Source organism: Electrophorus electricus, chromosome 12 (assembly GCF_013358815.1).
Source record: "Electrophorus electricus isolate fEleEle1 chromosome 12, fEleEle1.pri, whole genome shotgun sequence".
NCBI classification, from domain to species: Eukaryota; Metazoa; Chordata; class Actinopteri; order Gymnotiformes; family Gymnotidae; genus Electrophorus; species Electrophorus electricus.
The window spans coordinates 9,106,781-9,250,959 of record NC_049546.1 but is presented as its reverse complement, the minus strand read 5'-3'; the positions used below and the strand labels follow the sequence as shown (position 1 = coordinate 9,250,959).

At 40.0% G+C, this 144,179-nt stretch overlaps 2 protein-coding genes across 6 annotated transcripts in view; both read right to left on the bottom strand.

Annotated features, from left to right (window-relative positions):
* The window catches only part of qdpra (quinoid dihydropteridine reductase a), a 14,937-nt gene extending 14,396 nt beyond the window's left edge, over positions 1-541 (bottom strand). For 3 of the 4 annotated variants that reach the window (XM_035532447.1, XM_035532449.1, XM_035532448.1), the window contains exon 1: positions 375-541. In XM_035532447.1, the coding sequence (XP_035388340.1) occupies positions 375-467 (93 nt within the window). In that variant the 5' untranslated portion in view covers positions 468-541. Of the gene's footprint in view, positions 1-182; positions 281-374 lie in introns of all 4 variants that reach the window. The other variant, XM_035532450.1, reaches the window with a different exon arrangement.
* A 44,209-nt stretch (positions 542-44,750) lies between these two features.
* Positions 44,751-137,366, bottom strand: fstl5 (follistatin-like 5). Of its 2 annotated transcripts, none has more exons than XM_026999290.2 (16): positions 136,907-137,366; positions 124,925-125,066; positions 118,841-118,874; positions 105,661-105,909; positions 88,719-88,915; positions 86,841-86,961; positions 74,535-74,701; positions 68,791-68,911; positions 64,856-65,017; positions 63,725-63,859; positions 57,837-57,863; positions 57,505-57,623; positions 54,995-55,144; positions 52,293-52,400; positions 51,633-51,757; positions 44,751-47,239 (listed from the first exon to the last, which is right to left on the bottom strand). In XM_026999290.2, exons 1-16 carry the CDS (start codon positions 136,927-136,929, stop codon positions 46,537-46,539), a joined length of 2,583 nt encoding a protein of 860 aa, XP_026855091.1. In that variant the 5' UTR covers positions 136,930-137,366; the 3' UTR covers positions 44,751-46,536. The 2 variants fall into 2 exon arrangements, with proteins under 2 accessions (XP_026855091.1, XP_026855092.1); XM_026999291.2 differs by having other exon boundaries at positions 118,841-118,871.
* Between the last annotated feature and the right edge of the window lie 6,813 nt (positions 137,367-144,179).

The window sequence follows — 144,179 nt, the reverse complement described above, 5'->3', positions numbered from 1 at the left end:
ACACACACACACACACACACACACACACACACACACACACACACACACACACACACACACACACACACACACACACACACACACACAAAAGATTAAAAAAAAGACATGTGAACTTCTGAAGTCAGACAAGCACTTTGGAAAAGTCGACCAGCAATGTGATTTTTCATAACGGATTAGCCTACTCCATAAGCAGTCTTCATGTCCCGAAAATATTGTGTAGACTCTTCAACAGTGAGAATTTAATGTATAAAAAGGCGATCGCAACTCAGTCCCCAGAAGCCTGTTCAACAAGTGTCATTCATTCAACAACAAAATAAATAAATAAATAAATAAAACTAACCAGGCAGTCTGTAATACTGTGAATTTCCACTCACCCATCCTTTGGTCTTAAAATAATGAAGGCAAGCTGAGCCGAGCGCTCCTCGCCCTCCGTAAACGATGACACGGTTATTTACCGTAGCTGCCATGCTTTCTCTTCGCTTTGGAAAACTACGACCGATGACGAGCTCAGTCAAGCCCTAGCTGAAAGATAGGGAGAGACAGAGAGATACAGAGAGAGAGAGAGAGAGAGAGAGAGAGAGAGGGGGGGGGGAGGGGGGGGGGGGGGGGGGAGGGGGGAAGGGGGGGGGAGGTCCACCTATTAGTTTCAGGGGCGGATTCATAATTGTTGGTGTATGACGTTAAGATTGTATAAGGAGTATTTTTGTCCACCTAAGTGGGCTGTGCAACTATTTGTATTTTTGTTGGACGACATTTTGCTTAGTTGGCGAAAACAGCAAGCAAGCAAACAAACAAACAAACAAACAAACAAACAGGCAGGCAGGCAGCCAGCCAGCCAGCCAGCAAAAAGTCACTTGGCTATTAGGTGTGCATAAAACAAGATGTATGCACTGCTGGCTAGAGAAGGACACACACACACACACACACACACACACACACACACACACACACACACACATACACACACACACACACACACACACACACACACACACACACACACACACACACACACACACACTCACACTCACTCAAAGATAGGTGGCAAACTATAGAAATAACACACAATATGCACAGTTTAAAGCTTGCATGTAAAAGCTTACTAGGGTCACACACATAGTGGCATTTGAATTGAAAATTCACCTTCAAGAGATGGTCTATATGCTCAAGATAAGATTAATTAATATTTCAAAAATTTTATAATAGCCAACTGGAAAATAAATCACAAAGTCATTTGAATAATGATGGCACTGATTCATTATGCTGACAACTTATTTAGATTCAATATGCCAGCCCCTTTTTACTTGGAGGGGGCTTTGGGTAGGGGTGATATTAGGGTTAAGATGAATGAATTCATTAAATGAGGCAAAGGATAGTATGGGTATTTAGTCCACTGATGTGTCCAAGATCACACATGTTACAGTAATAAGGATGTTTTAATAGTATTCTAACAAAATTGATATTGTTATTGATTTATATCATGTTCTCTGTTGTTTACTAAAAAGCTATGCCAATAGATCTTGATGAAAGGAATCATGATATTTAATCAAGATTCTCCTTCAGATATCATGAAATAATTATGAATTAAATTTGTAGTTAGCATTAGTTTAGTTTCATTTTAGAACCTTTTTAACTGTATAAATGGGAAACTATAACAAGGGCTCTATTATCTAGGCAAGCCTTCATTACAAATAATAAAAAACTTATTTCATTTGTAAAAGTCAAGCTAAATATGATTAAAAAATAATTATAATAATTATTTAAAAAAAAAATCAAAACTGGAGAACTGAGCTTTTCATTGTAAATAACATCTTGTTCACAGTTTAGTGAGGGAACGCACGTATTTATCCTGAGCACTAGATGGTAGCATGCAGCTATGTTGAAATGTAGGCTAACCCATGCGCTCTTGAGCTCCAGAGAAATGAATGCCCCGAAGCATCTATTCATGACTCCAAACAAAGGGCCAATGCCCACCCAGTTGCATAATCCGTGCTAAGCGTAATTCAGTCAACAAACAAACTACCAAACCGCATCTTAGCTTGTTAACTAATTATCTTGGTAATTTACCAGTTGTAAATGCATATCTAGGACACTTGAAATTCACAAAGTAACTGACTTTGAGAATTTAGATTAGCTACTCTGAGAGAGATCTTTGCAGAAGCAGACACACATTCCTAATTGTGTGCACTTTAATTACTAATGAATATGAGAAATGTGGATTGTTTTTTTAAGATGACTAATTTGTGTAAACAAGACAATTTATTATACAGTTTTGAGGACATCTTAGTTAATTTTTTAAAAAGGCCAATTAAGTACAAATTGGCACTAAATATCTGTCAACAATGCTGAGTTTATGAACTGATCCTTTTAATTTAAGGTAATTTTTTTCAGAAGCCCAGTCCCTACTTGTTGCTGTAGACATGATGTTTAGTATATTTCCTGTAGGTTCATAGTGCAAAATCTAAAAGTTGCTTTTATCCATTTCAGGTCTATTCATCCATAACATCCCATTTGGCTCATAAAATGGCAAGCTATGTTGCATAAGATGCCTGTTAGACAAATGAACTGAAGCTGGTGGGATCGGGTGGGCACTGATTTTTTCATAATGATGAAGCATTGCATCCCCTTATGAATTGTACAGTGTGGGTACATATTCAAACCCATGAGCCTTTATGCTAATGTACATCCATCTCAATCATACCCCTCAATGGCCCATTGACACGACGGCATAAATGAAGGTTTTGAGATGTTAAGTGAATGTCGTGCCTCTGAGCAGAATTCACTCATCTGTGTGTACATTTTTCCACCGTGTCCTATACGCTGCATGCCTTTTCAAGCAGCGGGTGGGGGTGGAATTGCTGGGCATCTAGAGAACTTTCTGGAGGGATCCACTGGGAGACTGGTCAGATGTAGCTCAGAAGAACAGCTTCTGGATACCTTCTGAAAGTATAGCATGGTTCTGTTTGTTAGTACATGCAGTCAACACATTTAAAATGGATCTGGCATCTGCTTGAGACACTACTGGCTATTTATATAAAAAGCCCTCATGGTCTATTTTCTTGCACAAAGTAAAATAATAATTTTCATTGGCATATCCTTTATACCCATAGCTACTTAACCTGGAGATGATATGTTTTTTTTTTTTTTTCCAGAGGTGTTGTCAGCAGCAGAGAATCATGGAACTGAAAATATCAGCAGATACTGTGAAATGTCTTGGGACTGGACTTGCTTGTCTGCCATAACAGTGCAAGGGTTTGGTAGCTGCATTAACAGGCTTGTCTCTTCCTGTCATGGCTGATAATAAGATATCATGGCCAATATTCACACCGTTTTGGACCTCATGGTTATGAATTATAATGAATTCAGCCAGGCCAGTAATGCCCTGGAAGGCCAGGCCAAAATATTACAATACTTTGTTTATTAGGTAGGCCTCTTAATGCCCCAATATACTGCTCATATCTGAAATGCCATTATTTTCCTAAAACAGTTACACAAGAAATCACATTACATTCATGTTTTGTGTACTATGTTCACACAGTTTCTTGCCTAACTGTCTCAATACATATATGGCATACATAATAAACATTGTAAAAATATGAGATACATTCTCATAGTTTATGTTTTATAGCAACTAGACAAAACAAGATTTGTGGATTATAGACAAACCAGGCAATTAGGGTTTCAAGTGACACAGGCTTTCTGCAGATGAAAACATGGTAGGGGAACTCACTGTAAAATGTGACTTATTTCAGTCTGTCATGCTGTGGGGAGAGATTTATCCAGAGCATGCGCTCCTGAGAGATTTTATACAGAACTCTATATGTGTGGGCAAAGCGAATAAATTTCACATTCTAGCCTATCGTCTGACTAGGTCTCCTGTTATAGAAGTGACACTGAAGCAATAGGGACTTAAGCAACCAAAATATTTGCTAGACGTTTCCCTGACCTGCTGTGCTAGGCAGCCTTGTAGTGGAATGCTTCACAACATGCTTTTAGTTGCCAGATTACATTGGGGTTGCTAATTTGACTCCCTCTCATGGAGAGTGAGAGTGAAAACTCAGAAGGAGAGAGAGCTGGGGACACACTTTTAATGGGCCATGAACGAGAGGAAGCAGGGGAAAAGACATGAGATTTGTCCTTTAGACACTCTTAAGACCAATCCAGCAATTTCCCATCAGGGCTGTTTTTCCCTGTTTTTCCTAGTGGAGTAAAAAAAAAGACTGTTGTATGCTGAATTCTGTTACTGCTGCTGTCAGAAGGACTGATGTCAGTTGCAGTAAACTAAAACATTAGCATTTCCAGTTAGGTTTTTGACACAACATGTATGTAAATTTTCTGCGTTGCAGAGGCTCCAGCATGGAGACTGCTTCTGGATTGGATAATCCTGCTTCTGCCTTCTGCTCCTCTGGCTCCGCCTCAAGGCTCCACCCCCTCATGATCGTCCACAGATGCAGGTCAATTATGGACTCATTAGGGCATTTCTAAATGCTTACCCTCAGGCTAGCTTTTTGAAGTCTTGCCATGGATTTTCCCCTGTGTATTTTTGAGCTTTTTTATGATGTACTTTCTGTATCTGTTCCATCCATGTTTGATCCTCTTTTCTGTATTGTGGTTTTTGAGGATGGAATTGCCTGTGATGTACCTGTGTTTTTCTTTCTTCACTGTTGCTAATGTTATTGATACTGATTCTAACATGTGTGCTAATAAAGTCTTCAAATCCAGATGTTGCTTATTATTTCAAACAAAATTACATGAACAGATTCTGCAACCTGTGCAGCACTGGTATTCAAATCTCAGTCCTCAAAGTGCAGATCTTACAGATTTTCCAACCTCCCTTTACATAGGAGTCTGTTGCGATGACAAAGTTACATGAATCATTTAAGTGACTACAGATTAGAGATTACAGAAAAATTACAACATCCAGGACCAGATTTGAATTTAAAGTATAGATTTGAATACTACTGCTGCATAGCTAACAAAACACAAAAATAATAGTTCATTACCATTGCATTAAAAAAAAAAGAAAAAAAAAAGTCAATCACCCAATGATCTTGACTGGGGCCTTAAGGAACATCAGATATTAAATGTATTCACTACTGGCACACTGTAACCTACCCTTCATCAGTTGCTGCTGAGCCCATAACCATAATGAGGGAACATTATTTTTCTTCCCCAGCTCTGACCCTGCCAAACACCTTGCAGGGGAATCATTATCATGGGCTTATCATGCACTGGCAGAGGTATTCATTAAAGCCATAAGCATCGAATAGAGAGCCTGCCAGGCGAGGCTGGGTATTTGACAGATTTAATGAGTCTGCCGGCTAAGCGTGACATGGCCAAGAGAGAGGCTTCGTTTTCTTCTGTGCTTCATTCAGCGCCCACACTCACTCATTTTGATCAGGAGTTAAATTGCACTGACAGACTGTGGGCACCTCACTAAGCTCTGTGTTGTTCACTGTCACTCAACTGCCCAACAATGACCATCTGACCAACAAGTGCAACTTGTATTTGAAAGGTTTAGGGTGGGTTGAGGTAGAAGTGCTTTAAATCCATTTTGCATCCATTAAGAATTGCATCTTAAATCTTTTTCATTTTCAGTAGCACAGGATTTAAATGACATCAAAATGACAAGGTGCCCAGAATCCCACTGCAGATTCCCAAGTCAGTCAGAATAAGCTTATAGTATGGGAACGGCTACTTGTGTATAACTAACATAATACTCAAATTGACTCTAAAAACATGAGAATACTTTATTAGTATTTACAATAGCATCATAATTCATACACAATACAAATTATGAATAGTGCCACATGCAAGATAATTACTTGTATATTTCTTTATGGCAAAACAAGCCAATATTCACCTAAATACTCACATTAATAAATCTAAAACAACTCATAAATCAACAAAAACATTTTTGTTGATGTAAGAGTTGTTTGTACAGTTGCCCTGTCCTAAATTCAGCAGTGAACAATGTTACTAACGAGAGTTAACCTCATGGCTGATTAACTGCCGTTTCCTCCAGTTAGCCCACAGGATGAGAGACAGTAGTAGCACAGTCAGTGGAGAGTCAGGCAGAGAGAGATAGATCTCAGGAGCAATTACAGATGACATTCAGGCAAGCTGCTTGCTTGGCATCAAAGGCGAAACCCCTGGTGCGCTGTGGTGCCTCTGGGACTGGTTAAGCAGCACCGACCACTTCCTCCTCCTCACCTTCTGTGTGCATTTCTTCCCAGCTTTGGCTTCTGCCGTTGCTAAGGCTCTTGGTAGAGCAGAACTTAAAGAGTTTGCAAGGAAAGGTAAAAAGAGGGAAAGAGAGAGATCGTGTCAGCTGCTCTGTTTTTCTCCTTCGATGCGCATGACCTTCCTCTCCTCTGCTGTGCCCCTCCCACAGATGGATGGCTTTTTTACTCCACCCACAGTTCCTCAGAGCTGTGTTTGGCAGATCAAGGGCTCCCAGCTTCAACTCTTTAGCTCTCTCATCCTGTGAGGAGAGCTACACCTCTCTCCCCCTGCTGCCCTGAATTAGATATTGATCTCATGGTTTCAAGTGCTGTGTGCTACAGGTGATTGAAGTCACTGGTGTGGCTTGCTGAATGGACCGTATCTTCCCCCTGTTATGCCTGCCAAAGGAAACCATGGATCTAGCCTACAAAGAAACCCCCTGACTTTCATTACATCTTAAATGCCAGTAAATGGTTGCCTCTTTTTGAGAAGATTATCTGTTCACACAAACATAACAGCATCATATGTTGACAACGTCATACAGTTTGTCTTTTGTTATTCTTAAAGGGGTACATCAAAATATCAAAAATGTTAGCATTGATAATAATGAATCTAAGGCAGTGGACACCTGTTAGCACTATGTAAATGAATCATACATATAACTGCAAATGTATCTTGCTAATTGCCCCCCACTAAATTTAATTCCTTATTAGTCACATTAACATACTCAAGCAAAATATTTCTTTACAAATAAAAGTTTGCTGAGAGTTATTACAGGGTTTATGTCAGTGTTCAGCAGGAAACTCCTCCTATTTCTATCTTTTTGCACTTGTGCTTGTGCTATTTGAGTTCCCTTGATGTGTACTTTTAATAAATAACTAGCAAATAAAGCTAGTCTTACTACTGTACTGCTGAAAGCCAGTAAAAAGCTGATGTTATTGAGAGCACAGAATGAAAGTTTTAAACGGCCTTAGGTAAGAGCAGGTTCTCTGAAATCTAGACTATCCAAATTTGTAAAGATTTGATCATATTTGAACTGCAGCTTGTTTTTATGCAAGTATATTTGTTAATGTCACAATTTTTAAAATCCTACATCACATAAAAAAACCATGACAGTCCTAAGACTTTGGGTTTTCCAAAGTTTGAGTGGATACATTAATTACTAATGTACCGTATTTATTTGTGTGTTTTGGGCTAGTCATGTAGTTTTAGTGACTATAAAAAATGTAAAGGTCTGCTGAAATGGAGAAAGAAGGTTAAAATCTTGAAAAGATGAAATAATTTTCTCTGTGTTTTGAGTTTAATTGCGTACTCGGTACAGATTCTTTACCACTTTATCAGTGAGAGGAAGATTGTAGCTAGTGCTTTTCAACAATGGGTAAATAGTCTAAAAATGAATTATGTGTCAGTGACAATAGACCGAAGATCACAGAAACATTGTCAGAAGAAATAAAAACAGAAATTAGATAAAAACATGAACACTGATTTCTACACATACATACAGCTGGGTACATCTTATAATTTCAGATTCTGTGTTGTCTGAATCTTGAATATATGAACTCCCCCCCGCTTCTTTAACCTTTAATCTGACAGTGAAATACAACTAAGAAATGGGATCTCTTTTCATGAAAAGCCTAAACCCAATTTCCAGCCAATCACCAAATAGATATTTAATAATTAACTGTTATATTTATAGTCAAAGAACAGCAAGGTCCAAATATTGCATGCAGTTACACATAGAAAAGTGCACATTTGCAGTTAATGTACAGCAGACAGGTGACCTCAAATTTGTTATTGTACCAAGAAAATGAGAAGTCTTACTAAATGTCAGCATCAAGTAAGTGCACTTTAGCCTATATAGGCCTTATGCTGTCTCATTAAGGACAGTATGACTTGTTAACTTGTCATATGATGTGATAATTAAAGCAGGCCATGGGAATAGAGCTGTAATCAAACTGTTGTGAGGCCAAAGGCTCCTTCACTGTTTGAAAAAGAAGACTGGGAGAGGAAGCATTGCAAACTCCCAACTGTTCCTCCAGGCTCCAGTAGGAACCACCTGGGACTTAGAGCAGCCAGGACTGGAGATGTGAACGGAAGACGAGCGAGACCTCAGGGGAGCAAGTGCACTAAAATCACATCATTAACAACAGTGTATACAATGAGCTGAGGCCTCGCAGGGCTTGGTCCCACTACCTGCAGACCTAATGTCTTAATGAAGACACTTGAATTCATTAAAATGACAAGAAACTTAATTAATGTGTCATGGGATTGACAAGCAATCTTTGATTATTCGCTAAAAGAAGCTCTTATTAGTGTGAATGCCCAGAAAAATGGCATTTCATAATTTTACATTCTGTGACATAACATCTGACAAGAAAAATAAAACAAAACTGCTTAAGGCACTCCCATTACAGTCCTTTCTGAGAAGCCTTGGTAATGTCACGGTACGGCCCCTCCTCCCAAACTTCTCTCCGTGTGTGTTTGTGTGTGTGTGTGTGTGTGTGTGTGTGTGTGTGTGTGTGTTCGTCCATGTAGCCACGCCCCCATGTGTTTCACACCTGCTCCTCATTGTGTTGTTAATGTGTGTGTATATAAGTTCTTTGTGTAAATGTGAATGTTGTCAGTGTATGATCCCATGATAGCCTTAGCGCTATGTTGTCTTCTGTGTCTTAAAATAAACGTTGTAATACACTGCCTGGCCAAAAAAAGGTCACACACTCTAATATTTCGTTGGACCACCTTTAGCTTTGATTACGGCACACATTCACTGTGGCATCGTTTCCACAAGCTTCTACAATGTCACAACATTTATTTCTGTCCAAAGTTGCATTAATTTTTTCTTAAGATCCTGTATTGATGATGGGAGATTTGGACCACTGCGCAAAGTCTTCTCCGGCACATCCCAAAGATTCTCAGTGGGGTTCAGGTCTGGACTCTATGGTGGCCAATCCATATGTGAAAATGATGTCTCATGCATTGTCACCTTGGAATATGCCTGTGCCATCAGGGAAGAAAAAATCCATTGATGGAATAACGTGGTCGAGCAGTATATTCAGGTAGTCAGCTGACCTCATTCTTTGGGCACATAACGTTTCTGAACCTAGACCTGACCAACTGCAGCAACCCCAGATCATAGCACTGTCCCCACAGGCTTGTACGGTAAGCACTAGGCATGATGGGTGCATCACTTCAGCCACCTCTCTTCTTATCCTGATGGATCCATCACTTTGGAACAGGATAAATATGGACTCATCAGACCACATGACCTTCTTCCATTGCTCCAGAGTCCAATCTTTATGCTCCCTAGCAAATTGAAGCCGTTTTTGCCGGTTAGCCTCACTGACAAGTGGTTTTCTTAAGGCTACACAGCTGTTTAGTCTCAATCCCTTGAGTTCCCTTTGCATTGTGCGTGTGGAAATGCTCTTACTTTCACTATTAAACATAGCCTCAGGTTCTACTGTTGTTTTTCTACGATTTGATTTCACCACACGTTTAAGGGATCACAGATCACGATCATTCAAGATTTTTTTCCGACCACATTCCTTCCTCGAAGATGATGTTTCCCCACTGTCCTTCCACTTTTTAATATTGTGTTGGACAGTTCTTAATCCGATTTTAGTAGTTTCAGCAATCTCCTTAGATGTTTTCTCTGCTTGATACATGCCAATGATTCGACCCTTCTGAAACAGATTAACATCTTTTCCATGACCACAGGATGTGTCTTTTGACATGGTTGTTTAACAAATAAGAAGCTACTCACTGCATCAGTTAGGGTTAAATATCTTGTTGCCAGCTGAAACATAATCACCCATGCAGTAATTATACAATGGAAGGCTCTTACCTATTTACTTAGTTAAATCTAGGTGGTGACCTTTTTTTTTGGCCAGGCAGTGTATGCATCATGGCTCCTCTTTGCATCCTGCCAAGCCTCCCCACGTTACAGGTAAGACTTTCAGTGCCTTGCTAAAGGATGCTGCTTCAGTCTGAGTGACTGAACAGGAGTTGGACTAGTGACTTGGTATGGTGGATATATAGGGGCAGCCTGATAAATATAAGACCTCTACCAGCATGAAATACTCCCATGGATCCTGTAGCCCTTGTAGAACTATGGTGTCCTGATGACAACAGCTGAGAACCTTGAGAGAAAGATCAGCCAGCACCTAATGGCTGGGTCTCTCCAGGAGTCTGAGCAGTATCCCTTGTAAGGGAAGTACAAGCTGAGACTCCTGCTTAGCAGCTTGACCGAGATGTTCACGGTCACCCATGCAGGAGAAATGCTCCATTACAGAAAGACCAACAACCCTGAAATGAGCTATGGGAATCTTAGAACCAGGGTTTCATCTTCCTTATCCAACATGTTCTATAATGTTCTCCCAAGTCCATCCGATCTCTTTTGCTGTGGTAAATCTGAGACACCATCCTGGCCAAGTGGAAAGTTGGTCATTGGAGCATGTTCTCAACTTCTGTTGAAGCAGGCAGGAGGACATTACCACTCGTGCTATGACCAAGTGGTCAAGCCAGTGCCGACACTATCCACATAGCCATCAGCTGGTGCGAGAAACCATGCCCTAAGAGGCAGCCTATTATGGTTGTCTATGTAGGAGAGCAGCCCCTGAGCCATGCAGGGTTATCAGCAAGGACTGGTAGCTAAGGTTACCAGGAGCTTCCCTGAGGCAATAATCATGATCAAACTGAGGCCAGACATACTGCTGCTGTAAGTAGAGACTAGACAGGTGGCCATGCTTGAGACAACAATTCCCTGGGAAGACTGAATGTAGAGGCCTATGAATGGAAGAAGGCCATGTACCAGAACTTGGAAGAGGAGTGTTGCAGAAAGGGGTGGTGGACAGAGTGCATGCCCATAAGACAGCCATTAGGAAATCCATAGAGGCCACAGAGAACACCTCAATTTGGATTTGGATTAGGACAGATGAGACATGGTAGAATTCTACTCAGATACAAGTTGGGGCTTGATTAACCCTGGCTGGGTGAGAGAGCTGAAAGAGCCAAAGCACCTGATGACTCTGGGGATCATTACTGAGGATGCGTCTGCATGGATCATGAGATGTATTATCAAATTTAGGATGGTTAAAGTGCATGTTAATGTGTGTGCAGGGTCTTTCTTGGTCTACATTATCATTTGCTATTGCTGGGATAAAGTCCCCAGATTTTATTTTGAAACATACAAGGTTTTGTGCATGACTATTCTGATTTTTCAGCCTAATCATGGTCCACTTTACAGGCACTGACACATTACTGACACTTTATTGACACTTTACTGACACTTTATTGGCCCTCATGTTAAATGACAACAGCAGTGGACTTCAGATGTGCCACCTAGAATCAGTTCTGACTCTCTTGGGTATTAAATAAGAATGCATGGACACAAAGTTGGCCAAGAAGCAACTGAACAACATGAACAATGTCAACAAGAACACCAACAATGACCGACAATGATGCAACAAGGGTTTGTGCACATACAGACATAATGAGACTAAACCAGATGCAGGTGTGTGCTAAACAACATAGGTGTGGTTACAAACGAGACAAACTGTGAATTACCACTGAATGTCATGGACCGTACCACATGACCAGTGGGATGGGGAGCATTCTGTGACACTGAAAAGCAAGTGGAAGCACACAGGGGCAGACAGAGGCTTCACAGAAAGCTAAACATTGCAAAAATACAACCTCAGGTATCACCACATAATTAAATTCAATTCAACTCAACTCAGTCCAATCCAGTTAAATCCAATTTAATTTTATTTAACAGAAACTAGGTCTACATCCCTAATGAACAAGTCAAAGGCAACAGTGGAAAGGAAAAACTCATTTGGGCATAAAGACCTTGGGAGAACCAGACTCAAAAGTGAAACCCTTGCTCCTGTGAGTGACACTAGGTAGCCACACTCATACAAAAAAGAATAGTAATAATTGCAAATAAAGAAGCAAAGATATTTACTAAATACTGGTCATCTAGTAATACATTATGGTAGTATGTTTACAATGTACTTTAAGATAGCCTGTGCTATCCAGGTGGTCTTGGTATGCTAATTTTTAAATGAATATTAATGACTCAGTACCCCTCTGACCCAGTGTCAACAGAAAGTGTACAACTTGTGCTTCAGAAGGCTGGAATTAATAGAAGTGTGGCTTTTTGGAATTACACAAACTGGTCTTTTGAAAAAATAGGTTTAAGAAAATTAAGGGCCTATGTAACATAACATCTCTTTCTATCTTTCTCTCTGTTAGATATAGATATTTAGGTTTTTCAGCTTTAGTAAGAATTTTAAATCATGTGTGTGTTTAAAGCTGTCTATATAGGTCAGTATGCCTAGAAAGTATTCCTGGAACAGTTTTTGGTAACTGCATGACTTAAACTGTAATTATAAAAGCTAACAACTGTACATGGTTCAACAATTTCTGTCAACAGCTTAATGGACTTTTCATTATTTTGACTAAGACAACTGAAATATTTTATGTAATTGGCCAGCTAGATTAAAATAACAATACAATTAACTTTATTATGAAACGTACTGATCATACATAGTAATATCATAGACACTCCAACAGTGGTAATCATATATAGTAACATCGCAGGAACTCTGATAATGGTGATCATATACAGTAACATCACAGGCAGTCTTGCAGTGGTGATCATGCATAGTACCATAGTGGTGATCAGTAGTGTACACTCTGTATTCATGCCTTTCTTTCAGATCATCCCTTATTGTAATCAGACTATTGCACTTCTCTTGCACTGCTCTCAGGCGGCTTTATGACGAACATTCCCATTTTAGTACAAATAATAATCGGGACATGTATATGCAGTCCCTGCTGAAAGAAAAAAAACTCTCACTTCATCTCCAGCCCTCCATTATCCAGCAGTGAAATGATTCCATTTCCTGCTCACCCACCCCCAACCCCGCACTAGTCCATCATTATGCTGCCAGTGAAACTAAAATGAACGGAAGCCTTTCACTGTCTTTGTGCCACTCTCATGACCCCATCTCTCCTCTCTGTGCTCTGCTGGGGTGGACCTTACTGGCTCAGGGAACTCTGTGATGTTGCAGAACCCTTTGTTGCTGTTGGCTGTTTGTTTTTTCCCCAACTCCTCTTTTGCCTGTGCAGATGGATGAGTTGCAGTATCGGGGCTCCAAAGCATACCGCTCTGTGCCCATCTTTCACTTCCACCACTTTGAAGCTCACAGTCAGAAGCTTCTCTTCTTTTCTGCCCAATGCACCCATTCTAAAGACAATGCTTCTTTCATTTATTCCTATAAATGGAAGCATTTACAAACATGCTTTTTGTCTCACACTTCCATACGTCCATGGTCATTTGTAAAGGTGTCACCAGAAGGGTCATGATGTTCTGTACTGCATGACACATGTTATGCTGAGATTTATTTTAGATTAGTACCACAATCAATAATTTATTCTGGAGTGAAATAGTGGGGCTGTGAAGTTTTCTTTCCTTCAGAAATAGTCTTGTTTGAACTATTTGAAAGCTTGACATCAGCTAGAACCTATTTGAGCTGTGGAATCAAGCATAGTAGCCTATGACTGCACAATCAATTATTTCTTACAGCTTGAGCAAGAAGGGTATTAATAAGAAATGCTCGTTGTTACAGTTTGTACCAAGACAAATAAACCAAACTTGAACTATTGCTTCAAACAAACCTAACAAAACAAAACAAACAAACAAACAAACAATTAATGTAGTAATCCAAAGTAAGCTCAACTCAAACTTTCCACAGTGTAGAACAGCAGCATGTTAGTAAGTATATAGTTAGTGTCAAGTCATGCTTCAGTATTTCAAAAGCATACCTCTTTTTGTATGCTTTTTGTTTGTTTATTTCTTTCAATGTGTTATATATGTGTTTATTTGTTGGTTTTGTGATTTGGTTTATTTTTGACCCACATCATTCATGACATAGGTGTAAATATTGCACTTCAAATCCATCATGTAAATTTGATTATCAGCATCTTACTTCACCATGATGGAGACTTAAACAGATTAAGAGATAAAGAGGTATTAGATAGTGTAGGCTTATAATGAAACCTAATAGTACATGGTCATGAATAAAAAGGTAGATGAACAGATTTCAACAAAAATACCCATTTGTTAAAGGAGCAATTTGACTACGTGTTTATTTTTGGTAAAATTAACTAAAAGAGTAATTTGTGGACAACCACAAAATCACTCCACTCATATAATGCCCTGAAAAAGGTTCTAGTCTAATTTCAATTTCAGCTAATAATTCGGCTTCTGTAAAATAGTTACCATGGATTATTAGCTATCTGAGTATTTCTGTATGTTGGAATTTCAGTTTTTCTAAGATGAATGATATAGCTACCCTGAGAATCAACTATACATGTGCCTGTTAAATTCAGCCCCTTGAGAGACACTTAATTCCAGTGGATGCACTTAATGCAGTTGTGGACGACCATGAACTACCAGTTTTAAACACAAGTGATCAAACCACAAAAGTGATCTCTTAGTGGTATAATAAATACAAGGTTACTCTGAAACTCATGAATCATACAATGTGGTAGCTTGTTAATTAGATTTGCCGCAATTGTTAGTTACAATTTTAAAATAACCATAATGGATTTGGTTTCCTTGTTTGGATTCCACACACGAATCACAGTACCATTAAGTGTCAGGTTATGCAAGCTAAATTCTTCGGCGTCTTCAAAATAGGTGGTCAGGGTTTAATGAAGAAGAATGCTTTTTTAATCTGCCTATGAGCGAACTGTCTTTTATTACCGGCACTCAGTGTTGTCCCCTTTGACAGGAACAATTTTGTACCCTGCCCACCCGTCCTGCATTCGGGACTGGAGCAGGCTGCCAAGAGTGAATGAAAGACAATTGTCTGGACACCAGCAGTTAAATTATGGTTTTTGCATTGCTCACAGCATGCAGAGCAACACACTCGTGCCCTCTGTCACTGAATTCACCGGCCCCATGCTGTAACGCTTGTGCCAGACTCCACTTGCACCAAAAATCTGCTAAGCCCCCCCCCCCCACACACAAGGATAACCTTTCACAGCATGTAGCCCACCTGCATGTTTTCCATGACTGAGGCAGAATGAAACAGACCTCTGGAGAAAACGCTTTTTCTTTGGACTGTTTCGACTGGGTGCTATTGAAGGACAGAGAGCACATTCATTGCTCTGGAAATGGCTGCTCTGGCAGCCTTGATCATTCATCAAAAAGTGACCCAAAGCTTTGGTGATATAATGCATGAAATGATTTATATGCATGGGTGTATTTTATCATATTTTATTTTGTCAGTATTTTGTAAAAGCACTAAGACCCATTAAGACGCAGGTCATGCGTTACATGCATTTTGAATGTGGTTAATGGGCTTCTACTTCACAATGTATCCAACAGCACCCCTTAACCATGGTAAAATCACTGTAATGTAAAGACGTTCAAGGCTTATAGTTTTATAATAAAACAAATAATAATATAGTAATATAGTAAAGCTTAGCATAAATTACATGTATATATCATTTGGTTATATTGGCTACTTGCTTTGTTGTTTCAAATATAACAGTTGGGTAAAGGGACAAGGCTCATTTGAAGATCACTGACTGCACATTCAGTCACCTTTAACCACTTCCTGCCCTTTAGCTTGTAGCAGTTATAATGACCCTAGTGCTACAACACTTGACTTTCACCCTTTGTTGATCTTCTTCTGAAGCTTCTGGAACATCCTACAACACAATATGACCTTAAATGTTCCATATATCCCTGTTCAGTTCCTCTGAGGCGCCCACACCAAACGAATGGTTTAATGATGAAGGATGTAGGTATACCCTGGAGTCGTGCATGTTTCCAGATTGTTTAGATTTAGGAGGCTCCATCAGTTAGCCCCCTGCACGCTGACAACTGGATAAGTGGAGGAGAGAGGAGAAGAGGGCCTGTCGTTTTTGTGTCAGGCAAAGGAGCCAAAAAGAGTTGTCAGTGCGTTGTCAACTAAGAGCCTCTGTGAAGAAACATGTCAGTTCTGCAAAGAGCGAAATGGAACACAAGACAAGCTGGAGTATCTGGAATCCTGCAGAACTCCTTGTTTGTTTCTTTCTTGGCATGGATTGTTTGCTTTTTGTTCAGTGATAAAGAAAGCAAGTAGAGTAACACAATGTGATTCTGCTTCACACTGTGCCAAGCTCAGTCAAGCCATATTCATTTATGTTCTTAATATTAAAGTGAAAAGTTATGTAAGATTGATTTTTATAATATGCAAACACTGATAAGTAACTACTGAGTTAATTACCATTGAGGGTTGAGTAATTATATAAGCATTTTATATTTTACCCACTACAAAAGATACATCTTGCGTTAGAGAAATTGGTTTTGTATGTAACACATCTTCAAGTGTGATTGCCCGAGTATGGTTTTACTGTAGTCCTCACTGATAACAAACTGTGCAAATGTGCCAACCTGTAACTGCATCAATCCAAGCATATAACAGAATGTATTTAGGAACAAAGAATTAGATGATGAATCTGTTTTGTGTCAGGGGAGAGTGTGGAGGCTGTACTTCATAACCATGATTACAGCCTCGTTGTCAGAGACACAACCATAAAGGCCGAGTCTGATTTTAGGAGGAGATCAGGCTTTGGCACACTGATGTATGAGAGATCCAATATATACTGTGTAATAAATCTACCCCTAGCCTGGCATAGCAGAGGTGCCTACTTGACAAATGAGATGTGAAAACAATCACTTTGAATAATGTCAGTTGCTCCCACAGAATATGACTCCAAAAGTGGTGTGTGTACGTGTGTGTGTGTGCACGCACCACACTGGTTCTGTGATAATAGCCCTATAAAACAACCTCTCCAAACCAACTCTGCCATCATTATCATGCCCAGGGATGAGCCCTATTCTCACTCCTCACTAGCATCAGGGGCAAGAGGAAGTGAAATTAATAAGGACTCAGCATGAAATATTCCTCATGTTCATTTGTGGAGGCTAGCCTTGAGTACTGGAATGTAATTTTTCCTTCCTGCATTCTTCAGCATTGATTTGGTGAAAGGTTGAGTCACAATGCCTACACTCACTGCTCTAATTTACATAGGACTCTAGAAGCCATCAAATGTCCTGTGGTGTGCATTGCATTCTGGAAACAAATGGATTTCATCTGCTCCTCTCGCTTCTCATTGGGGAGCATTCAGAGGACTCAGTGGGTAATGAAATGTTGGAAGTCTGATGAGCACACATGTCCGGTGATAGGCTTGGCCACTGCAGAAAATGCCCTCTTGCTCTAAAGCACCAACCAACCACCCATGTACCATATTCTGTTTTCAAACATTTCAGGCTGTTGGAAAGATGAGACATTTTGTCTGGCCCTCTGTAGTTGTGTTTCTGTTGTAGATGAGTTTGTAATGTCCTTACGGGTGTTTGGGATTTAAAAGCTTTCTCTAGACGCTGACCATGATTTTGCTTCAGTGACAGCTTACTCAAACCTGTCACAGAGTGTCTCTGAAACAGCTCAACTGAGTTGCAGTTTTCTTCACTTGGAAATAGTGTTTTCCAATAACAAACACACAAACAAACAAACAAACAAATTAACTAAAGAAAAACTGAAGAAGAAATAGGAACGAAAGAAAGACTTTTTCAAACAAAACCTGTTGCTGAATTGTAATCGAAATTTGAAGTGATTTGACTTCCCATTTCAGTTCCACTACTCCTATTGCGATTGAACAAGGGGTGTCTACCACAGTTGTAGATTTTCCAGGAAGCAGCCCTGCTCCAAGGGAGCACTTCAGTTCGCTCCCAGTCATGGAGTGGAGCATGTTGAAATGAGCTAACCCCACCGGGATGAATGAACACTGGGATGGATGTGCATGGAAGGTCCGTGGCTAAAACTTCAGACTGGTGCCGTGTCTGCATAAAAGACACCCTGCTATGATGCATCTCGGGGGTAGGTCCTAATCAGATCAGCTGTAGAGGCTGTCGAGAAATCTGCACATGGTGGAGGGAAGCTGTAATGAGTAAGGTGAGTTAAAGCTACTGGACAAATTGACAGAATGCTTCACCATTTATATTTTGGTCATCACACCACCTCATGAGAGACTCTTATACAGCACAAAATATGAAATTGAGAACCGCTGCATTCTGGCACACTCTAATATGACACCAGGAGGCATTATTTGATAAATGATTATTATCCTCCTTTCTATATATTATTCTATATATTCTATATTTTGTATGTATGTGCTGTGATTGGTTACAGAAATAAATGTGGTGGTCTTCTTTGCACCATCTTATCTTAAAAAATCTATACTAAGGGCATTGGAGAGCTCCTCTCTAAGTACTTTTAAGAAGATTCCATGTTCATTCTAGAATGAAATGTAGTACAAACTACTTTTTCTTTTTCTAAATGGCCTGATGGTATCAAGAGTTTCAACAAATTTGGACTCACTTTGTTAGAAAATAATTTAAAATTTTGCTCATTGCTGTAACCCCACTATCTTTTCGCTGAAAATACCCAAAATCCTTTTGCTGAAGGTACCCAAATGTTTCTAAACATTGCTGAACTGTGTTGACATTCAGGGTGACATTACATCTCACTGAGAGTGAGATACACACAAGGAGAATAGCAGTCAGAGTCTTAGTGTCAGTCCTAAGAGTGAGCAATGATTCTCAGTGGTGTACAGAATGTTAGTCTGATGTCTGTTTGTAGATTTGATAAATAATTGGCTCAACACTATAGCTGCTGAGAGAAGTGGACTGTTTCCAACTTCCCAGCATGGGCAAGCATGGCAAAAATAATGAAAAACAGCACTTTAAGGACAAATATTATATCTTTTTCCCTTAGCAAAGCAGTTGTTCTTTTTGTTATGCAGTACTGCATATCCTGTTATTAATATTACATTATCTTTAAATGATCTTTTGCCACCATTTTCAGCACTACTGCTCACTGGTGCACTGCGAAAATCTCTGCTCCCTTTGAAGTCACACCACATCTGTTCATCACAGGATCAGTCAACCTGCTCACTGAAGCATAGCCACAACTGCTCCGCTCTCCATGAGCTGTTTGGGTGGTTGAGCCTGTGCTCAGCAGTTCCAGCCTAGCAAAGCCAGGCCAGCCCTCAGCATGCTGCTTTCCCACGCCTTCGCCACTGGAGGCCCCATCGTCGCAGGTTTCGTTCCCCTCCCTTTAAGCACAATACCACACAAATGGAAATGAAAGAGTGAAAGATGACTCATTAGTCGACACCGCTTTATCGTCTGCTTTTAGAGGGCCCATTTTATGCCCATTACACAAATGCACACATGTATTTTCTGCACATATGCTATGATTAGGCAGTTTTGAATGGCAATCCTTTTATTCATGTACACTCACTGACAGCCACACTGTTAGAAACACCTTCACCCACTGCTCACTTAATTAGGTACACCCATCTTTCACCTACACTTTAGAGGTTGGCAGTAGCTCATCTGATACAGTGCACTTTTTCTCAGCCACCTTCTACCCCATTTGACAGTGGTTGGTTTCTGACCATAAAGCAGCTGTTAACCAGATGTTATTTAGTTAGAAGACCATCTTGAACATGGCAGGAGAGCGAACACAGCATTGGCTGCTGGGTAGAGACTGGTCAGCCAAAATAAATGGCAGCAGCAGTTGTTCAGGCTACATGTTTATATATTAAGTATTTGACACAGGCACTTACCTTCTCTTACTTCTTAGAAAATCCTATTTAGAATTACAGCCTGTCACATGAAACCCTGTCATTCTAGTGGTGGTGTTTTTTCAGTTGAAGACATTTTAAAGATCAGAGAAGTCTTCAAGTGAAATGAAATGCTAGTGCTGTGCAATGTGTTAGGCAAGCTGGCCTCCTTTAAAGTGAATGCCTACATTAGCTGATTTGTTTACTAGACATAAATGCGTTGTGCATTTCCTCTAGCATGCATCATTTATGGAGTCTCTTGTTACTATGTTTTTATCACAGTAATGCCACAGTGCACTTTCTGAATTATGATGCAAATCTATGTGTACTTAGTTATAATGACAGGAATATATATATATATATATATATATATATATATATATATATATATATATATATATATATATATATATATATATATATATCTCCCGCTGGAAGAGTGAGCCAGGAAGTCTGCAAATTCTGGTTTAAATACCACAAATTAATATTTGTTTTTATTAGTAATAAAAACTTTCAGATTCCATGACATGCTTTGCCCCATCAAAAACTCCATCCCTTACTCACAGGTATTTGTAGAGTGCATGAGAATGACTTTGCTTGTGCTGTACCTGTTCAGAGAACGCACAAACTACTGTTAACAAGAATTCCTTTGGTACTCCCTTTTTATCCTACAAATAAAACAAAGGGCAATATTAAACCTTAAACCACATTCCTTTTTAAGGATCCTCCAATAATCTCCTACAAAAACATCAAAGACATGCTGCTCAAGAGTGAGATAAATGACCACCTCAGATAACAACTGCGCTAGATCTGCTAAATAGAAATATATAAACACAGCCACTAAAATATCTATCAGTTATTATCACCCATCCCCCCTTATGCATTATTGTGGGAGTTGTTTCTCTATATAAACACACACAAAGAAGATTCCAGGTAAATATATATGTGTGTGTGTGTATGTGGTGTGTGTGCGTGTGTGTGTGTGTGTATGTATGTGTCTGTGTGTGTGTGTGCAAGCATAGATAATCACACATACAAGAATACAAGAAAAGGAATACAAGAAAAAGAAAGAGAGTAAGTGTCCTTCTGTGTGTGTGTGTGTGTGTGTGTGTTTGTTTGTTTGTTTCATCAGATGCAGAGAAAGTAACATCTCTCACTTTGCCTCATGTTACACTCCACCATCTGTCATCAAAATCCATGTTTTGCTTCTATGTTATTTGCAGTCACATTCCCATTACCATCATAGGCTAGCTCCAGTACAGAATCTTACTGGCTGACCCCGATTCCTGCTTCTGCTATTGGCTGACACTCCACAGCCTGTGGGACATATATATATATATATATATTATTCTCATTTAATGTCAATTATCCTTTGCTAGTATGTCCCATTCATATGACAAACTGACTGGCAGATTACTGAATGACCCTTTTAACAGTCTAACTTTCAACAAATGTAAATCTTCAGTAACATTTTATTTTAAAGTTGTTAACAGGCTGCTCTAATTGAAGGCAACTGTAAATCCAAGCAATTCTAAGAGTTCACAAATGTTTTCATTGAGGTGTAGGCTTGTATTTTTTGCCATAAAAGATTGCAGTAGGATGGCATAATGCAGAGCCCCACACTCCAATCATTTGAAGCAGTGAAACAAGTGAAGTTCTTTGCAGAAATGTCCTTTAAGTGTACATGTTTTGCATCATTCTAAACATCACATTTCATGGCTTTATGCACATGTTTGCAGACTTAATTAGCTGTCAGCACACAGCATTTAAAAGTGGGTGTCTGAATTCTCTGCTGTGATGTCCTTCATATGACAAACTGCCTAGCTAGCAACAGGTGACTGAATGATCATCTCAAATGTCAACAATTTAAACAATCTTCAACAGCATTTTATTTTGAAAGTTGTTACCGTGCTTATGTAATCTGTACCTTATCTATGTAGAGACTTTCTCATGGAAAACACACAGTGATACTGCAGAACATTCAACAAATAGCGAACTGGCACCCCAATACTGAATTTGACAAGTGCAGAATATCAGCTTTAATTCAAGGGAAAGTGCACCCTTATCAGGTAAACTGTGCAAGAATTACAGACTTTAAAACACATCATCTTAATTTAGTATTGCAATTTGAATATCAAACAGTTTTCTCTTCATTTGTTTCTTGGCCAACTGCATGGCAGTGCATCATTAATTCACACAGAAGCTAGCATCTGGAGTTTGTTGTTCTCAACATGACGACTGTGTTGAAATATCAGTGCCAGTAAAAACAGGCCATGACAATGCTGAAAAATCTGAGCCTGTCAGAAAAAAAAAACTTTCCACAGCTGAAAAGATCAGGAACGCTCTTCCGGATGTAGGCATAGATGTCAAAGACTACAACACAGAGAAGACAGGTGTCATGATGTGCCAAAGACCATTATCAAGGGAAGAATGCACCAGCTTGACCACTGGTAAGATGCACGAACAGAAAGACCAGGTTAGAGCTATTAAACCATAAACACTTTTGGAGTTCTTAAACACTGTTATAGATAGATGAGATAAAGAATTGTTCAATAATTACATTGAAAGCCATGTAGTTGTGAGAGTGAGGAATGAGAGTCTCTTAACCAGTGCATTGGTTTTGTAGTTAAGAGTTTTCCAGGAATCTTTTGCCAAATTACTCTTGCCCTTCATCTAGTCATGATGAAGTAACAGGATAACAAGCCAGGCTACACCAACAAAATCACAAGAACTCCAGTTTTTCCTTCTGTCCCTGACAGGACACTGCCTCCGTATTCCCTGTCTTACAAGGGGAAGAACCCAGTCAACATTTCTCTTGGTTCAGAAATAATGACTCACCACACAGCTTGGGTCACTGAGGTAGGTTGCTAGAAATATGGTAAAGATGAGTCAGGAGTATTGATTGTCAGATTCTCTCTGTTTATTTTACACACTTGCAATACTTTATATAGTGATGTTTAGCAAAAGTCCAGTGTCAGTGGGCCAGTATAACACCAGTCTAACTACACAGTGTCAATTCAAGCTTAAGTGGGAACAGCAGAGCAGAGAAGAAGGGGTTGGGGGATTGCGAGTGGAGGGGTGAGGGAGGTCTATGCCAGACATGTGCCTGGAAGTAACCTTGGTGTGTTCTGTCACAAAAATGTCTCAGATTATGACACACTTGGACACGTAAAGCTGTCACAAAGCATAAGGGAGGAATGTACAATGCATAGGAAGGTATGTACCATACATAGGAGAATATGTACCATGCATAGGTCATATTTAAAATTAGACAGACAAAGACAAACATAAATTGGAAATGCTCAGAGAGTCAATGACATGTAATTAATTTAAAATAATTTCATTCAGGAACTATTGATGGATCATTGGAGGGTAAGGAGCTAGATACTGCTTTCCACCCACATGTATCGAGGCTCAATGGACAGCACTTGACCTTAAAGCAGGGGGATGACATGGATGTTTTCCAGCCAAAAAATGGAATGTTCTTGACTATCCATGTCAACCACCTGACCTGAATCCAGTCGAGCATTTGTTTCAATTAGTGAAGACAAGAGTGAGTGAAGGCAAAGGATCCCCCAAAGAGACAGGCACTGGATGAAAATCACAGAGTGAAATGACCAAGAAAGTGCTTAATGTTCACTCACAGGCTTTAGGCTATAAAATGTATACAACTGAACATGACAATTTTATTTAAGAGTGTGTTATCATCCCCTGAAATTGGAAGGGAATATATATAAAAGAGCTGCAGTTCTATATGGTTCAGTGTAAATAAGATTTGAAATACAGCTGATGTTCCATACTTTAATTTCAGTTTCATTTTAATCTAATGGACTAAGTGCTCAGCGCTGTGTAAGTTACTGCTCTGTTTGGGAGGAAGTCTAAAAGACAATGTGCTAAACATTTGCTTGCTTGAAAATCATCCAGCATGAACTTGGCTTAAAGGAATGTTTCGATTTTTTAATATATATTTTTATTGAGAAGAATCGTATTAGGTCTACATTGTGAAATGTCTCAAGCAGACAATTTGGCAAACAACGTGCATGCATTTTATGAAAACTAGGAAAAAACGAAAGAAAGGAGAACGATAAAACCCTACATCGAACAATTGAAACCCATCCCAGATGAGGCATCTGAACGGTCTTCTAAACCATCATAGCCTTGAGATAAGAGATCAGACATGTTTTTATTTTACATTCATTATTTGTCTATTTATTTATTGACTGATTGATTGAGTGCAATCAAGGTTTATTGTAGCAAATGAAAGCAATGAACATGTGAACCCTGAGCCTAGAGCATGTTAAAACATTTAATTTCAGTCTGGATGAGTTACTGGTTCAGAGGTGTCTACTGCAAACCTTGTCACTTGCATAAGATTCAAAGGTTATATTACTCTGTGTTATCAAACAGTACATATCAACACAACTCTGTTCACATTGCTCTCTCTCTATCCCTCTCTCCATCTGTTTCTCCCTCTCACTCAATTTCTCTTCTCAGAAATGAGTCCCTTTCGCCTGTTAGTGCTTTCTTTGATGTTGTCCTTTGGCATGACTGAGTCCTCAGAGATAGATTTTTCTCACAACAAGCTCCACGTGTAAGGGTTTGTAGAAAGATCATGTCCTGCCTTTGCTTTGTGCATTCTCCATGAGGTCCCCCCTCGGATTGGGCTTTGTTCCTTAGAGGCCCACTGTTATGGCCACGCCACCTCAGCTCAGCCCTGTGCCCACTATCGGCTGGCATTTGCGATGAGCCTGGAGACCTGCGAGGTGGTGAGGTGGAATGAGACATTGCACTGTCAGCATGTTGCGTGCACATTGCGAGCTCAATGCGAGTGTGGTGCGGTTAGGTCAGTGCTATCTGAAGGATCGTAAAAGGGGCTAAGACAGGCATGGCAGGAATGGGCCACCGGGCAGAGTGGAGGAGGATGAGGGTCAGAGCCTTCTGCCTGTTGTGCTCATAAAGCAGACAGGGGAATTGAAGTGCAGATTGTGTCGGAGATAGTTACTTTCACACCTGGGCGGCTGTGTGGAGGAAAATCCAGACAAGGCTGAGGCTCCAGCTGCCCAAAAGCATATCATGTCTGTTAGCTGTGCAATGCAATAACTGACTGTGTACTTGGAGGCAGTAATCAACATGCACACATATTCCCCACACCTATACAATCACACATAAACACTCCCAACATCCATGCTCTACACACACACACACACACACACACACACAAACTCTCCACATCCATATTCTACACACACATACACTCCCCACACCCATGCTCTACAAACACACACACACATACACTCCCCACACCCATGTTCTACAAACACACACACACACACACACACACACACACACACACACACACACACACAAACACACACACACATGTCCCTGCTGGCTTTAAGACTGAATGACTTTTCTGTTCATTAATATTTCACTGGGCAAATGAACAAACAGTCTTCTGCATAGTTTACTTCCCCAGCTTTCAGCACATTGTAAATGATTTGACTCTAGCAGTAAATGATTCAGTATGACCAATTTGTGCTCCTTAAGCACTTGCAAAACTGAAAAAGCATTTGCAAGACATTGAACTAAACCATTTTCCTAAAGATTGTAACAAAAGGAACCCTCTTACCAAATGAAACATAATAGAACTGTTATACCAGTGCAGTGTAGAACTTTTAGAATATGTATGAATGATTCAAAACTGTAGTCAGCTTGCAGCAATTTTATTGCCCTGTCTCCTAATGCATGCCGTAAAGAGGCACATGGCACACTCTGTGTTTCCTTTGCCAGCAGGCTGCATGTGCCCTTCGCAACTTGTTTGTAAGGCTATAGTCACGTCCTCCTGTAGGGCTGGTGGCTGTTTCATGACGAGAAAGGATTTGCATGTTTCGTTACCTGGTTGTGATTATAACGGGAGACCATTTCCATTTTACAACTGAACAGCTCAGTGGATAACCAGTGAGAGAGAGTGACAGAGAGAGAGAGAGAGAGAGAGAGAGAGAGAGAGAGAGAGAGAGAGAGAGAGAAAGAGAAAGAGATTCCTCTTCTCTCATCATCCCACTATTCATGGATGATTCTGGCCACCTGTTCTTTAACTCTAACAGTCATCACAATCATTAAAACAACACCCAGAAGCTAAGACTCAAACATCAACAAATAACTGGTGGCTTAATTCTCATGACTAATTCTGCTTTATTGTGAATATAAAACAATTATTTTATATTCTTACTGGTTTTAACTGTGATCAGTGATTACTAACCAACTGTTGCATAGGGGAGCATTCATTTTCTGAGTACATGGAGCTGTCCATGGTCCTAACATTTCAGCATACAGATTCTTAGTCTATCCCCACTTTTGCTTCTGCTCTCATTCTGCTCCCATAATACAAAGCTGTGACAGATTATCCATATAGTCCTAATAAAAAGCATGCCTGTAACAAGTGAAAGCCAATAGAAAATGAGAAAGTAAAGAAAATTATAATAAGCTACAACTTTATTTCATTTTCCAAAGGAATGCCCTCTGCAAGAGCAGAACACAGAAGTGGAGCCTGGAACATGTGAGTGCTCAGAAGCAAGTATGGCAGCCTTCGTCCTGCTGTTAGTTTCCTTCGCTGGCAGATCTAATTCCATCTGGAAATTAGCCTGTCGATGGAAGGCCAAGGCAGTGATTGCACCTTGTGCTCACTTGTCCCTTTAGCCATTCATTTCCAAGAGCATGTTGCCTTGGGCCTTAGCAAATGTGTGCTGCATTTGTACCAGTGTATTTATATGGTGCTAGGCACATACATGGTTTGTGTATGGGCGTGGGTTTGTGTGTGTATGTATTTGAGACAGAGAGACACAGAAAGAGGGGAAGAAAGTATGGTGCAGGAAAAATGAAACAGAAATATGTTTCATTCATTTTTTTAACATTCAAGTGTGAAATGCAAAATTACACTTGTCTGGAAGGTACTTTAAAAAGAAAAAAACAAAACTACCCCATTTAAGCCTTCAATGTGAGACTAGTTCAGACCTTTGCCAAGCAGATGCCATACCAATCAAGAGCAATGACTCATCAGAGGACCATTATGCTTTGGAACAGGCAGAGAGGCAATTAGCTGACAAAGGGCAAACAATTACAGCAAGAGCAGAGGTACTCCAGAATCTGGCAGCTGTATAGGTTGAGCTCCTCAGTGTCTGATGCCCTGCCCAGGGTCGCAGCTGGAGATAAGCAATAGCACTGGTCAGCCACAGCATCACACTGTTTTTATTTATTATAATATTTTGTCCCTTCAGAATTCTTTAAGACTGTTTCTTGGTACCATGTTACATTTAGACATTTTTGTTGAAACATTCATATTTTGTCATAAAGTCAAGGGAATATAATATTAAGAATTTGTATATAATTCTAAGGTTATTAAAGGTTCCCTTTTTTGCAATCACTGAAGATTTGTTTATAAAAAGATTTATTTATATATTAATTTATAACACACTCTCTGCTCACACCTAAAATGAGAACTTGCATTCTTCTACATACTTTTAAGGGTGAATCAGAAGAAAAAGTGCACAAGTGTAAACAAGCAGCAAGGAAGCACTTGGGATGGTGTGTGGTTTGCCATCCACAGATGCTTGAAAATATCTGGGAGCAACGTGTCAAGCCCGGTTGGATTCATTTGCTGATATTCCCCATCCACATAGCAGAAGAGATAACAGAGCTTTGCCTCTGGTTCTCTGCCACTACCTCACAGGCTTGATCCAGGGCCACACTTGCCGATTCACCTGATCATGGCTGAGAGAGGTGTTGTTGAAATACGTGGATAGGGGCCTACAAGTCAGCAAGCTACTGGTAACACTTGCCACAGGATAAATGATGACCCTGTCTTAGCCTTTACCAGGAAAATTAAAGCACAAACTTGCTGAAAGCAACAGAAACACAACACTGGATGGCAGAATTGGGGATTCACAATCATTAAAAATTAGCGTTTTATATAAGCAGGGCAAGAATGCAGTCAGTTAGCTACATTTGAAAAAAAGATTCTAGACAGTAACTTTCCTTGCATATAGTACATTAGTTTTTTTTATTTAAAACATTTTCTTTTTATAATTGGTTACATGCTTAATGTATTGTTCAGTACGGAACAATAACGGCCTCCATGCTAACGTCCTCCTTCGTGTGCTGGTGATCATCATGTGGTCCCATGTTTTTGTTATTCTGTTCTCCTCTCACTTTGCCTTATGTTTATTCCATTCCCCTCATGTTGCCACGCCCCCTTACTGTTCCAGATCACGCCCCCTTACTGTTCCACACCAGCTGCACCTGTGTCTAGTCCAGTCCTTAATTCCCATGTGTATTTACACATCTCTGTTCCTCCCTTTGTAGTTGGTTTTGTCTGTTGTTTGTGTGTCTGAGTTTAAGCTCAGTATTTAATTTAGCTATTATATAAAAACAATGATAAAAATGAATGCGACACACATTTGCATCGTGTCCAAGGGCAACGTCACAGAAGTTTTGTTTCACTTTTTTTCAGAATTCTTTATATAGTTTGCTTTACCAGCATGCAAATGCGCACACCAGTTATTCTAATCCCCAAAATGCACTAAATACAAAATATAATATTCAAACCCATCTCAAAACCAATGCAGTCCTCAAGAACAAGAAAAAATGTTACTTCCTAATAAACAATTTAGTCACAAGCTCTTATTACATTGCATTTTATGTTCTCTTTTGCAGTACATTTGGGATAAAAATATTCATATTAAGGAGGGACATTTGATTATGTGGATGGTCATACTCATACACCTTCCACCTTCATGAGGAAAGGAATAATTCTGTGGGGTTCAGGAATGGAGAGTATATTGGGAGGAAAAAGACAGACATTCTATACAATACTTGTCAAAACTTATAGATTGTACACGTGCAAACATGAAGTAGTATCTGCTAATTCTCAGTCCTGAATTTCTCTGAATTTTATGTTATTAGTGATGACCATATCAACAAATACAGTTTCTTGTTCAGCAAAAAATCTACCTCTTCATCCAGTGGGATGTAACTGTTGGGTCCGGATACAAAAATATAGAAAAAAATCATTCAGAATTCAAAATTAATTTTAGAAATCTGCTGTAGTTCAATGTATTACTTAATGTACATTACTTATTGGTTTGTTGGAAAATGCTCCCAGTAGAAGCAACTGTACAGTAAGGCAGATGTGACTGCACTCTCAGACCTGCCTCTCTCATTGTGAGCCCATGATTTATGATGTCATCAATGTCCATGTTGAACATACGAATAATATGAAACACTGTTTACCGAGATCCTAGTGGCACTGGATAGAAACCACCTGGATAAGTCTTCATCTACATTTTTAATCAGTTGTGAAATAGGCATTTGCACTGAAACAAAAATGTAAGATTTTACTATATAAATGAAGAAATCCCTGTCTCACTCAATTTTACCGTATGTTTGATTTTGAACTTAAGTTGAATATCAAAATGGGGATGTACATTTAAAGAGTTCTGCTGGTCTTTGAGTGAGAACAATCAAGTCAAGTCAAGTTATTTACCTAGCACTTTTTTTTTAACAACAGTTGTCATCACAAAGCAGCTTTACAGATGTCCGATTCCAGGCCCTCAGTGAGCAAGCCAAGGGTGACAATGGCAAAGAAAAAATCCCTAGAGCAAGAGAAAGAAACCTCGAGAGGAACCAAGACTCAAAGGGTGGCCCATTCTCCTCTGCCCGACAAAGGAAACTACAATAGTAACAATATAAACAATAAGGAGCAGAATAAGTAGTGAAAGAGAGAGAAAAATAAATAAATATAAAAATGAGAAAATAAGCAATGTCTAATCTGGTTTTCTAGAAGTCCTAGTCCAGTTCAGACGATGTGCATGTGTCCGAAACCCATCCCACATGAGAACGTCCATCAAGGGCAACAGAGAAGTAGTTGGCTAGGGTGGAGGTGTGGTGGGCAGTATGGGGCATCGGGGGTGGAGGGAGGAGCCATGGCAGCTGAGATGGGTTGAGGCTCAGCAATATCATGACATCAAGGGTAGGTGTACCTTGGCAGAAAGAGTGAATAGATTATTAGACATGTCCTGGTACAATAGGTGTTAATTTGGGAGCTATAATGTGCAAAAATACACTCTGGCAGATCTCTGCCGCTCTCAGTCAACAAACCTGAGCGACAAAAGAAAGATGAAGTGACAGCATAATAACACCCCAGTTTACCAGAACTCTCAGTGCCCACAGACCCCCAGATCTACACCTTTACCTAAGATGGGACATAGTTAATAACATGCCTGACTGTACAGATTTCAGCCTAGCTTTAAATATTGAGTGTGTCTGAGTCTCAAACATTGAAAGGAAGGTTATTTCATAGTGTGGGAGCTCTGCCCCCTGAGGTAGATATTCTTATTGTTGGTACTAGTAAAAAGCCTGTACCTTTTGATCTAAGCAGACGTGGTGGATTCGTAACTAAGGTGCTGTGGGGAAAGACCGTTCAGTGCTTTGTAGGTCATTAGAAGTATTTTAAAATCAATATGAAATTTTAGTGGGAGCCAATGTAACATAGCTAGGATAGGAGTGATGTGATCAAATGTTCTAGTCATAGTAAGAACTCTGGCTGAGGCAAAAGTGATTCTTGAGACAAGTAGATATTGAATGTATTTTGTATGCAAACATTTTGTCAAATGATCCACAGTTTGGTCTACTTAGTGTAATGTCCAGTGTAATGTCAGTTGTGTGAAGAGTTTTGAGAAAGTAAAAAACTGTAAAAAAGTATCAGCAAGTCCATCAGCACTTTCATCACATATGTTTCCCACACATACACAAAAAGATGAAGAGCAGTTATTAACATAATGGTATGTATGTATTCTAGTATAAAATTCTGGTTTACCAGGAAACAAGACAACTAATTACTTAAAATCTACATTTGCAATAATGTTAAAATTTTGCTTGCTGGGGAATTCATAACTGACAGAAGGGTAATGAAACATCTGGACAGAAAGTGAGTTCTTCTGCTCAGATTACAATTTTTGCTGTGCAGCAGTTTGAAAGCTTCTTTATTTTGAACTGATTAGAATTCATCTCTGAACTGACCTCTGGAGGCTAACCAAAAAGGCAACCAGGGGATCAATTTGATTCCCTCTAAATGGCACGACAGATGCTAGTGGCTGCTTCTGTCCCTCACCATGCAGTTGGTGATGCTAAAATTTCCTCTCGTGTGGTTCTTTAGGAAATTGGGTGATGTCTTCCCCTAAGTCAATGTGATCTTACTGGTTTTATTAATTAACAACTGGTTCATTCAGTGAGCATTACAAATAGAAGATTTTCACGTAGGGCATATACCTGTATACCTGTATCAATCTTAGTACACTGAACACAAATTTGATTCCATCTCAATGGGATTTTCAATACATTTTTAATACACTAATTTAGAATGTATATCATCTACCTCAAGACCAATTTAGCCAGAGGTCCTGGGAATAAGTCAAAACAATCAGCAACAAAAGTAACTAAAAAACATTCACTAGCTGGATTTGAAAATAATGAAAATAATGGGTTTGCTGAGATTGCTGAAAAAGTTTTGCAAATGTAATAACTCTAGCTTGATTACTGCTATTCATATATCCTTGCTGAAAGCTGTTTCTGCTGTGTGGTGTTTTCATAGTATGTTTCACAAGTGATAGTTATGAGGAAAGGACAGAATCTGTGAAGAAGTGTCATTTTTCAAATAGTCAAAATCTGTATTTTTCTTAATGAAGATTAATTCAACATATTGTCATGTTTCATTAGGTTTGATGTACTGCTAGTCTTACAGATTAAGGCATCTGGCACTGTTATTATCCAGACCTGAAATGCACAGTCAGATTTAATAACATTTTTCTTGTGTGTCAGTGATTTCTCATGGTCAGCCCTGCTTAAAGACGTATGAATTGTTGTCCAGTGCTGAAACTGTTTTACCATTTTACTAGTATTTCTAAATCCATTTCAATAGTTCCTGCATAGAAATGTGTATAGATGTCATAGACGTCCATTAAAGCCTTTCACTTTTTCTGTATAAATCACCAAACATTTTACATCTATAAACATCACTGTACCATCATTTTATGTTATAATGAGTTGGACAATAAATAGTAATTGCATACTGCTATGTATGGAAGGGAGTATGTATGCTTACATGTAAAGATCCTTCATCTTCACTACAGGACTCTGCTGTGGTCTACGCTCACAAAATTCACTTCATTTTGTTGTGTTTGACAGGTCACCTGCATCACGTCTCCCTGCCGGCACCTGCTCAGTACTGACCTGTGTAATTCTGCTGATCATAGTGGGCAGCCGATGAGACACAGAGATGTAGGAAATGCTTTGAAATGCTCATATCAAAAGCTCTGGCGAAGATTGCTCATGCACTAAATTACACTGCCAGTTACCTGAGTCATATCCACCTACGGCTCCACAGGTAATGCCAGAAGTCAGCTCTCACAGAAAACATGAAGAATAACAATGTTGGAATTCAATTACCAAACCATATCAGGCTCTGAGTTCAGTAGAGTAGAGAGTGTTTAAACTGTGGTTACACTTTATGAAATTCATTCCACTAAGCATGCCAAACAAGACTACCTCTGTATCATATAACCTGTTTTAGCCCTTTCTCCAGACTTCCTAGACATGCTGAGGTAAAGTTATCATATCAGAACAGGTTAACAGAGAGAAAATGCAATAAGAAGCTGAGGGGGAGATACTTGGATGGACTGGAGCTGTTTGTGGTGAAAAATAAGGTAACATCTGAAGTGTTCTGCTCCATTGCTGTTGGATGAACATGCTGGTCAAGTATTGCTTGAGAGAGAGAGAGAGAGAGAGAGAGAGAGAGACAGAGAGAGAGAGAGAGACTGAAAGAGAGAGAAAAAGAGAGGGTGATGGAGCATGCAAGAGAAAGAGAAAACAAATGGGAGAGAAAGATAAAAAGACAAAGAGAATGAGAGAAAGAATGAGACAGAAAGAGAGGAAGAGAGAGGAACAGAGAGAGAGACCTTGATTTGTCACCTGTAGAGAGAAGGATGGATGCAGGCTGAGCTTTGGTCAAGGTCTGGAACATTCTCTGTCTCTCTTTCACTTCCCCATCTCTGTCTGGGTGTGTGTTCTCTAAAGAGTTGAAATTGCTGGAGGCCAAAGGGTCACCAAAAAAGGAAGAAAAGTGATTCTGCATTCGGCAACTTTTTATTGATTCTCCTTTAAACTGAGTCAAATCACAGGCAAGCCATTTTCTTCCTTTGTCTCATTTTGTTCTCGTATCCCCCTCCCTCTGTGCTCCCTCTGCTGCTGCTGGATCAGTAAGCCAGTGCCCCAGCCAGTTTGGACATCTGCATGGTTGGATGGCTGAGTCAAGAGCCTGGCCTTCTCCTCTGTGCTCGCCGACATTCTCTGCAGTGATAGTGCGGCATGGTGCTCAGAAAGATGCAAGGGCATGCCCAGATTCTGCCCTCCCCGAATGGTACCTCAGACATGCAGGAGGGAATCTGCTGCAAGTACAGATTCATTCCAGAAATATGTGACATGGAAATGTCTGGCAGAGTCAAAGAACTGTCAAATATCAGCTCAGCTGAGGTTTGACTAGCAGCGGGGTGGCAAGGCTGTGCCGTCTGTTCAGTGCAGGGATGATTTGACTTTGGGAATACAGTATCAGCAATAATATTACAGAATCAAAGTAGTAGTAGAGTGTACAAAGGACAAAGAAGCAAATATGAATGTAAAATGCTCACTCCAATTGTCCTAGTTACAAATACATTCTAAAATAATATCCTTTAAACATTATCTTTTACATTCTGTTACTGACTTACTATTTGAGGTTCTGCTACCTAAAATTTTAAGGTAGTTATTATTTTTTTAAAAGTTATGACCATTATCGTAAATGATTTTTACAGCGTACAGTGTAAATTCACTCCAGCAGTTTGGCAGAGTAAAAAAATCAGATAAATTTAGTATATACATAATGATCCTATCAAATGGAAACAGTGTTGGCCAGTCACAATCAAACATGTAAAAGTGCAACCGAATAAGACAATTCAATATGAAATGACTATAAATGACTCCTTGTAAACAAACTGATATCTCTATAAGGTTGATGCGAGGACACAGATGCATTGTATAACAAAATACAAAAAACTCTTATCTACAAGCAAATATCTAATGAAAATGTATTCTTTTTTTTGTACTATAATTCTTTACGAGGTTTATTGATTCCACGACAAGACTGTCAGAAACATTCTTTGGAAACTACAACAAACTGAATGTGAAAAGTTTTATGCGAGGCCAGGAAACCCACATCCACATGCTGTGCAGTGAAATGAACAACAGACTATAATGTTCAAGGCCAGTCTTTAATTTACTGAGCTCCAATTCAGTTCTTCAAGCAGATATCATTTGTAGGAAGTATTGTAGTCTTACTGCAGCTCATTGTAGTGTAGTTGCATGCCATGATTCCTGAAGAGTTTTTCATCATTTCATTGAGCTGAAGAGATGTCCTCAGAGGAGCACCTAGATGCAAATGCAGTCATCACAGAGGAAAAGAATTTAGGCTCATTTTGAAGTCTTAAATTATGCATATTTAATCCAGTCATGGTTTATTCATCACCTCACTATGCTTTTAGTCCAAAACAGTGCAGAAATTCATCTTAAGCACAGCTTCTAGAGTTCTCAGTTAAAACTTTATAGCACATACTTTCGTAAGTTTTGGGGTCTGACAAATAACAATAAGAATAAGGCCATTAAGGAAGCAATAGAAAAAACAACAACCACTAAAATCTTCCAGGAGGGTTACTAGACATAAAAAAAGTTGGCACAGAAATGTGATTTTACACTTCCTTCATCTTTACATAGAGAGTCTAACATCTAAAGCAGTGTTATTAGCAGTTTTCCCTGGTCAGGATACTGGTCAGAATGACTACCCTGGAGGGGTTAGGATGCTAGTCAGGATTGCTACCCTGGTAGAGATAGGGTACTGGTCAAGATAACTACCCTGGCAGAGTTAAGTTACTGACCAGGATAACTATCCTGGTAGAGATAGGGTACTGGTCAAGATAACTACCCTGGCAGAGTTAAGTTACTGGTCAAGATAACTACCCTGGCAGAGTTAAGTTACTGGTCAGGATAACTATCCTGGTAGGGTTAAGGTACTTGTCAGGATAAATACCTTGGTAGAGATACGGTGCTGGTCAGGATAACTACCCTGGTAGAGTTAGGGTACTGGTCACGATATCAGAACAAAGTTGCAAAGGCTGAAGAGGCTGTATTGAGCTTTGGTTCTTCTTTAAAGATTTAATTCAACAATTCCTCAGACTAATAGCATAAATATTTCCACAAGAAATTTAAAATGTACGTTGGAAAGAAATGTACATGAGAATTGTACATGAGAAATGGGAATGAGAAATGTAGAAAGAGAATTTTCTACTAGATTAATCACTTTCATTTGCATGCAGACTGAAGCATTACATTAAAATACCATAACTCAAGACATGGATTTATGCAGAGCCCATTCCATAATCTGGTTTAACTTTGTTTTCACACGTCTTATCTAAGAAAAGTTTTAAGCCTTTTTGTGAAGTTTGTATATTATTTTAATTTTGTGGACCTGCAGATGAACTATGCCTCATATTTCTTTTCATTAAATGCTGCTATCACTATTACGCCCATAGGCTCGACATGCAGTTAGTCTTTGGGACTGAAACTTCAGGATTTCAGCTGAAATGAAAAGCAATTTTTACAAATTTAAGAGAGAAGAAATTAAGTAGAATGTGGCAGGGCTAGGTCACTAGGGCACTGACCCCCTTTGATGAATATGCCTATTTCTTTAGAGGATCATGTGACTAAAATTAGCATATAGACCTCTGTGTGTATGTTTCTATGCTCATACAGACATCTTTCTCTCTCTCCCTCTCTCTCTCTGTGTGTGTATGTGTTTGTGTGTGATATAAATGCTCCAGGGAAGGGTGATGAGCCAAACCAGTTCATTGGCTCCTTGGCAGCTCAGGGCCACAGAATGCAAAGTTATGATGGAATACACAACCACTTCCAGCGTGATATACTGTGGTAGGATGGAGCTGCACTTGAAAGATGTTGTCATTGAGAAGATAATATACTGACTGGTGAAGAAGATTATACCATCTCTGTAGTGGAATCAGCATTGTTGAGTGAAATCCAGCAAAGAGAATGGGATTTCTCTCTGAGCATATTGTAATATAAACCCCATTACATAAATGCAGGCAAATGCATATATCTATTCAAATGTGTGTGTGTGTGTGTGTGTGTGTGTGTGTGTGTTTGAGAGGCAAAGAGGCAAGGAGACAAAGAGATCTTGCATATGTTACTCCTTTCTAGAAAACGAGTGAAAAAATCATGAGCACACTTCACTAAAGCCTTCAAACCTTCCTGTATCTTATCTTATTATTCTCATATAGAGAATCCTTATGCTGAAATATCGAGACACGCCTTAGTGACAAATGAGCTCTATATGACAAAGATCATCAATTAGTACATTTCTGATACAAGCAATCATCTCTTTGTTCACCAGTTGCTTATTCTATAAGTTAATGATAAAGTAATAACTTTATGAAGGAGCTTGTCTGTCCCTGTTCACTACAGCACTAGTTAAACTACTAAGCACCTTTTGAGAGACTGAATCTTTGAGAACAACTTCAAATATAGCTTGAGAAAAAAATCGCTCCCTCTTTGAGCTTGTAAAAGTTTGTATAATGAATTTCTCGAACTCACATTAACTTTGTAGAGCAAGAAATGACAAGACCCCTCAAAGCTAACTCTACTTTGTAATTTTTCTGTCTATATGATGGATAAGAATTTGCAACCTTATCTAACTCTCTAGGTGCAATGCATTTAATAATGCCAGTAGTCTTCATTGCCTTCATCGCGCAGTGTTATGCCCGTGCATGGACATGTGTTCAACTTCTTTAGCAGATGGTGTATTTTATCCAGTCTGGGATGTAAAATGGATGAAAAGCAACATGTCAGGAGCACATTTGACTCCAGGGTTATGCAATGTGTTTGACCAGTGGAGAGTGTGTGTGTGTTTGTGTGCATGTGTTTTGCCCCGGAATAGTTTTTCAAAGCTATGTGCATATTTGAATGCCTGCCTGCACTGCATTGACTGACTTTAGCCAGGTGATGTTTAGTTTCACACAGACAGATTTTGCAATTCTGCATGCTTTTGTTCAGCTCTTCTGGAGTCCATCATCCTGTAGGCTCTTTCACTGGTGAGAAATGAACTTCCACAGATGTGGAAGTAAATGTAGAAGATGTAAGTAAGATATGGAAATAAAACAAAGAACACAATTGTTGCTGTGCAGCTGAACTATTTAGACATAGCAAAATGTCTTTGTTTCGGGCTAGTAATACTGCAGTGCTGAAGATCAGCAGGTTGTCTCCCTAGTGACTCACTGTTAGTCAGTTTGTTCAAAAATAGGTGTCCATCCAAATGAAGCATATGCACTGCTGAGAATGTAAACTTTTTGGGATTTAGGATAAATATGCAAATGGTGGTTGGGGCAGCTTTGATGTGACTCGATTTAGTACATGTCTGAATTCCCTGAAAATTGCTTGTGCCACAGCAAGCATGTTACAAATGAGTTACAAAATTAATTCCGTTTGGATGCATTGTATAGCAGGGCTGAGCTTTCAAGCACCATTATCTATTCACAACTAAATGTCCAGAAACACATAACTTATAAAGAATTTTGCAGACAGTGTGAGGATGTATGTGTGTTTCTGTAACAATGTTTAACTGTCCTTCATTTAGGCATCTCTCTCTCTCTCTCTCTCTCTCTCTCTCTCTCTCTCTCTCTCTCTCTCTCTCTCTCTCTCACAGAGTGGCCAAGGATGGCGTGTGAGACAGTTTCTGGATATCTGTCTGGCTCTGCGCACACTGGCGTGAGTGGCAGCTGAAGGAATCCTTCCTGACCGACGCCCGCCTGGCATGTGCCCGACCCAGACTCGCTATGCATGAAGGGCCCTGTTTGCTCTCTCTCTCTCTCTCTCTCTCTCTCTCTCTCTCTCCTCTCTCTCTCCCTCTCTCTCTCTCTCTCTCTCGCTATGGAAATTCTATTTGATTTGTGAGCCAGTTAGTGCATGGCTAGCTTCTGTACACAGCCATGTTAAGAACTGAGTGATGGTGCAAACGTGCACTCTCTCATCCATCTCCCTGGCCACCCCCTGGCGAATGAGAGGATGGATAATTTGTAACCATGACGTTCCACTGCAATGCAATGGAAAGGGGACACGTGGAAAAAACAAAAAACTGAAGGCTCCTGTCACCACAAGTTTGATTTGCCCAAGGTTGTTAGGAGGGTGTTAGCATACACCCTTTGGCCAGGTAGCTTGGTATGAAAGCTTTTTGTTTTCTTTAACTTTACTGGCATCCAATTAAAAGCCCGTTGAGCCCATATGAGCAATGCTGCAATAGGGAGAAACAAATATTTCCCCTCTGGATTGTCCCTGACAGGTGCTTTATAGCACTGCCTGCCTTTAAGTGCACACAAATAAAGACAACTTTGAATTGACATTAATCAGTTTGTATATCTAGGAAAGGTGTACATCTGCCTCATCAGCTCCTACTCCACAGGGCTGCTCTCTGCTTCCCACTGTGATGATTGGTAGTACTCTGTCTGCACTGCTGCTAGATCCTCACATACTGTGAATTCCATGCCACTAGCAGTTTCACTCTATTTACCCAACACACCACAGCTACACAGACACACTTTAACACCTAACACTATTTACCTCCCTGCTTCAGGATCCATGTTCTATTACTATACATATTCATAGTATTTAACTTAGAATTATTTACATTGGGACATTGCTCAGGGAAACTTGGCAGTGGTGGGGCTTGAACCAGCAACCTTCCAATTACAAGTCAAGTATTTTAATCACAAAGGTACCATTGCCACTGCCCAGAATTATTGTTGTTTGTAACCAGATCTTTGTCTTATACAGTGTTAAACAGTAGTCTGTTTTATAGGGAGTTTTTTTACCTTTACCACTTGTGGAACCAAAATTTTGATTACGATGTACATTCGCATATATATAAAAGAAGAAAATTGAAATTAATAGTATCAGTTCACCTTGTTGTTTTCTCACATACATCATCTTAAAAAATATTTAACATCTGATACTCCAGAGCTTTTGGTTCTAAAGTAAAATTTAATTATAGGCAACTTCATGCTAGTGACCAGACTGGAAAGTATCTTGAAGCTTGTCACTGTAGGCCTGTAGGCACTGTTCATTTGTTCCTGGTTGACTCTGACAGGCTGGCTTCCACACCTGCATGTTCTTCGGCACTTTTATGTGTGATGAACAAAGCGGCAGGGCTGGGTGGGGGGGGGGGGGGGGGGGGGGGGGGGTTCTTTTCTCCAGAGCTTCAATGGTGTGCTGGACGTCTGCTCCATTACCTGCTCCTGATTGGATCGGAGCTCACCTGCAGATGGCCAGGGGCTCTCAGTACACCAATAACACATGGCACCCCATGAGGAGGACCACTGCAGGACTATCCCCTCACATACGCATGCACAGATGCACAGAGACACACACATACACGCACACACACACACATGCAGCCCATCATGTACATGCACACAGCAGGCAAGGTGTGTTACGAGAACGTGGAGGTGAGTGCTCCAGGGTGGCTAGCAGCCATTTCAGCAGCTTTGATAGCACTGCGTAGAGGAGACATGAGATAGCATTTTGATAGCTCTGTATGGAGGACATATGAGAGACAGAGATACAGTTGCAGAAAGAAGAAGAAAGGGAATGGAGTGAATTCAGGTTTGGCCCCTGGTGACCCTCCTCCCCATCAAGATGCTAAAGAAAGCGGAGTGAGAGCAAAGTGCGGTTAAAGGGGCGATGTGTTCTCAGGTGTGTCATTGAGACAGTGGAGAGGGAGGACAGAGACACAGTGCTGATGTATGAGCAGAAGCAGACGTTTAGACACCATGTATATCCCATAGACAGAGGGCAGCTTTATGGATTAAGTGCCAGAAACAATCAAACCTAGTGGGATCTGTTGGCTTTAGTCAGTGAAAGCTAGCAAATCTCACTATGTTTGAGTTGCCCATGACCAGTCTCGAGAACGTAAATGAATGGTCTTGGGCTCAATATCATTTGGACTCGGTCTTCTCTTGGTCTGAAGTAGGCTTGACACCTTTTCAACAAGTCAAAACTAGACTCTCTTATTCCATTTGACTCACCATCAATGTTTTCCACCTGTACTTTCATTGAAAAACAGCAAGCAAATAGACAAATGGAAGTCCAAAACCACACACCTGAACATATAGTTCAAAAATGGACTGCCTGGTGAATCTTGAACTTTTATACTGTCATTATTGGATGTCAACCCATTAAAACAGAATAAAACAGTCCTTTCTCTAAATGCTTAAATAAAATCTGCAACTGAGATTGGAAACAGGGAGCAAGAAGTCACTGTTATTCTTTCATTATCCAATCAATGAACAGGGTAACAATAGCTAACTGGGAGTTGAAGGTTTGGTATTTGGTATAGCTACATTGTTGCTAACTGAATTTTCAGTAAATGCTAGGTTATCTGGCTATCTATGAGTGCTATCTAGTGAGCTGACACTAGAATAACAGAGATGCCAGCATCCTACTGCACCAAAACCCCAAAATTTCTCAGATTGTTACAGGACAGTTTATATTGTTTCCTCGGTGTACAAAATGCGATTAACATGCTAATCTCTTGATATACCAAAAAACTGTACAATGGTTATTGATGAACTTAAAACTGCTATTTACACACCTCTGTGACACAAAAACAAATAAATGCAATAGATTAATAAAAAAAATGACTATTAAAAAAAAATTACTTTTTCACTTGCTGCACCACTTCTGTCCACCATCTCTAAACAAGCAGGGTGCTGCTATCCATCATGGGAATGCATCAGCATATTTAAGGTATCGAAGAACTGAAACAGCCTTCTTGTTGGGGGTCTGCATTCATTGATGTAAAATGCTGTATGAGTGCTCACTAGGTATTGAGACAGATCCCATATAAATAACTGACATAACATTCAGTGCAGTCATTGAACAGGGCTCCTTGAGCATGGGTATGCATCAGCATCTGTGTGTGTACTATAAATCTAAACAGTGGCATTGAATTTTTGAAACTGCATTGCATGAGACACTGTATTCAGTGTGTGGTGGCCTTTAGCTAACACCTTCATATTCATTACAATCTTGCAGTAAATTCAACTGGATCATACTGAAATTTCCCCAAAATTTCCTTTGACCCTTCATCATATAACATAATTTTATTTATCATAACACGTAAGTTAACACGATAGTCTGCTGTGTTGACATGACATTTTGAATGCCATAGCATTGCAGCAAATATTTGATGCCACATTTATTATTCTGTCTTTTCAAATGATAATATATTTCATGTAATTTAAGCCATGTTATAGTATTCGTATTATCTTGTAGATGCGTAACTATATGTCCTCAACAATGTTATTATCTTTACCTGCCACCAAAGATGTTATCTGTAGCTGCTTCATACGTGCCTCTTGGAGGAGTATTTATTATGGGTGGGCTTCTACCTCAGTGACTGTTTAGGACAATATTATTACTATTATTTATTATTATTATTATTATTATTATTATTATTATTATTTTATTTTTTATTTTTTTATTATTGCTGCATGTTTTATAATAGAGTTTGGGCAGCTTTATGTAGAAATTACTAGTGGACATAGGCAAAAGACACACTGTGTATTGTGTTAACTACTCTGAGGCTGGACATGGTGTACTCTGAAAGTAAACATTTTAACAATTCTATTTGAGGAATTCATAGTGGATGTCATTATTATTATGTATTGTTCATAGTGTTGTTATTCATAGTGGATGTTATTGTTATTATGTATTGTTCATAGTGTTGTTATTCATAGTGGATGTTATTGTTATTATGTATTGTTCATAGTGTTGTTATTCATAGTGGATGTTATTGTTATTATGTATTGTTCATGGTGTTGTTATTCATAGTGGATGCTATTGTTATTATGTATCGTTCATAGTGTTGTTATTCATAGTGGATGTTATTGTTATTATGTATTGTTCATAGTGTTGTTATTCATAGTCGATGTTATTGTTATTATGTATCATTCATAGTGTTGTTATTCATAGTGGATGTTATTGTTATTATGTATCGTTCATAGTGTTGTTATTCATAGTGGATGTTATTGTTATTATGTATCGTTCATAGTGTTGTTATTCATAGTGGATGAAACTTTTGAAAGGAATAATATGAAGTATGCTCACTTGGTGGCTGAGGTGAGACAAAGTGTGTGGCAGGTGCATATAAGACCAGTAGAGATTGGTGTTGGAGGATTTGGAGCCAAGTCTGCCACATCACTGCTTGTGCAACTCTTAGAGGCTGTAAATGAAGGGTAGCTGTGAAGGAGTTATCAGAAGTAGCAGAAAGGGCTAGCCAGTGGTTGGGGATCAGGAGAGCACAGACTATTTGGTGTAATGCACCGTAAAGGTGGAGTGGCTGAGGTTGTCGTTTCATTGTGTCATGTGGTAGATCCAGATGGAACCAGTGGCACTGCATTAACAGTGCCAGTGGCTTTAGTCACTGGGGAGGCCAGGATGGCTTGCTAATATAATAGGTAAAATCCATGTGGACTGGCAGCGCTGAGTATGCATTAACCGTGCCAGTGGGGCTAGGTACAGCCTTAGTCACTGGGAAGGTCATCATGTATTTTATGGGTTGTGTGTGCTAGTGGCATAGTGCATAAAGCCCGTGTGGAAATGGTGGCACTGAGAATACATGAACATTGTCACCAGGGAGGCGAATTTGAGTTTACATTTAAAGAGGTGTGGCTTGGTTTAAATGTGAGCTTTGAGGGGTTGAAGCTGGGTGCCAGACCTCACTGTTAAGCCTTCTGGAGGTGTCATGGGCTTAATTCAGCAAAACAAAGATGAAGGGAAGTTTTTAAATGATGACCTTGAGAAGAGCTTGCAATATTGTGACTGCTGGAATGAAGAGAGTAGGCAGGCCCTATGTGACGCTCTAATGGTTTAACATAGGATATTTTACATCTTATCCCGCATATATGTACAGTTACAATTATTATTATAATTTTTATTATATAGCTCACGCTATGTGTGTCTTCCAGTGAGAGTACGCTAGTGCAAGATGGCTGGTGCTATGTGTCAGTTTTATTTGCTTTGCTTTGGATTAATTTTTTTTTACTGTTTGGTTGATTTTGAATATTCATTCGTTGTCTGGGGAGTTTGACTCTCACTGACAGAGAAAGTTGGCTAGGGACTTTCTCTGCAGCTCAGAAGTTAGTTCACTGCTGGTTGGGAATCTAATTGTCCCTTTACATTATGGCTTACATGGATAGTTTTAGAGGGAAGATTGAAATATTACTGCTATGATTTCAGTTAATAATAAAAATGGGTGTATGTTGGTTTATATTCAATTGATTTTATGTGGTGTCTTCTGAAGGTTTAGAGAAGAAGGGTCACAGAATAACCTCACCATCATTCCAAATATTCTAAGACCATATAATAATAAGTAATAATTTTAGGCTATTTATTATTTAATGTTTTAATATATTTTACAAAATATATTATAATGAATGTGTCACGGACTGCTCCTCCCCTTAAGCTACGCGGTACGGCCCACCGCGTGTGGGGGATACACGTGTGTATTGTTTGTGTTGTAGCCACCAGGATTGCACACACGTGTACAGGATTATGTTAATGTATCACATCTATTTAAAACCCTGTCCGTATGTGCTCCCATCGTTGGTCATTGTCGCTATGTGTGTGTGTGTGTGTGTAATTAGATCTGTGTAGAGGTAACGTTGGTTTGTGTAGTTTCTGTTAAATGTACGTATGTCTTCGTTGAATGTTGAATGTATGGTTATGTTTATTGTGATTGTTGTATGTGAGTGCCACTTCTGTTTCTCATGTCTAGCGTCAATAAATGCTTTGCACAAAGGAGGAAGTCTGTGCGTCTTGCTTCACGCCCATCGGCACTCGGGCCAGATATAACGTTACAGAATGTACATTGAATTACAAACTTTTTTCTTTTTCAAATTATTTTTTTTTATTTTATGAAAATTTTAATCTGAAAAAATTTAGACTAAAATTTAGTCTTGGTTTTGACATGGACTCAACTTGTAAAAGTCCTGGTACTGACTCAGTGTCCTGTTCTTAGTCTTAATTTGGTTTTGACAACAATGCCATTTCAAAGATGCACATTAAAGAATATTTTAGTGCTTTACATTTGGTCTTAGCTTTAATTTAATTTATGATAGTCCACAATCTAATTTCATTTCACCATACAAACCTCTGTATTATAATGTTTTGCATTCACTGGACTGACATCTTCATGTTGGTAATGATGTAAATGCTGTAATTGAACCTAACAATCTCCTTGAGGCATAAGAAAGCGGTGATCTGCAAAGCAAGATTCAGCTTCTCTAAATAATCCTTGTTTTTAAACAATACAATAAGTGATCACTTGGAGTTTTCAGTGCAGTGCCAACACCAGTTTACACACTATTTTCCAATATAGGTCTTTAAAGTCAGGTCTCATTATGTCAAATAATGAAGGCATAATTAAACCATTGACCAGTGGAAGCAGTTCCCTAGAAAAGAAGTGAGCATGCTCATTAAATTTCACAGTGTTATGAGCACATAAAAAAAATCACATTTGTGGATTTAAGATTAAAATGGATTCACTTTATCAGTTACCATTGATTATTTAATTTGAATTCTTTCTCAACTTAATTTGTTCTAGTTAGAGAAAAGAGAAACCTCAGCCACTATTTCAAAGTTATAGGCTTTATTTAACTGCCAAAATGTCAAGCATGACTTCTACATAAAGAACAAGCACACGAGTTAACATACATGTGAATGTAATCTCTGAATGTGACATCAAAATGTACTGGTTTATTTGTGAAACAAATGACAATGCAGTTTTATTTTGTTTAGAAAAAAGAGGCAGGAAACTCAACTAATTGAGGCCTGCAAAGACAGTTAGGAGGGGAATTACAGAACTGAACTGGTGTGAAGACACACACACTTCTGCAATCTGGACACACCCTCCTGGTGTGTGGATACACCCATCTGGTGTGAAGACACACCGTTTGGCTATGTACATAACATAAATAAAGTCATTGAGGGGGTTCTGTGGGTGTATGAAGAAAATAGGGTCGAACAGTGAAGATGGTTGCCCAGTGTTCTTTAAATTCGAATATAGAAAAAGTGAAACTTCACAGAGAAAAAGAAATCATGTCCAGTTACTAAAGAGGACAAAGAATAAAGTCAAAGAATTGACAAAAGCTCAATCCAAGCTCATCCTCCTGGTCTGAGTGTCAGTGAAAATGCATAGACTCTTGCAGCCGAGGAGAAGATTTAATGTCACGTGCATGTGTGTTTGCACTTCCTACTAACTACACTAAGAATATTCCTCTGGCCAAGCTGCTGACCTCATTGGGGCTGGAGACCCCTCTCTGAACCTGCCAAATTAAGGATCACCACTTATACAAACCTTGCAATGTACAAAGCTTGTCTAATACCACACCACACTAAATAGCACACTGTATGATTTACTGAAAGCCAATCCTCAAGCACAATAGTTATGTCTCTTCCTCAGGCTGTTCCCTAAATCCAGAAAACCCATTAGATTCTGCTATCTTCTCTATCAGCCAGTAGCTTTAATCAAAATGATTTGTCAGACTAGCCTTAAAGCCAGCCTTAAAGTTTCTTCTGATTAATCTTAAATCCAAAATTGCCTGTATCGACAGACTTTATATCTGTAATCGAACAATTCTACTGACATCCCTACCATGCCCAAACCTGTAGCAGTTTAAAATAGTCATGCAGGATTTTAATGGACATTTTGGTCTCCACTTCAAACAAGGACAATCTCTTAGCAAGAGGCCAATTTAATAATCAAAAATGGCTGAGGGTTGGTGGGATTTCAAATGTATAAACAGGTAGAATTTATGTTTTTCTCTCCCTACATGCAAAGGCCATGGGGTGGGGGTGGGGGTCGGGGGGATTATCAACAGTCTCAGGTAAAATAACTGATTTTATTTTTGTTCTTGTTTTCAGTGAGTATTCCTTCAAGGCACAGGAAAAACATTGAGCCCAAATATATTGTAGGATTTGGGTGGGAAGGATTTACTGAACCAAAGATGGTTTATAATGTACCAAAAATGGTTAGCCATATATGTCTTTTCTTTGATATCAATTTTTCTAAGTAATATCATGAATTTTCTATCATTCATATTGATTTACACATCTATAACCATCCTGGTGTCTCAAAATAAAATTATGTTTTACTAAATTTCTTTATAAGACACTAGGGCTAATTTAACCTAATAGCGGTGTGACGAATTGTTAGCTGTTTTACTCTGAAACCTACCCACTGTATACAAAAACAAGCATGTCCCGCTCTACTTTTGAATAAACATCCCTTGTCTGATACAGTGTTTTTAAAACAGTCAATTTGATAATTTCTTAAGGTTATTTGAAATTTATTTTCTCTCAGTAAATTAAACACAGACCAAATTCAGTGCAACTGTTTTTCCATGATGCCTCTTCACATGTGCCCTATGCCTCCCCCACCCACACTACAGTATTTCCCATGGGCACATCAGTAATTTCACAGTTGAGCTTGTCCAGACGTGCATCCAGGATGAACAGGGAACTCTGTGAAGGGGTCATGAGGTACTGTCCAAAAAGGCCACTCCCGGTCATGACCCTGTTCCGGCGGTCCCAGTGCCACTGTGCTGCTGGTGTGGGCTGCTTTAGACTCTTCATCATTTTGACGTTGCCGGTGCTGAGCTCCACAAACAAGGCGTCCGTCTGCTGGCCAGAGCTGCCGAACACGTTGTACTGGTTGACCTCGGTGAACGAGGGCATGAAGGCCAGGTCGGACAGGTGCAGGTTGGTGTGGATGTCAAAGGGATGGCCGATCTCGCCCCGGACAGAGATGCGCTGCAGGCGCATGAGCCCATTGCGATCATCCACGCTGACGAGGTAGTGTCCGTCGGGTGAGACGTAGGGTGTGCCACTCACATCCCCGTTGGGGCCTATCACGCTGTCTGTCACGCCATCCACAATCAGCTGCGGGCGCATGGCGCCGGTTGAGTCAGGCCTGCAGTTGATGAAGTAATAGCCACCCAGGTGGGAGTAGGCCAGAGACTGCGGGATGCAATCGTAATCCCACAGACTGATGTTCTTCACATAGGAAGTGGTCTCAAGATCAATCTTATGCAGGGTTGGCTCATTCTTATGGATGATTATTCCAAACCTACAATACAAAAGATATTACTTATATGAAGACATTCCTTATATCCCTCTGTTAATGTCATTTAGAGTTGACAAAATTTCAAATAATGTAAGTTTTAACTGGCTGAACTGTTTAAAGCTAAGATCAAAATCTGCCTTCAGGCTGCATGCTGCACTATGCCTTCCAAAAAGTGGCTCTGTAAAGGTATCTAGTTCTAGTGGGACTCTTATTGATCAAATCACACGTTGAGACAGACCAGGTTTAACCAGTAAGTTTTAAACTTTTGGTGAAAAGAAAACCTCAGTATTCCCTTGTCTTCAGGGGACTCACAAGATCAGACATGTAAGGGACTTCAGGTCAAATCTCAATCATGCACATATATTAAAACTGCAAAAAGGCAAACAGCTAGGGCCATTAGATACCTCTCCCAGAAGAATGTGTAAAACCTGCGAAGCAAAAGTTAGCGAGAGAAACGTCAAGGGGTGACAGGTCTTACGATACCCTGAGGTCAGCTCTGCCATGCACAGTGAGCCTGGTGTCATTCATGGGATTTGCTGTGCTTTTGAATGTGGCTGATAACTGGGTTAGGCTGAGCTGACACAAGTGTGCGCTTTATCATTCGTGGTGATGGGCTTTATTGATTGGCTGAGACTCTCTGTACCTGGATTCCACTGGGTGTCCATTATTACAAAGAAAAGGATGCAGTTATAGGGTGACTGTAGATGTGCTAATGCAACACATGCCATGTTACACTAGTAGCCAGGCTCTGGGGTTCCCTTGCTCATATGTCTTCAAATATCAACTAGTCACTCGCTATATGAGAATATACATCATGCTGTTTGCAGAATCAAACACCAGATGCATAGCATGAACCATAAGTAACCATGGGTCTCACAGTGTTCTTATCTTCTAGGTAACGTTTTTTCAAAAGTTACTCATGTGGAAGTCCACTGAATGAACTAATATAAACCTTCATGCAATACAGAAGTTCAAGTCTGATTGTCCCCAGGTAAACATGCTCCAAAGTGTTCTGCTGGGACACCATGTATTACAGTTTAGCTCTGATACACTGAAGTTCCTTTCTGATAAGCCCTTTCTCTAAAGCATCCTCTCTGGTGAATAGGAAGCATGGAATTATCTGAGCCACCAGAGCAATGTAGCAGGAGCGCACCTGAAGCACGAATTGCTCCTGCATTGTAACCTAATGTTCTACCAAGAGGTGTGAAAGTGGTATTGCAAACAGGTACACAGTCTTGTGTATCTGCTTCAGTTGGATAACTGAGTTTTCTTCTGACAGCCACCTAAGGCCGCCAAGGCAGTTTCGAGTGCCTATAGCTCAGGTGTCAGAAGAGATAACGCCTTTTATTTTGTATCACCATAAAGTCTGTCTATTCACTGAAAAAGGTTATAGCAAAGAATAATAAAGCTAGCTAACCTCTTTGCACACCTTCTTGTGTACTTTAAGCATCGCTATTGATTCTGCTGTTTATAAATCCCTGCAGGAGTGTAATTAATGAAAGTGATGTCCTCCCCTGCACATCAGAGAGCACTTTTCAGATGCAAAGAAAGTAAAGATTGCCTTCCTTTGCTGCAAGACCTCTGCTCAGACACCTTGCTTTACACATTTCATCAAGCCACTGCGGAAAAACTAATATAATCCTTAAAAAAAGGTTATTCTTAAATTAATCCATATGAAAATGACTTTCTACAATTAAAAGAAATCAGACAAAAAGACTTCTGTACAGTCTACAAATGAATTTCCCATTCACATAAGTCCTGATAGAAATATGACAGGAACTCCATGAATATAAAGAATGAGAGTTCTGCAGGGTGTTATTGCTCACTGTGTTAGGGAGAAGGTTTGGGGATCCTGGAGTAATCTGACAACCTGCCTGTAATTGCAGCACAGTTTTCCTTTGGTATATAAATTACATTTATTCATTAAACTGATTATATTTACATGGGCATATTTATATGGGGGCAGTGGTAACTCAGTGATTAAGGTACTTGACTTGTAATCGGAAGGTTGCCAGTTTAAACTCCACCATTGCCAAGTTGCCACTGTTGGGCCCCTGAGCAAGGCCCTTAACCCTTAATTATTCAAGTTGTATTCAGACATAATTGTAAGTTGCTCTGGATAAAAGCATCAGCTAAATGCTGTAAATGTAAAAACATGGGTTACATCATTCATAAGAAATTGAGACTGAATGAGCATTTGAAATTAACACCTTTTCTGAGCCTCAAAACAGATGAAAGATGGAAGGTTTCTAGGATTAGGGTTACTGGAATTTAGTCATTTTCATTGTAAAAGTCCTCTGGTGTTAACAGGTACCTTGCTGTTAAAGTATTACTATAATTGTTTTAACAAAATGCAACATTAATCATTATCTCAATCTTACCATGCAGAGGGAGTTGAAAAAGAATTTGACATGCCTTATGTGCTAGAGTTTTGACCACAAAGAAACTCTCCCAACAGTTTTTAGTCACATCTTTGGTCAAAAACACATTGGATGACCTTGCATATGTAACGGTGTCACCCCTTTCCTGCTGACAGCTACCGGCATTCGGCAGCGCACGTGGACTTATGTTGTGTTCTTGTGTTTGCTTCATCACATCTTCATCACATCTTGTTTATGTTCAACATCAGGTGGTGCATGTTCTATGTTAGCTGGAGACTCACGTTTGCTTCTCTTTCTTTCTTTTTTATCTGCATGTTTCTTTGCCTGTGACAACATCACCTTATTGACTAGAAACAGAATATAATGTGAAGCAACAGTTGTGTGGAAAGTTATTTGCTTTGTTTGGATTTTTAAAAATATTTATTTTTATAATTTATTTATTTTTTACCGAAGATACATTTGAATTCCTCAATAAAACAGGACTGGTTACTTAGTTTTGACAAAACCACTTAATAGATTATTCGAGTTCATGGAAACACAGCCAATAATTACTTATCCATTTAGAAATGTAATAACTTTACAGATGTAACTGAGTATAAAGAGTGCTAGTCCTTATCTGGAGTGCACTGTGATGCCTCTGCTACATTGCAGTGCCCTCGTTTAACATGGGGCTGTCCTGCATCTCTGAGACGTCCATGTTACCACACTGGGGGATGGACAGAGATAGCACGGCACTGCTAAATAGCATCACACGGAGTTGAAGTGTACTCCCAGGCTCTCAGGGAGATGTAGTTCACAGAGAATATGAATGAGCAGGACAATCTGATCAATGAAGAATCACTGGAAATTGTAGCCATTCCAAACTTTCCATACTACCTGCCTCTTGTGAATTTCTATGAATTTCTATTTGTGAGACTGTGTTTGAATACTTCTACAGGGCTCCTGTGTGTGTGTGTGTGTCTGTGCAAGCATCTGTGTACACATATGTGTGTGTGTTAAATGATTTTTAGGGGCCTGAGTTGAACAGGGAACTAAACTGGGCTTGTGTGCGATGTGCCACCTCACTGACACGAGTCCCTGATTGTATTCAGAAGCAAATCTGCAGCTCTTCTTTGGGGACCTCCTAACCTGCCCCAAAGCCTGCCACCCATTGTTGTGTTTGACAATCTCTCTGAGCCAGAGAACAAAAAGTAGGGGCTTTTGTGATTTGATCTGTCAGTCTCCTTGAAGCCATTGATTCATGAGGCCTAAGACCAGGGTTATGACACATCAAAGCTCATTTTAGCACCTCACAAAAGCTGATACACAGAGCAAAAATCAGGAGGGAAGGCCATTGGCATCAAGCCAGTAATACTCTACAAGCCAGTAATACTCTACAAGCAGCCCTGACCCTTGAGAGGCCATGGCTGCTTCAATTGGATTGGTCTGAAAAGATTTTAAATTGGCCATTAGTGATCCAGACTTAATTTATACCTTCAGTCAGGTAGGGGTGTGTGACTTATATGTAAACTATATAGTGCAGAGAAGATTTAAAATGTAATATCCACGACAGGCCTCAGTGGCTACAGGCCTCAGTGACTACAGGCCTCAGTGGCTACAGGCCTCAGTGAAACCAACCTTTTTTCACCAGTTTGGCTTATTTCTTGTTAGCATAGCAAATCAAAAGCAAATATCATCTGCCACCATTGGAAAAAAAAAGAAGATCAGAGGTACATGCTCAGTAATCTTCAGTCTGGATTAAATCAAATCAAATGAGATTTCCTTTTCCAGTCAGCTTGTCTTGTGTTGTTTATTTAGGGTTTAATCTCACCACTCTTGTCTCTGTGAGTGCTAAAGCTACTCCAAAATGCAAGTGACTGTGAATACATTACATGGGATATTAGGGCCTAATGTCAATCCTCTAGCATGATTCATGCAGCTCAAACCAGCTCGGCCCGACTTGGACACAATCACGGCTGCATTTTTGCAAACATGGAGGGCTGCTGTGATGCATGCCACACCTCTTTCTGTCCTACCTGATGTGTGTGACGGTGAGGCTTGAGGAAGGGATGAAGAAGTCATCCACGCTGTCGAAGCGACGGCCGACCAGCTGTGTGTGGATGGTGTGATGGGGCGTACTGCCGCTGGCCTGCTTGATCACCTGACCCACAGAGAGAGGATCACACATTCAGCACAACATTACAAAAGAGCGCGTTGTGTTGGTGCTGGGTTGACACTTTGCTGGCAGTTTGCAGTGGCGCAGTGGCCATAGTTATGAGAGCTGTCTTCTCAGCGTGCGCTCACAATGATGAGGTTGCGTCAGGGATGCCATAGCTTAGAGCTTTAGTCAGGGCAGTTATTTCAAATGTGCCTCCATGGGGACTTCCTGCTATGCTAATTCAATCACAGTTCATCATTTGTGGCCGGCCTGAAAATGTCAGCAAAAATCATTAGGGGACTGGAGGAGGATATTGGGAGTGCTTGACAAGAACATTCTCCCACTCATGTTTGAGATCAGCCTTTAACAAGATGTGATATAGACTCAAATGGCGCTGAGTGACAGATGTGAGAGCCAGTAGCAGATGTGGGGATTAAAGTTAATTTATATCATCAAGAGTACGAGTATGGGCAGGTGGGAGAGGTAATCGTCTACAATGTGCAATATAATATGGGATAATATACAATTTCTTCTTAACCTGGAGGGTTGGGAAGTTCTTCTCCAGATCTCCCCAGCTCAGAATCCATACTTGGTCATGAGATTTGTCATAATGGAGCATCACTGGGACCTTGTCCGTATTCACAGTCTACAATAAAAAAAATTGAGTCAATCTCTGCAATCAAGAATACATTATTCACTGCAATGGAGCCATCTGTTATCAAGAAAAAGACAAAGTCATAGAATTCGATTAACAATTAATTGTTGACTGTTCATTAAAAAATGAGTCATATCATGAAAAGTAGACCATTGACCCTCATTCATTCTGAACACGCAGTTCTCAAGGACTTTAGATCATTACAAGGCACAGAGAACCTTGGCCCCTTGTGTTTTAACATTCTTCACACCTTCCATATTTTTCCATGAATTTAGGAGGCACTCAGCCTTGACACAAAGAAAGCATTTAAAAGAACAGATGGAAGTTTTTTTTTTTTAATTCAATGTGTTCGGTTATGGAGCCATGTTTTGTAACAGAGTGCTAACAATTACTCTGAACCCATACTCAATCACTCACCGGTGGATTTTCTTCACAAGAATGTCAAGCCAAAAAGCATTTTGTGTGTGTGTGTGAATTTCAGACACCTCTGAACATATACACACTGACACTAGAAAATCCATGCTTTCACACCCAGAACCTAAAACAGCATTCTGCTCTTTTCACTGCCATGAACCAATTGCCATGAACATTTTTGACAGTTCAGAAAAGTGTTAAACAGGAATTTAATTTAAAACACCTATGGGGAAATGCTTCTAATCAAAGACAATTTTTACAAAGACCAATTTGACAATGTAGGATGGAAAGGACATGGGGAAAGTGATACTTCCTGTATAGGCTGAAGGAAATGAAAGTGTCTTGACTCAATGTGAAATCCATGCATGATCCACTCATCAGTGGATCAGCAGTTCCATTACATCTTTCAGATAGATTAGACTGGAGCCCTCAGAGATGGTCCTCTCTGAGACTTTCAGCAAGTCTGCTGAAATGTCTGGAGATTTTCATATGTGATATCCATATCACAAAAACCTGAGATATCCAGACATTTTCAGACATGTCAGATCCATATCACCAAAAACTTGAAATATCCACAGATTTTCATATATGAAATTAAAAAAAAATTGAGTAAACCTATGACTGCTACATATAATGAAATTCAAAGATTTTAATGTTATGTGCTCAGTCTTTGATTGTTTTGGGCAAGTCCTCGAAGCACCCCCTTCTTTCTTCCATCTTTGCTGGATCAGGTGGCTAATTAGCACTTGCTAATCTCAGATAATGAAGCCAAATCTCCAGGTGCCCAAATAACAAGCCCAGAACTACAACAAAAGGCATCCTGAGGCTTCCTGGGCAAAGCTGTCAGGGTGAGAGACACCTGCTGGCACCAATCAGGACTGAGAGAGACAGCTAGATTTATCCACCTGGCATACCTGCCAGTTTCCTGCCAGCCTCCTCCCTGCTACTTCTATCACAAACACACTGGCAATACCTCTAAGCCAAATGATGTCATAAGATACAGGCTTGATTGATATTCTAAGACAGACCTACTGCTGTTTCTGCAAACCAGAAATCACATGCTTGGCCAGTATAACTCCACCCCTTTTCAGCTTGTGAGTTTTTACTTAGGCCCACTCAGGTATCAAGATTTGCCAAAGGCTTTCAGTCTTTAGGAAACGTTTCCGTTTAAAGGTTTCACCTGAGAAAAGTCAGCCTTTTCAGTCTGATGCTGAGATTAAAAGCCTGCCAATCCAAGAGCAGACACGTTTCCAGTTAATGTGATCATCAAGAAATGGTGCATCTTTTGCAAGGGTGGAGAAGAAATCTATTGCTACAAAGCTGACATTCATATCACTGTCACATGTCATGTCTTGACAAGTTAGGTCGACTCTAGCCACCAGCAGACTCCGTCTCAGCCATGGAAGCAACACACATCATTCCCAAAATGCAACAATAGATACAGATACAAACAGTCAACAGAACAGAAGGGTTCCACAACAAGTAAAGCTTTCAACACAGCATGTCTGAGTCTGAGTCTGATACTAAGATTAAGTAAGCAAACATAAAGCATAAAGACTAGGGTTTCCCACCTGCAACACAAGCATTTGTTTATGTTATAAGACTTGAGGAAGAAAAAATCCAAACAAAACAACTGTAGCTACACAATCCTCTAAAGATTCAAAGACTCAGAAAGAACTTAGACTTGTGTAACACTTTTATGAACTCGGCTAAGTTTGAAGGCTCTCACTTAGGACTCAATACTGAAGAAATATGTACTATGTAAAACCAGTGATTACTTACAGTTCATCCAAGCACATCTCTCTGTCTAACTGAGAGGTGATTTATGGTTCTCACTGACACTGACGATACAATGATTACCATGAAAATCAGATGCTTGTGTTTACAAGAATAAACTAAAATTCAACTGTTTTTGTAACCATACCATGAGCTATGTTGTAATGGGTAAAAGAAGCCCATTAGATGTTAGAATATGTCTGAGAGAGTTAAGCAAAATATTATGTAGCAACAGGCATACACTTCAAGTAATCATCACACATGAATTATCCAAGAAAATATCACTTCTGTTGTCAGTGGACCAGACTCCCAACAGTATCATTAGACAACTGGAGACAAGATATGCTCCCAGTCCACTGTTAGTAGAAGTAATTATCATTGATTCACTGGCTTACTTGGACAGCCTTCTGGGATTGGATGTCTACAATCAGCACCCTGTTCAGCAGCGGCTGGGTGGCATAGATGAACTTATCCTTCACATTTACGGCCGACGTCCACACACACTTCTGTTTGTCTTCCCCCTCCACTTTCGGGCAAACCTCCTCCTTTACAAAACAACAAAAGTCAGAGAATCAGAGAATTATAAATAATGTGAACACTGTTGAATCTTAAGGCAAGCAACTCTCCTGTGGAGAAAGACTAGCCCTCACAATATTTCTGTGAAACATATGGCAAGGTGTATTCAAATTCTCCATGGCCTCTGTTTGGGTACTGCTGAATTAGGAATGGTGCTGTGTGGAACTCAGGGGAGACCACCTGCTCAGATTTTAGATATTTAGCTGAACTAGAAATTTACTTTTAAATGGCCTAAAGTTGCTAAAAGAAACTGTAATTATCTGCTACTCAAGCTTTGATAAATTGCCAAAATAACAAGGAAGAGAATCAGTGTGTAAGGGCATCGGTACTGCTTTGCAGTAAGTTGATGCAAAGCCTAACTTCAGTGTTCTTAATTACTGTTCTACTGCTGTTCTTAATTACTGTTCTTGTGCTGCTTGTGAGTTATGTAGTATCCTTTTGCTTTTTTAGAGTTAATATGATTACTGACAGCAATCAAAATTGCCTATCAGCTTTTTTACTAAAAATAATGGTTCTTCACAACCCCTCAGGTCTTTGTATAATGTGTTATATCAACTGCTATTGTTCCAAACTGAAGCGTGCCAGAATTACACTGGCCCAGCCATGACTTAGCCTGACAACACTTATGTAATCCAGCAATTCTAGTAAACAGATGCTCCATCATGCTCCTGTGGTCATCAGATGAGTGAGTTCTCACCTACTTAGCAGAGGAGATTTGTACCCCAGGCACCTCCAGTAATTCACCAATACACATCAGCATGGCTTCCGCAATTACGACAGAGCTCCATGCGCTTAATCAATGCCCTACCTACTGATACTGCACTGGCCTAATGGACTTGAAGAAGCTTGAGGTTTCTGTATTTATGTAAAGCTGATGCGGGATACCTCAAGATGCTATTGTCTTCAACACTAAATAGCAAGTAGAATGGCTTTAAATGGTACGATCTGAGAAAAAAGCTTAGAAAAAAATAGCTACTGTGATGTTTTGTACCAGCTATTCTCCAACAGCTCCTCAAATCTTGATATAAATTACAGAAGGTTTTTAAACCACAGACCATCACCAATTTCTATGGATGGCACTTCTGTACTTCCCCATTCACTCACTGTGCTGCTGTTAACAGTAATGAACTTATCCATCAGCATCATAATCTATTAATGCACACGTACTTGAAAGTGGGAAGTGGAGAAGGAAACATCAAAGTCGTGGCCCATCGGCAGTGCTGAAGAGGAACACCATTGTACTTCTCCTTCAGTGTTCCTCCCTAAATGCCATTTTTGTGTCGGCCTGACATCATGGCCTGACGGGTGTTTCATGTCCTAATAAAGCCTGCAGTCCCTCTCAGGAGACTGGTGATCAGCATTCACACAGATGAGATCCACAACACCACTGCCGCCTCATCATCAACGAGCGTCCTGATCAAAACGCTCATTTATGAACATGTGTAACTCTTCTAGTCATTACTACCTACCACAAAACGATGGAGACAGCAGAGGTAGATGCAAGGAGAGAAAACTCTGAAGAGTCAGAACTGAAGAGCCATGTTACTACCTTGCCACGTGGGAGTTAATAGTATGTCATCTTACAGTGAGCTCGAACCTAATTAGATTGAGCTGAAATCATGACAGAGGAGAAGTTGCCATCAGATTATTGCGTGTAAACTTGGCCAAGATAGAGAAAGAGCAACATGATTGCAGAGACTCCAGTTGGACTGAAGGTCTTTGAACACGACTCTACATGAAAAAGACTGGCTGCTCCTGTGGGCCTCCAGAAAGACAGATTCGAGAACACTCTATGTTTTCTTGCAGGACTTACACCTTTCATTTTTTTGTCCTCAGCCTCACTCTTCACCTTGCACCAAGTATTTTTGTTTTTGATGCTTGGCATCTTTAATTACCACAGCTTTTAAAATATTGTAGCGTGTACTGAACAATTCATGTTCTAATAGAAAATAAATGATTGGGGAAAAAAATCTTAGGTTGGGTTTTTTAAACACACAACTGTACTCAAGGTGAGGTAAATGGATTACTCACCATATTAATGCACTTATAGCTCAAACTGGAAATTAGTGACATCAAAATGTAACATCCTCAAACCCATCACTGTTACTCACTACCTTTTCGTGTATGAAATATTACAAATATATATCACACACAAAGTTTCTGTGAAATGAAAGTGGTCTGTTTGTAAACAGCCCAGAGCAACACCCATAAAGTTAGTTTAGTAGTTTATTCAGAGGTGATCCGCACAGAGGACGAGCCAGGGGGTTCCTTCTTCTCTTTGCAGAGAGGATTTAAATTTAATGTCTTTTTCTGTTATGTGAACACTCACCTGCAGGCTCAGGAGCTTCTCACTGGGTTTGATGTGCCTCTGGATCTCACATGCAACTGGCTGAATAACTTTGATGCCATCTTCATAAAAAACATAGAACATATTCCCAATGCCTAGACCTGGTGTAGGAGACAAGTTACTGCATTAGGCAATTATAGCAGTAGCATCTCAGAGCTGCTCCCACTAGGAGACAGAGTAAAAGCTGAATGTAAGCCACTTATTTTTATAATTGTTAAAAATGCAAGAAATTAAACTTTAATTGGACATAATTGCTTGTGGAGAAATTACAACATGCAGTGGAATGATCAAGCTTAAAAAAGAACCTTACATACCTTCTTCCCTCCACAGAATATTTGCAACTACAAGAGAGGAAAGAGAAAAGCATGAGAAGGACATGAGATAAAAGAGAAGAACAGAAGAGAAAAGAAACCATAAAATCTAATGTTGGCAACCTTCACCCTTACATCTATATAATTTTTTTTCTCCAGATCTCTATCTGGGCAGGACAAATTATTACAATCATCTAAACCTTGCAGACTACATTGTTTCACAGTCTGTGTGATTGCTAGCTCCACCCACCAGAGAGCTGTATTTTATATGACAGAGGTAATTATATGCTGCATCCTGACGTGATGCATTCAATCAGTGTACCCTCATGAGCTCACAATCAATACAGTGCCATCAATACCATGGTAACAAATGCAGTGCTATCAATGTTTTATACAGAGGTTAGCATGCTGAGACCTTAAACTCACACACACACGCACACACACATATATTCACAAATAAATAATCTTATTTTACCCCCTATTCATATACTGTAACCAGTATGAAACAGTTTTTATATTAAAATTAAAAACTAGAATTACTCATTTAAAATATATCAAATTGGTTTTCATGGTTCAGGTGGCTATGAAGAATGACATCAAACTCATGGCACAATGACCCATAAGACTAATGAATTGTTCCTATGGAAATCTTTCCTCATAAAGTAAATAAAAATAAAAATGCCAGAGACAACAATGGCATTATATATGGACAATACATTTGTCCGTAATATTCTGCTAATGAATATACCTCATTACCTCATTATCAAAAAATGACCACTACATTACAGCAAGAGCAATAATGGATAAAATCTTGGTTTGTGTCATTGTGGTGTCACACTCTTCCAGACTATAGCCATGTGACCTCAGATTATTTGTCTCCTTCTCTTTTCTGCCTAATTCTCTTTCTACTTCTATCTCCCAACTGTTTGCAAAGCAATCTTCCATAGCTCACGATTCTTATCTAACCCATAGTACTCTCTCTCTCTCCCTCTCTCCCAATCTCTATTCCTCTACAGGTGTTAAAAGAACTGAATTGCTACTTGAATAAATTTCAGGTTTCAAAAGTGCTGATTCATTGTCTATATTACATATCTGTGCATCCATTTCCACAACGATGCTCATTACAAGTCTTATGAGAGCACAAAAGCTAGAAGGGAGGATATTAACGGCATATGAAAGAGAAAAGTTGTAGGGAAATAATTGTGTTCTTCCCCATTGACTAACCAGCAGAATGGCAGATTTAAGAAGATCAGCTCTGTGTAGTCCCAATCCTCTCCAATAACACAGGGTATTGATGCTATTCATCACCAGAGATGGAGACTGAGAGCTCTGGCCATATACACAGCTCATATATCACAGGGCTGCTCATCCGTATTTGGACAGCAACAACAAGGGCACCTCTCTGCCCAACCTGCTCTGAGTTTTGGAGAAACGAAGCCCAGCAGCAAAAATCAGCTCTCTCAGGCACACACATTCTGAACACCAGGAATGCACCGGACATTTGTTTATGCAATGCTTTGTCAAAGGTACCAGTGGTCAGGAAGTCAGTAGGGTGAGGCACCCTGCCACTGCATACCAGTCAGAAGCCAGTCAGATTGCAATTAGCCCTGCAAAACGAATGGAAACTGAATCATGGCAAGTGTCTAAGGTCTGTCTTTCCCTTTCACACTAAATTGCACATTTGACTAGTGAGACTGAATGAGTAAATAAGGCTGCTGGTCTTACATCAAGGAATGCAAAATGTCCTACTTATGTCTACAGTTAACAAAAGAAGAACTAGCTCCACTATGTGAAGTTCTGGGTGGTTTCCCTGGGAAGATATAAAAATAAAAAATTAAAGGTTATTTGGTTATATATTTTCAAGCTTAATAAACAATGTTAAGCTACTGTTGGCTAGATTTGCTTTGGGCACAGAAATTCTGAGATGCCAAAGACACAATAGAGACATTACATGGTAGCTACAGAGAATTTCTACTGAGAAATTTTACAATTAATGTACAGTTGAAAAAGACTTGTGATTGAATTCTGATTACATCTGTTCAAATCTCCCCACTATTGCTTAAGGTCCATGTGTAAATGTACCAGTGCTTGTTTAGGGGGTAATTTTACTTGAGAAGCCTAACACACCACCACTTGAAGCCAAAATAAGCTGTCTTAAGAGACGTCCAATCCTACTGAGTGCCCGGATACTAGAGAACTGAAGAATCTATATAAGGAGCCCCTGATTTCCGTAGAAATGCCCAATGTGAAGCTGTGCCAAATGGATCCTTCTCACCGTCTGTGACACAGAGTGCCGTGTCAGGTAGACAGAACGAGTGAAGGTAAGTAATGGTATTCTTAGCCAGCAGTGACAAGCTTGCAACTTAACCAATGAAACCTGCACATCACAGAGGAAAAAAAGATTCCAGTGTGTTCGGGTTGGCTATGCAGGTTCACCTAGGTTCTCTGATGCACTGAGCAAACTGAAGGACTGCTTTAGAGCAGTCATTTGAACCCACTCAAATTGGTGATATTCAGAAAACACTTCAGTTCTTTTGATTTAGCTAGCGATTTCTTTTACCACTGAATTGTATATGCAGTTCTGTGTTTTGTGCTTCTTACATCATACACAGAACATACACTCAAGACAACTAAAAATAATTTTTGCAGTTTTTGGCCTGTAGCGCCAAGCCAGAGAATCCCTGACCCTACTTGGTCCTCAACACAGCTTCTTAAAAAGGAACAGGGGCTCTTCCGGCTGTCAGGAAGCCTGGGTTATGACATGGGGCAGTGGAGAACAGTGGTGGGTACATCCAGCATGCCATGGTGGGTGACAGCATGAAACCCCAAATTATAGTGTGAGGAGAGATGATCTTGACAGCAAACCTACAGCCAGAGAGGAGAATGACAGTGAGGGCCAACTAGAAGACTGTTCAGACTTCGGCTGTGATAGGTTGACAAATGACTGGCGATCTTATGGATTTGGGAAGACAAAAGCCATGTGGGAAAGAGAATAATTCAAATGCGTACTTTAGGGGTAAGTCTATTATATATATATATATATATATATATATATATATATATATATATATATATATATATATATATATATATATATATATATATAGTTCTGTGGGGGATTATTAAAAAGTTTTTCAATCTGCCCCGTTTCTGTGTTTCCCTCTGGATTATAACTCACCTTGGAATTCTATTATCATCCGCCAACTCAAGTGCTATGTTTTTGTTGCTGTTGTTGTTGTCTGCAGCTTTTGAATAAATGATGTTTACCTCACTGCCTTGAGGCCATGGAGATTTGCTCTGCAAGCTAGGGCAGTGACACTTCCTCTGCTCTTCTGAATAGATGAGCACAATTGCACCTCATTTCAAATGCACCTCATTTCACCTCATTTCAATCATATCAAATTGTATCGCGTGTGTCTGCTAATGAGCAGATAAAAGCAGATATAAACAAATCAAACTATATAATTTTTTTAAATCTAGATCACAGCAAATAAGACTTTAGGAAGAAACATCTATTTTGCCCTCACAAAATAGATGTTTTGTATGTGACTTTATAACATTTTTTTTTTTTAGCATGTGCTGGTAGTAAGGATGAAAGAAGCAGAAATGCTACAAAATGAGCTAAGACATATAATATGATGTGTTACTGTCAATCTGGTAAGTCTTTTAAAACTGTCCACCACATTTTCCCTGGATACATGCAAGTATACTGAGCCTGTAACTAAGGCATTGGCAGTATATTACAGAAGAAAGGCAGTCCCAGAGTCCCAGAGTAGTGCACTGTTCACATCTGTTTGCCACCACAATTTCTGGTATGTAATGCGTTTGATCTCTTCATGTTATTGCTCTTCAGAGATCCACACAATACTCACTTGCTGACCACAAAGTGTACTTAAATAAGAAAAAGATACAATTGCTTTTTGCTTTTAAGCAGGGACTATCCCATATGTAATATGGAACTCAGAATATTGGCTGTTGAGCAATAACTAACATGGAAAATTAGTGGGCTAAAGTAACTTTTTACTTATAATATCTCCATTTATTAGTATCAAATGATTGTCAGCTGAAGCCCACTTGGATAGAAGTTGATAAAACATTTTAGTTAATAAAACAAACTTATGTGTTTTATTTGAAGATATCTTATCTGGGATGTTGGAAGTAGCTTGCATAGTATTCACAGCCATAATGTTCACAGGAAAAGATCCAACCATATTATCTGCCTAAACGTGAGAGGTAATACATGATGTATCTCATCATCCAAGATAGGGTTGACTGAGAGTCATATATTATCCTAGGCATAGGCTCTTGTCTTCACACATTAGAAGTAATGTGTAAAATTATCTTCAGTGACAGTACTGAAACCCTCTTCTTATCCATAGAGACAGTCAAAGAGACAGCTATATATCTATTTACACTCTATATCTATATATAGCTATATATCTATATACACACTACAAAAACCATAAACATTATGTGCAAAGGTACATTTTAGTCAGTGCAACATCTAAACCTTTGTAATAGTTATAAAATGACATCAGAGAAGTGGCCAGTGATGATGGCAGTGTTATTAACAGAGCCAGGAAGAAACTTGTGTGGACCAGCTGGAGGGGGAGTCCTTACATCAAAACAGACATCAAAGGGCAAAGATTAGCAGGCTTCAAATGAGAGGGGCAGGGATTGTAAAGGGGGAATGATCACCCATGCATTATGCATGCAGGTGGAACATGGGACATGTCTCAAGCTGCCTGGCCTGTGTATGAACTTCCTTCTGTTTGCGCATTATCAGGTCACAGCTCTCACATCCTCTCACATCCGCTGAACTACAACACCTAACCTTCTGAACTCTGTCCATGGACTACATCTCCCAACTCCCTTGCAATGACAACCTGAGGGAGGATGGTGTGCCCTTTGACTAAGACCAGGGCTCCTGCAAAACCCACCTACATCACTAAACACTTCGCATAACAACAACACCCTTTGATCTGGTCTTTGGAATACATGTCCTAAATCCAATAAGCTTAAAAACACTGTTTTACCAGTTAAAGCGTATTGGCACCCACATTACTTCTCTGACTACCAGGCTGCCTCCTTGTTCTTGCATATGTGTTTTATAAGCTTTTAAAAGAAAGATCCACAGTACACCACTGAGTGGTAATGGCCTGTATGCCGGCTAATGTGTACAACACATGGGACAGTGTACATTTGCAACGCATTGCTCCCTTCAAGGTTCAATAGAGACCGATACATAGACTAATTACATCGTAAATACTGCACCTATAGGAAAAGAAATCGCACCTGTTCATTCAAGAGCCATCTGCTAGGAAGAGCTTCAGTACTTAAGCAGTGCATAAATCCAACATTAGCGCTAGACTTAAAGCACACCCCAAGATAAAAGACACTCATTTGAACAAAACCTGACAACAAGAAGAACAGTTAGGGATACTCAGGCGACGAAATTGCAGTGAACGTTATGCTGTGACCTTTCACACATTCCTTACTTTACTAAAAGCTTTAGTTTTTAATTTTTAGTTTTTAGTTTTTAGTTTAGTTGAGTTTAGTTTAGTTGAGTTTTAGTTTAGTTTTAGTATGGCTCTGTATGACTCTTAGCATGTCTTTATCTGTGAATGCCCAGTGGTAAGCAATTACTTTAAGCATGAGGTACTGATATTTATTGCTATTATCAAATTACAGTTAGAGCAACCACCACTTGGTCTGTATCATAGGTCATATGAAAGAGAATATCTGATCACTGGGCTTACTTGAATTCCTGTTCTGTTACATTTGAAGCACATCAACTATTAACGCACAGTTGGCTAAATAATACAGAAGCACAGTAAATATGAAGCTCCTTTATAGGAAGAGTTGGAAAGCACATCATGACTTATACATACGTGTCTTCCGGGCAGAATCCTCAACGAACAGAGAGGAGATGTCTTCATCCACCCCTGCTTCATTCCGGGCGATGCAGGTGTACGCGCCCGTGTCCTCAAAATGAACGTTGCTGATGTGAACCTCACTCCCATTGGCTATTTAGTTTTAAGGAGAGAAGGCACAAAAGTGAGAGACTTTCTAGAGATGACTTAATGAAGAAAAAATGTTTTCCTCCAACATCTCTTTGGATGACTCCCATGCCCACAGAACTGAAGCAATTCCATTTCAGTAAAACCCCTCTAATGGGATAGAGAGTGCAGTTTTGATAGCCACACATAGACTTCATGCTGTTCCCAAGTTTGTTGCCCTGGGTTTGGTTTGATTGGCTGGCTTTGTGGAGGAGTACCATTTTCTCCTAGCTCCACTGGGAGGATTCTTGGCTTGAGAAAAAGTGAGAAATATGTCACAATATATAATGCTTTATATATAATGTTGTGCAAATAATGCTGTATATATAATAGTGTATGTATAATGCTGTATATATATATATATATATATATAATATATATATATATATATATATATATATATATATATATATATATACAGCATTATACATACACTATGTATCTTCCCTGGAAATCTGGTGTACTTGTGTCCTGTGCCTCTGGAAACCTTGTGTACTAACCACAGATACATATATATTTACACTCATGACTGAAAATAACATAAACTTTGTTGGTACAGCATTTCCTGTGTTGACACAAACAAAAAGACACTTGTACAGTAAGGCAGATCCATTGTATGCATACACGAATGGTATATGTAACGTATGATTTTTGTCACTGCAGTGCTGGTGCAGGTCCTGGAGCTATGGGTGTGGGGGGTGGGTGGAGTTCACATCTAAATTCTGAGGAATCCTGAAGGAGGCAAAAAGCCTCCTATTTAAATAGTTGCATGCACAACCCTGTCTGATTAGCTCTATATAAGTAGTTACAAATTACTGGTGAATTAACTAATAATAAAATCCATAAAAAGCATTTATTCATATATATGGATGTCCAGTGGAGAATTGTTTCTTTAATTTTACCCAAAACATGATTGCTATAATTAACATTAATAGCAGTAGTAAGAGCAACAGTCTAGTTTACCTTGTAATGTGAGTTGCTTGGAGAGTTTGGTGGCAATGTCCATGCCATTCTTAAGCCAAGACAGGTGTGGATCAGGAATGCCCTCTGCATGGCATCTCAGGCTGGCAGTGACTCCAGGCTCTCTGGCCTGGCTCTCAGGATACACCCGGATAACAGGGGGAACTGAGGGAGAGGGCGGAAGATAGCGATAGGATAAAAGTGTGTGTGAGTGAAAGAGTCTGGAGGTGAGTGAATAAGTATGTGAGAGTGTTGGGTTAGATACAGGAGTGAGAAGTCTCTAAAAATATAGTTAGGTGAGTGAATGAATGAGTGCATGAGTCAGTGATTAATTAAGAGTGTGGGATTAATTCATTGAGTGAATGAATTAACCCATGAGAGGTTATGCTTAGATAAACAAGAGAATGACTGACTGACTGAGTCTGTGAGATGGCAGGGTTTTTTTGGAGTGTGTTGAGTATGGTGGAGTATGTGTGGATGAGTGAGTGAGGACATGAATAAGGCCGTCTGCCTCTGCCCTCTCATGGCCTCCTGTTTACAAAGAATGAAAAGAGAATGAAAGCCTCTTTTCTGCACTATATGCCAAGTCCGTTTGAAATTCTTGTCACAGAGGAGCACAGTATCAATGATGCACCGAATGCTCTTCTCTGTCCTTTGTGTGTTACCAAATCGGCTCTGTGTGCACACTGGCCCAGCAGCAGACAAGCAAATGAGCCAGATAAATAGAAGAGAACACTGTTGTTGAGGAGCCATTGATTTTTAAACCAAGAACCATCGACTTTAGGAGCTCTTTTAAAGGAAGAGAGGTGTGTGGGGGAAAGGTGGCAAAAGAACCAAACAATTAATCATCTTTCCTTCATTTAGGTCCCTTTCCATAGAATCCTTCTCTCCAGAAAGAGAAAGGTGCATTTGGGAGTTCATGGGAGGTTGTGGTTGCAATAGAAAAGCAGGAGGAACCTGGCATTCATTTAATGAAAATGTCGAGTACACAGGCCTAAAAGCAGGAGTTGTGAAACGGTCTATTGAGTAAGTCACCTTCATCTGAAAGCCTGACCTCCAAAGCTGACACACACAGTGGGAAACCCAGAGAAGGGCCAGGCCAATCACGTGAGGACAGCTAAGCCTGGCACGGGCAGGAGGTCAGCGGGGAGGACGCACTGGTACGCAACAGACCGGCGTGTGTGATGCTTGAACGTAATGTGTAACATTAGCATCCTGTTCACACGTGTACCAGTGCCAGCTATAATTGAGGCCAGCCAGGAGGAATGAGGCAGAATGATGTATTAGACTGAGGACATTTGGAGGGGGGTGTGTGGTCCTTTTTTTCTCTATGTGTGTTAAATTGGGACAGTAGGGGGTGGGTACATTTTCTACCATCTGTTACTGCTTCCTGTCTCCAAAAGGTGTGTGTGTCTATGTGGATGAGGAGACAGACAGAAGCAGAGACAGAGACTCAAATAGATATATACTCTATATACCTACCGATAAATACTGTATATAGACTAACAGACAGACAGACAGAGAGACAGATACAAACATACATACATACTGTACAGAGACAGACAGATAGACACATAAATACTGCACATAGGCAGACAGACAGATAGACAGATAGACAGATACGTACGTACTGTACAAAGACAAACAAACAGAGAGACAGACAAATAGACTCCAAGATAGTAGCTGTGTCTGACGAGAAATTAGTAGCCATCTTGGGGAGCATGTCGAATATATCAAATCATTTATTCAATGATTCAGTCACTGACAGAAACATGAAAACCAAGACTTTTTAGCATATACATTTTGTATTATCAAGGCAGTTATGAAGAAAATTTTCAGATTTTCTAAAGCATGTAACGTAAAATGATCAAGCAGCCCAGTGATTCAGTGAGGTATTCATTACATCACACTTCAGTTACCAGTCATGCCATTGAAGTTGCTTGTGCAAGTATGTGCTGAAGGAATTAAAGCAGCTACCTATTGGCTCATTAGCTGCACGGCTCTGTCTAATACAGGAGGCAGTGGGCTATTCTAGTTTTCATGCTTCTCCTTGTCTAGTTGATTCAGTAAGGAAATTCTTTACAAAGTCTTGATCTGTTAAAAAACTACTTGTGATTAGGCCACGCTTATGAGTTTAGGGAGAGAAAAACAAAGAGAGGAGAGAGAGAGAGCGAGAGAGAGAGAGAGAGAGAGAGAGAGAGAGAGAGAGAGAGAGAGAGAGAGAGAGAGAGATTGTTTTGATTATGTTTTAGCTATGGTGCAGTGACTTACTGAAAAAAAGAACTGCCTTATTTCTCATTGTTTATGTTTATCATTCTTCAGTCTGGAGTTGAATTAAAATTGATTATGCTTCATTATGTTTTTCAGTTTGACAACAGGGCTGTGAAAGATGAGTGCGTCCTCCTGAGTGAGTGTGTGTGTGTGTGTGTGTGTGAGTGAGTGTGTGTGTGTGTGTGTGTGTGTGTGTGTGTGTGTATGCGTGTACATGCACGTGTGAGTGTGTGTATGTTTATTTTGCATTTGGCACCCTGCAGTCTCTGACCCCTGCTGTGACGCTGATTTTTTATTCTGATGAATGTTTGTGTTCCTCATGAGAATGTGGGTGTATTCTTATGGCAGCACGCCTCGTTGTGCTTTCACGTGGCTGAATTGCTCCGCTGCACAGCAGTGTTGTGTGGCATGCTGCTGCAAACTACAGACTGCTGCTGACCACAGTCACTACACATTAGGTCACTATGTTCTCGTCCCAGGCATTAACCTTTTTTCCCCCCATGCTGTTACACTGGTTGCTGTTTTCAGTGATTTAGCATATTCATAATGTAACACTTAAGGCAAGACTCAACACTAGGCAACTATTCCACGTTAGATGGAAAGGGTAATTGTGTCAATTGTTTAAGCTACTAGGACGAACGTCATGAATTATTCAGAACTATGGATCAAAAGGTATTCCTCTGCAAAGGATTTAAGTTACTGCTTTAAGACTAGACTAAGATACTCCAGCATACATTATGTAACAGTTTCCATAGCCAAACGGCTTTGGCAAACTGGTGCTGTAACAGAAAATGACCCCCTTGGTATATGTCATGACTCCTGCATGTCATGCGGTGCATAATTTAGTGCGACACTGGCGGGAGACCTCAGTTCCCTCCCTGGCACTCTGCACAAAAGGGGGGGTGACACGTGTCATGCTAATTAACTTTTCCTTCCCTGCGTCCAAAATCAATGGCCTGACAACGGCTCCCAAGGCTGGCTAATTTGCTTTTCGGCCAATTAAAATGTGATCTTAGCGTTAAGCCCACTTTGATTGGCATGAACATTATAAGGTCATTAATAACTGGAGGCTGCAGCATGTTATGGGATATCACTGCATGCTGACCAGGCAGGTGGAATTTTTAAGTGACAAAAAGGTTCTTTATAAAACTTTTTGTACAATGTTGTAGTCAGACACAGAACTGCAAATATTTATCTTTTTCTGTTTTCGCAAGCTTCCTTAATTCAGGCTGTTACTTTTTAAAAATTTGAATATCACATCATTTGTTATTTTGTGGTGAGATGGAAGTGTTTTAAATTCGACATCAGGTGTGGTTCTGCAAAGAATGTGAGAGAATGAAGTGATCCACTGTACGTCTCAGAACACACAGGTGTGACAACACAACCCAGTCTGGGGTTTACTGATGCCAGACATACAGCTCAGTTTCTCTGCTATGCTGGATTAAAGAAAATGCCATTTTAAGCAGTGGGCTACTTTGATAGCAAGCAGTAGGCAGCAGTAACTACCAGTAATAATATTCAGGGGAATTGAGGGTGCTTTTTCATCATTATAGTCTGCCTCGTCTTACCTGTCAGTTCAGCTACCTGAACATGGAATAATGAGCTCTGTGAGTTAGTTTTGGCTATGTGCTTTTGTATTTCTGTATGTACTTATGTGCTTTACCTACCATTAACCTGCAGGGTGTGTGTTTGGAACAGCTGTTCATATCCATCTGCATGGCAGGTATAGTTGCCCATATGAGTGGTGGTCACCTTGGTGATGTAAAGACTTCCATCATCTCCAAAGTCCTAGAAATAAAGCACATCAACCTAAATGAAGTCATCGTTGCACAATAGCTAGCAGACAAGATCATGCCTCAGTACAACAAACAGCATGAACAACAGTAAGATAATCTGCACTTCCAAAACACTCCTGTAATCAGACAGATAAACAAATGGAGACAGACACGGGCAGCTGCAACACATACATCTGCATAAATCTGGGAACAAAAGTGCACAAGCATAATCAAGCATCTTAATTATGGGGTGCAAATATGCGAAAAAATGGATGTTGTTTTCACGGATATATATATATATATATATATATATATATATATATATATATATAGTAAAGGATAGGCTTTAAGAAGTTATCTTTGTACAGAAATTTTATTTTGTAAGTTGTTTTGTGTGGTGCAGTCAATTTCTCCTATCTGATAAAGGAACAAAACCAGCCAAGAACAGTAAGAGCAGTAATAACAAAATGCGTGCCATTGTACAACCGCCAGCCAGGCTTTCGAAACCCCCCCAAAAAAACAACCCTCCCTAGTTTCTTCACAGGACAAAAAGCACAATGAGACAATGAGCCCTGAGAGCTAGATCATACAGAATTTCTGTGATTTAAAAGACAAAGAAAATTCAGTGGAACGAGTGGAACATTGCATGCAGCTGAACAGAATCAGAGAGTGACAGCAAAGAAACTCATTCCCTCAGAAGAAGACAGCATGAGTCCAAATGGCACCTAAAGCCCCAGAGCTGTTTCATTCATATGTACAAAACCCAAGTGCTCCCGCAATGGGTGCTGTAACGCGCAGCCGTCGGGAAGCCATTCAGCCATTTTCTCGGATAACTACTTTCCTCATTCTCTCCCCTTTCTGATTAGATCTGGATTTGATTAGGCTGCAGCACCCCGAGAAAACAAGTATGGAACCGCTAGATTGAAAATCTTTTGACTGTTTCATTTTTCCCTCTATTCTTCTCTTCATTTTCTTCCACGGTGTGGTAATTGCAAGCAGAGATTGAGTTCGGCCCAATATTGCATGCAATTCCATTAATTTAATACTGAACTTTTTTTTTGTGTGAGTATATACAGTCCCAGAGGCAAAATGCCACACACACACACACACACACACACACACACACACACACACACACACACACACACACACACACACACACACACACACATACACACACAAACTCAACAGCCACTTTATTAAGTACCTACTGTTTACCTGTACCTTTTATAGCCAATTGTACCTTTTAGAGTCAATTTTACCTTTATAGCGATTTGTAGCTAAGCTTTTTAGTCCTTTTATTTTAAACACAATATACTGTAATTAGCGGTAAACTACTGTTGTAGCTGCAGTAGGAGTTTGAATATTAGTAAAACTGTGGAGCATTCTAACATTGACATTTTCAAATCAGTGTCCAAGTCAGTTCTTTGTGCCAGATTAGGTCGGCATAGTCAGCAAAATGACAGAAAACAGTAATTGAGTAGGACAGTGGTGGATGTAGGGAAGTGGTAGGTATAAATATAGTGCAGAACAGGGGTGGGTGTAAGATACAGAGCAGCACTGGTGGATGTAAAATACAGAGCAGGACAGTGGTGGGTGTAAATATAGAGCAGGACAGTGATGAGTGTAAGCTACAGTGCAGGGCAGTGTTGAGTGTAAATATAGTGCAGGACAGTGATGGGTGTAAATATAGAGCAGGACAGTGATGGGTGTAAATATAGAGCAGGACAGCGCTGAGTGTAGATATAAAGCTTTTTAATGTGCTGTGGGTTTGGCCTTAAAATACTGTGGGGATCTGATGGTCTATTTTGTCAGCAGCTCAATGCTTTTCTTTTACCCTCTTAAATGGAAAAAAAAACATGACAAAACACTCTCTCCTCTCCTCTCCTTCATACACACTACATTACTAGGTGGGGAAAAAAGGGTAAGCTGGCTGAATATTAATGGATGGCAAGCTCACTAAAGACCAACTATGGCCTCAGGCTGTCCTGTCTCTTTCTTTCCTCTCTCCTCTGCCTGACCTAAGCAGCACTGACAAAACATCCACGCACTAATCTACAATAATGTGAGTTTAACACGTGTAGAAAGAGAAAACATGTGGAAAGCAGGTATCTGCCCTGACCCTTGCACCCCCACAGATTCCCCCAGGCCTCAGGTTGTGTTTCAGGCTGTGGGCCACAGAGGTCTAACGGAGCCTTGGGGTTTTGTAAACTCGCAGGCGTGCAGACCAGCGGATGGGAGATTAGACCTACATGTGAGGGGATCTGTGGGGAAGATGGGAGGACCACAGCAGGTTAACACAGATCAGGTTCACAGTCCTCCTTCAGCACTCACACAGGACAGGGTGAGACCTGTTCTTTTCTCACTCAGAGCAAACTCTCTAAAGGTCATGGCAGTGAGGTTATTTTGAACAAATCGATAGTCAAGGCTTTCACCACTAACATCTAGTCTACTGTAAGGCTCCTTTTTACTTCTGTACTTGCAAGCAGAAGACACATCAAGTCCCAAGTGCTGGACTTTGAGTCCTAAATAAATTTAATGAAATTTCAACAACAGCCAACTATCAGTGGTTTATTAAATTTACACATACATTTTTATGCTTTTTAAAATGCATTTTAAGCAAATTATCTTTGGGATCATGCCAACCCTTTTTGTGCCCACCCAGCATGGACACCTCCCATATTTCTCACAGATTATCTGGCTGGAGAACTTTGCTGGTTGCTGGGTAATGCAGATAATCAAATTAGACTAGCATCATTTTCTGGTGGGATACTTGAATTATTTTATGTTATATTGATGTTATGTTATTTTAGCATATAGCTTCCATGCTCCTGTAAAACCAAAAGTATCCCAGCACAGAAACGAACATAGTCCATCTTTTTTTGAGGCCAGCCCTGAGGTGAGTAAAGGTAAGGTAAAGTATAGGACAGGGATATTGGCCAACATTTCTTTTGGAGTGTCCCTCTTAGATGGAGTGTTTTCCCATATTTCCATGCAGGGATTTGCCTTGTGCCTCTGACAGACCCTTGCCACTCATCATCCTGAGCTGGTTCTTGTTTCAACCTCAGTTGGCTTGTATAAATATATATAGTTCTTTCTCCCTGTTGCATCAAATTGCTATACTTGTTCATTGCATTTTTTGGCCTTATCCCTGGTTTGTCTTGAGTGTCTTAGTCTGTCTATTTTGTGTGTCTTTTGGGTTTTTTGTGTATAGAAACATTTGTGTTGAAATTATCTGGCTGCTCAGTAACCTCTACTTGATGATCATGCTTCTTAGAAGGCCAGTTTAAAGAGCTTAGCCACCCTAAGGAAACAACCATTTATTAAAAAAACAAAAAAACAAAAAACAAACAAACAAAAAAAACCCTTGCTGTCACTGACAATAAATTCCAGAAACTGTGAGACCAGGTTGTCTGAAAAGGGAAAACTGAAGCCGGCTGAATTGCTGCTCCTCATTAAAGTCCATTGATTTCCTCACAGGTTGTATAAAAGTCATGTTGTTTATACAGCCTGCTTAAATAGTCAGCTCCTGCACATAAGTTATCCTGACAGAGCATAATGGAAGGGGTCCCACATTCCAGAAACACAGTTTCCCAAAGTTTCTGGACTTTCAGTGAGCGATCTCGCGCTGTGTGTAAAGCAGTAGAGACCATTTTGAATATGGTTTCCATATATTGAGCAAGCAGGTCGAAGCAAGGCTGTGCTGTCCCCTGGTGCCTTCCTGAGTGGATGGTAATGGGCCCAGCTGTGCACGGTGATGCAAGATTCCGCAAGAGGCTCTGCTTTGGCGTTTAACGTGCTTAAATGGCTTTCCCTTCAAGCACTGTTCAGGATGATCTGGAAAGCCACTTGTTCTTTCTGGGCCCTTCACGTCCTCGGAGACACATGGACACTTCAATCATCCCCGGAAGCACATGGACACTTTCGTTTTTTAAGGAGCAGCTGTGCGGATCGATGTGAGAGAGAGCTTCAGAAGAATGGCGTAAGAGCAGAGGTGTGTTTCTCCTGCCATTGCAGACTGTAATCCATAACAAATGTGTCATAATGGCAGGCCAACCCAAATGTCTCACAACAATTCAGGTCATATGGGAAGTTCAGAATGATAAGTTTATGACAAGGGGTGAACTGGTATTTCTTATAAATTCCTTCACATAAATTCGACTGCACCAAATGAGCCAAATTGCTCATTTCCTAGTGAGATCAGGCTGTCTATACTGTATTAATTACAAATCAAAATGGCTGATGGATAAGCGAGAGACTGACTGAGCATGGCCTAGCTGCAGCCTGGAAAAAGGAGGGTCTGCATGGCAATGTAAAGCACTATAAGATGTACTTCAGGGCCTTGAGGGTTTGTTTCTCCTCAGTGACTGATTCCAGACCAGCTCAGCCTGACCCTTTGGCATGCTGGATGGAGTTTGCAGTGCTTTGCACTCCCCAAGATTTCACAATTTCATATTTCAGCATCATGTCTAAGGCTTTAGATTATTTGCAAGCAAGGGTACAGGAAAAATAGGAAGAGTGTTAAGCAGCTTCAATGCTCTTTCTGTGTGTGTGTGTGTGTGTGTGTGTGTGTGTAAGTGAATGTTCTCTGAGGGCCAGGGTTGAGGGGTGTGATGGGTCCAGAGACCACTCCATCAGTGTGCTCCTAACAGAATTTAGTGGTTTATCAGCAGGAGAGGACTAGTGCTACCTCTGACTGCAGTGTTGACTCACACACAACAAAAAAAACCCCACACATGCTAGAGCATGCACACACATACACATGCACACACATACACACACACACACACACACACACACACACACACACACACATGCATACACACACACACATGCATACACACATGAGCCAGCAACACTGACACAGCCCCCCCCCCCCACACACACACATTTAAACAAAAATGAAATCCTTTACATGAACACCAAGCAGAGCAAAGTCCTAGAGTGCTGTGACCCTTTTACTGGTCTCACTGGAGCATCTCTGCGGAGCTCTCAGCAAGCATCGGTACTGCACTGGCCTAAAGCTTTCTTCTCAGTGCTGGGTCCTGGCAGTCCAACTCAGCCAGAGTGAAAGGCTGCCAAAACCACTCCACTCTCCTTCAGCACTGTCCAGGAAAGCTCTACTCATTTAGTGCACTCCTTTAGTTAAACAGATCCCTGGCGAGTGTCACGAGTGCACAAACCTGCACCCTTGTTTGTACATTACACTGACTCTCGCGGATGCTCGCTAATGGCTGTTCCTCAAATGGTATTTATCTACCCCAGGCATTCTTGCTGCACTGCTTTTTGCTGACCCAGGGAACACTGCAGAATGGTGATACATTTTGTAATTTTGTATCTATTTTCCCTTTTTATCAAGGCTTAGGACTTGGGTTTATTTATTTATATACAGGGTTTTATCATTATAATAGTTAAGTGTATCTCATAGATATGGGTATGTATAGAAGGTGTGCAGTATTTTGTGGTTATGTTATATATCAACGTTAATAAATCATATGGTGACACACAGCGATTAATGAGAAGCTGCCAGAAAGCCTGTCCTAAACACCTTGCCCTTAACAGATGCCTGCGTAAATCCGCTGCTTGGTACTCAGTCCTAGAGTGTGTGTAGTGTGAGTAGTGTGAGAGTCACCCACGTTGATGTCCTCCAAATGCAGCTGGTTGAGGGTGTGGTTATTGCGTCTCCAGATGATTGATGGCCGATGTTCTCCCATGATGGCACATGTCAGCACGACACTCTGACCCACTGTTACTGTGGTGATGCTCAGTTTCTGCTCCTCAGCCAGACTCAGCTGATATACGTCTGAAGAAACAGAGGAAAAAGGACATCAGGGTGTGTTTGTGGGTGTGAGTGGGTGCTTCAACACTAAATCTGTTTTAGCTTTCAGTTTTGCTATATACATTAGTTCTTAACATGACACCTGCTTTTTTATGTAAAATAATTATTAGCTACTCTTCAGGTTTGTGTTTATAGCTAGAAGGCAAGGCAAGATAAGCATCATGGTATGTGTGTCTGTACCACTAGCTCTGTGTATGCTTGTATGTGTTTGCATGCATGAATGTGTGCTACTAGCCTTTTACAAATAAAATTACCTCAAATGGTCATTTAGTAATCACACAGTAGCTCAGTTTACTGAGATACAGAAGAAACATGGAGCCTTCCTCAGCTACTGAGCTTTTGGCAAAACACTAATCAAAATAGTCAATAACGAAGGTAAATTATCACGATTAGTCCCTCCCAGCTTCCATGCTCTGTGTTTTCCCTGTCTTGTGTATTTTAATTCCATTCCATAGTTTCGTTTTCTCCGGCCCTCGTTTGATTTTCCACACCTGTCCCTTGTGCCTAGTCTTGTTAAGTTCATGTATTTAAACTCTATCTTGTTGCCTGTGTCTGGGCTGGTCATTGTTTATGTCATTGCGTTTATGTGTTTATTTGAATGTGTGTGTTAGGTTCGTTGGGTTTGGTTGTATCGAATGTTTGAATGTTGGTTTGTACTCCGTGTATCCTGGCCTTCATGTTTCTTAGACCCGAGTTTTCCTAGCATCTTTTGTTAGAGCCTGATTCCCCTGTTTGCCTTCATGTGTTATTGTTTTGTAATTTGTTCTCGTACTCTCTGTGTTAGCTCTCTATGACGCTGGACTACCCTAACGACTAAGACTCTGCATTTGCCCCTAATGAACCTCGCTCTTCTCCGCACATGCGTCCGCCTCCTTAGCGCTCACCGTTATATAAATAATCAAGTACAGCATACACCAGACAATCAAAACAGAGTACAAAAAGGTACATAAGTTTCAACTGTCACTTTGCCATAAGCATAGTAGAGGTCTTGGAGAGTTCTGTTAAAGTAGTTCTGAAAGCATTTAATGGCCAGGCATGATGAGAGTCTTTGGGATCAAGACCCAGGGTGACATTATGAGGAAACAAACACACCTGCAATAACTTCTCCACCAACTGCAATGACTTCCCCACCTGCAATGACTTCTCTACCACCTGCAATAACTTCTCCACCACCTGCAATGACTTCCCCACCTGCAATGGCTTCTCCACCACCTGAAAGGGCTGCTGCAGTTTTAAATACCTCTGCATATCTAAAGAGTACTCCATAAGATGCTTTGACTATGTATCCCTCAAAACATAATGCATAGATTAATGATAAACGTCACTGAGTTATTAAACTCAAATGTATTGAGTTTTTGTTTGGGCAACTATTCAAATTTTGCTTAGCTGAGAAAGGTAGAATGATAACGAAAGTAAGAAACCCACGAGGCCTAAACTGGTACCTCCTCATGGATGGCTCAGACACCATAAGATGTTCTACTGGCATTCTAAATGAGGTTTTTGACAGGCCTGACCGAACACTCAATAGCCCATTAGTAGATAATGTTAATTTTTTTTTTTTTTTACATTTTATTTAAAGCTCCACACCCGTTACATTCCGATCCCTAAAACTAGTAACTGAATCCTATACAAATGAAAAGACAGCTTCAGAAGTGGAATTTGATTAGAATGAAATCATTGTAGTCTTTGCTGGAATACCAGTAAAGGATAATTAAACAGAACATTAATGATCTTTTCCAGTGAGTCAAAACAGCACCATCTGATCCAGCACAGTCAAAGCAATTAACAAAGTAATTTCTTGTGCTACAACAATTTGCTGGACAAAAGTACATGTCTACTGGGCCATATAAAGCCTGCTACCTTAAATGAGCACAGGGCTTCCAGCTTTCAGAATGACAAATCTACTCTAATGCCACAAGATGGTGAGAAACAGACAGCAGGGTGAAATGAAAATTCTGCAATGCAGAGGTGATACATTGATGGATTACTGTTTCCCCTTTGAACATATAGCACTTCATTGGCTCAATATCATTTCCATAAACAAACACATGCATTATTTAAGATATTTGGCAGGGCATAATTAAATTCATGCATATTACACACACACACACACACACACACACACACACACACACACACACACACACACACACACACACAGAAATCATAGCTAATCAAGTTGAGCCAGGACCAAATGAGAACAGTGGCTGGTGGGTATCTCAAATGATTACAGAATTATGAAGTCTGTAAATTATATGGCCAAGCGCAAGACAATTGTGCGTCTTTGCATATGAAAAGTAGTTTTGCCTTTCTTCGCCGCACCCTCATTAAAAGTTAATTTAACAAATTAGCTGATTGTGATTCCTTTTCATTGAATTTCCTGCAGCTTGTGGGGGTGGGGTGGTGGAAATAATAGCACAGTATTTCTCTGCATCTCCAGTGGCCTGGATTTCACATCACCTTCCCTGCTGCCCCACCCTCCAGCAGACTCCTGACTAATCAGTGCAGAAGAAGAACAAAGGACCAATGAGAGGAGATGGAGGAGGGGAACATGCTCAGTGGGGCAGTGTGAAGTGAAGGCATCAAGCAGCACCATGAACACCTGCACTCTCTGGCTCTCTAACAAAGAGGGTTTCCACCTCAAGAGCTGGAGTAAAAAGGGTTTGCTGTGCTGCACTTGCTGGGAGGCAGGCAGCACAGCTTTCTGATGAGTGCCCGAGACACAATTAGAGCTATTATTTTGAAATACAGTGAAAAGGAATTATGTGGATTTGAAAGTGAAACCCTTTTTCTCTTTAGCTATCACCTAAGTTTAGGTGATGTCAGAAACTGATGGTAAAAATGATTGGAAGTGTAATTTGCCTTAACAGCATCTACAATAAACTCCTCCAAACAAGCTTTATAGTGTGACTGTGTGCGTGCGTGTGTGTGTGTGTGTGTGTGTGTGTGTGTGTGTGTGTGTGTGTGTGTGTGTGTGTATTCGTGGAAGAATGGATAATACACTGACACTCCCTCCATCGTTCAATAATGCCATTCAATTACACTCTCTTGTATTGGTCTGGAATTTGCTGGGACCTGTCACTTCATTCAGCCTCCACCTCTTGGGATTGAAATGTGACCATGTGAAGTTATGGGAGTGTTTAAGAACAAGGGGAAAGGACAGAGAAAAAGGGAGAGTGAGATAAAGAGAAAGAGAGAGAGAGAAAGAGAGAGAGAGAGAGAGCAGAGCAAGAGAGCAGTTTTTCTCACAGGAGATGGGAGTAAAAACGACTACATGCCAGCAGAACAGATCGAAGTGAATAGAAATGAGTAAATGCAGGGGCGTTGTGAGCTCGGCCGTTTCTGATATATGCTGGGGAGCAGCGTCTGCAGAGTGCGGCCCTTCATTTAGAGCGCCACATGTAGGAGCTCTAAACGGCAAGACTCTCCCTGAGGACAAACCTGCCACCTATAACCGCAGCACATAATTAAAGCTGAGCGGTAGAACAGTTTTGATTTACTGTGGCCTCTTTCTCTGCTACTGAATGTTTGTGGGAACGTACATCACTTTTAGCAGAGAGAGAGAGAGAGAGAGAGAGAGAGAGAGAGAGAGAGAGAGAAGGGATGTGGGTCTTGGGCTAACATTAGCTATTCGTAACCCACCTTTATGAAAATTGTTAAATTGCATGATTGGAACCTTTCACTTGCTGTTTTTTTTTTTTTGTTCTAGGGTCATGCTGGCATATGCTGTAAAACCAGTACACCTCCCCTATTGAATCTCATTTGAAAAGTGCATAAAATTAACATGCAGTAACTTCTGAAGAATAAATATAAAACCAAATGGCGGCACAGTACTCTCTACTCAATCTCTACTCAATCTGTCAAAGAAAGTCAGTAAAGCTGCTCAAATGATAACATATGACTGCAACATACTGAGCCTTCCTAGTAAACTAGTTGAGATATCAGCTAGATATTGGGTCAAAATAATATGGTACACATCAATTACTTTATCAAACTCCACATTAAGCTTCCTAACACAGTTCCAGAAGCTGCTTAGAAAAGAATGCTCTCATACAGGCTTATGACTGTAGAGTCTTTCTGCTGTGAAACAGCCCAGCTGCTTTAGCTAAGCAGTTTTTCACTTCTTCTAACGGTATCTGCAGGTAGTTCTTGAGTTGCCTGAGAAATTAACCAATTTGTAGTTCAAAGGCAGTGTTGAAAGCTATCAAATGTTCTTTTGAATTAAAAAATTCCTTTAAAATGAGACCATCTCTGTCCTAATGTTATGTCCTGTGATTGGCTTGTGTAGTCTCGCTCTCTTTCTTTCTTGCTCTTTCTTTGTTTTTCTGTCTCATGATTTTTCAGTTGCTTTGTATTTCGGATCCCACGTCTGATTCACTGGATGTAGATTCCACTGGAATAAAAGGGCTGCAATGACATGGATCAAAGCTCTTCCTCCTCTCAACGCTCCCATGTTCACCAGACCAGTGATTGCACTGAAAAGTGTAACTTGACAGTGAAAATCTATATTCTCAGCCTAGCCCAGGAGAGGAGGAAATGACGGCTCATTTTGTTTTTATGTTTTACATCCATTTATGTTTGGGAGTTAGGGAAGTTTCGTGATTCTGTTTTGTCTTCATTAGATTATGTAGGGCTTTCTACTGGCTAGTTATTTGTCTTACCTGACAAAGAGGAAACTAAAAGATAAGAGAAAATAAATATTTGTTGGTTAGTACTTTGGAGTTGTTGTCTTTGTTTGGCCTTGCAGTGGAAGATCTGAATTTTGTTTTACTGGTCTAACTAGATGGGTTATAACACCTAAATGAATGACTCCCTGTACAACCACCCTTATGTTAGCCATGAAATGTGGGGTATCCAGACATTTTGATAACAATTCTAGTATCATAAAATAAGTAACAGTAATATCTAGATGTGTCTCTCTCTCTCTCTCTCTCTCTCTCTCTCTCTCTCTCTCTCTCTCTCACACACACTCTCACACATATATATATATATCTATATCTATATATATCTATATATATATATATATATATATATATATCACACTCTCACACATATATATATATATATATATATATATATATATATATATATATATATATATATATATATATATATATATAGAGAGAGAGAGAGAGAGAGAGAGAGAGAGAGAAAGATCACACTCCTCTATTGTCCATGAGTGTCTTGTATTTGTTCCAGTAGCCCACTTTTCATCAGATTGCCCTGGTCCCCCAGCATCTGCTGCAGACCTTCTTGACCCGGGCATCGTCTGAGCCAGTGTGACTATCTTGTTTCAAACTTTCAGATGCCCTGGTTAGATAGTGAAGTTAACAGTGGTTCCTGTGCTAATCAGAGCACTAGGGGTTGTGACCCCCAAACTGGGAGAATGGCTCCAGCAGATCCCAGGAACAACATCTGAGATCTCCGTCCAGAAGAGTGCAGTCCTGGGAACGGCTAAGATACTAGTAAGTAACAGCAATAACAATATCTAGATGTCCTGGATTTATCTGTACACTAATTAATTAAACACATCAAACAATCATTGTGTTCCTGGGGAAAACAGGTTGTCCTCTTTTCCTAGCCTACTTTAAACTGGGCTCTGTTATCTTTTCATGTGTACTATAAAAATTCTCCAGTGTGCGTGTGTGCATTCTCCTCTGTGCGTTCTGCAGAACATTGGCCAATTCACTTGTCTCAGATATACACCTCCAGGCTCCCAAGGAGCACCAGGCACCAGATCCTTAACAGAAGGTAAGAGGGATGTAAACCCCCCCCCCCCCCCCCCCCCCCCCCCCCCCCCGCCGCCTTCGTGGAGTGGATTTATAATCTCATAAAGTTACTCTGATTGTCGAATCTTTCAACAGCTCAGTGGCACTGGCTGGGATAAAATCATTCCTGAGAGCCAATCAGTGTGAGTGACGGCTGTGAAGAAGGCTGAACAAAGGCTGATTTTACTGAGGGTTCCAGTGAATTCCACCATGGCCAGCATCCAATCCTCTGGGGGTGCTGCTGTATTAGCATGCTAGCATAACACACAGGTGTCTAATTGTTTTAATTTCGTTACATGAGGGATGGATGGGAAAGCCAGTGCAAAGCAAGGGCTTCCCTGAGGTTTCTGATGTACGGGTGTGCTTTGTGCGATGGGTGAATTTGTGCTGGCCGACGCCTTTTCCCTCTCTCATGATCTCACCTTTGCCTCCTCTCATCTCTGCATTGGTGCCAAATCTTAAAGAGCTTCCACGACTTCTTATTGAAGCCAATTTTGTTTCAAGTGAAGCGCTATTTCTTATCACACAGTCCTTCACTGGCAATGACACTGAACAGTGTGACTGTGTGTGTGTATGCGAGCATGCATCTGTTTGTGTGTGAGAATGTATTTAGCTCTTTGTGGGAACCCCATGTCCCCATGATGAAAGCTGTGATTGATAGGGGGACATTTGACTTTTCTCATAAGAGAAAATGATTTCATTTTCAGCTTTTATTTGAAAAACTCAGAGCCATGAAATTTCCTTTTGGTTACTTAGTGTAATGATTGCCCGAGTGCTGGAGGGCGCGGAACAGGACGCACAGACTCCCTCGACTTTGTGAAACATTTAATGACATCGAACATATATGACAATGTTGGCACTCAAATGTAACATTAGCAGTGAACGTAAACAACACACACACACACACACACACACACACACACACACACACACACACACACACACACATATATATATATATATATATATATATATATATATATATATATATATATATATATATATATATATATATATTACACTCCACTCTTGTCCATGAGTGTCTTGTATTTGTTCCAGTAGCCCACTTTTCATCAGATTGCCCTGGTCCCCCAGCATCTGCTGCAGACCTTCTTGACCCGGGCATCGTCTGAGCCAGAGTGATTATTTTGTTTCAAACTTTCAGATGCCCTTAAGTTCCCAGGTAGAGGACCTGAGCAGGAAAAAGAGACCAGCCAGAGGTGTGTGTGTGTGTGTATGTGTGTGTGTGTGTGTGTGCATGCGCAGTTATATGTGTATGTGTGCGTATGTGTGCAGTCATGTGTGTATATATGGGGTAATGGATGGTGGGAGACTAAAGCATATCAACACTGTCTAAAGAAAGCAGTGACAATTCTGAGCCCACAATGCTGGCCATAAAGCCTGTAATTGTTCTATGTCTCCACTTTAGGATTTTAAGAACATTGAGTGTAAAGCACAAAAACAACCCTTTCTGATGGAAAAATGTGGAAATATGGAGAAGAAACAAATCAACATCCATCTTTCTCCCCACTAACTTCAGTAAAAGTGTGCGTGCGTGCGTGTGTGTGTGTGTGCGTGTGTGTGCACTGAGGGTAATGAAACCTTCAGGCACAGTGAGGAGTGGCAAATCCAGCTTCCCCTGGTAGAGTGGATCTCTTTTTGACATAAATGAGCGTGCAGGTGGCAGCTGCATGCCTTCTAACACTGAGTTAAATGGCAGTTTATTAGACTTCACTTTAAATTTGCAGCCACAGTTCTGCAAGAAATAGGAAACTTAATTGATGTATTTTAATGCCAGTGATTTCTACCTGTAGAAGCTATATTATATAGCTTGAACTGCAGTGCTTAACTCACACAGAAGACATGTTGGATCTTCAATCTTTGATTTTAGAAATATCACTTATACCCTAATCTTTTTTTTCTAACTCTGCAAACACTTTCCCTGGGATCTGCATTAGCTGTAGTTCACTTTTGGAAAACTGCCACTTCTATATGGAGGTTGAAAATCCTCAAAGTGTTATGGTCTCAGTCGACTGGCACTGCTGGGCCACCTCACTGCAGGCGTCCAACCTACTGCGAAGTGCGAGGAGCCATTATCTGTCCTGATGCTGCCATCTTTCTGCAAGCAAAGCTGCTCTTTGCTGCAGTCAGCCCTTAAAAGTCCCATGTGCACTGCTTGCCTTGAGGTGAAGACAGGGAACTGGCCCCTGGGACCTGTAGACTAGGTTTGGAGTAACATTGCTTGGTGGTTCCTGAATGTCCTCTTGTGCAAAGACAGGCAGACAGACAGTCATGTGCAAAGTGTTTGATTTTAGCATAAAGGGAAAATGCCACCAATAACCAAGGACATTGGCAGAAATCACAGCATTTCTTAATAGCATTTTATTATTATTATTTTTTTTACATCTGATGCCTTTGCACAAAGCAGGATACATTCCATATGTACCATGTAATCTATGTGGAAATTCAGATTACACAGATTAAGATCTGCAGGCCCAGTCTCTGTGAAGCATCTTGGTCTTCAGTGCCCCTCTGGCATGCTGACAGCATCCATGAAATAGGACTGAACTGATACCTTGACTACTGGATCCTTTATTACAACATGGAGAAGTCATATAGAACACAGTGAAATATTATCTAGATTCCTTAAGTGTGTACAAGGTGTATTGCAAATGCTCGTTCAGAATAATTTCCAGAATCATAAACTAGAATCAAGCACTAATACAAGTTATCCACTCTGTGTAAATCGAGTACTAAATTTCAGTCCTGTACACAACTATATATGATACAATTATACATGATGCAAAGGCTGCCTACAGTTCCTTACAGTTAATCTTACTCCCTGTCCCTGTCACCTGATTCTCAGGTGAGGTCTTCTGTTTCTCGTGAAGCTTGGAGTGAACCCCAAAAACTCTGCAAACCAATACCAGGCCATTTCATGCCTTCATGGTCTTTCAGCCTCCATCCTGAGCCAGAATGATATACAGCCTCAACAGTAGAGTCTGGACTCCATAAACCAACTCCCCCGCCCCATTCATTGTGCCAACCAGTTAATCAGTCAACAAATCAAGATAATGCTATCCGATCAAATCTTTATTTTCAACTCACTCCATCAGACGGGGGTAATCTGAGATTAAATGCGTGATAAATGTAAGCGATTATGTGTTTTCAGCCTTCCCCAGACTGTTCAGTCTTTACATACATATAAAGACTGATCACTGCAAAAATAATTAAATTAAGTAAATAAATAAAAATTCCTTGTGTAAAAAGTGAGTGTAAATGAATGTCTTTCTTAATATAGCAGGACAAGTATATCAGTTTCACTCTGCAGTTATAATTCAGCAGACGGCTTACAGCATACCACTGGGAAAAGTGATGGTAGAAGTGTGGATTGTGTGTGTTTGCGGGGAGGGGCAGTTGAGGGTGTGACTGATGAATTATTCATAGGCAGGATGTGTTATCAACACAGTGTTACACAAAGCATGTAAATTTTGAATATTCAACAAAATCAGGCAAATTGGGAAGATTTCAGTCTTCTTTGTTATGCAAAGATAAATGCAGGTATGGTCAGCTTCATATTAACATACGTTTGTATTGCAGGAGTATTTTCAGCTGTCTTGCATATCTCTAGATCCAGTGAAGAGCATCTAGCATATGTCTGGCATAGACTTTCTGATTATACAGAATATACAAAGAGTGCACCAGCTCATCAGTGTCCCCCTGCTACCGTGAAGAACTTGACTCATTCAATAAGGTAAATATCTGATTGAAGTACTAATCTGCTAATCTAGAGAATAAGACAAAGGAAAATTTGTTATGAATGCTGTTTCTGAAGGCCTAAAAATTGGAAGAATTTCTGTGAAAATGTCAAAAATGTCACTCTTCACAAAATGCCACCCATCAGAAAAATACTGAGGTTCATATATTGAGATCCGGGAGGGGTTATAATATAAACTGTGTATGTGTTCCTTCTTCTGTAAACTCCTTTTATGTTCTCTGATGGTCATCACCATGAGGAGGAAAAAGAAAGAAGGATAAATCTTCAATGAGTGAACCTGCTGACACAAAGCCTTCTGTTCATTGTAAGTTCAAGCTTTGAAATATAAATAGTGAATGACTCAGAAATATACAAAGCACAAAATAACAACTTTTCAAGGGGTGAAGAATTGCTGCTCATCCCTTTTGATGTACTTTACCTCAAGGGCTGTCGCCCCATCACACACACACACACACACACACACACACACACACACACACACACACACACACACACACACACACACACACATCTCAACTTCTAGCCAGATTTTTTTTCTTAAAGGGCAGCTGCCTGAAAGCGGGAATGAAGCAACATGCTTCATTATGCGTTTCCTCTGTCTTTTCTCTGACTTTCTGCTCCACACTGTTTAAAACCCTTATTAGAAAGTGTCAGGCCTTGCTGAATGTCAGAAGATGCTGAATGGATTTGAAATGGCAGAAGAGGATGAGTGTGAAAAGAGAAGACTATAAAACTTGCAGATCGGGTGTGTGTGAGGCAGAGAGCAGGAACACACATATTTCTCCCGCAGCCTTATTACATAGGCGTCTCTCTCAATATTTACTGGACTGTTTACTGTTGAAAGTGACAGTGTTCTTTGTGAGGAATCAGACACGTTCAGCTATGGACCTGAGGTGTGCAGGCCAAAACATTCGGTTCAATTCATTATTCAGCAGAATTCAAAATGTCAGCGTCAGACACCACCAGAATCTAGACCAGTAAGACATATAGTTCAAAGTCTTAGTCTTGCTTTAATCCTTCCCAAGTCTCTGTGCAGCTGTACTGCTGTTAGTGGAGGTTCTGCTGAAAAGCAGAACCACAAATTACAACATGGTCTAATATTAAGACAAGCAAGACCCCACACTAATTTCACAGTAATCAAGTCATAGGAAGAGCCATGGTCACTAAACTTACCCTTTGACCTGTTTACAGAGACAATGCTTAACAGATGCTAACTGAACCTTGAATCATAAAGTTAATTTAAAGGCTTCACTTTTATCCATACTACTCTAGGGGTGGGAACATCTCTCCAGGGAGAGATGGGAACAACACATTGGTAATGTTTTTATGTTTTTTTTGCTATCAGTGTATTCAATTACCTAAAACAGTGTTCAGTGTACTTAAAACAAACTTCAATAAGTTTTCTTTTAGCCTTATGTTGTGAATATAGAGCAATGCGCATAGCTCATACATTGGCCTGTTAGGGTCTATTCTCTCCTCTAATATTATTCAGAAATGTTAGCTGCTTCTTTCTCACAGTAGTCTACTGCGCAATTGCAAGTAGTTCCAAAATTCAAATCCAACATTTAGGTCTACTGATATTAAAAATATGTTCTGAATAAATATTAAATACATGAAGGCTTGTGTGACACTGCTCTGAAGTTCCCGTTTGTGAAAAGGAGATTTTATCAGGGATTCTGAAAGGTAAAATGATTGCCTGACAGACGTGTGCAGCAACCACAGCTGAAGTAAGTAATTCAGAAATGCTATTGGCAACACTGTGCCTTGAGCCATTATAAATAATTGGAAAGCAACAATAATTTGTACTTCAGTCTAGTGAAAGTATTCACATTCTACTTTATGGGATGTAGATTTACAGTTCAGTTGTAGTTTAATATTTTTCTGGCTTTTCACCTGAAGTTGTTGAGTCAAAATCTTCGTGTGAACGGCCATTTATTTTTGCCTGGTGCAAATGTTGTACACGCACTGGCACTGATGTGACAATCTGTCTCTTAAGATGCCAAGATGCTGCTACTATGGCACAACAAGTGTACGTACTGAAGTCTGCCATAACAACACATGAAATAATGTACTGATTTGTGAAGGAATTTCAGTAAAAACTTGTGGGAGTGACAATTGTGCAAAACACCTGCGCAGAATCCTGCATAGAAATTCAGGCCCTGCTCTATCTGCTGTCTTCATCCATTTCAAAGGCCACAAGCCCCACAGAGACATGTCACATAACACATTTAAGGGACGTGTGTCTGGCCCTGTGTGGATTTGAGCTGGCCTGTAAATGCCTACTACAGGGCTGCCCCTTGAAGTCTAGAAAGAAAGCAAAGCAAAGCAAACAAGAGCATGGGCTTTAGCTTCAGGCTTTTCACTTTTAATTCAGTGGTGTCCGCGTAGAAACAGAAGCAGGGACCTTTGGCATGGCCCCTGCCCAACATTCGCAAGATCTTTGAGATCTGCCTTGAGCAGTAACACAGGCTCAGTGCAATTGGTGCTAACTCAGCAAGGGAGCTCATGTGTGGTTTTCTGATCATGGTCATGCGAGCATTTTAAAGGTGTTGCTCACCAAAAGCGGCATAGAACTCATCCTTAGTCAGGTGCTCGTCATCGTCGATGTCGTTGTATTTGAGCAGGTCAAATAGTGTGCACTCCGATGCTGACTTACTCAAACCCTCCTGTTTGATGACCTGAAGGACAGAAACATTAGTCCAGATTTATCCTACATATCCTACTATATGTAACTTTGCAAAGAAGTTATTGGAAAACACAGATCTTGCAGCATTGCTCTAATGTTACAAAATATACAATGATGAAGAACCTGATCAATTTATAGTAACTGTGGCTTTATACTCTTTACCAATATGGGAAGCCTGTAGATGTATTTCTTGTTTTAACTCTGTAACCTACTATTTTTTATTTAAACTATTGATGCTAATCTGCCACTTGTGTGTGTGCCTACAGAATCCTCAAACAGCAGTTTAACAAAAATCATAATCAAAATCAAAATCATAATCATAATCATAATCATAATCATAATCATAATCACAATCACAATCACAATCATAATCATAATCATAATCATAATCATAATCATAATCATAATCATAATCATACTCGTAGTCATAATCATAATCAAAACCAAAGTGAATGATGACAAAGTGGCCTGTGGTACTGTTGCATTTTTAGAAGCTATGATGCTGTTGCAAGATTTTAAAAAGAAATAATAAATAACAACACAAAATAAAAACATGAGCTACATTTTCTTCTTTAGCAGAATTAACATTGCATGTCTGATGTGTTTGACAACAATACATGAAGCACAGAATGCACAGAACACAGAACATTTATTTTGTCTTTTTTCCAATGACATAACATAGAAATGTGAAAGCAAATAACGGGAAAAAGTTTCCCAGTGAGGTTAAACATAGTAGATGGTGGCTGCCAGAGGGCTGTTGGAGGTGGTTCGCAGGTGGAGTAAGGGTGGCGTCTTTGCCCACGAATGGGAATGTGACTGATTGTGCCACCTGCAGTAGAGCTCTGTGTGCACGTGTAATGACACCCCCCTCAGGATGGGCCCCACAAGGAGAATGGTGACAGAGACAGTTATGAGGTGCACCGAGACATGCTTACCCACACAGTAATTCAAATGAATGCAATAAAGGCTGAGCGGAGACTCCCGGAGCAATCCGGAGCACTGAAGCCGCAGATATGCTTTGCATCTGCCCATCCCCTTTGAGAAATTACAGACAGCCTAGCTATAAGTTTGTTTGATCTTTTCCTTCATTTTTAGAAAGGAGACTTGAAATGTTTTATACCATAGTGGCCAATAACCCACATGTTCAAAACTGCATTTGGATTTTCAAGGCAGTTTACTCAGTGTGGCCAGTCAGGACATTTTTTCTAGTGTGTAAACCCATACGCAAAGCATCCCCCAGGAGAATCTTTTCTTTCAGTCCTTTAAAGGAGACACATCTAACTTTTTTTGTCACACTTAACACAGTTCCCTGTGTTCTTTGAAAGACATCTGTTAAGTGTACCAAGAAGAAAACACCCTAATTTAGCTTTTGTACAATGTGTTCTAGCCTGTCATTTTCTCTGCTGTGAAGAAAAGGTCATTTTCTGGATGCTGATTTTGTATGCTAATGAACGCTGCTTTTATTGTTCACCTCGGGTTGGGGGTGGTGGGTGGACAATGTGCAGTGATGGAGAGATCAATAGGGAACTTAAACAATCAGCAATATGTGTGTATTCAGGTGTGGTGGGATGTTTGCACGATGTGACACCACACCTTAGGCTGATGCAGGAAATGTTTTCCCAGTCCTCTTTGGCGTTTTTGGTATCGTATGAAAAACAAGAACTGTGATCTGATCTGAAATCAGTATCACAGGAGTTTAATAATCGTGATTGAGATCTTGCATGCACTTGTGTTTTTGATGTCGCTCACCTGGGAAAGCTCGCTGCTGTCCACATGTCCACTTCCATCTGCATCAAAGCGTTTGAACATCAGGTCCACTGCAAACTTCCTGGAAATCATGTCCTTCTCATAGCTGTCATGGCTACCTGGAGCTAGGTACTGCTGTGTGTGTAGGTCCAGTACCTTGGTTTTTAGCTTCTTGTAATCATTGTGGTGACAGTTGTCATCTGTAGAGTGGAGATGAGAAATATGAGGAGCACTGAACTATATGAAAAAACGTAACATAGAGCTTTGGTTCAGGATAACTGGTCTATCTGTGTCAATCAGAAATCTGGGACATAACAGGGTTGTTGACATTAATTCCTAACTGTATAGGCTTAACAGAGGATCTTTATGATCATTTACTTATTTTGCTGACAATTGTCCAAATCTAAGCTATTATTATTTCTTTAAAGTAGGATTACTTTCACTTCTAAGACAGTTGAGGATTGAATATAGGGCAGTATAGCTTTCCCCCCATATTTTAACGATATGAATCACAAATGCTTTTGTTGGGATTCTCTCTCACTGCTAATATTGGCTTCAATCAACATGCCCATCATGCAAGAACAAAAAGCCATATTATTGTTGATCAGCCATAGAATCACTCAGTGTCACAAATAGACAGCAGGCAAAGAATGGCATCATGGGTGATTCTAGCAATGACATGTCAGAAACAGGCACAATAAGTGTGTTAAGTACTTGAAATTTGTACAGCTCAGTAGCTAAAAAAAATGGAACAACTTGTCAAGTGGTGCTTCAAAGCAACTGCAACATTTCCATCATTACCTAGACCTAGAGGGTGGGGTAGTTTTTTTCTCTTTTTTGACACTAGCTTGAGCTTGGAAGATTTGAGTCACTGCTCTGTCTCTAGGGCCCAGGGAAGAGAAGGAGAATAAGACAGTAGGAATGAAAGCAGAAAAGACAGGCAGAAGAGTAGCAGCTGGCTTCTCTGGATTGTCTGTGTTGGTTTCACTGACAGAGTTCAAGAATGTCAGAGTTCGTCTTCACACGAATGCTTTACCTGATCCTGCTTCTGCTGCTGTGTGTGTGGGTGTGGATGTGATTGTGTATTTTTGTTTTTTTGTGTGTGTGTTATAACTGGTGGTTGTATTTTGGGGGAGAGGTGAGTGTGTGTGTGTATGTGGGTGTAATATACACAAGACGTTTGTATAGATGTTCATGGATTTGTGCAGAATTAAGCCCCACAGCACCACTTGTCATGGAATAGTCCCCACTTTGACAGCCCTGAGTGACAGAATAGCTGCTTTCCTCACAAATGATAAAAAGCATGAAAGATAAATGGCTGACTGCCCCTCCCACTGGGAAGATGAAGGTCAAGAGTGTGTGTGTGTGTGTGTGTCACCAGTGCTGTACACACTTACACTTTGAACATGGTGAAAGAGTGTAAATTATGGCACATATTAAGCTCTTTCCATGATTGAAAACTCATGGTAACATTTGTAATACTGTGACAGGGGTCATCAGGGGTGCACTCAAAGATCAGTTATGCAGACAGTGAAATTGCCAATGTTGAATTAATTAGGCGTTCCCAGTGATTTTACCATGAATGCACATCATTACCAGAGGTGTCAATTTAAGGTCCTGCAATGATCTATTGACTTTCCAGCACACAGACCTGATGAAGGCAAAGGGCCAAGTGGCTTCTAAAGTTGTATAAAAATATTACAGCCATTGCACTCACCTGAGTGATCTTTTACTTCAGATAACATTATGGTGATAAAAATGTTTGTTTTTATTATTTAACATATAAAACATTTCACATGCTCTTATTAACAGATGTTGATAAATAAATGAATAAATAAATAAAATAAAACAAGTAAATATGTTAATGCTGAATTATATTTTACTATATATATATTTATAAATGGGGAAAGCAGCTCACACAACCTCCACAGAATTGAAGCCAAACTGAAGTGTTGCTTCAGCTGGGAACTTTATCATAGTGCCTAACAGATAAACATCCAAGTCTGCTAGTCAAGGTCAAGGAGTTTTTAACACATGTAAAAACTTCAAAATACATTTTTTTTTGCTTTGTAATTCTACACCATTTTAAGTTATAATTGCGCTTGAAAATCACCTGTAAACACACTGAAACATATTCAAGCAGACTTGCTCATTTAAAAAATGACCTTCCAATATTTCTATATAGTATAGAGCACTTAGGGGTTCCTCATGAATGAATTCACCACAGTGGGGAGTTATGGTGTCACCTCTGTGTAGGGAGGCAGATGGCAACAGCTCATTAGTACACACACCGCCATGTCCCCAGACCACCACCACCACACACACACACACAAACACACACACACACACACACACACCCACTGACACACAGGCCATCTAGCCCACATGGGAGAGTGTAAATAAGTGCATCGCTGTTCATCATAAATCCATCATTGACATAGTGGTTTCCCTTCTCTCTCATTTCTGTCAGGGTGTGCTGGGGTGCATTAACCCTGCAAGTAATGACACTATATCCAGCATTGACCCTGTTTCACCCTACGGCGTGTCCCTGCATAACTCAAGGTGTGCGATAACATGGTTCAGAGCACATGTCTGCAGTTGTCTGGAGTGACCTGTGATACAGTCATGAGCTCTGTGCTATGGCCGGTTGCTCATCCTGATGGGAGCTTGGGTAGTTCCCTCTCTCACTGAACCTTGCCTAATGGAATGACCCTGTTAGTTGCAAGCAATCCCATGAACAAACCGCACTGGAAATACTATCAGACACTATCAGGGTTTCTGTAGTTTGCCAACAGGTAATAGAACTAACTGGTAATACTTTACAAACTTTACATTACATAGTGTAATATACTGAGCAACAGTAGGTAACCATATTCTGTACTTACATAATGAAAAGTAGAGAATTAGTGCTCACAGTAATTAATCAGTGTGTACAGATTCACAAACTGTTGTTATATAATGCTACATAAAGTCATTATGCACATACTCATTATAGCATATTGTAATTAATGGTTGGTACAGTTATGGTAACTGTGACAGAATTTATGTAAATTTTTATCTGAATTATGAGAAATGTGTCTGATTTCAGTTATGTAATCTCTGATATAATCAAGAAGGAGCAGAAGAGCACTGTGAGATGATGGGTAGTGAGTGGTCTCAGATTTGAACAGTATAGGGTGACAAGGAAACACCGAGCAGACTTCAAGAGTCCTTACTCCAAATGGTGCCAGGACAGCCATATTTTAATTGCTGATGGGTATAAAAGCAACTTTGGCTAAAACATTTCCATGCCAATTGTGAGAGCAGCCTTGAGTGATGTGTTTAAATGTGAGTTTAAATTTCACAGGAAATGCGAAGGAGCCAGTTGACCCAGGAAACTTTCTTTCTGGAAGCAGTGCAAGCAACTGCATTTGTCATTAATTCAAATGGTTGGTGAACAAATACATAGGCTCCACATAACTCTGCCACTGTCAGATTCTGTAAAGATCTGTGTCTACTAATGATATGTTTCATATATCGCACTGGATTGAGCTTTGTGTTGCTTCTCTCAAGAGACCATAAGAATAACTTAATAAGGGAAACAGCTTTGGGGCTTATATTATTCCACATTGATGGTCTGGTTATAATGGAGACTTTGAAAATGCTGCTTTCCTTTGTTCAGTATCAGGAACAAGCCTTTGTGTACTTGAATAGTATCCATATTAAAACAAAGACATGCTTCTAAAGAAAGTCTGATAAACTGGGAAAGAATGTGATTTGCCATCTTCAACTACTATAATACACTATCATTTGCTGTCCATGAGGGGAAAGAGAACAGATTAATTTAATGAAACTCTCTTTGACGATGTAGAGCAGTGGTGCCAACCCACTGAGCAGGACTACTGAAGGGATGGGGTTGGGGGGGGGTTAAGACTTGGGTTAAGTACTCAGCTCAAGAGCATTGCTCAGAGGAAGCAGAATCATTACAACCTGCAAGCTTCTTGTGCTGCAGTATGACAAAAAGCCAAGCATCTCTGCTGTCCCAGGATAGCAACCGTGACAAGCCTGGTGTTCCAGGATGGAAACATGACAAACCTTACGTCCCGGGATGATAAAAATCCTCCTACTCCTAATGCAGAGCTTTCTTTTTCCCTCCCTCTCTCTTTCCTATTCCTTTTTTCTTTTCCAGTGCTCTTGCTTTTTTTTAGAATATCCCTACAGGTCAACAGGCTGTGTTTGAAATCTGGCTATGTATTATTTATGGTATGTTTGTAGGTGCTGGGACTACAAAGCCTCAGTCCCTCCACCAAGCCTGGCCACCCCACTGTGCCAAGTCCCAGCAGAGAGCTCCATACATTGCGTACTCAATAACAAGCTCACCTGCCTGAGGATATATTCTCGAGTGGCACATCTCTGGCTTTCTGCTAGGCCAGTATTCCAGTTCCCCCAGTATACTGTGCTGCTGTAAGACTTTGCTTTTAGCATTTACCCTGGAGGTGTGTAATTTAAATGATGCTGTGTTCCCACTTTTTAATTTTTTTTAAAATCTTTTCCAGCATGGTGGTGCATGTGTGTGCTCCATAGGCCGAGTCACCCTCTCCCGTCTACACTGGCATTATTGCTGCTGCCTGCTCTGGAACTCGGCTTGGGCACTTCTCTTTCTCTTTTTCCTACCATAGGTTTTCTTTATTCTGTTCTCCTCCTAGCATCCCTTAATCTGCGGCCCCTCTTTTCTTCAAGGTAGGAGCGGCTTTGAGGAGCTCATTACCGCCAGTAGACTGGGCTCAGGCTGCTCTTCACACACGACATGACAGTAACGTTAAAAGAAGTGCACAGGCTTCTTATCACTCCCCTAATCCTGGAACAGAACCATACTCTCTCTCTCTCCTTAAGTCTGTCTGTCTTTGAATCTCTTTGGATGCTGTTGTTCTTCATGGAGCCCAGGAGAGGCTGAAACTCTGCAAACCAAAACAGGGCCATTTCATGGTCCGTCTACATCATCTGTCACAAGAGACAGAAGTGACTCTCACTGAGTGTGCTGTATTCATATGGTCATTTGTTTCATAATTTACTCAGTGAAAAATTAACTTCAGAAGACAGACACAGTATTATTTAATGACATGATAAAGTAGTCCTCTAATAATAAATCTACACATTTCAGGGCTGTAGTCTTATTATAACAATAAAGTACATCACAGAAGTATTACGTGTGAAACATTTCTGGAAAAAAAACAAAAAAAACCTGTCGCGCTACTAGCTTCGTCGTTTTCCTCCACGTGACAGACCGTGCACATGGCGTTTGTTTGTTCCGGTGTGTCTTTGACTTCCATTTTCCTTAGGTCACCCCGCCCACTTGTTAACATGCTCACCTGTGTTTAGTTCCCTATTCATTATTGTGTGTGTGTGTGTGTGTGTGTGTGTGTGTGTGTATTCTCGTTTATTTTTTCTTTTGACTGCTGGTTGTTTCTCGTGTTCGTGAGAATTTCCATGTACATTCCTATTGTTATCAATATTTCTGTTTTTTGTTTTCTCGAGTGCTCTTCAGTTTCATTGACTTTGTCTTCGTCGTTTTGTGTAGCTCTGTTTGTACGTCTTTTACTTTTAGTTTCATTAAACGGTTTTGTTTAAAAACCTCGACTCGCTTTTGCGTCTTGCCTACGGAAGCTTATCAGTAAGAAAATGTAATTCGCAAACTGGCAAGGTCACCCTAAGTTTGAATTTAAATATTCCACTGGTACATGCAGGGTTGAGCTCAACATTATTTTAATGTTCAATAATTCCATTAACATTTGTAATTTGGTGGAATTATTTCATTTACACACACTTAGTTGCTTTGAGTAGCTTTCCCAATTTGAATGGACATCATTCGACAGTTGTCAGAATGGTGAAAATGTTCACCGTATATGCATTTGCACTCAATGACAACGCATTCGAAATGTCATTATCAAACTCACCACCATGCTTGAAAGATGGCAAAATGCAAACAAACAGCGCCCCTCCTCTTTGCAATAGCATTATCACCCTTTCTGAACTCAGTGTGTGTAAAAATGTTTGTGAAAACGCAAAATGTGCCGACTACGTTTTTATTTTCATGGTCAATCAGATTCCATAGCTTTCCACCTCAGTCAGCTACTCAGGACGTTACAGCAGCATGCTCAGTAAAACAGGTGACTTTTTTTTTTTAAAGATAGTGGCTGATGATTTACTATTCCTAATTATGGCTGACAAAAACTGAAGTTTTTTTTGTGCACAGGTATTTCTATAGGCTAATGATAGCTTGCATAATAATATTACAGAAGTCTCTCTCCCAACAGCTCTTTGTTGTGAATTTACATTTTGACAAACAGTATTTAAATTGGTTTATGTGTAGTTTCTGGGAAAGAAAATATTTGTGTTGCAGTCTCTTTGGTTGGCGTGATGACAACCTATATATAGTGTGTGTCTTAGCTGCTGTTTTCCCAACTTACAATATAGCTGTCTATTGTTAGCTTTAGCTAGTTTTTTTTTTATATAGAATTAATTGTATAAATTCAGTTATAGCAGCAAATATAAAAGCATTTTTAATTCAGACAGTATCTTAAAAAATATGTAATGTGATAAAAATGAAATTTAGCAAGCAGTTATTTTTCCAAGAGTGCTGACCTAGCCTTTTATACCACTGTCATTTCACAATATTTGTCTTTAAAATAAGATAAAGGATGCAATCTAAATTCCTTCCTAGGATTTTGAAATCACTCCACAGTTAACCTTAGTGTTTGTAAGTGGTGGGAAACGCAATGCTTTGTGTCACTGAAGGTGGCTGTCATATATTGCGCACTGTATTTGAACATTTGGTAACACTAAGAAGCACTGTTTAGAAGACTACTGTTTCCATATCTTATGTTGTGCCAGAATATGTTTCTTAATTCCCAGAGCATTTCTCAACAACTTTTTAACAGTGAGGGTAAGAATTGTCAGAGTGCAAAATGTCAGCCCAAAACCACCAGTGTTAAAATCTATCCTACAGTTCTAATTTACTGTCTAAAGTGTCCAGTGGTACACAAATGACCACTGTATGTGTTAATTGAACAGAATTATATTTATCTGGAAATATTGCCTTTCATGTTTTCATCTATATGAACCTGACACAAAGAGAAATGACTGTGATTAATTTTGACAAAGCCAGTTCAGAATACACGTGCACACACCCACACACACATGCACGCAGGTCTGTCTCTCAGCTGTGTTAAGGGAGTTTTTTTTGTTCATTTCATACCCCTCTCTCCCTTTCCCTTCTTCTCTCCATCTCTCGTGGTGTGAAGTCTGATGGATCCCCCTTGGTCTTCATTACTGCAGCTCTGTTCGTAAAGTGGGTTCGCGCGTGACCAGGAGACAGAAGAGATATTGCCAAGATCATACCAGCAGAGACAGACAGAGAGAAAGAGAGAGAGAGAGAGAGAGAGAGAGAGAGAGAGAGAGAGAGAGAGAGAGAGAGAGACAGACTGAGAGAGGGAAATATTTGCACTAGAGCTTCTGCCTCCCATATGTGCTGACATGATGGTGGATGAATGACTTAGGGGCTCAAGAGGAAAGGCGAGATATTCCTGTAATCAAATCAGAGCAGCAAAAGAGAGGGACATCATAATGAGGAAATTATGATGATAAATGCTGTTTTGGTTCAGTTGAGGAGTAGAGGAGGAGGAGCAATAAAAGATGAAGAGAGCTTGGATAAAGATGAGAGAGTTGTGACAGAAAACATGAGCACTGTACGTGTGCACCATAAGAGGGACATGATCATAGAGCCATGCACATCTCAGGACACTGTAATTAACTAGTATGCAAAATTTAAGAAATTCAACAGCAGTCTATATTAGTGATACAATTTCCTCCAATAACCCACCTAGACAGAGACATTGGTCAAACCTTTCATTATTATGCTGGTCAGCTACAGTGTCTGGTTGGGCCATCTGAACCATGTGAGGTCAGAGGGCATGTGCTATATGAGGGGCGGGCAAGTATCGGCAGAGCACTCACTCATGGCTCTTAAGCAAGCCGCTTAAGAAGGGCTCTGGTTCAGATTGATGAAGCCGTGGTGAAGGAGCCAGGTGCCTCACCAGCAGAGGGGCCCCACCCACATGCAGTGCAGGTCTACAGCCAAACGATAGCACAAGCTTGGCTTTTTGTTTTTGTGCTGCTTGTACAAAGAGTGTCCTTAAAAGCATTGACATAGAGGACCTAGAGGTTGATAAATAATTAAATAGGAGCTCGCTCTCTCCATCTCTCTGTTTTCCACCCAATATCCCTCTCTTATCTTGGGAACTATGATGACAACAGACAGCCACTGAAAAGAAAGAGGGAAAAAGAATAAGTAATATAATATTGCTCAATTAGCTGATCAGTTATTCTTTTGTGTGTTTTTATAATAAATATCCAGTAAATAACCAGTAATAGATTAAATGTAACCTTAACATGATAAGAAACCATTAGTAAATGTTCATATTTTCTGTATATTTTTGAATTGCATCTTGTTTACTGCTGTATCCCAGGTTGAGGGGTTAATGGGCTGTATGTCCTTTGCCAGTCAACAGAAGAATAATATGCCTGAAGGACCTTAAATGGAATGGCTATTGTGTGACAATTTTTAATGTGTGCACGCACACACACACACACACACACACACACACACACACACACACACACAGTTTCCACCACTACAAAATCAACAAAAGACCATGATCAGTAAAAACTGTGGGCCTTTGATAAGTAAATAATGTCTTCATTAGGTATGCTCTCTCGTTCTCTATAGGAATGGTTTAAATGGATGAATAATACAGTTACAAACTGATTTTATACTGATGTGACCTTCAGATGATAATTAATTCAAGAGCTCTATTTGTATAATAAACAATATTAATTCAGTATGAATACAATATGTATGTGTAGATGTCAATATATATCACTTTATAATGTACCTACAGAGCCACATTAAGTTTATTACAGTGAATAATATATTAATTATCAGGCATAGCAGTTTTGCAGGTGTTTTTGAACATTTAAATGTCAGTGGGAGGAACAAGGATCCTACAGTACCCCTCTCATGTGGATTCCCTCGTAAGCGCTTTTACTCTGCATTTTCCAGTTGTCCAAGTAGCTCCACCCTGGCCCCACCCTTCAATTTACTCTACCTCTTTCCAGTTAGTCCCCATTTAGTCCCACATATTGATACCAACTACATTCATCCTCTGGCTGCAAGGTCTTGTGATTTTCTTGTGCAATTCTAAGCCTCTGTCAGTCCTAGCTTTTCCGTATTCAATTTGTTCTCATTATTTGATGGTGTTTTGCTGACTAGTATGGATTTGCCTGCTGTGTTTGGAGCTGCTTTGTGTATTGACCCCAGCATGTTATCATGACAATGATTATTGGTTTCTCTCTAAATATAACCACACTCTCACCACATGTAGCTGACAGCCTCTCATGTGCTAGTTAGAGTGGCAAAACCCTCAGTACAGAAATCTGAACTTTCTGCAACTTCACAAGGTTGAGGGGTGGATGCTTCCTGCCACATATGCTGTGTTCTGGGTGCATGCCAGAGGCATTAAATGATCAGGCAACCTTTGACCAGCGATTGGCATTCCAGTGGTACTGTGTTCTAGTCCAGAGCACATGCCTTGGGCAGATCTGCTATGGACAGAAGTACCTGCATAGTCATCTGCAGTAATATCACATACAGACAAGAGTATGACCTACTGTGTTGTTCACAGTTGGTCACTGCTCCTCAGTGCTGTATTGTGATATAAACTGGCTTTTTTGGCCAGGATGTGTCCTGGAACATGGTCCTGACTGTATATGTGCATTTTCACTTATTCAAATCTAGTGCTGTGTAGTTTCCAGATAATACACTGAATATTAACACACTTGGTGTGCAGTGCATGAAATGCAGTTATCTTTAACACAACAATAAGCAGTAAACAAAGAAAATAAGCAAGAAGAGAACAGAATCCCCCTTCTTAGTGCTTCTGCTGATGTTTATCTTGTCACAGTGTTACTGCACACATCAGGAGGGCTGATGCATTAATTGGCCAATCTGTAATAATTAATTATTTCATTTCAGGAGTCACGTGATCTTTACCCATTTTTCTGTAAAGCCTAATCACGCGCTTTGAAGTGCACCGTTAACATGTGCTCATTACTGGAGCTACGTGCACTTTGCCAGCTGCCACTGCCAAGCTGGAGAAAACCGCGGCATTTTGTCTTAGGAGATCAGTCCCACTGGTCAAAGTGTCACGAGTCACATGCTTTTTATTTTCCCACTTCGAAAACAAATGACACAGCCATCACGCTGTGTGGAAAAGCCTAGTCTTTTGAAAAGCAGTTGGCCCTAATAGTGAGTGCTGCCTTTCGGCTCAATGGAAAGAAAGAAGAACTACAGCTAGACTCCCACTGCCAGAACATGCGTGCTTATCTCGGGTAAAAGCCACTGCATTCCTTTGTGTGCACTCCCATTATGTTTTCATCCACCCCTGTATCTCCAAGAACTACAGAAGTCCCTCATTCTCACATGCCTCCACATTCTTATTCCATATTCTCTAATACCTGCCATGTTTTAATGTAGTCATTGAATAATTCACAGCAGCTACTGAACAACTAAGTAAAGCCTGGAGTTTGAGAAGTTAACCTGTTAAGCTCCCTGACTGGCATGCTGTGCTCCATCAGAGAAGAGCAACGCATTGCAAAGCTGTCTAGATGCACACTGAACAGTCTCACTTGTTCCAGAAATTACACTGAAAGCACTTACGGCTGATTAATTGCTTCATACCAGGTAGCTGAAAACATTACAAGGTAATGCAAGCTAAGGTATTTCTATGTGTGCAGCCTTTCTTGGAGAGAAATAATGTGCTTAAAGTGATGGACTAAGAAACATATGTCTGCTGTATCTCTGAGGTGACTCCCATTTGCATAAAGCATTTGAAAGCCTTTTAAAAACATCACATTCTAATCACGGTGTCTCACCAGACCAGAGGCTTATCCACTGAACCTCACCTTCAGGGAAGAGTGGCCAAAACAAGAGCTCAGCTCCCTTCTTGATGATGCAACATCACAGCCTTAATTTGCCTGGTCAGTCTGTGCAGTTATTCTATTGCAGGTATTAGTAATACGAGCAAAAGACAAAACAAAACCCAAATCAAACAAACAAACAAACAAACAAACAAACAAAAAAACCCTCCCAAGCTCATAGTCTACAATAAAAAGGAATTTTCAGGTATAGTTTAACTTTTCAATTCTAACTTCCCACTAAGGCCTCAGTGGGGATGTTACACAACATAAAGAGCCCTATAAAGCAAGGTGTTTGGGACCATGTAATGAAAAGTTAAAGGAAGAAAAGCAGGCAATGTATTTTAAAAAGTGCAATTTCTATTAAAATCTGCATTTAGCCTTGTCAAATGTGTCTGCTTTTCAGGAGTCTTCCACAGTAGGAGCAGTTGGTGCGTTGGCTACCCAGGCCCCTGATGGGCACTGACGGGAATGAAGCTTAGACCCTGACTTTTCTTTACATTATTTTTTCTTTGACTACTGCAGTACCTTTGTGAAAAAAAGGTTTTCATGCTCAATTATGCATCCCCAACACATACTCACATCACACTGAAAAAAAAACCCCAAAAACAAAAAAAATCAAAATATACAAGAAGTAGAAATGCACATATTTCATTTATGATGAAGTTATCAGAGACAATGCCTTAAACAAGCACAGGTGATAATGCTTCAGAATCACCACATGACCCTCAAACCATCCATAAAACCTTTAAAGCCTGATGCAGTCTGCTTTCGTTTATCTATCCTTGACCTCCACATGATACTGCATTTCCTGGCTACACTAAATCTCTACAAGCCCTACATTTTGAGGGATGTCAGTCATTTTTCTCTAGTCAATCCCAGCTATATAGTAGGCTGACTGAAAAATGAGACAGCAATTCAAACAGGGAACGTTTATGTATGCTAAAGATAATAATGAGATAATGATGCAACTTTATTTTGACAAGTGATGGGAGACATTGCAACCAATCTCATACCACTATATCAGTTTCAATGTAAACTGTCATGCATTTGGTACAAGTGCCACATTTTGCTAATCTTCTGAATAATGAAGATGAGCTCAGTTGACATGTATGTCATTCCAGCAGGGCAAGATTGACCAATTCTCAAACCACTTCCCTTGCTTCTCAAACACTAATGATAGTAACTGTTGGCATCTAGCTGAAGAGTCTTAGCAGACCATTCTGAGTTTCGATTTTCCTTATGATATAATTTCTGCCAAAGTGGGTCATTGTCTTTCCCCATAAGATGCAAAATATATCCAACCATCACTACAACTAAATTCACAAAATTCATCTTCATCTCATTGCAATAAGAAGTTCTGGGCATCCCATCTATCCACTAATGTGCACATGTATATCTGCTATTATATGATGTAAAATTCATGGGGCAGTTAATAAAATGGCAGGAAGCTTAAATGGAAAAGAACGTCCATCAAGAGAATGGCTCAATTAACAAACGTTATGCCTCCACTAACTGTCTTCTGTCCTGTGTGCCCTCATTCTCCTGTGTTTGTAGAGTGAGGAAGCAGGAGTTGTAATAGACCATACTGTTCTGTCCTCATTTTTTCAATGGTTTTAGCTCAGAGACAGCACATTGTACTCTTTCTTTCTTTTCCTTTTAGTTCAGTTGCCACTTTCTTATTGTATTCCTACTGCAAACAAAACTGTTAAAATATTCAATTTAACAATGCAGTATCAAACTGGAACTACAAGAGCTCTAATGTCCAACAGATTTGAACATTCAGACTACCAATGTTTGAATGTGCTATGTTCTTGTTCTATAAGGAATTCCATGCTTGTCGTGCTCTTTCTATCACATTTTATAGCCTCTTTCTCTTGTCTTTACCACCCTGCCTGAACATGTGCAAGTAAAACCCAAGGATCTGGTTCAGTGATTAGCAGTGCTAAAGGACTTTGCTTCCACATTCTTTGGTATTGTCCAGAGCATTTGCCCTGACCAGAGTGATACTACTTCAATCTTCTGTATACTGTGCTCAGCTGAAAACTTGACATGGCAACTGGGTTGAGACATTAAAAATGCCTTTGTTTCTGAGAATCACTTATTAGCTCTGATTATGATTCCACAAAATCCACTGGAAACATATATTTGAATATATACGGTTTTAAATATAAATATTTAAATATACGTAAATATACGGTTTTAAGACTTTTGTCTGTGAATTGAATGTAGAGTCATTAAAATAAACAAACAAAAATGGAGTAGATTGCAATAAAGTCAAAAGCAGCACAGTATGATAAATCTGAAACACTAGAATCATGCTGAACATGAGCCAGAGTTCTTGCAAGGTCATGCTATTCCATACAAAGCATGCGGAAGAAATGGGTTTGAGGGAATTTGCCTGTCCTTGTGTTTCCCATGGTTGCAGATTTACTGTTGTAAGGTAAAACTCTTCTGATGTGTATGAAAAGCCAAATACATAAGCAAAATGCATAAGCTCATAAGACACAGAAACCAATAGACTGTGATTATGAATTTCTTTCACCCTCTCTCTCTCTAATTCCATGTCAGTGCTGTTTCACCAGAAAAAGACTTCTAATTAATTGTGTGGAGCTGTTGTACTTGCAGAACTGCAGTATTCTAAGAGTTGTGCAAATTATACCCAGAAGACAAAATTGAGATAATCTCTTCCAGAAAACTGTCTATGATGCCACAGGCTCAAAAATGAAAAGTTAAAAAACAAAAACAAAATAAAACATAAAAGGTTGGAAACTTGGCCAATGGGCAAACCCAGATGGTTGATTCAAAATCCTAGTGAGGACTTTTTGAATCTGAACTTTCCACCTTTGATTGCCTCAATGGTGGACGTATATGCCTTCTATGTTTCATAAGTTCATAATGACATCTTACAAACAACTTACGTATAAGCCTAAAACATAAGTATCCACATGAAAGTGGAGTGCAGAGAGCAAATTTATGCTTGACAGAGCTTCACTTAGAGAGCCCACACAAGAGAGACCGCAGACTCCCTAGAATCTGCGGTCGTATGAAAGAGATTGGAGTAATACGGGGAGAAGAATGTACCTATAATATAACAGTTAGTGTCGGTGTGTCTCATGGCATAGTTTCTGAGCCCCCTTTAAAAGAGATCAGACAACCCAGACTCAAACAGTGTATGGATTAGAGTCAGACACTTCAAACATGCAGTCTCATTTCCCTGGTGGAAATATACATATGGCGCAATGAGTAACTGAAGAGGAATAATTGCAGCGTCTGTACAGTTGGAGACGAGCACATTCTGGGATTTTTTTTTTTTGTTTGCTTGTTTCCTGTAACAGGTAACACGTCTTGCACTCTTGTTCTAAATTTGTCTGTTGTTTCCTACCATGCAGGAAAAAAAGAGAAAGAGATGAGTATTGTTTCGGTCTCTAAAGCTAATCAGGTTGCTGTTCATGTGGGGCACAAAACCACTTCTCACTAGGAATCACATAGTGTAGTTCACCAACTTTACAGACTATACCCCCACTATGTCCAAACACTCATACCACACCACATCCCTACGGGCAGGAATTTTGTGGCTCTCTCTCTCTCTCTCTCTCTCTGTGTGCAGCAGTTTTCCTGCTTGACCTTAAAGATGAACATTTCATTATCAAGCTTCTGTTTCAACAATACTTTATATGGTGGACCATTTATACATGGTAATGCAAGCAGCTACTTTGCTGTCTCAGCAAAAAAGGATAGAAAAGGCTTCATCTCTGTGTACAGTGAAGTGTCAGTCCAACTATTTTAAACTAACGTGCTGTGTCATACGCAGAAGGGTTTGCCTCATTGTGCACTGAGCTCTATCGATATCAATATTTACCAGTGCTGGCTGTCGATTCAGTCACATTCCACAGGGGCGATGGAGAGAGAATGTTGCAGAGATGGGTGTGGCTTTCATAGAGGGTGGGGTTGCAGGCACAGAAGAAGCCGTTTAGCATGCCTTTACTGTGCACATAATTGTCCACTGATGAATCAATCAGAGATCAGAGATCGCTGACTTCAGCACATGTGACCCTTCCTATTAGGAGGGACATGACATTGAGTGCCATTTAATTTTCAATTTGATTTAATATGGCATGCTGTAAAGCCAGTAACTCAACAGAGAGAGGGAGAGAGAGAGAAGGAGAGAGAGAGAGAGAGAGAGAGAGAGAGAGAGAGAGAGAGAGAGAGAGAGAGAGATGGGCATGAAAAAGGAGCGATCAGAGGGGTCCTGAAGTGTTTTTCATCCAGAGCAAAATCCCTCAATCAGAACCCATTTGGAGATTTGACTGACAGAGCCCCCCCATACACTCTCTATGTGAGATAAGAGAGTGACTGTACAGAGCATGAAAAATGTCTGGCACTTGGTGTTCCTGCTAGGGTATAGATACAATGCAAACAGCAATTTTTCTCCTGTTCACTTAGAGATGTCTTCAGTGCACTTGGCACTCAGAACCCTAATCAACACACAATTCTTCTCACATCTGGACTAAAAATAAGGAAACTGAAACAGGGATATACTTGCTTCCACAAAAGTCATTATGAAAGTAATGATTGAACTGAGAATGACCAGCAGTAATTAGTTTACATTTTTTCTCACTCTAATTAAAGATATTTTCAGAGTGAAACAAAACATCACAGCAAGGCTATTAAAGTGAACAAAGTGAACATCATTTTCAAACATATTTTAATTTAAAAACTTAACTAGTTAGGCAAATTCTGAGTTTGGATGGCATGGTTATAGAGCAAACAGGTGCTGGGAAGCCTATTCTGACACTTCTGCACAAAAATTGAGTCTATGTGATTTGACAGAATGAGGAGGTGCTTGACTGAATAGATGAGTGAGGATTTTTTGGGGAATGAGATAACAAACCCCCCACCCCTCCTCCTCCCACACCTCTCCATTCCCAGTGTCTATGCTACATCTTTTCTTGACTTTAGAATCTCGCTCAGTTCACACTTTTCTATCATAATTGGCCAAATGTCATATAGACAGTTCTGCAGGCTCATTGATAGGGTTTGATTTGGGAGCATAGGCTGAGTGAGCTGAGCATAGAACTGAGTGTTGTTCAAGGAGCTCTGATTGCCCAATCCCACTGCAGGGACACTTCACTGATCTCAGAACAGGCTCTCTGATTAAGAGCAAAAGGAGTGCTTCTAATCCCTTTGCATTCAGTGATTTGTTAGTCAGCAAAATTCATTAATAAAAAGAAACAGTTTCCAAATCATTAACATTAATAAACTAATTAACAATTCAATTAAAACTTAATTAGAAATGGAAAGTCTATTTAACATGTCTAAATTTAATAAATATTTCTGGCAAATAAGGCAAAATATGCGTTTGAGTATTACTGTTGCAAACTGTAAATTGCAAGTAAATGATCCTCCTTCCTTGTCCACAGTATTAAATTATTTGGCTTTCCCAAGGTTACACTGGCAGTGATTTAGCCTTGTTAAGCTCAGCAAAGACCTTCCTCACTTTAAGCACATAGCCTAGCAAATATAATTTCCAATTCTAGATCAAATTATGACTTCAAAAGCTTATTGATATTTCCATTGTGGGGTTATCAGTGTAATTTATTCTCCATCAATATTTAAAGGTGTAGCATGAAATAATTATTAAAGTTATTTTTAAATCAGCAAACCTTTTTTTGCATGTTTCTTTACTTCTACTAAATTATTGCATCTTTCCCATAAAAGTTGCTTGACATTTGTTCATAACAAATGTGTTGCTACTAATTGCTTCTTTAGTATATACTTCATTTCTGCATGTATCTTTTCCCCCACGTTCTCCATTAGTTTGACTGCCTTTGATTCCTTTTCCCTGATGCAGAACTCGTATCAAAAGCTTAGCCCTGGGGAACCAATCCTTTCCTCCAGGTCTAGATATCATAACTACCTCCTTGGTTCCTACCTTTGTAGAAGCACTCTTCGCTGTGCATGATGGTGATCCTCTGGTGGGCCAGGCATGAGGCTCTGTGCAGCTCACAGTGGTTCTGGTAAAGTTTGCCATCAGATCCGCACACAGGTTTGTAGTGTGGCTTGCAGTGCTCCAGACACTGGCACAGACCCTGGCCGGTCTCGTGCTCCACCACGCAGTGCTTCCCCAGACCACAGTATTTATGCTCACAGGGATTTGCAAAGCCATTCTGGCCAAAAAACCCTGCAGAAACACATAGGAGACGAGATTTGTTAATGAGAATCTGTTCATGTTAATGGTATGCCTTGTGTAAACTGGGTAAAACTGTTTCTATGTTACATATATTAGGCATTAGGTATTAGGCATATGAGTATGTGAGACCAGAGTGTCTTAATGGCACACCCTTTTCAAAACGCTGAACATGACAGACAGGCCCTCCTTAAAAGTTGCACTTTCCACAGTTCAGAGATCAAAGAAAAAACATTTCAAAAGTGCTCAAAGCCTTCAGAAAGACAATGCTTTTTACCCTTCTTTCTCTGCTTTTAGCCAAGATGGGTTACTTTGGCTTACACAACGTGGAAAAACTAGTGGCCACTGGGTTGGAAACATCAGACCCGATCATTCGTAAATAGATATGACAGGCAGAGAAATACACATATACAGGGAAATAGACTCTGAGATCACTGAACCAGGTAGAAAGAGCATCAGTGATATGGTGGCAATCTCAACCAAAGATCACCAGCTGGTCAGCCTGCCACAGACACCAAAAAAGGGTGAGGCTCCAAAACCAGCTCATCAGTTTTACAGCTCTGCTCCTAACCCCAGGTCTCTTCCAGGCAGCATTATCCATCCAAGGCAGTGACTCTGAAAGAACGGCCTGTTTGGGGTATTGACAGCCATGTTTGGCAAAGGAGGATGTCAATGGCCAAGATTCTTCTCACACCTAAAGTGTACTTATCTCTTACCCCAATCCTTTTATTCCAAAACTTTTAACTAAGATATGTAGGTCTGTGAACCTCTTTTACAACAGAGACAGAAAGTGTAGATGTTCTTCAAACAATAAGAAAAAAGTGAACAGTATTCTTTAAAAATAATTGTAGAAGGGTCAAATGAACGTTATGTCAGCACAACCACATTCAACAGCAATTAGACAGGCATTACTTTTGAAAATGTTTATATTAGAAAACAGTATAAATGATGGATTGGTGGATTTTTTAAAATAGATTTTTGGTATGAAGTATTAACTGTAGCACCCTAAACGTTTAAAGCACAATTGAAAGGAGCAATGTGAGATGGCCAATATGTGTAGTGGTAAATTACCAAGAAACCATAAACATATGCTTTGCAAATAAAATCACATTTTCTTTTGTGTGTGAAAAATGAGTCCAGTGTGGTCATTTCTTCCCAGAAGGCATTACTGGAAGCTTATCAGCTTATGCTAATCAGATCAAACTGTCTTTTCATACAACATCTGCATTCAATAGCCCATTACATAAGTAAATAAATAGTGTCCAAATGAAAAATTGTTCAGCAGTACACATTTGGTACAGTGGTAAATCTGTTTTGGAACTTTGGCTGTGTGCAGCAGTAGAGATGTGTACTGATCACACACACACACACACACACACACACACACACACACACCCTTGGGTGAAATCTGCATAACCATGGCAGCACAGAGCGGTGCTGGGAATGCACCTGGGAACGCCTACCCTCAGGGAGTTTATGCTCTGCCTGGGCTCACTCCCGTCTGGGCCCTTAAGGAAGCACTCTGTGGTTTGGGTTGGAGCTGTTATCTCCAGTGCACCCTGCTGGTTGGGCACGTCAGTGTTTTGTTTTGTGTGGCCTAAATAAATGCAAACAATTGCTGCGACACCATGAAGGGACATGGTTCGGTTGTGTTGTTTTGTCTGGCTGAGGAAGTTAACAGCAGCTGAATGTTATGACTATTAGAAGGGCTGTAATTTATTTTGCTGTAATTTATTTAGTGAGGCCACAGCAGGGATGCTATCACCATTTGCTTGCATTGTTGGCCCTTGCCATATAAACACTGAATGCCTGCGAACCAATGTACTCACACCCCTACTGTTCCTGCTTTCTCTGGATGACTCATTTTTATGCAAGTTACAATCAGTTCAGCTCATGACATTAAAGAAATGTTATAGCTCTCTATCTGTTTAATTGTTGTGAAATGCTATATGAAGGGACCAGTCAAATGATGCCATGTATCTCTTATTCAGTTAGTTAGTTTCTGCTTCTTTTTATCCTTATCAGGGCCCCCAAAAGGGCTCCCACAGGGTCTAATCCTAAAGACAAAAAATCTGAATGTCAGCAGCAGGGTCGGCAAAGGGCAACAGAGACTTCATTGGAATGCATGCTGTGTCAGCCTGCAAGCAAGTGACATCGAAGACAAATTACTAATTTAGCTCTAGTGATTTGTTATTGATGGCCAAACTGTTGAAGTGTGTGTGTGTGTGTGTGTGTGTGTGTGTGTGCGTGCGCGCGTGTGTGTGTGTGTGTGTGTGTGTGTGTGTGTGTGTGTGTGTGTGTGTGTGTGTGTGTGTGCTGTTCGTTTTAGAGAGACGGGGACAGAATGATCTGGCGTTAGCTTGATGATGGGCTTGATGTTGGTATTCCCAGGCACTACTCTTCCTCTCTGAATAGGCCTGAATTTGTGGCAGTCACAACAGTGACACCACTTTGCTAAATCATTGGGTCAGAGAGAGAGGTATTGTGAGTAATCAAAAGTAATTGGAAGTAATCATAATATGAATGGAGGTACGCAGAGAAAACATCTTACAAATAGAAAGAAAAAAGCAAGTGCATGAAGTGATTCATTTATAAATTTCTTAGTATTTGTTATAGCACCATTCTGATTGGATACATGGGCCATGTATAGAAGACCAGCACAATCCCTGTGGTAATTTGATTTGTTCAAAGAACACGACTGTGTTGTATTTGAAGCAGGCTTCTCCTCCCAAGAAAGAAGGGCTGACTCCATCACATTAACACTACGTGTCCTGATAAGATGTCGACCTGGACAGAGAGGATAAATCGGATCCCGTCACTCTAAAGGCCAAAGCCTCCAGTGCAGCCATGGGTAGACTTGGACTTTTCCTTCAGACTTCACCCATGGCTGCCCATCTCTCTGCAGGAGTCAGTACAGAGTTAGAACTTGAAGGTATCTTATTCAATCATAATAGTACTCAAAAAGAATACTAATAGAAGCAAAAACTATAGGACTTGATAAACTGCCATCTGCCATATAAGATACACCTAGGCCTTTACATGTGTAACTCTGATACATTACCATCAGTTACAGGGATTTTATGATGACCTTGATATTGGTACAGATTTTAAATGTATGGAGCTGCATATTGGATACAGATATGCTGAGGCGGTCCAGGGAAAGGAAATCTTTTACTGCAGTTGTGTAAATATTCTCATCTCCAACTGGCTTTGGCAGTCTAAAGTCCTTTAAAGCCTAACTGTAAGCATAGGCCATTGTGACTTGATCTGAGCACCGCAATGTCCCTCATATGGCCCCTCTATTCCCCATCATATTCTCCCTGAGAGGCAAGTCTTGGCTCATCTGGTATTTTCCAAAAGTGCAACAGTGGGGACCTTGGGAATTCTGGGTAATGTAGTAAACAACATTAGGCAGTTTTCAGCTACACTCAACACAGCCTGTTAAAAAGCCCCTCTAGGCTCCATCCATTAGCAACAACAGAAAACAAATCCCGACAAATGGCCACCAAACAATGCTACAAACTCTACATGAAAGAAACAAGGCAACACATGACACCACCACCTAATCCTACATGACACCGCCACCTAATCCTACAAGAATATTCTACCCATTACTGTTCAACAACACATGAGTGAGGCGTTATCTTTCTGGAGGGCACCTGTATGATACCAGTTACATTTTATGATGTTGCTATTGTGGGAAAGAAGGTACATGCACAAATCATGTCACTTTTGCCTCAATGGTGACTAGATGTCACTGCAATTTTTTTCTCATCGCCTGAGTACAAAGATGTAATGATCTAATTGCAAGCCACAGTAGCAGATTCTACAATACGTATACACACACCTTCACATTGTTTTCACAGAAATCTCTGAAAATATATGAGAATGTTTATGTGCAGCTAACTGACTCCATCATTTGCTATGGATTTCACATGAATATGTTTGGTGGATATGGGATTCTCAATATAAGAAGTGCTTTGAAGTTTGTTTGAAGAACTGGAAATATGTATAAGGAATTGCAACTGATGAAAAAAATCTGCAAATTATTTTATTGCTGATCTTCAAGCTTAAGCATTACAAACAGGGCACTGCACTTTTATTATGAGCAAACACTTGTTGATATTGAAAGTTTGCAGCTGCTGGAGTGATTTGTCTGTTTTATGGTGTTATCTCTGGCCAAGTCCTATCTGACAGGTATATTTGTAGAAATAAAATGAGTTGGGCACGGCCAATTGAAGAAGGACCTGCAGGTAGACTTTTTTGGCAGTGTGAGTCGGTCGGAGACTGTGGCACTCTTCTCTTATTGCTTCAGCTGGCAGACTCAAGGGCTTCCCCCACCCTCACACCCCCATACCATTTTCTTTTGAGAAAATAGCAGCACGGAAGGGAACAACTTTAGGACCACACACCATACAACTGAAAGCACCCTCTACCCTATAAAAAAGTGCACATGTGTGGGCATATCACATGCTGCCTTACACTGTGTGCCCTGCTTTCCTTTTTGCACACCAAGGAACAGCCAGGGGGTTCAGACTCTCATTCCTCACTCTTGTAACTTCATATCCCTTGTCCTCTCATATTAATTTCAGTGTAGGCACTGAATAATTGACAATTGCTTCTGAATAACATGCAACTCATTCTCATTCCCGAATCATCATGTATTGAAGCTTGCGCAGAACCCATTGGCGTCAGTATATACACACAGAAGGTGCCCTTTTGCATCAGTTTCTGACATGCATGACAGTCCCATAGACTTCAAACATATGACTAGTTGCAAATGAGAATGAGTTGCAACATGCCTTAAACAACTAAACTAAATAATAGGCCTAAAGTCTGTGTTATTCCTATTTTATGGGTTTTCATATATTAGCTTCTTATTTACCATTAGCCACACAAGTTTTAACTAACAGCACCTGTAGGCCTATCTGCAATGTTCTGCAACATCAAAGGTGGAATTTGCAGAAGTGTCAGAAGGGTGATAGAGGGACACTTACACCATGCCATCTCCTATAAACATACCCTGACAGAAACAGGTCCTGGAGTCAAAGAAAGCAAGTGATTTTTGTAATGAAGAGAATAAGTGCCCATTACAATGGTACTCTCAGTAAAAAGTCCTCTTTGTCAGGCATTGCTGTGCTTGGCTGCTTCCAAAGTCCTGACAAACTCCAACTGCTAGTTCCTTTAGTATTAAGTTGTCTTCAGTGGCACTGAGCTATTTTACATACCATGATATCTTTATTGATAACTGTTGTTTTCCTGTCAACCTTTCATTTTCTAGTCTCTTTAACATACACTCAAAACGTTAAGCACACTTATTACTATAACTGAAAGTCTTAATTTCAAATTCAACTCACTAGTATTTACTTACATAAACATGCATCAAATAATGAAGTATGAAGTATAGGTAAGTCTATACACTAATCACAGGAGAAGGGTAAAGCATGTGTACTCAACTTTTTGCCTACAATTTCTTGACCATGAATTTATTGTTAAAATACAGATTTCTGCAGAGTGAGCACTGTGAAAAATGACAGGTCAATGCCACCAATTATGGCAGAAAAAATTGCTCTGTCTTTGTGGCCTGTGAATTTCCTATTCACAGCCACCATTTTACTAAGCTTCCACTGGTACACCATGGGACTGAGAGTAGCAATAGCCATAATCCAGCAATTATATAACAATGATTTGCCCAGTGTTTATCTCATCAGCTTCAGTACTGCCTCATCAGTCACAGAAGAGAGACAGCGAGAAACAGACATACCTACAGAGAGAGAGAGAGAGAGAGAGAGAGAGAGAGAGAGAGAGAGAGAGAGAGAGAGAGAGAGAGAGAGAGAAAATACTCTTGCATTAACACACATGAAGAGAGCATTCAAATGGATCTCTCGGTGCACCTCATCTAACAGCACCCCCCACCAGCTGGTCCAGAGAGAGAGAGAGAGAGAGAGAGAGAGAGAGAGAGCAATAGAAAGAAAATCACACATACTGTAGAGAACCAACAAAGTTCAACTATATCATTAATTATTCATTCAGTATGAATGAAGAAAAAATGCCTACATTAAAAAAAGTATGCAATGAGTACATAAGCTCACAGCAGTTACACCTGAAAGATCCAGGAACACAAGTATGACCTCTACTCTTTATTTATGTATTCTTGCAGCTTCAAAGGGGGCTGCCTATTTATAGAGCAGTGGACAAGGCTCTGTTCTGGGATACAGAAAACAACAGCAGATGTGCTAGTACTGCATGTTTGAAAAACCTGTGGGGGTGGCGTGTCAAATGTAGGCCCACTGTGGTTAGTGAGGAAAAGGGAGACAAGCAGAGGAAACAGCCTGAGGCCCTCTTGGCTGCAGAATCAAATTAGCATTATGCTAACACAGGATGAGTGTTAGCTTGATGCTGAATAACAATCGATTCTATTACCATTAAACACACAGGGAGTCTAAGTATTTGCACTAAATGTACTAAGTGCACTTTTCATCTTTAAGTCTGCTCTTTGCTTGGGAAAACAAGTATTGCATGTTCCTAAACATCTGACTGAACATCTGTTGAATGTCTACCCTAGAGAGATAATCTCCCTCCTGAGTATTTTTGATTCATTACCTTCGAAGTACAAATCCTTTTGTTGAAATTAGAGCCCCTCCTGTTTCTCTAGCTTTGCAGCTCATGAATATTCACAAAATGCAAATATTGACTTTTCTTGCTGTGCTGAAAGTCTATCTAGGAGTTAAATTACAGGTTTGAATATTCACAAGGTTTATAACTCACCAGATGTTTTCATAGTCTTACTGATGATTTGAACCTTCCACAGAACCAGTTGTTGCCAGGTTGATATGTATAAAATAAATTTTAAAAGAGAGAGAGAGAAAAGGAAATAGAGACAAAGAGAAAAAGAGAGAGCAAGCCTTGGGCATTCTCAGACTGTTTTAAATCAATGAGGTAAAATTCAGCCCACTGGTTCTTCTGAGAACCGGAATCTGCTGTTCTCATTTTCAACAAGCTTCCATCACTTTCATAACTGTTCAAATCAGCTTCATTTTCAGTGTTTTTATCAGCTTCACCATCATTGCTTTCATCAACTGTATCATCAATGCTTTCATTAGCTTTATCATCAGTGATTTCATCAGCCTCCCCATCAGTGCATTCATCAGCTTCATCAGTGCTTTCATCAGCTTCATCATCAGTGCTTTCATCAGCTTCATAAGTTCTCACATAAGTTTCATCAGCACTTTCATCAGCTTCATCATCAGTTTCATTATTTCTTGCATAAGTTTTATCAGCACTTTCATCAGCTTTATCCTCACTATTTGTATCCATTTCATCATCAGTGCTATCATCGGCTTCATCATCAACCTTTTGATCAGTTTCATCATCGAATCTTGCTTCAGCTTCATCATCAGTGGTTTCATCAGTGTCATCATCAGTAGTTTCATCAGCTTCATCCTCGGTGGTTTCATCAGCTTCATCATCATTGCGTTCATCAATTTCATTATCAAGCCCCTTCAGTGTCCCCTGGCACCCCACACACACTATCCTCTCTCTTAGTTCTCTGATAACAGAACTTACTCAGAGCTGGCAAAGGGATCATATATTAAGTTGTTGTGGGCTGGCGGGATGGGATGTTACCGCCAAGCCGTCAGGGAGTCATCAACGAATAATTGTGTCTGCAGAAATGACTGCAGCATGGTGGAGCACGGGCCACTGCTGATCTCTCATACCGCATACTGCTGCTCTCCGTTATTAAACATGGAGTCAAATCCCGCAGGGGCAACATGACTTCAGGATTAATGTACAATTTAGAGCCGTACGTCTGTAACCCTGTGAATTATTCAAACCAGCCATCACTAAGAAGAGGCTGTCTCCACATACAGATTCATGCATTATGCCATAATGGCGGTTTTGAAAAACCGTGAAGAATATCTCAAAGGAAAGTTGGGATATTATTGCTTTTGTGAGATCAGCACAGAATGTGGCATAGGAGGAATAGCATCTGATTGCTTTCCACTTCCTGAAGGAGAAGGGGGAAGGGCTGGGGACTGCCTTTAATTTCGGGATGCTTCCTTTTCACTGAAACTGTTGGTCTGAAAATACGACACATCAGAAATGGACAAAGTGCTGGGTATGTCAGAATCAATTATTTGGTACCTTGTTGAGGCAAGAGTATACTGGTAACCTGGTGAAGTGTGGTGGTGCCCACAGAAACCCACAGTAGGTGATGATGGAAGAATACTTTCAGTATTTATACTTTTCAGTGAAGAAAAAGTGCAGAATAAGAGCACTATTCATGATTTAGATACAAAACAGCCTGGTCAGAAGAGGCTATAAAGCATTACCAGGGATGTATCTGCTGATGACCGCAGGCCACAGACTTTATTACAGTTACTGAGTGCAAAGAATTTGCAGCTAAGCATTGAATATGAGAGCTGTATTTAAGGTTATGTTAGATTATCCAATTACATGTAGTTCTCTACAATGGAGAGGCATGTATTAAAAGGTATAAAATATTATGATTGTAATTGTATAGAATGTATAGAATCTATATTGTATTAAAACTTGTGTAATACTATGCATGCATTCACATTCACTATTCTCAAAAAGATGAGATTCTGCACATTATCCTTATATGTGTACTGCATCATTTTAAATTCAATATAAAAAATACAGAGCCAAAACCACAAAAATCAGTGTCAAAGTCCATTTACATACAAACATGTCTATGTGTTGAAAGTCCCCAGAATGCATATGGGGATATTTTTTTGTATCATGCAAGTAGCTCAGTTCCCCTTAAAATGCTGTTTTACTGTCACCACAGAGGTATCGCATTTCTAGTCGCATCATGGTGACTGTTGACATGCCAGCCACTTCATTTCAGATTCCAATTACAAGGCATTCTGGAACAGACAACATACACAGGAATATCTTGCTCTCTCTGTTCCCAGTTTTGGCATTCAGTTTATTTTAGCCTTCATGTGCTGTTGAGACTCATCCATCTAAGTGGATTCTTTCATATGGCCGACTGTCCATGGGCTGAATGTAGAAAACACACTACATAATGTTTGAAATCCAAAATATTATGCCCAGTTTGTGGGGCTGCAGTGTAATGATCAGCTATATGATTGAGTGGCTTTTAGAGGCATGTGATTATGCTGATCTTGCAATGGGAAAAAAGTGAGCTTCATTTCACATTCAAGGACACTTAAAGAATCAGACTTAAAAACACTTACATACAATAACATGGAAATTGAATAATTAAAAGTGCATTTAAAGGAAATTTATGCATATGATATTAAGTGAAATGACAAATCAGGTAGTCAGGCAATTAATTCTCATGAATTTTGTTAAAAAAGAAAAAAACCTATTCTTTATACTTCTCAAACTGACACAGTCGGCAGCGACACTGTCAAGTTCTTGAAATTATGATCTTTGGCACTGAATATCTGAGAGGAATATAACATATTTCAATATATTATTCTAGCATTATGGTTGAAGAGAATGTGTTTTCAATTAATTTGTTACATATAGGAAGTGAATGAATAATGAATGAAGATTAAAAATGTATTTTTAACAATATTAATTTTCAGATTTCATTGTGCAGTCTGCAACCCATTCACTTGCCCCCCAAGTTTTGATTGAAAGCAAGTGAAGTGCCATCTCTGATGGTATGGCCTAATTGCAGTAGGTGACAGGTACATGTGTATCGGCTCAGTGCTGGGTGCTGTGTCTGTCAAGTCTTCAGGGAGCCGTCTCCGGATAATTCTGGGAGAAATGACCACAGTCTGGTGGAGAGCAGCCCAGTCCTCTACTGATGCTCTTATGAAACCCAGCAGGTAACTGTGACTTTAATGTAGAGCTATACTGCACATCTGTTGGACTGGGTTGCATTTCAGCTCCACTCCATAGCCCACATGCACTCTTATACACCACATGCACACAAACCCACAAACATCCACACATCCACCCCCCCCCACACATGCATATATACATGCAAATGCACATGTACACACACACACACACACACACACACACACACGCACATTCTAAGAGGCTTTGGCCTGAAGTATGAGCATTCGATTAACTCTTCAAACTGGGAGGAACCAATAAAGAAATCACAATAAACAGATGCACTCCAGCCCTCTTTCATGCCGCACAGGCTATTTTGTCTTCAAATTCTTTCCCAAAAAACAGAGCTGCTAATCCGTGTTGTCTCCTTTTGAGCTTATTTATCTGTCCCACAGCAGGGAAGGTCTTTCTTGGTGCATCAAGCATTGCAGCGTAATAACACGGTGAGGCAGAGGTACCCCACTCATTGTTTAGGAAGAGACTAATTTCACTAAATCATTAAAATTCCAGGGGTCATAATGTAGAAATCCTGCAGTGCTCTCCTGGCCTCAGTAGTGCAGGAAGGAGGAGAAAGCTGTGGAAGGAAGAGTAAGTGCATTAAACTGAATAGCTGGCGACAGGTGAGTCCGCCCTTTTTACGATAATGTCCCCTCTCCGATTACAGCTTTGACCTTCCACAATTGCGCCGTAAGATGAGCTCTTCATTAGACTTGCGATTAGCTGCCGTCTGAGCCCCTGCCAGGGTGGAAATCCGTTTGTGCCCTACCCTTGGCCGACGCAGGAGGTGAGGAGCGGCGTGCATTTCTCACACCTCAGGACGGCTTGCTGCTCTCCCTGTGAGCACTTGGCTTGGTTCTGGGTGCACGGCGGGACGCTTGCCTTGCTGACGAGCTCTGGTTCCAGGCCAGCCCTTGATTTACAGTGTGGTCTGGCACATACCGATTTGCTAACATGGTCTTTAATGTAGCTGTATGTGTGCACAGCCAGCATTTCTTCATTCAGGCTGGACCATGCAGTTACATGCCAGTCAACTTCAATTTTGCAGGAAATCATAGAAACACATGTTAAATCCTATGGATGATTAAGGTTACAGTTAATGGAGGATTTTGTATTTATAATTTTCATGCAGACCTACTGGTGTATTATCCAAATGAATTTAACTCCTATAATGGAATTTTATTTGCTTTTTGAGCTATTTGTCAGAGGAGTATATGTATGTAACATTCAGTTGCATATCCATAGGTTAACATATTTTGAAATGTTTGTCTAACATTAATGACACTGTTACTGTCCTTAATGCTGAATGCTGCTTAACTGCTGATTACATAAGTACATCCTCATGCTTAAGTGCTTCTTCTTCTTGCTGTTGGCAGTAGCTTGATGTGGTTTCTCAGTGAGAACAGTAACAGCTGCTGTTTTCACACTAAAGGCAACAAAAAGCACACTTGGGGGGGGGGGGTAAATAAAATGGACACTTCACTTGCTTTGAATACAATTATGAAATTAATTAGGTACTTGAGTTGCTATTTAATCTGATGCTTTTGTATTAAGGTATTTTTAAGTGGCTACATGAGCATTTTCCATCATATTTTGTTTTTTGTAGCCTTCCACATTTTGAGTGCATGAACAATCCCATCAGGCACAAGGACAGAATGTCCTCCTGGTTCTTCTATACATCAGGTGTGTTATTATCAACTCTGAGTCATTCAGTGTGCCCGGTGGGTACCAATGACCTTCTCTCCTACATTGCATGGCAGTGGACATTTTGTCTATAGTGTAAAAGGACAAAATATCTTCCTGGCTGTGGTACATCACATGTGTGAACCTGGTAGGCCAGCATGACCAAACTAAACCCACTGTGACAGGAGGCACCTCTACTCATTCCCCTGCCTTGCTTTATCAGTCTTGTCATTCTCCCACAGCTTCTTTTGCGTGAGAAGCAGGTCCAGGGGCTCCAGAAGAGACATGCACCTCTACTTGCCAGGGCAATGCCTGTCATCGCGCCATGAAATTCTAGCCCTTTCTAAGTGTCGGTATTCGTCCTACACAAGGTGTCCTCTTATGACCATATGTGACCATATTTGGTCTCCAGAGAGAAGGGAGAAGAGCAGAGATGTGACTGAGGGAGAGAAGATTTCGGAAACACACACATCTTCTCCAGGGTTGAGTTATTCATAAATACAGCAGGGACACACATGCAAGGAATATGAGCCAAGGACCATATGTCTGAAATTTTTGCACATCTGGCAGCAGTAGATTAGAAATAGTGAATGGATTCTCTCTTTCTTACTCTCTCTTTCTCTCAATATTTTTCTTTCTCTTTTTCTCTCATCCTTTTCCTCTTCCTCTCTCCTCCTCTCTCCCTGTCTCTCCCTTTCTCTCTCTCTCCTTTTCCTTGTCTCACATTTTCTCTTCTCTCCCTCTATCCTTGTTGGTCCCTCTGTTCTTCACCTATTCCATGTCCTTATTCTGTTGTGCATTTTGTCAGAGTGAGAGTGCGTGGCTCTTGCGTTTCCATTTCTTTTTCCCTCTGCCCACATCTTATTGATGTAATGGAAGACTTGAGGCATGTGATTGCATCTTTCTCACTCACACACACACACACACACACACACACACACACACACACACACACAAACAAACACATACATCCATTCTTGGCAGACACAAACAAAAAGTAAGATCTCTCAAAGTAGTATAAAATCAAATTGACATTAATCTACAGGCAAAAATATCTTTGATTCCCTCCAATATGTTAGCATTCTATAATTTATTATATGTATTTCAACCACAGCACCTGTATCAACATGCTTTCCAATGTCATCCGTAAAATGAACAGCTTCAAGCAACACTCAACAACTTGAGCTGCACAGTCAGGACACATGGGAATAGATGAGAGGATGTAAAGGCTGTGGGCCAGAGAGAAAGAGAAAGAGAGCAAGAGAGACTTAGAGTGAGAAATAGATAGATACATACATAGTCAGAGATAGATAGATGCAAAGAGAGAGAGAGAGAGAGAGAGAGAGAGAGAGAGAGAGAGAGAGAGAGAGAGAGATGGAGAGAGATGGAGAGAGACAGTACATACCCTTACTCCGCAAACTCTCTGGGATCCTGTCCTGCTGGAACAAGAACAGAGGAACGCAAAGTCATAAAACATGATGCAGAGACGTGCTCTCCAGACAGCTTGTCAATAGCTCTCTAACAAGTCACAGCCAGACACTAGACACCTTAACATGTCACAAGTTTTACACCCCCCAGGGATATTAGCCAGCGGAGACATGTCCCTGTGAAAAAAAAAAAAAACCACTCAGCAGCAACACTCATTTAAAGAGACATGTGGTTCCACATCAATTTTTGCTTTTCTCTCAAGGGCAGTTGCATAAAATTTATAGCATGTGATTAAGCTTGTCCTATAAATACCTATTTAGTTGTGTCATAAGACAATGTTATGGTCACATGAGTGCTCCTGAGAGGAAGTCTTAGGTCTCAGGCAGTGAAATATAGCTATTTAAAAAATATTGTATTTTTGCTGAACGCCGAGTCAGTGTTGTGCATACCCTGCATTGAGAGAGCAGTAATCTCATTCTCCTGTTTTTATACATACCGTCTGAGGCAGATTTAAGTGGAGTGGGGTGGGGTGGGGTGGGGTGAGGCAGGGTGAGAAGTGAAGTGGGGTGAGGTGGGGTAAGGCATGGCAAGGTGGGATGAGGTGGGGCAGGGTGGTGTGAGGCAAGGCAGTGTTAGGAGGTTCAAGGCTGCCTTTATCTCTAAAGGGTAAAAGAAGCCTTTACAACTCCTTCCTCTATCATTGCCAGAGACAAAAACAAATGGTATGTGCTATAGTATTTTTAAATGTGACTATTTCAAAGGGCAATGCTGTCAAATTATTTACCTCCAGGCAAACCGTATTTCATGTGTATTAACAATCATGACCCATTATGAGGGCATTAAAAAGCCCAATTACTGCAGGTGCTAGCCTCCTCTAGCAGCAATCTGCTGCCTAGCCAGCACAGGAAGGACAGTGGCATAAATATTTGATACTCTGATTGCTGATATTCATTTTTCTGGACGTGTAAACTCCAGGCACATGAGGAATGAGAAGAGTTCTTTTTTTCAATCTTTTGCTCTCCTACTTGTAGAAGAGCATAATGGAGTTGATGCATAATGCAGGAAGCCTAGAGATAGAACTAAAGTGTTTCTGCTGTTACTGGTAGAGAGAGAGAGAGCGACAGAGAGAGAGAGAGAGAGAGCGACAGAGAGAGAGAGAGAGATCTATCATTTAGAGTGGTCAGAAACCACTGCTATTTGTGTGGGTGTGGGTATGTGTGTGTGTGTGTGTGTGTGTGTGTGTGTGTGTGTGTGTGTGTGCAAACACCCATAAGGTATAAAATGGGTAAGAGACTTTGGGCACTTTGACAGGGTACAACTGCTTCAAATTTAAAACACTATAATGTGTGATGTGGTGTTTTGTAAGTGTTGAGGACAGAAAAAACCCCCATCTTTCTGGTGTAAAGTTTCATATATAAAACCCAAGATTCAAGAGAAAAAAGAAAAGTAGAGAGAGGGAGAGAGATAGACATACACACAGATAGAGAGAGAGGGAGTGATAGAGGGAGGACACGTCTAAAAGGATTGCTGACCGAATCTTTCTGTAATTTGGTTTGATTCTTCCTTTAATTTCTCATTTGTTCAAAGTGAATAACCAATTATAATATTTTGTATGAAACAATTATCTCTATGTACAAACCTCATAAAGACAGTAGTTCAACAGGAAACCAGTAATTAGCTTTGTCATGTAAAAAATCAGTAACTCTGAGCTTTAGTTGCTGACGTGAAGCATACATTTTTGATTGTTTTGGTGTGGTGGAGCTTCATCTATTTTCCCCAGTAGAGCCTGTGTGAAGTGCCAGTATGTGGGACAGAAACTGAGTTGGCTACCACGTGCTTCAACACTTGACTTCATCACACCCACAAATCCCCTGTAGCCCTTTCACCAAAGCTGCCCTCTCAACAAAACTAAAACCTTGCTCCCTCTGACCTTATTCACCTCCAGTCCAGTGTGACTGAGGCAGGTTATGGAGTCTGATACACAGCTTGACCTCTCCTTCCTCTGTCTGTCTCTCTCTCTCTCTCTCTCTCTGTCTCTCTCTCTCTCTCTAGCTTACTCTTTTTTACTCTTTCTCTGTCCTCACTCGCCTTACTGATAAGACACAATTAGCATTAAAAATTCATCGGCAGATAAAGGCAAGACCTTAATTACTTTTTTTGATCTGTAAAGACCTATTCCAGTCCAGATTGATTGGGATCCTAGCAAATGCACCTCTGAACTTTTCTGGTGTTTTTAAAATGCCTGCACCTCTATCTGTGAACGATAAACTTCTCAGAATTCATTTGGAGATATGAATAAAAGGAATTCAATTAATCTTTTCTTCTATGTGCACCTGCCAATCTAAGCTTTTTTTTTCCTCTCCCAGAGTTGCTCCGCCTGTCATTTTATGCTTCTGTTACATTTAAATCATCATAAATGGTGGGTGGACTCATATATGCCCTTATGAATGACTGGCATAAAAGAAGAGGCAGGGCTTTGGTGAATGAAAGGGCAGCTTTGAATCTCCAGCTATCAGATTGGGATTTGTCTGAGCTGGACAAAGCTTCCTACCATAAACTGGGTTTGAAGATTCGAGCAGAGGTAATGAAGTCACTGCTTGTCTGTTTCTGCATTGTAAAACAAATTCAGGCCCCTCAGACCAAAATCCCTGCATGAATCAAAGTTCTCCACTCAACCCTGGAGCTTCCTGAGAGACATCCTATTTTCAAAGGCATACTGGATGTGGGATTTTTGAATAAAAAGTTTTAGACGAGAACCAACAAAATCACTTATGCTGTCAAAGGAGACTTCGCATCAGCTCTTCCAATCCTGATTGGTGCTCTACTGCTTTGGCCCTGCCCACCACAGCCTGTTCATTATTTTGGTCTGTATATCCAGCATTGCTACAGTGCCTTTGCCTTGGCATTTCTGAGCTGCCATTTCCAGTTCTTTGGGTTCCATGTAACTGCATTTTGTGCTCTGACCTTATCTGACTGTTCTCATCTGTGTAATTATGGGCTCATCTGGAAGTCTTCTGCCTGCTGGTGGTGTATACTTTGGATCCTGAAAAAGTGCAATGGACTTAGAACATGAATCCAACCTAATCCTTCTCCCCTATAATACATATGCACATCCACATCCCTTGTATTACATACACATTTAAGGATTTCTCCAGGTCAATATTTTTCAATATATAAGAAGGTAAACATTTAAGAATGTATCTGTATGTCAGCATTTTAGGATTTGCATTACACTAACACTAAAAGATCTGTCTGGTTTAACATTTCTTAAACTCTGCACATTGCATTTTGATTGCCCATTTGATTGCTTTTTAAAAATCTATTTATTTATTTTTTAATTTTTTAATTTTTACATATTTATTGATGTCTTACAAGAATGGAGAAGGAATATAAGAACAGAACGGGATTATATAGATGCAAAATCAGAGACGGATTATATAAATGTAAGAATAGAGAGGGATTATATAAATGTAAGAACAGAGAGGGATTATATAAATTGACAGGCAGCGTTAGAATGGAAATAGAGCATATAATGGGACTCAGTATAGAGACTGTTAGCCTTTAGATGTATTGTAAAAAGTGAATCAAACGTAGATTCAATTTTCCTCAGTATGAAGTCGCATAGATTTGAGGCTGAGGTAGAACAGATTGTTTAAACACTTGGGGTGGGGTTGGGGTGAGAGTATGTTCTTTCCTGGGCAATACATTTTCTGCAGCACACACTATATATAGTGCTGTACTATGTTAACATATGTAAACATATGTGTCCTATTCCAGCCTTTTTTGCATTACACCAGGCATTTAGCATTCATTGTAATTATAGCTCTTTCAAATCCAAATAAAGATAAACAAAATATGTCCTTATTTAATTAACCATTTTCAGTACTAATATATGGGTCATGGAAGCACTAATGCACACTACACTGGGTTGAATTAATGGACATTGCACTGCGTTGAATTAATGCACACTAGACTGGGTTGAATTAGTACATACTGCACTCGGTTAAATTAATGCACACTGCACTGTGTTTAATTAATGCTCACTGCACTAGGTTAAATGAATGCATACTGTAATAGGTTAAATAAATGCATACTGCACTGGGTTTGAATTGATGCACACTGCACTGGGTTGAATTAGTGCACAGCTCACTGGGTTGAGAATTCTTGATCACAGACAAATCAATGCATTCAAGCCTCAGTGAGTAAATGTGTGTGCAACAACACTGTCTTTTTTATCAACAATTACTGATTGTTGCCCTGACAACAGAGCCAGTAGTGAATCAAAAGCAGCACAAATTAAGGAAAGAGTGTGTGTGAGAGAGATTTTTATTCTGGCTGTAAAGCCACATGATTCCTTGCATTCCAGCTTTCAACAAGATCTGTTTAAATAAAATCATGAGGGACTTTTTTTTAGTAATGTGTAACCCATGTATATAATAGCCAGTGATACTAAGCCTACTAAATTACTGAGTTGTGTTTAATGAAGAGTTCTGAAAAGGCAGACCAAGTTACTGTAAATAATTTTTAGCTCATTTTGTTCTTTTGTTCTTTATTCACTGCCTAAAGTCAATTTAGCTTATAATACTCTTTATTTCTACAATGTGTTTATGAGTTTATGACCAAACTCATGTGCCTGCATGCTTCAATGCTGCTATAATATCTATGCTTCTACTGTAACTAAAATATGCACAGTCCATACAATTTTGCTATAAGCAGGAAGTGGACTGAAGTCCACTTGTTTCAGTCTGATCTGCAGTTGCATTTGTTAACTACACTTGTAGGTCTCCTGTAGGTCTCCCGAGATGACATGCTTATAGCCATATTTCACATTACTGAAAGAGAACTAATTTTCTCTAGGAATTCTTTACAGATTTGCACTCTACCATTTTAGAATTCATAGCTAGACATATTTCTGCACAGCTAAATGAATTCTTATTGAATGTAATTAGAATTTCAACCTTGGTAAAGGTGATGGATAGAAGATATCTTGTTTTATTTCAGTACAGTGCATTACTAATTTAGTGATCGAGGAATTTATACAAAAATGTCGACTATCTACTATAAATGCTTCTTCGACTTTAATTTACAACATATCTTTGTGCTTTCTCTCTGTAATCTCTTGCTCTTTCTCTATCTGTATTGGTCTCTTGTGTGTGTGTGTGTGTGTGTGTGTGCGTGCGTGTGTGTGTGTGTGTTTGTGTGTGTGTGCATGTGTGTGTGGTGTTGACATGTGTACTGCAATCAGGCAAACAGCAGTCCTGTTTATTCTATCTACTCTATTTGAAATGTTCTTTGAGACGACACTGATCATTATCTTCAGTTAATTTGTCGACATGTCTAATCAGCTCTCTGAAGCAAGACTTTCACTGAGAAATGAACAACGTTTTTTCCTGCAGGAACTCTGCAGAGTCTTTGCCTCTTTTGCCTCACTCCAACTTCATGGCTGAGTTCGAGTGTCTGCTCAGTCAAGGAAATGCAGGCTGGCTGTTTCATGTGTCAGTGTAGCTCTGTTTGGGGGTGTGCTCCCTCCCCCTGGCTGAGGCCTACCTCAGTCAGAGGTCAATTGATCCATTACCTAACATGGAGCTTGGCCAGGTTCTCCGCCATGCTCCTGCGAGTATGTAGGGAGAAGAGTGCCAAAGACGGAAGAAGCTCATTAGAGCCTTTCAGAAAAACAAAAAGCCTGTCTCCAGGTCTCTGATTGTGTGTGACAGTGTACACACACAATCAAAACCACCACCGACCCACTACCTTTGGTGGAGCAGGTCAATAGACATCCAATTACACAATACCACTGGGCAGTTCTGCTTTGAGATTATAGCTGTTGCTTAACTTTCCCACTTTGCTGTGTCTAATAGTGATCCAGAGCTGCACTTATAGATATGATGTCTGGTCCACTGGCGAAGGCTTGTACTGTAAATCATTTTGCGCCAGCGCAGACAGAAATCAAAACAGAGCCGTTCAATGGGCTGTTGACTTCCCTGGTAATTAGCATCATACTTGTGGAGGCTGGAGTTTCCTCTTGTTAAAGGAAGGATAATGGAACAAGATAGATCAATACCTTGTGACGGAATCTAATGAGCGGTCGATAGGCCGGAGCAGCGAGCCCATCCGTGTTGGGCCGAAGCTCCGCCCCTAGGATGCAGCCAAAGAGCAGGAGCGCTGCCCACCACCACCCCCCGGAGCCGCTCATTGGCTCTTTCCTGTAGGGAGAAAAAACACAGAGATAAATAAAAACAACTACACCAGGCTGGGAGTCTCAGCAAGCACCCTAGGCTTGATAGCCATTTAGCTACAGATGATACATCAGAGGTGGGGTGATTAGTGCACTTGATGGGAGCTACCACTCTGCAGAGTTTAAACTAGCACAAATTTAACAGCAAACGTGTTTACATTGCTGGGCTTATGCAGAAGCAGAACTGAAGTGTTCTGCTTCTTTCTTAGCTGTAATGTGATGAAGGAGAATAACCAAGTGCTTATCACCTTTTCACTTTTGTGTTGTGATCAATACAAAAATGATCTTCAAAAATGATCTACTGAGTTTCTAACAATGTAACCTACATGACATTTTGTTTTTCTCCATTCCAAGACCTAGTGTGAGATTATTCATATAACTGGTTTAAAATTATAGCACAAAGACCGACCTGGAGTAAGTTTTGTTCCCTTGTAAAAGCTTAGTCCCAATCTTTTGGCCTTTCTTGACCATGTGTTATTACCTCATTGTAAGTCACATGATTACCTCTGTACCCTCTTCATGACCTAAAGTGTGAACAACTTAAGTTCTGAAATTACTTATGCAATATGTAGCATTGGAACAGTTATAAAACTCTATGCCTCATGGCAGGTCATAAATTAGAATTTACAATGTGACAGTGTTTCTTTTAGAAAAAGAAACAACACTTGGGACTTGAAAAAAATAAAAATAAAAAAATAAATAAAAATATATATATATATATATATATATATATATATATATATATATATATATGAATGAAGCTATTTCAGAGAGAGAGAGAGAGAGAGAGAGAGAGAGAGAGAGAGAGCTAGCTGGGTTAACATCATCAGATAAGAAATCTAAGCATGCATGGATTTGAATTAACATATTCACTGGCATACTAATGGCTCATAGAGACCTCACCTAGTGCAAATTACAGGGTTTATACTTTCATGCTGAAATCTGGGAGTGTTCATTCCTTGGAACAGACAGCAGACAGGGCAAATCAAGGGAGAAAGGACATATTTTTTAGATTTTTCTACTTTTTTATTCTTCGGGACTAGACATATGGTGTGTGCTCACCATTTTGTTAAGTGTCATTTTTTTGTTTCCTAGTTTCGATTTTTCTTTCCAATTAATCATTTTTGTTTGAATTTAGTGATAAGCTTCACAAAATTTGCTCCTGTCAAACAATAGCTGAATAAATATGGCAGTGTTTTAGATTTCTTTTACCTAGACATCCTTAAATAGTGATATAAAATGTCTCACACTATCAGGAATAAATTACAAACTAATGTAATTAATAATTATATATAAACCATTATAACAAAACTTGGGGCTTTTAACATTTTTTCCTTGTCATTCCTTTCCTTCTATATGTTTCTTCTATATATAAAAATGTCAATATTCCCTTGTCATTCACTTTTTTGAATTGCATTCTATTCCGTGAAATGTTGAGGTTATTTTTAGTCACCTCTGTGTAAGGCCTTTCTCTTGAGCATGTTTGTTTTCTCTCTTTTCTATGATTTCATGCATGAGAACATATTCTGCTGCTCAGAGACAGTTGCATGCAGGGTTACAACACATTGGTATCGTTATGACTCGTTTTGCCAATTTTCTGCCCTCCATACCTAGCATTGTACAATGTGGGAAGATTGCAACAACAAAATGGGACTTTCATGTAAATGAGCTAGAGCAAGCCATGGTGGCAACACTTAATCTGCTACAGCAAACCTAGCACAATAATTTGATAAATTCCTGATTCCACCAGAAAGCACAAGGACAATTCATGCTGGGGATATATAGCAATTGCAGTAATTTGTAGATTAATGGCTCTGGTGCTCACAGTTATGATATAGCATGGCAATTGACAGTAATTGTTTCAAACAAGTATGCAACTTGCATTTTTTAATACTATAGATCAAAAACTTAAATATAATGAATGACTACATGCAATGTTTCCTAACAAGCTCCACCCATCTAATGTACGAGGGGTTATGAGAGGTGGAAATAAGGTGGATACTCCAACTTATTGCTCCATAGTTTTCTCAGAGCTGTACCACCTAATGTAGAACACCGATGTGCTATATCTGACATGCGCTATTGTGATTAGAGTAGCAGTTTAAAATATATGCAATGAGTAAAATGATTGGTGGGGAAAAATGTTAATTAATCACTACATGTCCATCCCATGTCCATTTCACTTCCCCTTCCCCAATCCTTCTGTGATGTGTTTGCGGATATATCAGCAAACACTGTGAAAGTCCTTATGTACTTGCAGCGAGTTGTGGCAATTACGTTGGTCTGTGTCAATCCCTGGAGAAGATAGGACCACATGTCTCTCATTACCTGTGTATATGTAGGGGAGCCCACATACATGCACAAGAGTGTTTATGCACTTCAGCTCAGGCTGAAAATAAAAGTTACAAAGTATAATCTGACAAAATAAATTCAGCACCACTTACGGGCTAATAATGTAAATAAAGTTACTCCATGCGAGAGGTCTAGCTCCTTTATGCTAAAGTCATGTGTGCACCACTCTCTGCCCAAGAAAGGATAAATGAAATTTAAAAATACACTTATTCACTTATTATATTTGTGCTATAAAATTTGAATGTAAAGAAAAGGAGGAGAGGAGACGTAAGACAAGGGCAGTGTGGGATCAGACCAGAGAGGTGTAGAGTGAAAGCTGTGTCAGTCTACAGGGACGGTCATCATAACTTCTCCTGGTGGCCATAAATCAGTCCTGGCATTGACTTTTAAATGAGAGATCTATCACTCATAGTGTACACAATGCATCAAATGTAGACGGTTTCCCAGCAGGCCATGCTGCTACAGGCGAAGGCTCTCCCATGCTCTCTCAAAAGAGGCGGTGAGAAAAAGCACACAGACAAAAGCACTTTTACCATCGTTTAGAGACACGGGGCAAGTGAGGGCAGCAAGCAGTCCAAAGTCAATGTTACATTTCTCTCCTGCTAAACAAGAAGGCAGTGGTGGATATGTGATTCCGTGAGCCTATGCCTTGGGCTAAAAGTGGAAATGTACTGAAAGATAAAAGTGGAAATGCATGTTATCTGATTTAATTCATTATTGAGAGAAGCACTCTGAACTTTTCACAAACCTCATGGCTTTTAAAATTATGCTTATAGAAACTTGATGAAGAAGCTTAGACACCAAGGTCACACTAAATCACAGTATCTGGCTCAAATAATTTGACTGCCATGAGGACTTGGTTAAAGTACCTCCTTTGTACTTCTGTTCTCAGTATTTGCCATTAGACAATGCTGTTTCAAACAGCTGACAGTTCTTTTATGCTTTGTCACGTAGCCGACTCATCATTTTTCACCAGGTTTGGAACTTCATGTATTGTTAAACTTTTTATTATCAGTAGAACATGCTAGTATGCATCCTATATATTAACCCCTTAAATGCAGGGTTGTTTCACTAACTGTACCTACTTCAGTTCAATGGTAATGTGGCACTTATATATTGAACAGGGCATCAAACTACCATGACAGTGTAAAACCATCATTTTTTTATTGACAGAAAACAATACAAAAAATATATATTTTGTTATATTTTGAGATATTGACTGTTACATATTGAACACAGATTGGAGTTAGATGACTTAATTTCTAGTTTGGTTATTCAGGAATTGGTAAACAGATATCGATAAAACTTAATTCACCTCTATTTATGAAATGTACGTTTTATAACATTTAAAAACATTGACATTTGCTCTAGATTGTCAGGATTGATATAAATGTATTTAATGCCCTACAGGGGTAAACACTGGAGGGGTAAACATTGGGATTTAACTTCCATACCCTGTTTGTCTTCTGTCCAAGGTACCTACTACCTTGTCAAGGATTTGAACAGCAGTCTTCCTGCCATGTCTAACAGCAGAGTAAACAAGCTCAATCACATTCACAAAGTTGGAACCTTTTTACGTTGAAGAGACGACTTCAAGAGTCCCAGAAGATTCTGATGCTGCCACAGACTGCTGGACGCAAAAGCAAAGTGACAGCATTTTCTTTCCTTACCTCAAAATGTGGCCAACACTTTTGGTCTTATGAGACAACCTAGTATATATATATATATATATATATATATATATATATATATATATATATATATATATATATATATATATATATATATATATATATATATATAATTTATTTATTTATTTATTTATTTTTTTCTCTCCCATTTAGGATTAGGATTATGTTCTCTCTAATCTGGTTAAAAACCTAGGCCTAGGATGACCACATGTCATGTGACATGCTATTCTTTTCAGACCAGAAGTGTGTGCTGGTCACATGCTGCACAAAAAAAAAAAAAAAATGTGTGTGTGTGTGTGTGTGTGTGTATCCACAAAAGAATAGCATGTCACATGACATGTGGACAGCCTAGGCCTAAATTTCTAACCAGATTAGAGAGAGCATAATCCTAATCCTGGCCCAGGGAGGACGACCCATGAATGTCCTTCAATTTTTCCACTCAAAGTTGTGCTCCAAATGTCAGACAGATAACAGAGCACAGGCACAGGCACACAACCACAGATGAGAGCTGAGATAGGGCCTCATGTGAGTTTTGCCCTCTGTCTGCATTTGTGATGTCATTACTTATTATTCCAAATCCTTTTAAATGGGCTTGTTATCGCCTCTATTCACATATCTCTCCCAATTCAGAAAATGTGATTACACTGTGCTTTGAACTTTGTCATGTATGACGTATCTCCCTGCCAATCCTTTTGTTATTCTTCTTTTCTCTTAATTTTTGAAATGTCAGTGGTTTAGGAGCAGAGAATTTATAGAAACCCAACACACACACACACACACACACACACATTTGGTAATAGTACATGGTTATTATTTATAATCAAATATGCACCTACATATAGGTCTAACAATGAAGATAAATAAAGGCTGCCATTGATTCAGCAAGTAGTGGGTCCTCAGTAGTGATAGCAAGACCACAAGCCCTAGTGCTGTTACAGAAAATAAATTATGATTTAAGTAGAGAATCTCTGATTTGTAAAGAACACTGTAAATGTACATGGTACATGAAAACTCTCCAGCCCTGATATTGCTCACATTTAGACTGTTTCATATCTCCCACTCTGCTCCCACGTTTCCTCTTCCTGGAGATGCTTACTTCCCACTGATCATCCAGATGGAAGCTAAATAACTCTTTAAAGACATCTTTCTTTAAACCTAGTACCACATTTCTAGGTGCAAAGCAACATTTTCATATACTTCTGAACTGTAGCAATGTGGGTGACAGTGCCACTGCATTATTGTTCAATCAGTGTATTGTTAAATCACTGCATTATTGTTAAGTCACTGCAGTATTAAATCAATTGAGTATTGTTAAACCAGTGGAGCATTGTTAAATCACTGCATTATTGTTAAATCAGTGGAATATTGTTAAATCACTGCAGTATTGTTCAATCAGTTGAGTATTGATAAATCACTGCATTATTGTTAAATCAGTGGAGTATTGTTAAATCAGTAGAATATTGTTAAATCACTGCAGTATTGTTAAATCAGTTGGCTATTGTTAAATCGCTGTATTATTGTTAAATTAGTGCAGTTTTCCTAAATCTCAACAACCAGAAACTGACAATGCCCTCTGGAATCAGAGCTGGGCCATATCAAACACTGGATCAAGGTGATTATAAAAGCAATGTTTAGAGTCAGTCTGAAGAAATCCCAGAGGTATTTGCCCACCCTGGATGACACACGGCTGTGGCCTGCTTTCAGTGTGTGCCGTGTGTCCTGCAGCAGGCTGGGGAATAACCGTGGCAGGCCTGGCATAAACGGTACTCCTCTGGGGGTGCAAGCCCCAGGAGCTCTCCGCACGACTCAACCCTCCTTGAGGGGGTGCGGCTGTGTTTTTGGGAGGTGTGTGAAGCGAAAATTAGGCCAGCAGCAAAGGGTGGTATGAGCAGCAGCAGGGCACCGGGGGACGGCACTCGGCTTGCTCATGCAGCGTCGGCTGAACCCGCGGAAGCCACCAAAAAGCTCCCCCCACTTATCCAGCTCAGGCTTCTTACACAGCTTCTTACACACCACTGCCCAGTGGGAAAGGGCAGGAGCTTCTATGTCCTTATGGAGAAAATTCGGGCTGCATGGTGGAAGTAGCGCTGGACTAGAGATATTCGGGCGCTGTTCTGTTCCCAGTCCGAGACAATCCGCATGGGCTCTAGTGGCTGGCTAATCACTTTAGCATGACACGGGCTCATCTGCAAGCCCCTCTCTGGGGATCCCCAGGCTTTGATCCCTGTATGCTGCTCTAGACCTAGCCCTAAAAAAACAGCCGCCAGGAAATACAAATGCAGCTTCTACTGGCACCGAGATGGAACTCTATCAGATTTATCCGACCCCTCTCTGACACAACAAAATGAATCATACTATTGCTCATGCTTGCGCCTTTTTTTTTTTTTTTTTTTTTGAGAAAATGGAATCTAATATACACTCTTGTAGCTTTACCAGGGAACACTGCTAAGTTGCTTTAAGTAATAAAATCTAGACTCATCTGTCCATTATGACACTATTATGGCAGTCAGATGCAAAACACAGCAAGCTCTGGAAATGACACGGACTGCGACTGGGATAACAGACTGGCTGCTAAAGCACACCTGAGGCCCTCCAGCACACCTGGTCCAACTCATTAAGAGCTGATAATGAGCTGGTTGAGCTCAGTCCCTTTAAACTGTGCAGGAAAGTGGATTCCCAGGACCAGAAAAGCCCTGATGTGATGCACAGTGAGGGTTAAAAGCATCTTTACCTGATAAGCGGTGTTCAATAAATGTGTGACTGCAGTGCCCAGTGGAGGTCAGATTAGATGGAACAGCCGATCTGCCGTGCCTGTCACATTAGGAAACAGCCAACAGAAGCTGAAGCCACACGGCGCCGAGTAGATGCAGCAACAGGTGATTGGCTGCAGTCTGAGCCCATTAAAATGCAATGCTTGGTTGGACAGATTTGCAAGGCTGAGGTGTGTGCACCATGCTGACAAACACACTTTTATGATGGAACCAGGGGTAGGGGTGGGTGGATGACTCGTAACCAACAGTAACACGAGATGTATTACATGATACCGCAGTGACCCATTGAGGATAACGTTTTTGTCTGGAGCCTGGTACTGTGAAGTCACACTGACCAGAGAAGACATGCACTAAAAACCACACTCAACACACATTCGCACTCACACTCACACACACACACACACACACACACACACACACACACACACACACACACACACACACACACACACACACACAAAACAGAACAATGAAACCAGACAGCAAATACACACATTCTGTCTGTTTTGAGACCTCAGATGATTCATTCCAAGAAGCAATGTTTGTGCTCATAGTTTGACCTTGTCCTCCACTCACCCTCTAAAGATCTTCCCAGTCTGTTGACACGTATCAGATATGTCACCATTAGCACTTTGTCCAAAGACACAAGCTTGATCAAAGAGAAGTCAAGGCATTCGATCACCCATAACGCTCAGCAGTCTGTGCTGTCAAATACAGAGCAAAATCCCCACCAAGACTTCAAATGACAAAAAACTATAAACAAACTAACCAGCACCTATTCAGAAATTTTACTCAGCAAAACCAAGGGCTTTTCAGAGAAAGCATTATAAATCTTTTGTGCCAAGTTTAATGGACTGATTATCGACAACCTGTTAATCCACTTGCTTTAAGAATGTTCTACATGAAGTCCTTGTAGCTTCATAAATCATTATATCTGTGTCCATTGGGAGGTTCATCTTTGTACAGCTTTTATTTTTATTGTTACAATGCAACAAATGATCTATGAACAAAGTCAACAACACATTCAATCTCCTACATTCTGAATTCATCAGCCAGGCATTCTGAAGTGTTATGCTAGGCAGCATCAGTACTACATTTTGCTTTACTGCTCTTCTGCTGAGCACTCTAGCAGTACAACTGAGCAGAGTATTTTAGACAATCCCATCTCAAGAATGAGTTTCTCAGTTGCAATTACATTGCTAGATAGCTTCTTGCAACATCTGAGGTAAAAAATTCCACTTCCTCATTTGAAAAAAATCTATGACATATCTCTTGTCTGCAGCCAGCTGAGATGTGTTACTTGTGGATGCTGCTTGTGGATGATTGTCCTGACCCAAATGATCTGCAGTGTTGGGAATCATTAAAGAAGCTACAAAATTCACTCAGCTCTGTGATGTTTCTTTCTGTGCTTGAGTAGTCTGCAAGTTGAGGAGAAATTGGAATATGTGTATAGTAAATCTGAAATTGTTTACCACCTACAGTGTGCACAGGAGATTAGTGTAAATAAATCATTTACACTGGAAGACCATTCATAAGAACTGCCCTCAGTTTATCAAACACATTTGTTTATACAGATAGTTGCTAAATTATCATTGTTACTTTATGTACATTCATTTTTTTGATAATTATCTTTCTGAGAAGGTACTCAACTATCAACAGTGAAAGTGTATGGAAATCTTTTCACTCTTTTGTTCACAATTCATTCTTTTTATCTTAGCATATGACACACAGATAGACGTTTATCTTATACAAGAGCTATTAAGAACTTCACTTTGAAAATGACAATTTGACAGAAGAAGAAAGAGTTGGTAAATCACTGGCAACAATTTTTTAATCTTTTTGCTTTAAAAAAGGTAGACTTTATAATACATTTCATGCTGAATTCAAATATGCTTTTAGAATTTTTCTATCATGTATGTTTTTTAAGTGACAGGGCAATTACATTTTACATTAATTATATATTATTTATTCATAAATAAGACTATTATTACACCTTGACCTCAGGAACATCCCTCTTCAGTGTCCAGCAGGAGTTTGCCAATATAGAGGGGATTCACTTTCCTTGGTACCACTTTTCCATAGTATACATAATGTTATGCAAGAACACAGAACAAAAAAACCTATGATGATAGATCAATTCTGAAATATTTGCATTGAATCAGCATGCAAAAATACATAATGAACAGATATGTTTTGTAGGAGGTGAAATTAATGTTAACCAGTATATTATTTTGATCATGAATGACTTCACATTGACAGCACATGGTACATTAGCTTTTTCTACTACTACTACTACTACTACTACTACTACTACTACTACTACTACTATTGTTATTGTCTTTGTTGCACTCCTTGTTTTTATTATTACCACTTTCAAGGTCACCAGATTAATTTATGATAAAGAGCATTATAATTTTAAAATTACTTTATGACATATTAAGAAATAACTCCAAGACAGCCCCTTGTGGCACTGTTTAGCCACATAAAAATGGGCTGTGCATTCAAGCTGCATCATTATACTGCAGTTCACTCAGCCACAAAAGCAAATGTCCGCTCTCCTTCAGTGCACATCTTCAGAAGCCAAGCATGAACCTCACGCCACTCCTAGTTTATAGGCCTCAGTGGAAGAATCACCTGCCTTTTTTTGTTGATTATGCTTGAGCTTTTCCTCTGCCCTATGTTCAGGCAAATCAGAGAACTGGTGCCATATATTAAGATCCACTCACCTGTGCGATTTGTCAGTGATTGGACCGGTTCCCAGTAACATACAGTGACTGATTACAAGAGTCTCTAACTAGAATGGCATGGAATGGCATGACCAACATATTAAACCTTTGCAATGAAAAATATACATGTCCATGTACTGTTTTTATGTATTCTACAAAATCAAGACAATAACATAAAGCATTATTGCAAGTTTTACTTTAAAATGAACACATGAATAAAATTGGGCTAAATAAAGATTATTTAGCATTTTAATGTCATTTTAATGTAAAGGCTGTATAAAATCAAAAACTAAAATAACTGATTACACAAAAAGGGGAAAGGGCTGATAGATGTTTTTTCATCTCAAGATCTCTACTGTTGAAGAGCTCAGTGCATCAAACTATAAAATGGGAGAGAATAGTAGTCTCTGCAATAAATTTAGATTACAAAAAGAAAGACAAAATTTACTTTTACATCAGTGGGCCCTTTTTTCATTGCAATTGACAATCTCTCAGTTGATTATTTATTTTCTTCATTCTGGGACCATGTTTCGACATCTCTTTATGAGTAAGAGTTTTGTAGGAGACATCAGTATTGTGACTTGATCTCTTAATAGCACTTCAGAGTGCAGTATTTGAGGCTACATTGTTTTGGGTGTTCGTGTCTGTGGGAGTGCACGCCTTGCGTGCCTGAGGATAAAGAGAGTGAGAGAGCCTGCGTGTGGGAGAACGCATTATTGTTTGTTGTTAGTACGACTTCTCTCTGCATGCACGTTTGCTGGACAGCTTTTCATTGCAGCTTCACCGCCCAGCACTTCAATAGTGGGCCTTCGGTGAAAAGACTAGAGGCTGAATGTGCATCTGTATGTATGTGATGTAGAACTTGGTGCACATTAAATTCAGTCAGGCATGAAAGCATGGGGACTGACCCTCACTGACTTCTCACACATTAACCACAAACCTCATCTATCATACACTGCACAGGGGAGAAGGATCCACCTCTATTACCCCAGCCCTAGCAGAAGAACCCCAACTGGGGGTAGAACTTGAAAAAGAGCAGCTATTTGACCACTTAGCACTGGGCCGCATAAAATACACAAACATGTAGCCTACATACAAATGTAGCCAAAAAATAAATAACAAATCAGAATGTGAAGCTGTTTCTGATAGGGGATTGAAGCCTACATTGTAGGAAAACTTGATATTACAATTCCCTATGAAAAAAAAAAACAGGTCTGAACTCAACAGTCAACACATGTCAGGTCAGTTGAATACAAGACTTCAGAAACAACACAGATTTCACAGAATGGCAGCGGGGCTGATAAAAGAAAAAAGGGTGCGGTTTATTTTCCTGTTGTGGGATGCGCGACTGAGAAATCTCCTTACAGTACAAACTCACTGTAAATCAGTATCGCTGCTAATGCGGAGTGTAAATGCTATTAAATGTAGCAAGAAACTAAAACAAAGTATTCCCTTTCAGAAATGTTTATCCACCTCAAACTCACCTCCCATACGCTGCTGTGTCCAAACACAGCGAGAGGGGTGAAGAGGAATACCGAGGCATAAAACTGTCGACAGCTATTATAGTGATAATTCCGGTGTGACCTTTATACGGAAACGGAGATTGAAAAAACGAAAAGTAAGGAAAAATCACGGAACGCACTCCCTTATCGCCACAAGAGTTGAGACTAAATGAATCCGCGCGTAGTATAGAAAAAGAAGAATATAATCCTTGTGCAAAGCAAAGTGTTAATCAGGGATTAACGATGAGGAAAAAAGAACATGCCAAGTACAGTGCATCATTATCGAACGACTTGAAGTATCGCTCATGGAACATAGGTTAAATAAATGCTTAATTTATTCGAAGAAGGTCCTATTTTACCGCATTTGGGCTTTTTTTTCAAACGCAAGTCAAACTTGGCTCTACTAATAGTACTAATACTAATGGACTTGGTTTGTTCAACTTCATCGCATCCGATTGCTCTCCGTTATCTTACTGCTCTAGTCGGATGTCTCTTAGCTGTAGCTGTTATGGTTTATGTAACGGGTTAGTCTGCGTTTTCGTGCTTTTAAAAACAAGTAGCACATACAGAATCATAAAAACTGTGTTTTTGTAGATTTTCGCTTCTTCCCATTGTTGCCCGCTCAATATTGTATTCAGGACCGGCCAACATTAATAAACGCTGTTTTTAGACTGAAAATGAAAGCTTTTGCCACTGACACGGACCTATAAGCCCGATCTTTAATAAGACACATATATATGAGAACATAAATAAACAATTTATTTACCTGTGTGTCCGACTACAGATCATTCAGATAGGTAATCCCGAAAGAGGTACTCAAAAAGAGTCTCACTTCAGAACAACAAATGTAACTGGTGCGGAAAGACCCCAGTTCCGTTTCTTTGTAATCGTACTTGTCCTCGTAATGCAAATCCCTAAATGAATTTATTAACAAGATTTATGTATTCCTTTTCAAAAAAATATCCTCCCTCAATCGAAGAGTAAATCCTTGTTTCAGCACCACTGGTGGAGTGGACAGCTCCGCGTAAAGCGGCTCACGTCTCGCTCTCGGGTCTTCAGCGCCACTGAGGAAAAAGCGTAAGCCCTCACCTACTGGCTGCGTCCCGCTCGGATTTACATACAATCACACAATCAGCCAATCAGAAGCCAGTTTTAAGCTCCGGCAAGTGAAAACAGTCAGATGCAAAGAAAGAGCTCATCCGTTTAAAAGATTGTCCTTGACTGAGTTTGAGTGGCGACTGTACCCCGACGCGTTTGTGTGTGTGTGTGAGAGAGAGAGAGAGAGAGAGAGAGAGAGAGAGAGAGAGAGAGAGAGATAGATCGTGTTAGTTATAAAGATATGTGTTTCGGTAGAGCCTGCAATTTCACAACCGTTGACATACTTACTAGTACTACTTCTAACTTCTATACTTTGTGTGAAAATGTAATACTCGTGACATCAGTGCAATTTTGAGTAGGAATTGAACTTGCAGCAATAGTCAGCATTCTGTTCCTTCCGATATTCCGAGGCATATTTTTGCCGGTAGCTGTCGAACAGCACGCATCAATTACATATTACTTCAAGGACATTCAACACGATACTTATTGTAAACATGTCAGAAACGGAACTGTTTTTAATCGCAAGTGCTTCATTGTAGCTTAGTATACGAATGTGAGCAGGATATGTCCCTGCACTTAATTAAACTATTCCAAGCATATGACTATTCAAGCTGTCAGGATCTGTCTTCACTGTGGCGAGTTCTTTGCTGTGCTTTGTACTTCAAAGCCATTACAAACCTTGGTAAAATCTGTCGTAAGCGGTTATGGTATGTTACTTTTTAAATAACGCAATGACACGTGTAGACAAAGCAAAGAAATTACTTTGAGATCTCTCGAGGGTGTATCCAGAGACACCATAGCATCTCCGTTCAGTTGTTTACAATCTCATAGCTCTCATCTGTCTTATAAGCACCGTCAGTTAAAAGGAAGGAAGAAACAGACAGAAAAGACTAAATGTGCTTGCCTCAAATTGATGACATAGGCGCATTCAGCATAATGGACTTGATCAAAGTGCGTACAAAATAAAAGTGATGGTGAGAAAGGGGAAAATGTGACAGGATTTAATAACGTACACAATTCAGCAAGTTAACTGTTTGAACACAGCTCATAAAAACCACACACACACACACACACACACACACACACACACACACACACACACACACAAATAATACTGCATAATGTTATTTGTAACAAAACTGCACTTGATGTGTTCATACTAAGTAAAGGTTATGTGAAGTGATTATAATAAAATAGTAAATCAACAAATCAGTAAAAAAATGAACAATTTACTAACATATAACAATAATTAAATAACAATAATTAACTGAAACAAACGGTAATTTACCATAAGCTTTCAAGTTCAAAGGAAATAATAAACTTTTGGTCTCTGACATTTCCCTTAATGAATTTTAAATTGCCTTTATATTTATTTAATCAATTTCTTGCATAATAGGAATTCTGTATATCTTTACTTGATGTTCATTGCATGTCAACCTTTACACTTTAGAAAGTTGGCTCTTAGTGTTTTGCCCCTTACCCAGTGAACATGACAGTGTGAATCTCCTGAGCTTCTGGTTACCAGCTCTCTGTCCCATATGAGACAATGAGTCACCATGAAAAACATGAATGCCCAGAGAGAGTTGTGTTGTCAACAGCTGCAATTAGATGTGCGTAGCCTTGGTGACCGGGCAAGTAATGAGACCAAGGGGAGCGGAGAGGGAGTTTGCTTGAGCAGCCTCATAGGAGTGCTGAGGATCCAGGTCAAATGATAATAAGTGCAGAGAGCTCCCAGCTGCATCGAGGACAGGGTTTGGCCACTAGACACTGACACTCAGGGTACAAGGCCCATATCTATCTATCTATCTATCTATCTATCTATCTATCTATCTATCTATCTATCTATCTATCTATCTATCTATCTATCTATCTATCTATCTATCTATCTATCTATCTATCTATCTATCTATCTATCACCACAAAACCCAGTTTTTATTAGGGTTGTTAGACTGGGATTGGAAACACATAATACAGTAAACAAGCCTTTGGGAGATGAAAAATGTGGGAATGTATCACTCCCATTATCTCACTTTCTAATCACACCATTCACATGCTGCTGTTCTTCTCTTTCCCCTCACAGTTTCTTTAAGTGTTTCCCCCACATTGGCATAATCTAATACATTATGTCCTTGTCTTACTTCACATTTCACTCTACAAGGGGAATGGAGTACCATTATTTTTTTTCTTTGTCTCTGTGGAAGACAATGTCCCCCAAGTACACTTTTTCTGAAGACACCATTCAGAATTTTATTACCAGTGTTTAACCAGCACATGTAAGAGGGTGAGAGAAACTCCTGGACACAAATCTCATGTTCAGAAAAGAGGCTATAGATTAAGTGGTGATATCATATATGAGCCCCCTGACAGTCTGACATTTGGTTATTTTCATTTATTGCTCATGGTTCAAAATCTCATGGTTTAAAATCCTTGGTTTAAAAAATTCTTAATACAAATCTATTATGAAATTTAAAGTTGATATGTGTTTTGTTAAATTCAGAACATTCATGTGATTCACTTTAGGTACATAGATGATACAAGGAAGATTATAGGAATCTATAGGAAGATTATTCTACAGCATTGCAATCAATGGCAAAGGGCATACAGTATTTTACAATAAGCAAAGATTTTGTAGCTACACTGTAAAAATGTTTGTACTCTCTAAGCTTGCACATTAAATTGCCTGGTGGTAAATTAACAGTTATAGTGTGCAGCTAGACAATAACACACTCTGTAAGAAATCATTCAGAACTGGTGTTCACAATTTCTTAGGGTGTTTTGCTCCTCTCTGCCATCTCATCCCATAGGCTGGCATATCTCTGAAATCGCTGCTGGCTACAGTCCCATTACAGTCTGATCGACTTCACTTGCTTTGTTATTTATCTATGGCCTCAGGTGACCTCAATGTACTCAAATTTTTCAAATTCAAACAGTCAAGTTCACAGGTCTAGATTTGAATCTCTTGTGGCCATTCTCCTTTGGCACAGCATGTTTGTCCAAGATGTGATGTTCATCTAGGAAATCACTCCTAAACATTTTTACTAAAAGTATTTTACTGATTTTACTTATTTTACTAGGTCTGTCCATTTTGAACCTGCACCAGATCCACACATCTAGATGTCAAGGCAACAGAAAATGGGGCTAAGTAATTGTCACGGGACGACCCCCCAAGTCACGTGGTATGGCCTGCGCTTCACTGCGCGGGCAAAACGAAGGAATGACCCGAGAGAGGCAGACACTCTGCCTCTCTCCCTGTCTGGTGAGGGTCTCCCAGGGGGGAAGTTCCTAGCCCGCCTTGTGCTGGGTGGGCACCAGGCGTGGCTGTACTGTGTCTTTGTATGTGTAGCAGCCCGGAGTTCGCTATCCTGGAAAGGGAAGCATCGGGAACCTCGCCCCCAGGGAGGGGTTGTCGGGGAATGTCTTGAGGTGCTTACCGGACTGCTCTGAGGGAAGCAAGGATCCTGCCTCCCTCCCTCCTGTTGAGAGGTTTCCTGGGCCATTGGTTCCTGGCCCACCTTCTGTTGGGTGGGCACCGGACATTGCCATGGCATGTGTGTATGGGTTTGCACATGGCACCTCGGGGTTCACAGTCCTGGGAAGGACACGTCGGGAGCCGCGCCCCTTGGAAGGGGGTTCTGTCACGGGACGCCCCCCCTCCCCACAAGTCACGTGGTATGGCCTGCCGAGTGCAGGGGGTTTCACCTTATTTGTAACAACACCCTTTGTAATTGTACACACCTGCACGGGGTTTAATGTCTTGTCTTTTGTCTATTTAAATCTCCGATTGTTTGTGTACTGTGTTGGTCATTGTTAGTCTGCAGTTGTACATTAATACCTGTATGTAGTCCTTGTTAAAACATGATTGCAGTCTGTGTTTAGTTAAATGTATGCGTTATGTCTGTCTCTATGTGTGTGAGTGCCACCGTTATTCGTATTGATGTCAATAAATGTAACACTTTATCGAGGGAGGCTGTGCGTCCTGCTCCACGCCCTTCGGCACTCGGGCCAGCAGATTCGTTACAGTAATGCATGTCATAAAAACTCTGTGGAAATAGTTCTGAGATTAGTTTTCTCCTATTGTTGAAGAAAACTACTACTATGCAATGTTTATAATACAGCTCCAGGAATGATTATTTGGAGAGAAAATCTGTAGGTAAACAGTTAAAATAAGCAATATAATGGATTTAATTCAATTACATAATCGGTTATAAAAGGTAAATTCAGTTCAGTTACATGTTGTTGATATACTTTAAATTAGACTGATACTTCTCTAACACCCCTTATATCAGAGTTATAATTAAGTCAAACTTTATTTATCTAGCAAAAAGCTCGACACAGAAATCCATGACACCTTCCTTGCACTCTGTAGCCCAAATGCAAAATCAGCATTGTTGGAGACATCAGCATTGCTGCTATAATTCACTGTTACCAGCAAATTACAGGGTCAGCTTTTCAATCACAACAACCATGTCTTAACATGATGAATGAAAATGACCTCGTTATCAGGCTGCAAATCTGTGATGCAATCATACAAATATTGCTCCCTACAAAAGAAATACAGGTGTGTTTTATTTATTTATTTGTGTATATATATATATTATTATTTACAAATACTGCCTGAGGAGTGCTTCTCTATTATTTCATTTCACAGTCTGGTTCATGCTGTTAATATTAATCCACTTGCCACAAACACAGGGCATCGAAGGCTTATACTGTCTGGCAATAAACAGGTGGTAACCTAAAATAATAATATTACGAATTCCTGAGCTGAGCTAAACATTTCAAGCGAGTGTAAAATGTCACAGATTGTCACCCAGCTGCTTCATTGCATGATTCCATGTGCACAGCTTCCAAGAGGGGCCCCAGAGTTCTGAATGTGTGAGGTCTGCAGCAGGTGCTAGCAGTCTGCCTTATTAGTTGGGCTACTCGGAAGAAGGGGCCTGGCCAGCAGTCTGGGCTTTCCACCACTTACTCTTCTCGCCGATTGTTTGTTTACAATTGCAGAACCTTAGTTAACAAACACAGAACAGTGCCTGCAAAGTAATCTGAAACATGCTACAATGAGTCTTTTATTCTCTTTAGTCCCTCCAGGTCATTATTTATTTATATTTTGTAATGATTGTTGAAATCCCCATTTTGCTCCCTAAATTGGCAAGTTGTGATACTGGAAGCAGTGAGGGAAGGAGAGGCGAGAGAAAGGCAAGAGAATCTTTATTCAGCTTGACTTCAGCGAACTCGAAACAAAAAGGCTGACAAGGCAGCAGTAATAACTCAATGTATAAGTTAAGGCAGGAAAGACGGGGCACTTCAGTGAAGGTACAAGCAAACCCTCCAGGCACAGGACAACTGCACCAGCGGCAGGTACCTCTGGGCTTAAATAACAGGGAGAACAAAAGAGGACAAACAAGGAACAGGTGTGTGCAATAACTAGTAAGTGGGTGATTAGGACCATGGCAGGTGTGCTGTGTGTGCATGTGTGAGGGAGTGGGCGTGTCCCTTCTGCGGAGTGCCTGGCACATCGTGACACAAGTAAGCATCTGCATATTTCAAATACATGCTTGGACCCATGCATTATTTCTGTTGTTTGTTAAGAATTATTTGATTGAACTTGAGGCAAAAATAAACAGTCATATAGTGCACTGAAAATGGCATGATACCCCATATGACAGCTAAGATAATGAACCAAACACCTGTGATCATAGCAGGTGTTTTGATGTACTGCCATTGTGACTCACTCTGAGTCTCCTGCCATGTAAAAGGTACAATAATTTTAATTACACACACAAGCACATGCTTGCACACACACACACACACACACACACACACACACACACACACACACACACACACACACACACACACACTTCTTTCAGCAGTAACAGGAGTTAGAAAGAATAAAAGAATATGTCTTTACAAAACACATTAGAACAAACCAAAGCCTAATACAGCTTCTACACAGTAGAAGACTCCAGTACACTCAACCATCTGAGTACCACATTCCTGGCAAATGTGCTGATGACAACTTACAATTGACTGTGAAAAAAAATAGCAGTAAGGTACAGCTATGGGGTAGGTCAGCCTAATAAAATGGTGTTTACATCAATTATTCATGTCTCTTCCTCTTCTAGGACTGAATCTACCTTTAGGTCTGAGTTTCCAGAAGTTCACATAGACCCATACTAACCAAAATCTCTCTTCTCCAGCTGAGTCTGTAAATTGTAGATGCTGTAATTGTAGATGCTGTACACTTTCTAGTAAGAGTTTCTAATAAAATATTCCTCATTCCTTTTCCACAGGAGTGGTTTACGTCAAAACAAGGTTATGCTCACTGAGGTGTTAACAGTGCTAGCCTTGTTAGTACATGCACCTCATGCTCCATTTTGCAAGCAAACAAACAAACAAGCAAATAAGAATAAGAATATTTTCTCATCTGGAACGTAGTGGTTCCAGGTTAAATCGGTTGAAATCTGACAACTGTTTTCTCAGCAATGCCAGTATTAAAATGAATGACACTACACTCTGCTGGAGAGAGAACCCTGCTGGAAAGAGAGCTCTTGTGTGTCTGTGTTTGTGTGTGTATTTGTGTTGAATGAAGCTGAATCTTGCTGTAAAGGCAGCAGTGGCCAGTGGACCTGTTTTGGGCAGTTTCTGCTTTCGACTCGTCTCTGTTTCCATCTCCCATAAGCACAGCACTGTAAAGTGCCGAAACTAGCTCAGCTAAAACTGCAGGCCTGAAGGAGCAGAGGCTGAGGGAAGGCTTTATTACTGCTTTCTGCGGCACAATTTGCTCCCCATAGGCAGATTTGCCCTAATGACAATGTGAATAGAGGCCATCAGGATTTCATGCATGTAAAAGGTTACAGGCCTTAGGGCAAAAAAAAAAAAAGCCAGAGTCTAACAACCACAATTTAGGCTAGTCTAATCTTCAAGGCACATGTGTTTGT

Bases quoted from the DNA above. Each gene is read 5' to 3' on its own strand.
- fstl5 (XM_026999290.2), bottom strand. From the start codon at position 136,929: ATGATCTGTAGTCGGACACACAG. The intron at 65,018-68,790 runs GTAGGTAAAGCA...CCTCTCCCTCAG, and splicing joins ACACACCCTGCAGGTTAATG to TTCCCCCTGTTATCCGGGTG. The intron at 52,401-54,994 runs GTAAGCCAGTGA...TTTTTATTGTAG, and splicing joins AATCCCAGAAGGCTGTCCAA to ACTGTGAATACGGACAAGGT.